The sequence below is a fragment of the Mustela putorius genome, unplaced genomic scaffold, assembly GCF_011764305.1.
Source record: "Mustela putorius furo isolate JIRA1106 unplaced genomic scaffold, ASM1176430v1.1 tig00003901_pilon_pilon_pilon, whole genome shotgun sequence".
NCBI lineage: Eukaryota > Metazoa > Chordata > Mammalia > Carnivora > Mustelidae > Mustela > Mustela putorius.
Window position 1 is genome coordinate 16,689,473 of NW_025422049.1, and position 144,179 is coordinate 16,833,651.

Consider the following 144,179-nt stretch of genomic DNA (forward strand, 5'->3'; position numbering starts at 1 on the left):
TTTTTGACTCACTGTGCTCCCCTTAACTGGCAGCCTTACTCCGAATCCAAATCTAATGGGCAGCTCCTTTTCTATCTTTAGATTACTTGACTTCTCAGGGGAGTGTGAGATGGGATAAACATTTTTCATCCCCCAAGCTTCAGCTCCCTTGGATTGTAAGATACCACCCTGTCTCTTGGATTTTGCTGATTCCCCGGACTTGCCATTTAAGTTTTCATTATGACCTCTTTCCTCTCTGCCTGACCTTTAAGTGACATGAATTCTCGGGGGAGGGGGGGAATCCTGTTCTTTACCTCACAACTCTCTTTTGTCAATCTCCTACATATCTTTAATTATTCTCTATCAATGGATTACACTCATATTTCTCTCTCTAGCTCAGCTTTCTATGATCAGATCCAGTGTGTCAAACTGTGTTGAGTATTGCCACTTGTATGTTTTACAGGCTTTATGAGTTCGCCGTGTCTCATAGAATGCATTATATTTTCACCACCTTCCTCCAGGGTTCCCTATCTCAGAGACTTGTATCATTTTCCAACCAGTTGCCTAGGTCTGAAAAGCTCAGAATCATCCGGGGGTCCTTTTTCTCCCTACCTTCTCCATCCCGTCAGTCACCAAGCTGATGTCAGTTCTACTTTCTTAATCTCCTTGATATTTTCTAATCTTGGTGGAATTCCTCTCCATTCTTCTACATCTTCATGACCCCTCTCTTTGTCTGTCATCATTTCCAATATGGAATTAATACAACAGCTTTGAACCTGGAAGTCCCCAGTCTTAACCCCTTTCCAGCCTGTTCATCACACTGCTATTTGAACAATCTTCTAAAAATGGAAATCTGATTATGCCATTTCTCTGCCTAAAATTACTGTCTACAGGATTAAATCTAAAAACCTGTGAAAGGCTTGGGGACCTGGCCCTTGCCTTAGCTGCCATTATAGATATGAACAAAAACAAATGTCTTGGAATGTTAGATTCTGAGTATCTAACATATCCTCTTCTTTAAAAACAATTTTTAGGGGTGCCTGGTCTGGGTGGCTCAGTTGGTTGCGTCTGACTTTGGCTCAAGTCATGATCTCAGGGTCCTGGGATCGAGCCCTGAGACCAGCTCCCTGCTCACTGGGGTCTCTGCTTGTCCTTCTCCCTCTGCCCTTGCCCCCCCTCATGTCCTCTCTGTTTCTCTCTCAAACAAATAAATAGAATCTTTTAAAAAAATAAAAAACTTTTCTTAAAAAAACCTTTGTGTCTTACTATATGCTGTTCCTTCTGCCTGGAAGGTGCTTAGTACCATCACCCTCATAACCCCATTAACCTGGCTAGCTTTTCTTTCAGCACTCAAGTTGGAGAGACTGTCTCTTCTCTCTCCTCACCTCCCCCTGAAATCAGAGTTTGGGTGATCCTCTCTAGTCTCCTCTGCTGATCTACATAAAATCATACTATTTTTAAAATTCTGCATTGCCATTATGGGTTTATATCTGTGTCTTTCTCCAAGAGGCATTAGGGTGGAGATAAATGAGCACATTTTAAACTATAGAAGTGATAATGATAATATCACTAATATAAAGGTAACAACATGTGCTTGCTGTATGTTTATCCAAATAATCCTTACAACGTTGTGAAGTCGGTAGCTGTTGCCAACGTTGAACAGGACTCGGTAACAGATTGAATGTGGGGGCCGAGATGAAGGAAGAGCATCAGCTGACTAGCAGGTTTCTGCCTGGAGCAAGGGGCCAAACCGTGGGTGGAGGTGCCATCTATTGAGACAATGAGTACAACAATGCAGGAAGGAGAGGCGTTTTTGGTCAGGGTGGTTTGGGAACTGCCATTCCTTTGCCATTCTTTTACAATCAGTCTTTCCAGAAGCTTCAGGAATAAGGCAAGTAATGAATTTCTCCCTCCTATTGACAAACATTTGGAAACACAATGGTCGGTCTCAGGAAAGCAGACTAACCTTCAGACATTTCCTCACTAGCTTGCTGGAAGCAGGAGGACTATATTTTGAGGACCATGGCCCTCTTCTCACCTTATGCTCTCGTGTGCGGCTCCCATAAGACAGCGAAAACACCATGGCCTTGTAGCCTTCAAGCTCCTATGGTGCTCGTGCCTCCTGGCCCTCACGTGCATCTCACAGTGGGTGTGGGCGCCCCTTTAAAAGATAGGGGTAGTGGGCCCTTGGACTTGCGACCCGTTGTTCTCAAAGGCTCTGCCTGAGGTTGCTGCTGGCTTAGTCATTGAGTGCATCAACAGGGACTCATCGTTTGACGCGGGTTGCTCTTTTGAATATGTGATTCTCAATGAAGACGGCCAGACCGCCAGGGCCCTTTGCAGTTTCATTGTTTACCACCAGATGGCCTCGGGATTTATTGGCCCTGTCAACCCCGGCAACTGCGAGGCCGCCTCGCTCCTGGGAAACAGTTGGAACAAAGGGCTTTTCTCTTGGGCTTGTGTGAATTACGAATTAGACAATAAAATCAGCCACCCGACCTTTTCTCGGACACTCCCTTCTCCGGTCCGGGTGTGGTAACTGTCATGAGGTACTTCTAGTGGGCTCACTCCGGAGTCATCTCCTAGATGAAGACATTTGGGCGCACACCGCCAATCGAGTACCATGCGCTCTGCAGAGCCGTGGCCTACCGGTAGGGGTCGTCCTGAGCTCAGGACAAGACAGCCACAGCATTCGGACAGCGCTCCTGCGGATTCGTCAGGCGGACAGAATTCTCAGTGAGTGCTTTCTCCCCGTTGAGGTTTAAAACGTGGCTTCCGGGGCGGGGGTGGTGGCGGCGGAGAATAGGACAATTTCCAAAAGGTCTCTCACCCTCGCACCCTGGGAGAGCACATCAGGCATCCGCCCTCTTGCACTCACACTCAGGCTCCAAGACTGTTCGGCTTCAAGGGAGCCTGTTTGGTGAAAGGTACAAAGAACTCAGTGGTTATAAATGCCATTGGGTCCCAGTGCCTACTCTCAGCATCAAGAGCAACGGGAGCCACACACCTTCCACACCTGTAGGACCCCAGTAGTTTGAGATCAGCCAAAAGGGGTGCTTTTGTGGCTGTGTTTTGGCCCATTCTTGCCACCTGCTTCATCACCTTTCACTTGGAACCTGTCTTCTCTGTACTCCACAATATACACTTCCTTTCTGTCCTCTGCACTCACCTCCCTTGCCCCCCTGAAACAGGGCTTATCTTTTTTTTTTTTAAATTTATTTATTTGACAGACAGAGATCACAAGTAGGCAGAGAGGCAGGCAGAGAGAGAGGAGGAAGCAGACTCCCCGTTGAGCAGAGAGCAGAAGCGGGGCTTGATCCCAGGACGCTGGGATCATGACCTGAGCCGAAGGCAGAGGCTCTAATCCACTGAGCCACCCAGGCGCCCCAGGGCTTATCTTTTTATGTGCCATTCCCAGGGACCTAGCTGATAAATAAAAGTATATTAAAATGAGGAGTCAGCCCAGATTTTAACCTTTCCCCTTCCAAGAGAAGGTCGATGTTGAAGGCGATTCTTGCAGAGACCATGGACAAAACCTGAAGCAAAGGGAAGACCCCAGCAAAGCTACTGTCACCAGACCTAGCTGAGGTGGTTTGGGGGAAGAAGAGCCCTTCCTGGTCCTCTGGAATCCAGTGTCTCTTACTTACTTTTATTGCAGGCCCTTGTGGCACTTGCTTTCCATATTTTCTATTCCAGTTTTTTAAGAACTAGATGTTTTTTCTGGAAAATGTCAGTGATTTGTGGGAACACGGCTCATTTCGTTATTGCAGGCCACTCAACTGCTTGAGAACGAATGGAGGGCTCAGAAACTACTTGTCAAATTGATGACTGCTAGGATTAGTCCTGGTCCCAGTCATTTCCTTAAGATAACATTGGGTTTGTTAGAGAATGGTCGGGGTTAGCCTGGCCGATAAACAGAAGTCCATTATAAGTTTCAAGTGTCACCGGTATTTGACCTTCATTATGATCATTATGGGAAGATGAGGGCAAGAAGTTTTAGTTCCTGGAAATACAGTTGTCTGCTTCCAGCTCCAGTCTACAAGATCCTATAATGTTAAGCAATCAGTGTGGCTTTGATTACTTCATAATAGAGATTGATACTTTCAAAGCAGAGCACAGAATTATTTTGAAAGATATAAAACCATTTCCAGGGAGAAGTCATGCCAGAAATAGGCTCACAGATTAAGTATAACTTTAGAATATGTTACAAATCTTCATGAAGTCCAGTGTCTCCTGCAAGCTTACATTCCATGAGAGTTTCTCATCCCACCCATTCTAAATAGTATACTCTTTGAAATGACAGTTTGGCCTCTACCATGAAATGTTAAATAAATCCAGGCCCTGAAACTCTTTGGGCTGAGAGAAGTTAGGATTGAGTGCCCACCACCCACACGTCCTTTGAGGCAGAGAGATAGCAAATGTACATATTATGGCCCTACTCTTTGAGATTCATTCCTGTAGGTCGATGGTTCTCACTCTGCACACTAGAATTCCCTGGACATCTTTTCTAAACAATTGGTGCCAGAACGCTACATCCAGGGGTTTTGGTGATCTGCAATGAGGCCCTAGCAGAGGTTATTTTCAGTATCCTCCCAGGTGCATGTAAAATGTAGCTAGGGTTAAGAATCACTGCTTTTGGGGCACCTGGGTGGCTCAGTCGGTTAGGGTGTTTCCCTCGGTTTCGGTCATAATCTCAGGGTCCAGGGATCAGTAAAGATGATAATAACAATAATAATGGCTGTGGGCTCTTTGGAGGGGAAACAGCAGGGGGGTTACTAGATGCCGCCTTTAGAGACAGTGAATGCAACCATAATACCACTTTGTATGCGAACAGCTCTCTACAGTTTACAAGGTATTTGCATATACTTAATCTCATTTAATCCTCAGGATTACCCAGAAGATAGGTATTTCCTTTAAAGTTTTACAACATCTGTGAGTCTCACATCACAAGTAGGTAGGTATAGGTCTTATTCACAACAAGCAATGTGGTGAATGAAATCCCAGAGAAGGGGGGATTCGGCCTCTCCCAGATGCTCAGCTCATTTCCTTGAAGCTTCAGAAGCAATTACCAATAATCTTTGTTTCTGACCAAGTCAGATGGGGAAGATAGGAATCGAAGACAAAGGGCCACAATTTACAGTCAGGGCTGCTGTGCCTATTTATGGGAGGTTGTGTCCTGCACCAGGGGATCTAGCTGAGTGGGCCAGAGGGCTGAAATCCAGTTCATTCTCTACTTAAACCATGAGCCCTGGTAGAAGTTTTGATCCCATGGCATAAAAGAATATCCATTCACCAGGGAGAACACCTGTTGGATTGCAATTACCCAGAAGAGGTTTTTTTTGTTGTTGTTGTTCTGTTTTATTTTGTTGCCATTTCTCATAAAGGCTAGCAGGAGGCCCCACTGAAAAGCTCTTTGGAGAACTTTTCAAACCCTCCTCTCCTCATCTTTTTCCTATCAATGCTTGGCTGATTGTGAAATCCTTTCCATTTGGACTAACCAGGTTGTTGAACCATTGGGGATGCCTTTAAATTCTTTCAAATTGGGACTTCTTCATTACAATAGGATATTTAGAAAATAGGACACAGAATGGTCTTCTCTTGTTTGTACAAAATTGAAAACCTTATTACTATGTTATTGCCAGCTAACCTTTTCCCATCTATTGAAGATTACTGTACATTAAAAAAGAAAAAAACCCAAAGAAATAATAGCAACTTTGGTAATAGCTGATATTATCCGAGGGTTTATTGTGTGCTAGTTATTTCATTTTGCAAGGGTTTTTTTTTAAAGATTTTATTTACTTATTTGACAAACAGAGATCACAAGTAGGCAGAGAGGCAGGCAGAGAGAGAGGAGGAAGCAGGCTCCCCGCCGAGCAGAGAGCCCTATGTGGGTCTTGATCCCAGGACCCTGAGATCATGACCTGAACTAAAGGCAGAGGCTTTAACCCACTGAGCCACCCAGGAGCCCCTTGCAAGGGTTTTGTACAGACCATCTCATTCAGTTCTTGCAACATCCCTAACTAATAAGGTTAATTATTATTTAACACACTTTATGGATAAGATTTCAGAGGCCAAAAGAGGTTAAATAACTTGCCAATGTCACACAGCTTGTGAATGGGAAAGCCAGGCTATGTACTCAGGTTGCCCTAAAACAGCACCTCTCAAACCTTGGTGTTTACCAGGATCCCCTGGAGGGCTTTTTAAAACACAGATTTCGGGGTTCCCTCTCCAGAGTTTCTGGTTCAGGAAGAGAAAGAAAGGCTGGGGAAGGGCCCCAGAATTTGCATTTTTAACCAGTTCATAGTGGTGCCCGTGCTGCTGGTCCAGGGATCACTCTTGGAGAACAACTGGTCTGATGAAAGACTTACACTCTACTGCCTCCTGTATACCTGAGGTATGTCCCCAAAGCATACTCACTTGAGACCATGTGTGCCACGTAGGTTGTATAATTCAGTTCTTCCATTATTCTTTCTTTTTTTTTTAAAAGATTTTATTTATTTGACAGAGAGAGATCACAAGTAGACAGAGAGGCAGGCAGAGAGAGGGAAGCAGGCTCCCTGCTGAGCAGAGAGCCCGATGCAGGACTCGATCCCAGGACCCTGAGATCATGACCTGAGCCGAAAGCAGCGGCTTAACCCACTGAGCCACCCAGGTGGCTTTCTTAATTGTTGGGCCCACTGATGAAATTCTTTTAAGTGCCTCAAGGTAGCCAGTGTTGGCCTTATTTTCCTATAGTCATAACAACAGTGATATTGATAATACCGTGGTTAAGAGCCTTCGTGTTGATAGGGCATTTTGTATAGGATTTGGTAGGGATAAGCCTACGTAAAGGTAAATGGTGAAAGACAACCAGCTGTCTTGAATGGGTCTGATATCAGCAATGATAAAATTATTGGAGACCCAGCACACAAGGAAGTTTCTGTAGAAGTACCCAGTATCTAAGCTTTCAACATTTAAGAGGCCATACCTAGATAGCAGTTTTTAAAAAGTTGAAGAAAACATATGTTGCAAGGTGTGAAGAAATATTAAAAACTTATCTCAAGCTGGGCCGCGATGTGAAAGCAATGAATGCACTTGGAATACCAGTTATATTGGGTATAAGAAAACAGGACCTGGTGTAGGTGGAATGGCCCTTAAATGTAATGTGTGTCTGACATCATGCTGAGCTACTTGTATGGGTTCAACATGGGTGGCAGGTAAGTAAGTGGTGGTCTCTGGACTTAAAGGCAAAAATGTGTGTGTCCAGGGGGTGGGGGGGAGGTGTCCTTAGCTGATAGAAACAGTCATACATTGCCCAGTGCCCTGTTCTTAAATTGTGCTCTGAAGGCTGCCTGCACCCAATCACAGTGGGGGGTGGATCTGGGAAGCAGGCTGATTCCAGAGCCTCCCACCTTCTTATGCATCCATTTTATAGACTGCATGGAAGAAAGCTGACAGGAAGACGGTCCGGGTGTACTTGTTTCACAGTGTGGTCAGATGGTTGAACCCTGGGGGAATGTGAGACTTGGGATAAATCACAGAGCATGCCCCCCTTCCTCTGGCTTGTGTACTCATCCCAACATTTGTTAAAACGAAATAGATTAAAATATATAGTGACACACACACACACACACACACACCAGTGATAGGGGATGTTGCAGAACGGTTAAAGTGAAGATAAAGAACACTAGAATGCGGGGTGAGGGGTGCTTTCTGGGCTTGGGAGCAATACTGTGGGCTCACTGTATGAATACAACTTGTAAGGACTAAGAACTTAAGTGTGAGACTGGGCCCATTTTCCTCCACTAAGGACTCTATAGCCAGTAATCTGTAAAAAATAAAAAAGTGAACTTTGCCTTCTGAGAAACACAGTTCCTCCATCTGAAGGAACTATCAGACAGAATATTTTAATAGAAGATAAAAAGTCGGAGTAGAGTGACTTAGTAATGAACTTTTCCTGGAGTTTCATGATGTTTCTTGCTGCTAGTGTTGAGGGTAAAAGAGAAGGTCCTGGAGAGCCTGCCCTAGTAGGTACCACAGTATGAAGACATAGTTGCTGATGTTTTGAGTGGGGCTCAGGAAGCACAGAGAAAGTGCTAGTATCATATCATGATGAGCTGGGATCTCAGCAAGATGTATCTCCGGATCCTTGTTTTGGCTATAGAGTGGCTGACTGTTAACAAGCAGGATGGAAACTTACAAATTAGTATTATTCAGTGATCATCCGTTGACCCAGGCCTTGTCAAGGATTTAAGGTTTCTGTCCACTAATCCTTGCCTGACGACAGCTTACAGGTAAAATCCCATTTTAATGAATGTAATTTTGAGATAATAATGCTATTTAGTAAAACCATCATGTAGAACAGACGCACCCACAAATCCCTGTTCACAAAGCACTCAATCTATTAAATTAAGATGCTGTTGTTTTAATTCAGTATTTATGCTTTCTATTTCAGTCATGTTCAATGGCAAGATCTTGCCATGTAAAAAATGGAGGAGACTGACATCATACCCTCTCCAAGGCTTTGTTTTCTCATTTGTAAAATAATGAGGGGAATGAAAGGAACTAGTAGGTCTCAAAGAGTCTTTCCAGTTATAAGAATTCTGACTCTTTGTCTAAGATATCCTTAGTGTGGGCCCATGAAAGAAAAATTACAAGGAGAGATTAAGGTCGAGAGTAAGGTATTGAGCATATTTAATGACACTAAGCATCAAGGACAAGTATGGTAGAATTTACCTGCCAGGTAAATATCACTTCAACTTGTTCCTCCATGCTAACAATCCAGATATGCCCATGCCTTACATCTCAAGGAACCCACAAAAGATACCCAAGTGTACAACCTCTGATTTTTCAGGCATTCGTTTAAACAGTGTTCATTGGGTGCATAAGGTGTACCAGGATACAGAGATAAATAAGACACAGTCCTTGACCAGTCATTGGGTACATGCTGATGTTGAGAAAGGGGTACAATGTGATAACGATTGTTGAATAGCCGGCTCGTCAAGGGGGAAGATTGCCCTGACTTATAATGTTTGCCGATCTTCATAGAGTGATTTCCATAATCACTACCACCATGCCCAATTTCGAGCTACCAGTCTGACACTGACTGGTGCACAGAATCCCTGAAAATTTAACCACAGGCTCTTCTAAACTAGTACCAGCCAGATCCAACACACTTCTGAGGGGACGTGACCTTGTGAGAGGTGGCTCTCTCTGAGAGGTATTAGCTATCATCTCCTGACACAGCCCCACCCCCAGCAGCTAGGAGAATGAGTGTGTCAGTTGTGAAGGGTGCAGTTGGGTGGTACGCCACGGCACCCACTACATAGAGTGTATGTTAAAGTATTTGCTGTATTTCAACCAACACAATTCCATTTAACGTTCTATCTAGTGAAGTAATTTTAATATTCCTTGAAATATAGTAAATAAAATTTTATCTCTGTTGGGTAATCTCGGTCAAATCACCTAATCTCTGTTTTTGTTGAAGAAAGATGCCAATACTGACTTGCTTGCTAAGGATCCTGGTGGACAAACTGGCCAACTACCTGAAACAGCTGACTTAACTCATTTCCCTCCCTCAGTGGACCTGTTACTGGACTAGTTGGACCAAATGATTCATGTTTAGTGGTGCAACCAAATTTGATTCTAGTTTTTCCTTCTAAATCCAGCTTTTGCCTCGTCAAACCCCTCTGGCACTCCATTTTCCCATTATGCAATGTGTAATTATGAACAAAGGAGTTTGAACTCCTTGAGTGGCTCATGAATTAGCTCCAAAGATATCCCAGAGTATTTGAAGGAAGATTTAAGGATCAGAATACACATAGAACCTTTTAGGACAATCATATTGAAGGAACTAATGGCCATTTGAAAACTGAAAGTTACACTGTGTGTGTGTGTGTGTGTGTGTGTGTGTATGATTTAAATCATCATCATAACTTGCTAGTTATACCTTAAAAAACTGAAATTATCAGCTCTAGGTCAAAGGGGAAAGTTTCTGGGGGCTATTTAATGAGTGTAAAAAAGTTTTTGGAAATAGAGGAAGAAATATGTAAATGCCAAAGACCAGTCATTGAACACAGTTAAGCGTACTCATTTCCTGAGATTAAAGGTTCCGTGAAAGCACGTATAATTAATATTTACCAATATCAATAGGTCCTTTGCCTTTCTTCCAGGAGCTAGAATACTTGCCAGTCATTATCTAATTAAACTAGTCAATGTACCTGTGAAATGCTTTGGAATCTGCATTTTAAAGATGTGGGCACTGAAGCACAAGTGGGCTTAAACTAAACTCATTTAGCATACCAAGGGCGAAATTGGATAGAAGACTTTCAGTCTCATGATCTTGCTGCCATTCTTCAACCGTGGCCTCCTCTAATCCACTCTATTCTAGCATAGCCTTGCCAAACAACATAGTTTTCGTAAGTCTAGGAGGAATTAGAGAGCAAAGTAATTCCAATTACAGGGAAGTTAGATTTTTAAAAGTTGAACATATCACTGATAATATTATTAGCATTTAGAGGTGAGTGTGAGCTAGTGCCATTCATTGTCTATAATGGCCATGGTAAGGGTGGGAACAGTTGTGCAAAATCTACTGGAATGTATGTTTGCAGGAGCAGGGCCATAAATATCAGTGGTGTTTCTGAGAATATCCCCCATCCTCACCCTTTAGCCTTCTTATTCTTAGGTACTATTTTTTTAGTGTTATGCACTTAGCCCATTATAAGAATTGCTCCTTCAATCAACACTACCACCCTATGAAGTACATATTTATGATCTCCATTTTATAAGTGAGGCAGAGAGAGGTAAGCTAAGGGTATACAGCTAACAATGACTAGTGATGTTAAGATATAAACCTGAATCTTCCAATCCCAAAACCTCTTCATTATGCAACCTCCCATTAGCTAAATTTATTCTTATTCCTGTCTAGTATTGGCTCTGTAGGCTGTAGTCATATCTGCGTCATCCCTTTGCCGAATCCAGGGTCCTGAGCACACCTCAGCCTTAGCTCAGTGCTTCAACATCTTGATCATCTCAGAGGCGTCAGATAAAAATCATTTACCAGTTGGTTATAACACATCTATTTATTTTTCCCGATCTGTGGTTTTTGGAATTCTATTTTACTAACATATTACTGCCATAACCCTCCTGCTTTATTGGTTTCAGTAATCATCATGTATGTGCATTCGGCCTTGATTGGGGGAGAGACTCAGATGCATCTCTTGGAATGGGCTCATGATGTGAAAATGACTGATGGAAACTACGTCTTTGTTCCCTATGATGCTCTGCTCTACAGTTTACTTTATAAGCATACCCCCTACCAGGTCCTGAGGAAAAACCCGAAACTCCGGGAAGCCTACGATGCTGTGTTGACCATTACAGTGGAGTCCCAAGAAAAAACCTTCTATCAAGCCTATACTGAAGCAGCAGCTATACATGAAATTCCTGAGAAGTTGGTCAGATCAGGTAAGTGCAGATTTACAAGTTATCATAAGTGGAGACCCTCAAACAACAAGAAGGTCAATATTGTTCCTGTGAAAAGCCTCTATTGCATAGCCAACCCAATCAAGAAGAGGCAACCACGCACAAATTAAAAACACCTTTTGTTTGAAGGAAACATTTGTAAAACAAAGACACATTGTTGAAGCTTTTTTTTTTAAATTATCAAGCTGCCCATAATGACAGCATGCAGCTCTGAAGAATAAGTAAAATAAATTTTAAAAATTTAGGAAGAGGGAAACAAAGATTTTATAATAGACTAGTGCTATTCAAGGGAGCTAGAGAATTCTTATGTCTGACCCAAGTTCAGCTGGTTTGAATAGTTCTAAATCTATTCAAAATCACAGAGAGCTGGTGTATAAGACCATATTAATTTTATTATTGATAAAACTGGTATTAGAGAATATGGCTTCTGTTTGTAAGCATTTGAGCTTCCCAGTACTGAATCTGAGGATTACCCAGACTTCCCTACCTAGTCAACAACATTGCAGGACCACCATATTCCAGCACCACAATGGCGTGCCTTTTGTAAAATGTACAGCCTGGAGGAGCATAGTGGAGTGTGTGCATCCTATAGGTAGGTGGCTCCCAAGAGAAAGAAGTTAGGAGGGACTGGGCTGTATATCCTTAGTTCTCCTTCCAAATTAACCAGTTAGGTTAAAACACTCCTCTTTTGTGGGAGGGAATGAGTAAGGAGGTGAGGAGAGGTCAGATGTTTTTTGCTAGTAGGGTTATTTCTGTATGAAAGGAATAGTTTGGAATGGGGAAGCATTCCTCCCTTCTAATATGTAAGATGTGATATTTACATGTGTATAAATGAATATATGTATAAACACATTTCAGATTCAAATCATAGACACTAAAGGGCCTGAGGAAGGTAAAGGAGTAGGGAGGGGAACAAAGCAGAGAAAGGAATGGAGAGCAAAGACAAAAACAAAGAGGAAACATCCAAAAAAGACAGGGAATATGGGAAGAAGGTGGGAAGGCCAAAGATACCAGTTAGATGAAAAAAAGAAAGAGGTGGTTTTTGTAGGTTGGAGGCTACATGTAGAAGGCAGTCACTTTGAGAAGTATTTAGAATAACACATGAGTAGAATGAAAAGTTCTAACATTTGCTAGCATAGTGTATCAGTTATAATGCTTCTGGCTGTAAGTAACAGACTGTTCAACACAAAATGGCCCTGGTGATTTTTCTTTTCAAAATCTGAAGGTATGGGGAGCTCAAGGGTCCGTTATTCATCAGCCCAACGATGTTATCAATGAACCATGCTTGACTCATCTTTCCATTTTACAAGCCATAGCATGCTATCTTGCCATCGTTATTTGGTTGGTCTTATGGTCCCATGATGGCTGCCACAGTTCCAGACATTACATATTATAGGTGGAACTGCCTCCAGATAAAAATGGGCAATGAACTTTTCTTGTGTCTTTTTTTAAGAGTGAGGAAATTTTTCCCAGAAGCTCCTCAGGCAGACTTTTCTCCACAATTTCTTGATCACATTCATGTCTCATATACATACCAAAATCAATCATTTAGGAAGAGGAACAAAACTATCATGGTTAACCCTATGGCTGCTGGAAAAATGTGAACAGATTTGAGATTCTGTTAGCAGGGAAGAAGGCTGTCAGGGAGGCAGCTGATTGTGTCTAACACTCGCATTCTCAATGATATTCTTTTTTATATCCACCATTTATTTCTTTATCCCGTGGACTGCTTCTGCCTCTGAACAAATAATTCAGATAAAACTTAGGTTTAGTTTAAGCATTGATAACAAAGATTTTGCTGATTCTTGTTCTAATAAAAAAAAGGTGACCAGCAGAAATATTAACTGGGCAGATTTTGAACTTTATTGCTACTGAGATGTTTATAATAAATCTTTCTTTTAGGAGACACACAGATGTTTAAAAACAAGTGGTCAGTTTGGTCATGAGTTGCAAGAATCCTTCAGATTCCTAAGAATGGTTGCTCAAACCAGTTGTTTGGTGTTATTTACAGGCAAGCAAAGAGATGGTGAATTTTTGTATTTTTTAGCCAATGATATGATACCACACCGATACAGACTAAGTCTTTTTACTTTAACCATGAAACGAGGGAAGGAGAAAGGTGTGTGTGTGTGTGTGTGTATTGTACATGCATATATATGAACAGATATTTTATATAAAAAATTCAGACCTACTACTTGTAATATTTGATCCAAATATTACACCTTATTACACCACAATACCTTGTGGAAAACATAAGGTAATTAAGGCAAGAAAAGAAAAGACACCACTATCTTCGTTGTTAGGCAGCATGTACCCTGCTTTAGACAAGAAAATAGAGAGGGTTAAGGCAAAGGATCTAGATCTTATAAAACAGTTTGTTTGGATGCATTTCCTCCCCCTCTTTGCAGATTCCTAGGGTATACCCTCCTAACCAAAGACTAAGAGAAGGATGAGACAGCTATCTTTGGATTTTTGCTAAACAAAACCTTCTTTTGCCTAAATCATTTTGCTAAATATTTGAAGGCAGCTGGCATAGGAGAAAGAGCATATGATAAAGAGTTAAACACACTTGGGTTTAAGTACCAGGGTTCCACTCTTACTAGCTATGTGTCCTTGGGCAAATTACTTCCACTTTTTTGAGTCTCAGTGTTCTCATCTGTAAAATGGGTTAGTGATCTGCATCTTCTAGGATTATTGCAAAGATTAAACAAAGTCACATGTGTAAGGTAACTAGCAGAATGTCTGGCTCACAGTTTCCTTCCTTTCTACTTTTTCTTCCGTGGGGCCAGAACGGCCTTATACTTACCATCTAAGTTTGAATCTGATTTCAGCTCCCTACTCTTGAAGTTTTCTTATTTCTAGCAGAAAATTGCTCATTAGTTTTAGCTTTCAAAAATTATTTTGCTTTCAGAATTCCAAATGATATTTTCTTAGATCAAAAGATGTAGTGCATTGTTTGTTTGTCCCTGGACTCCTGCTGTTTTTGCCCTGTTAAGTCAACAGATCAATAATTATTTGCTAAGCACCTGCCATGCGCCATGCATTGTGTGGAACACCAGATAGAACAGTTAACAAGACAAGATTTTTGTCAGTGGTGTGTTGGAACTTTTTTTCAAAAGCTGATGGTGTGCACTTTTTCCCAATTCTGTGTCCAATGGCATAATGTTGTTAGCTAGAAACCAGTCATCGGGAGTATTTATACCACAGAAATTGGTAAATGATACAAGTAAGAGCTATTTTCCTCCTTATAGAGTCAAAGGTTTTCTAGCACATCTCTTTAAAAAAAAAAAGATTTTATTTATCTATTTGACAGAGATCACAAGTAGGCAAAGAGGTAGGCAGAGAGAGAGGAAGGGAAGCAGGCTCCCCGTTGAGCAGAGAGCCCAAAGTGGGGCTCGATCCCAGGACCCTGGGATCATGACCTGGGCTGAAGGCAGAGGCTTTAACCCACTGAGCCACCCAGGTGCCCCATCCTATCACATCTCTTGTTCCTGATCTTTTGGGGTATAAATTCCTGTGAGAGGGACAGTAAGTGAATGAACAAACATATGAAAAACATGGCCATATTTCTTTCTTGCCCAATAACTTCTAGTGGAGTTAAAATTTCCTAGAGGGGCTATATTGCTCAGAGCAGCATTTGCAATCTCTTTTAATTTATGCTGTTCTTTAAAAAGTAAAACTGAAGACTGTCAAAGTGATATGCACACATAGTTTTAATGGTTAAGAAATGCTAAAAAGTTTGTGTCAACTACGAAGCAGTTCCTAGGCCTCCCTCCCACCTTTCATGGGAAGCAACCACTTTCTTGTCTCTTTTGCTTTTTATTCTGGTATTTACTTCTGGGTTTGTAAATACCATACCACCACTGGTCTCTCTCTCTCGGTTATCTCTTGATTAATCAATTTATCATTTATTTATTTATTTATTATTGAGAGAGAGAGAGAAGGAGAGGGGGAGGAGGGGTAGAGGGAGAAGGAGAGACTTTGTGTATTTTTAAAGATTATTTGAGAGTGAAAGAAAGAGAGAGCAAGAGTCTGGGGGGAGGGGCAGAAGGAGAGAGAATCTTTAACCCACTGAGCCACCCAGGCGCCCCAAGGAGAGAGAATCTTAAGCAGACTGTGCTGAGCACCAAGCCTGATGCAGGGCTTAATCTCATGTGTCTGAGTTCTGGGCCTGAGCTGAAACCAGGAGTTGGTTGCTTAACAAGCTGTGCCACCCAGACGCCCCATGGAGAAAGAGAATCTTAAGCAGACTCCACTCCCAGCGTGGAGCCGGACACAGGGCTCCATCTCACAACTGTGAGATTATTCATGCATGACCTGAGCTAAATTCAAGAGTTGGATGCTTAAGGGACTGAGCCACGCTGGCACTCCTTGATTAATCAATTTTAGACATTATTTGTTGACTTTCTATTACAGTTGAGGATTTTTAGCTCTTATATACTTCCTTATGTTCCTTCAAACCTTCAATATACGTATGCCACAATTTTTAGTTAAATTCATATTTGGTATTTTTTGTATTATACCTATCTAAATATCATTGATTGCTGATCCATATGGTATATTACGGTAACAGTTCATTCTGTGTGTAACTTTTGATGTTTACTGGGGTTAACAATTGTCTAATTTTTAAATTTGTTTACATTAACTTGAATTTTGAAGTCTTTCCACACTGTCTGATAAAGCTGTGGAATTTTCACAGAACAATTTTATACATGGCAAAAATCCCTTATCAGTTTCATTTGTTTTTCCTGAAGCTCTCTGTCCTCCTGTTCCAATCTAAACTTATTGCTCTCTAAAGCTTCTGCACAACTGTTATACTAAGATCTCCTTTTTCACTACCCTGGAAGGTCCTTTTCTCTTTTTTTTCTGTGCTGAATCCACTCTTGCATGAATCTTGTGGCTCCCATTATTTCCCCCCAGTTTACTCTTGTTTTGGTGGAGCACACTCTCTAGTGAGAAAGCTATAGGGATGGTAAATTTTCGAAATTTTGCATATCTGAAAGTCATTCTTCTATCTTCACTATTGGTTGATAGTTTGAGTATAAAAATCTAGGTTAAAAAATCATTTTCCCTAAGGCACCTGGCTGGCTGTTGGAAGAGCATGTGACTTGATCACGGGCTTTTAAGTTTGAGCCCCACGTTGGGTGTAGAGATTACTTAAAATCAACCATCAAATAAAATCATTTTCCTTTAGCACTCTGAAGACAGGGCACACTGTCTTATTTCCATTATTGGCATTGACAATTCCAATGCCATTGTTATTCCTGAGTCTTTAATGCAACCTCTTTTCATTCCTCCCCATCTCTTCCAGAGGCTTTTAAGATTGTCTTTATTCCTGATGTTAGGAAATTTCATGATGATGTCTGGGTCCTTGACATACATTATGCAGTATATATTGTGGGGTCTTTCAATCTCATTCTACCTGGGAAATGTTTGTATATTATTTATTTGATAATTTCTTCGACAACATTGTCTTTGTTCTCTCTGAAAATACTATTAGTTGTTTATAAGATTGGGTTGATTTTTAAATTGTCTAATTGTTTCTCTTGTATCTTCCATATTTTTGTTATAAATTACTCTTCCTAAAAGAGCCTCTCAATTTTGCATCTTCTTTTACTGATTTTTAATTTTTTTCCCTATAATATTGTTAATTTCCAAGAGTTGGTTCTTGCTGTTTGATTATTCTATTTTGATAGCATCCTGATTTTGTTTTGTAAATATGGTATTTTATCTTATTTCTTAGAAAATATTCATTGTACTTTGAAATTCTTTTCTGCTGCCTGTGTTTTTCTCCATTTCTAATTTTTAATGCTTCTTTGTTTTGGTCTTTCTATTTCATTTTGGAAGTTTCCTTAATTCTTAATTTCCTTAATTCTCTGGTGATCCTGAATGAAAAGAATGAAGCTCTAAGAGACAGATTTGAAGGTGCATGTACATCGTGTGTTTGTTAATCAGTGGAGAAATTGGCTAGCCAGCTGAATTTTTTGTCAGTACCTGTAGATCTTGCCTCTTGGGCTACACTCCCTTCAGGGAAGAATACTCCCATCTTCTTGGGAGTCATAATCCTGGTTGTCACTATTCTAGGAGTCATGGAGGGGGGAGACTGGGACTCTCATTGTTAAGTATAAACACTTCAACTTCATCACTCTTTTTTGTGGCTTGCCTAACTTTTACCTTCCTTTGGATTATGTGTCCCAGCTCTAGAGCTGTTCTGAATCAGTTTAACCTGTTTCCAGCAGGGTTTGGCTTTCCTTAATAAAGGTGGGGATGGCAGATGTCTAATCACTCCTTACAAGGACATTCAAAGGGCTGTCCTTCCTTTAAAGTCCTGCCTCACTCCAACTTCTACAGTACTTGGTGCCTCTAATTCCTACGCCTTTGTAGGATTCTCAGGGGGGGAAATCTGCTAGTTGCTTACCAACAATCCCCCTTGGGGGAATGGTGTGGAAGGTTGGTGTTTCTGTTCCTTGTCCTCCTTGTTTGAGAGCGATATTTGAGAGGAAGAGGAGACTGAGGAAAAAAAACTCAACCTCACTATCTTCAATCAGGAAGTCATGAAGGAAAAAAAGAAGTTACAAAAAAGTTATTGGTGGATCTGGCAGTTACTTGATTTAGCAAATATTTATTTAGCTCAGATATAACATGGTTAAGAGCATGGGCTTTGAAGGCAGAGTGCTGTACATTTACTTAAGCTCTCTGTATCTTCTTTTCATTATATTAAGTTGGGAGTAATAATAGTGCCTCCCTCATATAGTTGTTGTGAGAATTAAATGAGTTAATACACATAAAGAGCTTGCCTGGCACCTAATAGCTCCTTAATAAATGTTTATTATTAGTGGTATTAGTGTTGTTCTTTTTATTATTATTATGGGCTCAGCACTTTGCAAGTGATACCATGGAGAACAAAATAGAAATAAGTTCTTTTCCTCAATGAAGGGGAATGGTTTTACCATTTTAGGGTGCTAAGAACACTGGGTCTAAAATTGGGACTTTTAGGGGCACCAAGGTGGCTCAGCTAGTAGGGTATGCAATTCTTGATCTCATGGTTGTGAGTTTGGGCCTCATATTGGGTGTAGAGATTACTTACAAATAAGGAAAATCTTAAGATAGAATAAAATAAAATTGGGATTTTTACCTATTGGTCACAAATTCAAGACTGGGATAAGGTCCTTGACCACTATTTTTCCAGGATGGTATTATTAGAGTTCTGTGTTCCTCTTCTGAAGTACAAATAATAGCAGCTCTCATGTATTCAGTGCTTACTCTGTGCCTCGTAATTAACATGAATGTTCTCATCAGATCTGTAGATCAAGCCTACAAATTAGGTATTATTATCTCTACTTCATGGATGATGAAACTGAGGCTCAAGGTAACTTTTCCAAGGTTATACAGCTGCTGGCAAGTGGCAGAGCAGGGATTCCAATACTGATCTGCTAACAGAACCATTTAACTACATAATAAATTACACTATATCTCATGTCCAATGCTTTATTCAATGTAATATTGCTAAGCGACTAACACTTTGATTTGAATGGGTTTTTCAGATTGTTTTCCTCTATCCTAGGAAGTACTAGGACTTTATGAGGACCCATGAAAAGAGAACAGTAAATCAGGGGTGCCTGGGTGGCTCAGTCGGTTGGGAGTTTGCCTTTAGCTCAGGCCGTGATCTCCCGGTCCTAGGATCTACCTCCCTGCTCAGCAGGGAGTCTGCTCCTCCCTTTCCCTCTGCCTCTCTCCCCAACTCATGCTTACTCTCTTTTTCTCTGTCTCAAATAAGTAAATAAAATCTTTTTAAAAAGAGAGAGAGAGAACAATGAATCAAAATGGAGGGATTGGGGGGTAGGAAGCCAGTGACAAACTTCCTAATTTAGTCTCAGGATGATTGGGCAAGGATTATCACTTTGTACCTTTAAAATTTGACTTCTGAAGTAAGGTTTTCATGCCTATATCCTTTACTTTTGCTGTATTCCTAATGCTTGTTTTCAGGAAAATGCTACTGGCTACAAATGCATATTGCTAGAACACACATTTGGGATAATTTTTCCAAATGTGGCCTTATTTGCCTAAGCAAAGGAAATCCTCTGGATTTCTCAGCAAACCCAGGGGCCCCTGAAGCTCCTGGAACCCACTGGTTTCTATTAGCTTAAATATATGTGCCTGTCAGGGGACGTGGTTAGGGCTGAAGCATTCCAGGATGGGGCGCACCAGACACTTGTCAGGAAAGGTTGCCTGCTGCTTACAGTGGCTACACTTTGTACATCATTCTATAAAAACAATAAGGGAATCATTCTATAAAAATAAAGGTATTATATTCCTGAGTATCATATAAAATAGATTGGGTTATTAGCCATCTTTTGGCTAAGATCAAGGGTTGAGATCATGCATTGTTGGAGGTACCACCTTGAATAAGAGGAATTTGATTACCATCTGGTTTCTCACATGCCTGGATTTTTGTTCAAAAGTGGTGTTGCCATTTTGTCCTTCAAATGATGCTTTCTGACACAGGTGTGTTTCAATGTATGTTTCTAAGGACAAAATGCTTTGGAAGCCAGTTTTGGGTCTTGTGAGCACAGTAAGTCGGGACTGATGATGGTCAGCTTAACAACAGCATGAACCATTAAATTGAACAAATTTGAAAATCACTGCTCCTGACCCAGACCTTGTTTTCTTGGATACCAAACTCCAAGAAGCCTAGGGTAGAAGTAGCTAAATTTGCTGAATAACAAACAATCAATTCTCAATCATTTATTCATAATTCATTCAGTCAGGTTCAGGTCCATGCAGCAGGCAAAACTAATAGATTGAGTCATGAGTGTGATGTCAACAAGGTCATCCGCCTGACAGAAACTCCTGCCAATGCTATCGTGCTTCTTTGGAGTTGTGGTCAGAAGCAGGGACAGAGGGTGTGGAGACGGCCTTTTTTCCCTCACCCCATCTTCTATCTCTTCTTTCATTATTTGCAGCAGCCGCAGCTGGAGACCTTTTGTGACCAATGTTCACAGAGTGTGCCTTTGACTTACAGGAAGGGACAATTTCTACTACTGAAGGGTACCAAAGGGCACAGTGGGTGAAACAGCACCACAAACCAGCTGGGACACAAATTCAGGCCCTCACGGTGAGAGTGGGCCCTGTGACAGTTCTTTTGCAACGGAACGCTATGAATTGCTACAGCTATGCCCTTTCCTTTAGCTTCAGGTCCCTCTATTTTCGTGGCTCTGTGTGTATATGTGTGTGCATTTATGCACATGCACATGTGTAAGGTGTGTGTGTGTGTGTGTGTGTGCGCGTGCACACATATGCGCACACACGTACGTGGGCAGGTGTGCTATGTGGTGGAGGCTAGAGAATCCTGAAAAATAGGCTTCAGGTTTCAGTCGTCTTGGAGAGTTGCTGTCAGTCAGCTCTAGCAGGGGTCACTCCAAGAACACAGAAGGCAGCATAGGCTGACTAGCTGAAAATCCTGTGAGATGGGTCAACTCAAAGGTGAGGGTGTTGTTTTTTAATAGTTTCAATCTTTGCTTTTGGCTGTAGGTAGATACAGTCTCTTTCCCAAAAGGCTCCGTGCCTTTCAAAACAGAATACTAGCATTTTCTCTGCTTTCAGGGGCTTGCTGCCCTGTGGTTTTTTTTTTTTTCTTACACTCATTTGTTTTACTAGTATTGATTTTATACTCCACCTTCCAGCCTTAACTTATTGTCATAACCTACCAAAGCCCCAGAAAACAGTCAGGCTCTCGCAAAATTCCCGAGGACCATTAAATGGAGCATCTGAGAAAGTCAAAAGGGAAAGTTAGTGAAAATGCTTTTAGGGACCTCAGTGTGTGTTAGGTGACTAATTGTGGATGCACCTGGCACCTGTTCGCCATGCCTCCTTCTATAGTGTGTGTTAAGGCGAATCAGTGGAAAGACATCCCTAGACAAACACTCAGGGAACTGAAATGTTGATTTCTGCCCTGCTCTTAGTTAGCTCTGTTATCTGGGGCAAGGTTTTTCACCTGAACCATTGGAAGAATGGAGCTGCTCTTAACAAAAATGGAGAAGATCATTATAGATGAAGCAGGAAGATTTGAGGTGAAAATCAGGAACTTGATTTTGGGTACATTGAAAACTAGTGTCCATGTAAAGATATCAGAGTAGGTGGTTGACTTATGAGTCTGGAATTTAGCAGTCTGGGCTGGAAGTATAAATCTGAGATTTATAGCATAAATGTGGTATTTAAAGCCATGAGACCAGGGGAGATCCCCAATGGAGTGAGTGTTGCTAGGAAAGAGGACCAAGGACTGAGCTGTTTAACGTTCTCATGTTAAAAGATCAGAGAGATAAAGGGAAAAATAATATATACAGTCCAAATGGAAATGTCTGCAAGCTAAATTTGGTCCTTGTGCTAGACTAAGTGTTGGGAAATTTCATATGAGTTTGCACCTAAAAAAGACTTCAGGTAATGCCTATTTCAAGCAAAAATGCTAAACTAAGAATAGATAACCTGTGTTCTAGTCCTGATTTTGTGCCCCAGTCAGTGACCTTGACAGATCATTGAACTACTCTGAGCCTCCCTTTCCTGTCTAAAGAGATAGAGAACTAGACCCAATGATCTCCAACTGTAGACATTTGTGGTTCTAGACATTTTAGAGAGGAAGAAATTGAAGCCCAGGGAGAGGGTATAAATGATTTGCCGAACATTCTGGTATTAGGAAGAGACCACAGGCCACTGTGACTTCTTCTTCTGTATTGTTTTAACCCACGTATGTGTATTAGAATGCCTGGGACACTTTAGGAATACTGATTACTAGATCCCAAACCTAAAGCATCTCATTTTGTTTGTCTGCATTGGGTTTGGCATTGGTATTTTTGATACTCCTTGGGTAATTGACAACACACTGCTCTGTCAACAGGGCATGGCATTGTCCTGCTAGCTGCTACTATAATTCTCTGCATCTTGACTTGTCTTTCTAACATGAAAATGATCCATTCAATTTTAAACCCTCTTATTCAGATGAAGGAGGAAGATAGCTTTCTAGTCCTGGTGAAACCAAAGTAGCAAGTATCAGCTTTCTCTGAAGCTCGGTAAAATGGCATGACCATCGCTTTCTTGAACTCCATTCTAGAGGTGAAATGTTATGGAAAACCATGAAGCCATGGCCTGTGGAGGGGGTGGGCAGGGATTGAGGGAGGGATCGTTCTCTCTTCCTCCCTACCTTTTTGGAATAGATACAAGTTTGTTCCCAAATCAAATTTACTAGGTCACTAAGCAGTGTGTCAGGGATAGTACACCAAATGCTATTGCTTTTACTTTAAATGTATGGCAGGCAGAGTCACGCTATCCATTGTAGAAGCCTTACTGCTTTACGGTGGCTTCTCAACAAAGCTTTGCCTCTTTGGACACCAGCAGGATATAGGGTTTGTTGATTAAAACCCACATCCTCCATGCATTACCACACTTGGCACTGTCTTTAGGGGACTGTATGTGTATGTTTATGTATGTATCATACCGATGCACATTTACATGTATATGTGTGTGGTTGTGTGTTTCAAACTGCATTCTAGTATTCACTTTCTTCAGGGAGCGCATGTTTAGGAGAAGAGCCATTTTGGACTAAGACAGGACACAGACATGGACTGTGGAAACACATTATTTACAGCCTTAACACACTCACCTTCCATTCTAGTAGTGCCAGCAAAATGATTTTATCATGCATAATGCACTGGTAATTAACCTGGTAAATCTCCTTTGTGTGCCTCTTGTCTATTCCATACTTGTTTTTTTAGTGCCCTTTATAACTCTAAATCACTTTCTTAGCTTAGGAGCATAAAAATATATTGTGTATGACTGGTTTGCTCATAAAATTGTCATATTTGATATATTTAAAGATGTGAAGGCCTGGGGGAGAAAAACAAAAATTCAGGGGAGATACCAAGCAAGTCCTCAGAAACAATTGTTTTTTTCCTCTGGGTCTTCATAGCTCTCCTCCACTCAGACGTGCAGCCCATAATAATGAACACAGGCTTGGAATGCACTCTGAGATTGCTCTAGGGCGACCAGGGCTCAAGATAATTGTAATTTTTAAAAATATATTTCACCATTGTTTGAAACCATCTATAATTCAATTTACTTTATCACACAAGCCATGAATAATGCCAGCCTGGTTCAGCATTCCAGAAACATGCAGTTCTATGGATTCAGCCAGTTGATAAGGACAGATTCAAATGGAAATGGAATTGCAGCATATGTAATCCTGGACACCGACTGGAAAGAATGGGAACTCTATAGTACTTACACTGTGGAAATGGAAATGGAGCTGCTGCGGTTTGGAGGGACTCCCCCCCCCCCCGGCCATTTGCTTCCCTGGTGGAAGGCCCCCTCAAGCAGATGCACAATGCTGGTTTGCAGAAGGGAAGATATGTCGAGGTAAGGAATAGAAAAATCACTGGTAGTCAGTTTGGCTCAGCGTGGGTTACAAGGGAACCTATTTAAGGGAAGGTGTATTTTAACACTGGAACACTCAAAGAATCAGTCATTGGCATTCCGTGGAGATAAACATCTTGGCATTCCAGGTAGTTATTCTAAAATAATGAAGATGAGAGCTATTTTACAGCCTTGGAAAATCATCTACAATTTAAAAGCCACCCCGACTCATTTTCATAATGATCCCACTTCCAGAGAGGTTACTCTAAGAAGAGGAAGTTGTGAATCTTTTCCTCAGTCTATTGTTGACAATGACCTGTGATCATTTTCCCTGCTAGAAAGATCACCCCTTCTTCCCTTGATGTATACAAAACCTGTCAGTCAGTTTGCATCAGGATATCATTTCTATACCCTATCTTCTCTGAACTCCCACTGAACTAAAAGACTGTACCTCACAGCTTAGCACAAAATTGCTTTTCAATTGTTTCTCAACAATTGTCTCTCCCCCTCCCAAACATACCGCTCCTTGAGGGCAGGTACCATAGCTAATAATTCTTATGTGCACCTCCCGCCAACCAACACAGTTGGTGTCCAATAAATACTTGCAGTTAGATTGACTGATGGAACTCCTCTAGCTTGAGGAAGAGTGGAAATTCCATCAAATCTCTAAGAGCCAGAGGGGAACTTTGGAAGGATCCATATTATTCCTGTGTGAGTGTACACCACACCCTTCTAAAACCAAATGCATCTCTTTGAAATGGACTTCAGTTTCTTGTTTGCTTGAGCGTGACATACCCTACTACCCTGATGTTAGTGTCATCATATATTTCCTTCTGAAATCTTAGTAATCCATCCAAATGTTTAGGTTTCCTAGAGGGTAATTTACATCTCAGCAAAACCCTAATTATCAAAACCAGACTCACACTTGAAGGACAAGTGCTATGTTTTTCATCTATAATGCACAAGGTCTATGGACTCTAGTGAATTCAAAATGTCTTTTTTATTTTATGAAGGTGACATAATACCCATCATAGGTGAGATAACCTATTAATTCTCAAAAATTCTATTGCGATCCACCTTAAATTAAGGTACTCAAAATTTTCCATTCATGGACTTTTTCCTCCAAAGCAACACCCGGGTCACCCTTAATTCATGTGATTTGTTATTGTCAGAGTGGTGAGTGATTTTATTTCAGAACAGTGAAATTGCTTTCTGTGTCCATAAAGTCAACAAGACATAGTGTGCTGTAGAAAAATGGAATTAAGTTAGGTAGATGTGGCTTGATTTTAGACTCACCAGAAAGCACAAGGTGCTGCTTCATGGTGCCCTTTATTTACAGCTTCTCTCTGGTAATGCCATTCTTCCTCTTGCTCTCTATAGGCATTGACCATGTCTTTGTGTGATGGTCTGACTTGCTTTGCTTATAGCCCTGCTATTAATGGATTTGCTTACTCTACATGGTACATTTTTTTTTATATAAACATAAAAGGCCATAATAGCCTTGTTAGTATTTATTTCCAGGAAGTCATGTTTCAGTACGATTTTTTCATTACATGACCCACTGATTTTCTGTTTTCCATAGCGGTTTACTGTCCCTAATGGCCCCATTTTGAGTGAAGTGTTTTCATGATGCCAGGAATAACTTCCTCAGCTGTGTTGTCGGTGCTGTTGCCTGTGAGTAAATATGGCTTGCCCCATTATTGTGAAATAAGAGAACTAGTACTTTAGGGTCTGTGTACTCCCTGTCTGTGCTCCCTTTTCCACTGGCAGTCTCCACTACCCACCTCTTTCCTCAAACAGTATGGCTAGTACAAAATAAAATTGGGATATTTTAACCAGTTCCAAGAATTAGTCAGACTTTGGCAAGAATCCAGCAGTTGGGAATATGGTCCTAGTTCCCAGGATTGTAGTGAGGATTATTAAATAAACTGAAGTATGGAAAACACCTAGAATAATACCTGACTCAGAGGAGGCACTCTGAGTGGTAAAGTCCTACGTCCTGCCCAAACACATGGGATTCTTCCACTGATTGCTGGAGCCCAGAACCCTCACTTTGACACTCATACCTTTTGCCATGTGTATTATACTCCAGATTCACACTGTCCTTCTTCCTTGGACAAAAGCTATCCTAGCTAATCATCAACGTCATCATTATCAACATGTCTTTGTCTTTCTCCCTCAGATCCCATAAAAAGTGACCAACTACTCTGATGAATGAATTCAGGATCGGGGCATAAATGGCATGGCTGAAGATGACTTAATAGGATGCTCCTTTTTCATAATCTTGGCATTTTTAAAATTTATTTTTTATTTATTTTCAGCATAATAGTATTCATTATTTTTGTACCACACCCAGTGCTCCATGCAATCCGTGCCCTCTATAATACCCACCACCTGGTACCCCGACCTCCCACCTCCTGCCCCTTCAAAACCCTCAGATTGGTTTTCAGAGTCCATAGTCTCTCATGGTTCACCTCCTCTTCCAATTTCCCCCAACTCCCTTCTCCTCTCTATCTCCCCATGTCCTCCATGCTATTTGTTATGCTCCACAAATAAGTGAAACCATATGATAATTGACTCTCTCTGCTTGACTTCTTTCACTCAGCATAATCTCTTCCAGTCCTGTCCATGTTGCTACAAAAGTTGGGTATTCGTCCTTTCTGATGGAGGCATAATACTCCATAGTGTATATGAACCACATCTTCCTTATCCATTCGTCTGTTGAAGGGCATCTTGGTTCTTTCCACAGTTTGGCGACCGTGGCCATTGCTGCTATAAACTTTGGGGTACAGATGGCCCTTCTTTTCACGACATCTGTATCTTTGGGGTAAATACCCAGTAGTAAAATCGCATAGGGAATTTTTCATAGGGAATTTCATAGGGAAGTTCTATTTTTAATTTCTTGAGGAATCTCCACACTGTTCTCCAAAGAGGCTGCACCAACTTGCATTCCCACCAACAGTGGAAGAGGGTTCCCCTTTCTCCACATCCCCTCCAACACCTGTTGTTTCCTGTCTTGCTAATTTTGGCCATTCTAACTGGTGTAAGGTGATATCTCAATGTGGTTTTAATTTGAATCTCCCTGATGGCTAGTGATGATGAACATTTTTTCATGTGTTGGATAGCCATTTGTATGTCTTCATTGGAGAAGTGTCTGTTCATATCTTCTGCCCATTTTTTGATATGATTGTCTGTTTTGTGTGTGTTGAGTTTGAGGAGTTCTTTAGAGATCCTGGATATCAACCTTTTGTCTGTACTGTCATTTGCAAATATCTTCTCCCATTCCGTGAGTTGCCTCTTTGTTTTCTTGACTGTTTCCTTTGCTGTGCAGAAGCTTTTGATTTTGATGAAGTCCCAAATGTTCATTTTCGCTTTTGTTTCCTTTGCCTTTGGAGATATATCTTGAAAGAAGTTGCTGTGGCTGATATTGAAGAGATTACTGCCTATGTTCTCCTCTAGGATTCTGATGGATTCCTGTCTCACATTGAGGTCTTTTATCCATTTTGAGTTTATCTTTGTGTATGGTGTAAGAGAATGGTCCAGTTTCATTCTTCTACATATAGCTGCCCAGTTTTCCCAGCACGATTTATTGAAGAGACTGTCTTTTTTCCACTGGATATTTTTTCCTGTTTTGTCGAAGATTATTTGACCATAGAGTTGAGGGTCTATATCTGGGCTCTCTACTCTGTTACACTGGTCTATGTGTCTGTTTTTATGCCAGTACCATGCTGTCTTGGTGATCACAGCTTTGTAGTAAAGCTTGAAATCAGGTAACATGATGCCCCCCGTTTTATTTTTGTTCTTCAACATTTCATTAGCGATTCCGGGTCTCTTCTGATTCCATACAAATTTTTGGATTATTTGCTCCAGCTCTTTGAAAAATACCGGTGGAATTTTGATCGGAATGGCATTAAAAGTATAGATTGCTCTAGGCAGTATAGACATTTTAACAATGTTTATTCTTCCGATCCAAGAGCATGGAATGGTTTATTGGTTTATTATTATTATTTTATTATTATTATTTTATGGTTTATTCCCAGGTATCTTATGGTTCTTGGTACTATAGTAAATGGAATCGATTCTCTAATTTCCCTTTCTGTATTTTCATTGTTAGTGTATAAGAAAGCCACTGATTTCTATACATTGACTTTGTATCCTGCCACGTTGCTGAATTGTTGTATGAGTTCTAGTAGTTTGGGGGTGGAGTCTTTTGGGTTTTCCATATAAAGAATCATGTCATCTGCAAAGGGAGAGAGTTTGACTTCTTCATTACCAATTTGGATACCTTTTATTTCTCTTTGTTGTCTGATTGCTGTTGCTAGGACTTCTAATACTATGTTGAACAAGAGTGGTGAGAGTGGGCATCCTTGTCGTGTTCCTGATCTCAATGGGAAGGACGCAAGCTTTTTCCCATTGAGGATGATATTTGCTGTGGGTCTTTCATAGATAGATTTGATGAAGTTCAGGAATGTTCCGTCTATCCCTATACTTTGAAGTGTTTTAATCAGGAACGGATGCTGGATTTTGTCAAATGCTTTTTCTGCATAAATTGAGAGAACCATGTGGTTCTTCTCTCTTCTCTTATTAATTTGTTCCATCACATCGATTGATTTGCGAATGTTGAACCATCCTTGTAGCCCTGGGGTGAATCCCACCTGGTCATGGTGGATAATCTTTTTAATGTGCTGTTGGATCCTGTTTGCTAGGATCTTGTTGAGAGTCTTAGCATCCATATTCATCAGTGATATTGGTCTGAAATTCTCCTTTTTGGTAGGGTCTTTGCCTGGTTTGGGGATCAGGGTAATGCTGGCTTCATAGAAAGAGTTTGGAAGTTTTCCTTCTGCTTCAATTTTTTGAAACAGCTTCAGGAGAATAGGTGTTATTTCTTCTTTGAAAGTTTGGTAGAATTCCCCAGGGAATCCATCAGGCCCTTGTTTTTTGGGAGGTTTTTGATCACTGCTTCAATCTCTATTCAGGTTGTCAGTTTTTTCCTGGTTCAATTTTGGGAGTTTATAGTTTTCCAGGAATGCATCCATTTCATCTAGGTTGCTTAGCTTACTGGAATAGGACTGTTGATAATAACTTCTGATGATTGTTTCTACTTCCTTGGTGTTCGTTGTCATCTCTCTTTTCATTCATAATTTTATGAATTTGAACTTTCTCTCTTTTCTTTTGGATTAGTGTGGCCAATGGTTTATCAATCTTACTGATTCTTTCAAAAAACCAGCTTCTAGTTTCATTTATACATTCTACTGTATCTCTGGTTTCTACCTCATTGATCTCAGCTATAATCTTGATGATTTCCCTTCTTACGTGTGGAGTTGGTTTGATTTGTTGTTGATTCTCCAGTTCTTTAAGGTGTAGAGACAGCTGCTGTGTTCTGGATTTTTCAATTTTTTTGAGGGATGCTTGGATGGCTATGTATTTCCCCCTTAGGACCAACTTTGCTGTATCCCATAGGTTTTGGATCGAAGTGTCTTTATTCTCATTGGTTTCCATGAATTGTTTCAGTTCTTCTTTGATCTCCTGGTTGATCCAAGCATTCTTAAGCAAGGTGGTCTTTAGCTTCCAGGTGTTTGAGTTCCTTCTGAACTTTTCCTTGTGATTGAGCTCCAGTTTCAAAGCATTATGATCTGAGAATGTGCAAGGAATAATCTCAGCTTTTTGGTATTGGTTGAGTCCTGATTTGTGACCCAGTATGTGGTCTATTCTGGAGAAGGTTCCATGTGCACTTGAGAGGAATGAGTATTCTGTTGTTTTAGGGTGGAGTGTTCTGTATATATCTATGAGGTCCATCTGGTCCAATGTGTCATTCAGTGCTCTTGTTTCTTTATTGACTTTCTGCTTCGATGATCTGCCTATTTCTGAGAGAGGCGTGTTAAGATCTCCAATGATTAGTGTTTTCATATCAATATGACTCTTCATCTTGATTAACAGCTTTCTTATGTAATTGGCTGCTACCGTATTGGGGGCATAGATATTTAAAATTGTTAGATCATCTTGGTGGATAGTCCCTTTAGGAATGATGTAATGTCCTTCTGTATCTCTGACTACAGTATTTAGTTTAAAATCTAATTTGTCTGACATGAGAATCACTACCCCAGCCTTCTTTTGAGGGCCATTGGCATGAAAGATGCTTCTCCATCCCTTCACTTTCAGTCTGGGTGTATCTTTAGGTTCAAAATGGATCTCTTGTAGACAACATATGGATGGGTCATGTCGTTTTATCCAGTCTGCAACCCTGTGCCATTTTATTGGCGCATTTAGGCCATTCACATTGAGGGTGATTATTGGTAGATACGTTTTTATTGACATCATGTTACCTTTGAAGTCTTTCTTTCTGTAGATTGTCTCTATATTTCTGTTCAATGCTATTCTTGGGCTTTTTCCTCTTTTATAGGACCCCCCCCCCTTAATATTTCCTGCAGTATCGGCTTGGTGGTTGCATAGTCTTTTAAGCCTTGCCGGTCTTGGAAACTCTTTATCTCTCCATCCATTTTGAATGTCAGTCTTGCTGGATAAAGTATTCTTGGCTGCATGTTCTTCTCATTCAGTGCCCTGAGTATATCTTCCCAGCCCTTTCTGGCTTGCCAGGTCTCTGTGGACAGGTCTGATGTTATTCTGATGGGCTTTCCTCTGTACATAAGGATCTTCTTTGTCCTAGCTGCTTTCAAGAGGTTCTGCCTACAATTATAATTCTTCATTCTTACTATTAGGTGTATCGAGGACTTTCGAGAATCTGTAATCTTGGGGGGGAAACCTTTTGGCCTCTAGTCATGAACGCTGGTTCCATTCACGAGATTTGGAAAATTTTCATGAAGAACTTGTTCCACTATATCTTCTACACTTCTTTCTTTCTCCTCCCCTTCAGGGATTCCAGTAATTCTGACGTTGGAACATTTCATGGCATCATTTATTTCCCTGATTCTGTTTTTGTGGCTTCTAAGCTGTTTGTTCCAGGCTTCTTCCTGATCCTTTCTCTCTATCTGTTTGTCCTCCAGATTGCTAATTCTATCTTCTGTCTCAGTTACTCTAGCTTTGAGAGAATTTAGATTAGATTGGAACTCATTGAGAGCATTGTGAAGTTCATCCCTCGTAGCTTTCAGCTCTTCCCTAATATTGAAAACATGATCTCTGGTCGTTTTCAGTTCGGCCCTAATCAATTCCGTTTGGTCCCCCATGGCTTTCTCCAACCTAGCTATTGCTTGGATAATTGTTAGCCTGAATTCTCTTTCTGACATATTGTCTATGTGGATAGCCGTTAGCTCTGTTGCAGAAGGCCCATCCTCTGTATTTTTCTTCTGTTGGGCATTCCTCCCCCTAGTCATTTTGGTGAGCGATGGCTGAACGCGTGTAGCTGGGTGTATCGACTGTGGTGCAGTCAAAATGCACCCTGGAATGCTTCTCAGCAATCAGGGTTCCCCACCCAAATGATAGGAAAAAGAAAAGGAAATGAAAAAAAGAGAGAGAGAGAGACAGGAATGAAAGCTGTAACAAAAGAGAAGGTTCAGCCCAAATGGGCCCCAAGTTAAGATTTATGAAGTAGACAAACAAAAAGACTGATAAAGTATATGACAAGAGAAAAAAATATATATATTTGCAAATATATATATGCAAATAAAGGAAGAACCTTGTCCAAAAGAACCCCGAGTGTAAGATTTATATACAATCAGGACAAACACAAAAACACAGAAATACCAGTGGAAGAAAAAGATGGGAGAGTGGTTGTAAATTCTCAGTGTGGGTGAGGAAGGTTGTTTTGATTCTTCCTGGCTGTATCTTGATATTTTTGTTAAAGGACTCAACTTTCCTAAGATAAAGGGGGATTAGGAATTGGTTTACCTATAGGGGTGGCATTGATTGGGGAAAGGGAATTACCTTGAAGTAATCTATATGAATCTATATGAATATTATATCAATCTATATGAATATTAGAAAATAAAAATTTAAAAAAGGAATAAACTAGACTAAACTAAAAATTAAAAAAAGAAATTAAAAAAAATAGAAATGCAAAAGGAAAACACAGGTGTATGTATCAAAAAGTTCAGGTTAGAAGGTTATTATGGAATTTGATGTACTGGACATCTCACTGTGACGGTAAATAGGTTAAAAAATTATCTATATAATAATAAAAAATTATCTATATAAAAAATGACCCAGAATAGTGGGAACGAATTAATAATAAAAATTGTCCTATGAAGTAGTGGTGGTTGTTCTCTTGTTGTCTTTTTTTTTTTTTCCTTTCCTGGTTGGTTTTCTGGGGGAGGGGCCTGCCACGTGGTTTTCAGTCAATGATGTTCTCTGAGTTAAGTCCTCCCGCCCCCCTCAAGGGGGTGGGCTCTGAGGAAACTGGTTTTTTCAGGCTTTTGTTCTCTTGAGGTTTTTATGTTTATTCACTTTTGTTTTTCTCTCTCACCTTGACCGCTTCTGATGGTTTTTGTAGGTTTAGAGGAAAGCAAACTGCACCCTGACCTCCCTCTCAGAGAGAAGCCTCAGTCTGGCTGCAGAGCCCAATAAATCCCCCCTTGGCGGCTGGCATTGCAGGTTCCCAGTCGCGGTCCCTGGGGACTCAGGATTTTTTGCTTGTACCCAAAACCACGGCAGCGGCGGCTGTCTGGGCAGCTCCAGACCGCCAGAGAAGTTCCAAGCAGCGATCACACACTGAGATTTTCCCGCTGGCCCGGGCTGGGGGTGCCTGGTCTTTCTGGGTCCGAGAGCACCGGGCTGGCGCTTGTGTGCACCTCTCTCAGGGCACGACTCGGATTCTGATGGCACAGCAGGGCACTCGCGTGGGGACTGCAAAAAGGCTGTGCTTCTGTTGGCTGGCGAGGCTCCCAGCCCCTCACGGGAGCCAGGCGCCATGCACTCTCAGGCCCGCTGGTGGTTCAGGGACCGAGACCTGGTTTCTCCGCCGCACTCTCTCTGGCTCTGCGCCAGGGGTGGCTGTCCTGGGTCTGGGGACTTAAGCCCTGACCCTAACACCCCGATTTAGGCAATTTCCCCCCGATGATCCTTTGCTCTTTTTTGAGTGCTTTCTACCAGACTCCCAAGTTAATGCTGGTCCCCAGGTGCAGGGCACTCTCGTATTGGGATATTACTTTCCAAGGGGTCGCCTCTGGTGGCTCCTCCTCCTTTTGTTTATCTTCCGATATCAGTCCGACATTCCCACTCCGCTTTACCTGCCCATTGGTGTCTTCTGCCCCTATAGAGATCCAGACGTGTATAATTTTCATCTCAGACTGATTTCATGGGTGATCGGAGTTCTTTGGAAGGTAATCAGCTCACTTTAGGGTACAAGTTGAAAGGGCGCCTCCTCCTACTTCCCTGCCATCTTGTCTCCCCCCCTAATCTTGGCATTTTAACAGTTGAGCTCTCCCCAAATTAAGATGATTTGAGGAAAGTAAAAAATGAAATCAACCATGACCCTCCCACTTCACACTTTCCATTCTGCTAACCACACCTTTGTTATCTTTTTGTAAGAGTGGTCCTCACAACAATATGACATGAACTTGGTGGTAATGGAGTGGAGCTCCTTTGGCAAGTTCTGAAAAAAATGTCCAGAGTGTACTAAACAGCTGTGTAAATTTGGACAAGGCACTATACCTCTCTCAGTCCGAATTTTCTCATTTGTAAAATGAAGGGATTGGATTAAGTGAACTTGAAGAGCCCTTCCAGTTCTGATGTTATAATGAGTCTGTGAAATCCTAGCTCGAAACTCTAACAGGTGTTACTCTTGGCGTTTAGTATGTTGGCATCACAGCAAAAAACAAACAAACAAACAAACAAACAAACAAAAACCCCCAAAACCATTCTTATTCAATTTCCTTATATTAGAAACTTGATAAAGCCATACAGAGTGGTGGGTATCTTATGAATTGTTAAAGCACACTTGACAAAAATATTATATCAAAGGTGGTTCTTTTTAATTTCTGCGGCTGTGACATACTCCGGCTCAGAACAGAAATTTAATGTATTGAGTTTAGTTGCTGCCTAAGACCAGAGTATTGAGTTAACATCATTAGATGCTTAGGGAAAATAAATGTCATCTAATCAGAAATCTCCCCTCTCTAGGGAGATTTGAAGAGTAGTGGGCTCTGGCTACATAATGCCAAAACATCCCATGGCAAGATTGAAAATGGAGTCACTAAGCTGCTTAGGTTACTTGTCAACCTCCCAAAAATTAAAATGGCTGGCCAATGACTGGCCTCACTGGTCTTTCCCATGGAAAGGACTGGTTCTTTCAGCTTAGAGTGAGCTCAATCTGCAATTCTTGTGAAGGAAAGGGGGGAAAGTCTATAAAATCACAAGGGGGGATGTTTGGAGTTTGTGGGCTGAAGGGCCAAGAAGGCTGGAGAGGGACATGATTGGAGATGGACATGATTGGAGAGGAATATGAGTTTGAGACAATTGGTACTTGAAGTGGTCACTGAAAACTCAGAGATGGGAGAGAGGCACATCATTTCCCAGAGTCACTTGGTCCTTGGTACTTCAGCTAACAGAGCACAAAAGATGCCCTCTCTTTGCTGCCTGCCTCCTTCTCTCGGCCCACCACGGCTACATGACTTTCTGATGAGTGTCTGATGAGTTTCTGTAATAGATGGTGATTATTTGCAGGAGAGTGACTCTCTGTTCCTTCCTTTTCTCTGTGTTTTGATTGTTTAAGATTTTTTTTCCAGAAAGAAAGACGTGCAAAGAACCCAACCACCCCAAAACAAAGGATTCTTTGAACTCCTCCTTTCTACCGACTCTGAACCAGATTGCCTCGCCTTTCTATAAAGCTCTTCAGTGCTTTGTAAAACTAATGATGATAATGATAATAATTAGCTCTAATACTTTCATGGTGCTTCATGCTTTTTGAAGCACTTTCACATATATTATCTCATTTGATTTTCAAAACTACTCTATAAGCGGGTAACACACAAACTATTATCTGGCTAGACAGATGAGGACACGGAGCATGAAGAGGTTAAATTATTTACCCAAGATCATCTGGCTAATTAATGACAGAATCTGCACTGCACCCCAGGTCTCTGGATTAGGAGTCCAGTTGTCTTTCTACTAGAGTGTGTAGCATGGTTATTTTCACAGGTGTGCCTGCTTTAAGACATCACCACACATATGAAACAGATAAGTTAGGGGGTGAAGATTTACTTCGCCAAAAGATTCATGTGCTTTACCCAAGAATTCATTATAGGGTGCTTTTAATTTTCACCACAGGGCAGCAGCTCCCACAGTGATAAAGGACATACTTGTGGGCAGACAATTAGAAACACATTAATTGTTTGTTTACAAACCAGTGGACTCACTGAGACTAACAGACAGTGTTACTGGTGCTTAAAGCTACAGTGACATCGCAGACTTGCTTACAGTAACTTGACAAAGCATTTTGATTCAGTGGTTGTTTTCCACACTCTGGCACAGGCTCTAATACATTCCATAGGGTGGCCATTAAGGGGTTGTGGAAAAAGCGAAGCCAAACTGTAGCTGTCAGCACCCTCAAGACAAAACAGAACAAAACAACCACACAGACTAAGTCCAAGGTATCCTTCAGGTCCTTAAGTTGCCTGGTCGACTCAACTGAGATGACCTACCTGGCAGTGTGGGTAGACATCAAACACTTCTATGTGTCTAGTAATTGATTTATAGGAAATAATTACATTTGCTGCAAATTAATGGGCATGTTTGAAGAGAATCAGGTTTAAATTGTGTGTGTGTAATGCACAGACAAGAGACCAATTCAGTAAAAGAAAAAAAAAAAAACCTAGTCAGCCCACTTGTTTGGAATCATGTAGACAAAGCAACCAACTGATTGAATTTTTCCACTTTTCAACCTGTTGCTTTGGCAACGCATAGATGCTACTTCACAAGACAAGTGATCTTTGGACAGAAATCTGGGCCCGCAGCCAGGGACCAAGGATTGGAGTGCCAGCTCTGCCTCAGGCTAGGGAATTGCACAATTTGCTTAATTTTTTTTTGTTTCCTGAATGTGTTTTTGTGCCTATAAAATAGAGATGAATGCTTCTTGGCCTGGGTATTATTAGAATATGTACTGTGGCATAGGAGAAAGGGTTGTGAGTTCTTTATGAGTATTGCAAGGTGTTGTTTTGAATGTGCTCTTGATGTGGGATCACCATTTTTTGGGGGGGGTCACCATTTTATTAGTCTGACTTACTGTCTCCATGCAGCAGCCTCATCCTTCCCTTTTGGTGTCTCTTCAATAGTATCTTCATTTTTCTCTTTTGGTCTTTGTAATTCTGTGAGTGGTGAGAATCAGGGCTGCTGTTTCTCTTTGCTGTGGGTATGAGGGTAAAGATTTATGTGTGGTTAGTCTCCCCATTATCTTGTATATTTTAAAACTTCCATCACAGGGCAAATTTATCCTGGGTTCACAAAATGCCCAGCTCCCTGTGACCCTCTGATTTTACACTTGTTTCAGGTGTCATATAAATAAAATCCAGTTGATTAAAGGACCCAATAGAATTCTACTGACTTTGAAGGATGTGACGTTTATCAATCCCCACTTTGGCAGTAAGGTAAGGAGCAACCCCCTCCCTTGCTGTTCAATATGGTACTCACAAGCCACTGGTGACTACAGAGCACTTAACATGGGCCAAGTCTGGGGGCACCTGGATGGCTCAGTCGTTTAAGGGTCTGTCTCTTGATGTCGCCTCAGGTGATGATCTCAGGGTGGTGAGGCTGAGCCCCGTTTCGGGCACTGCACTCTGTGTGGAATCTGCCTGAGGTTCTCTCTCTCCCCCAACTCATGCTCTCTCAGTCTCTCTCAATATCTCACTCACATCAATCAGTCGATCTTTAAAAAAAAGCACATGGTGAGTCTAAATTGAGACGTGCTCTAAACGTAAAATATACCCTGGATTTAGAAGATTTAGTGCAAAAACATGTAAAATATCTAATTAAATTAAAAAGATTAATTACATGTCAAAATGATGATACTTTGGATGTTGTGGGTTAAATAAAGAATATCTTCTGCTAGATCAGCTCTCACTTCTGCCCTTAGAGATTCTATTTTGCCACTAATGGTCTTCTCCAACGTAGACATTGCCTGGATAATTTTTACCCTGAATTCCCTTTCCAACATACTGTTTATGTCCATATCTAATAGTTCTGTGGCAGAGGGCACAGTCCCTGAATTTTCCTCTGTTGGGTGTTCCTCCTCCTAGTCATTTTGGTGAGAAGCGGTTGAGGGGATGTAGAGCTGAGTATATCAACCATGATCCAGGCAAGGTACACCTCTCCATGAATGATCTCCTGCCCCAGTAGAGATCTAGAAGTGTATAATCTTACATCTCAGGCTGATTTCATGGGTGTTCAGAGTATTCTGGTAGATATTTAGCTCAATTCAGGGGACCAGTCGAAACAGGGTCTCCTTCTTCTCTGCAATCTTGCTCCTCCCCTCTGAAAAAAACATATTAAGATTATTCTTACCTGCTTCTTATGTTTTTTTTTTAACATGACTATTAGAAAGATTAAAAATACATATGTGACTCAGGTTACAGTTCTAGTGGAAGGTGCTGTCTTAGAACAGTTTTGTGAAGGCCACGCAGTGCACTTTGAGCAACAATGTAGCTCTGACTTCATATAGCCCTTCTTCAGTATATCTGAACTCCATGTTTGAGTGCTTATTCCTCAAGGGCAGAGATCCATTTTCTTTTAATGTTAGCCCATAGCTCCCAACCTTGTGCTGATAGTGTAATAGGTGCTTGCAAAAGTTTGGTGAATGAATCAATGAGTGAAAATCAGTTGAATGTCCCTGGGGGGTGGCGCGCAGTTCTGTTCTGATGGTTATTGTGTAACAACTGGTGCTCTTCACTGAATGCCTGTTCTGACCCTGGACTAGGCTTTGTGAGAGATGCCTTCAAGGAAATTATAGTTAAGTCAGAGATGCAAACTATACCACACAAGGGATCTGATAGCTGCCATATTGCACAAAAGACACTAGAAATATGGTGAACGTCAGAGGAGATGTATCAGTGGAAGAGGGGTATTTTTTTAAGAGACTCAGCACTAAAGCTGGGTCTTAAACAAGGACAGATAGGATTTGTCTAGGTCACAGGTCACAAACTGGTAACCACTTTTGTTTGACCCTTATAGTTATAAAAAATAGTGGCCAGAACTTTGAAATTGGGAGATTGCACATAAAGACCTGGATTTCTGGGTATTTTAATTTTCTTATTTTTTTAAATGATTTTAAAAATTTATTTGACAGAGAGAGAGAGAGTACAAGCAGGGAGAGTAGCAGGCAGAGGGAGAAGCAGAGCCAAAGGCAGATGCTTAACTGACTGAGCCACCCACACTCCCCTCTGGGTGTTTTATAAAGGCTGGAAGATCTGTCAGCCTTGGGTATTTTCATGGCAATTGTTCAGGACTCAGTAGTAGTTACCCTTTTCGGAAGAAACATGCTCTCTGCATTTTGACCCACTTGCCATCACTCTCTACTATCTTACATTCGGTCTATGTGACCAATTTGTATTTTCCTTCCTGACCCCAGGAGGCAGAGAAAACAGCATAAACAAAATCTTGGAAAAAAAGAAAGCATGAGGGGGCGCCTGGGTGGCTCAGTGGTTAAGCCGCTGCCTTCGGCTCAGGTCATGATCTCAGGGTCCTGGGATCGAGTCCCGCATTGGGCTCTCTGCTCAGCAGGGAGCCTGCTTCCTCCTCTCTCTCTCTGCCTGCCTCTCTGCCTACTTGTGATTTCTCTCTGTCAAATAAATAAATAAAATCTTAAAAAAAAAAAAAGAAAGCATGAGGAAGAGTTTTGTCAACTGTAGTAGTAACGGGAGAGGTTGTCTCTTTGTGCCTAGTGTATGTGGCCAAAATGAAGACATTTGCTTGTCCAAATTCTAGTATAGTGGTAGCAGGATATAAGGAGAGAATGCAAAGCACATCCTATTTGTCCCCATGTGACATTTACTTTTACTAAACCAGTATACCAGGTCTGAGAATTCAGGATCTCTGTGACCAAACTGATCATTTGTGTAAACGTGGCCGAGAAAGGTATACTTGAACTAGTTGGTTGGGTGATGATGGGATTACATGGCAATACTCTGTGCAGTTGGAATCAGATGAAATGTTCAGCTGTTTAGCTTAATTCTCAGTTACAACCCTAACTCTGATTTGTTTTAGTCATCTATTTTTTTTTTTTTGTAAGGTTGATATCATGTTCCTGGAAATGTACTGCTAAATGCCAAAATTATCATTGTGGCTGAAAGGTACATTCCACCCTCATTCCATAAAGATGTACTGATGTTAGTCTCTATTTTTGAAGCCATTAGAGGACCCTGGAACTCACTCAGGGTGATAGAATTTGTCTGGATTTGTCATACCTCATATGCCTCCTATGAAATTTCTGATCTTCATCAGAAGAGGCAGATACTGGAGTGCAAGCTCTGAAAGATAACCTGATACTGAGAAAACAAGTAGTTACTTCTATGACAAGATATTATCCAGAAATGGGTAATCTGTAGTAAAAGCAGGTGATTAGAAGTCATCGTTCTAAATGTAGCAATCTTTACTAAAGTGGTCAAGAGCAATACACCTGTTTTTAAAAATCCCACTTCTGGGATGGTTTCAGTTCATGCCCATTGCCTCGAAGTTTTGGCTCTCAAGTGTCAAAGCAACAAACACAGATCGATTTCGGGCTGAATTAACTCTCTCTTTGCAGAGGCCTTGCAATAGTCCAGTGAAGTGTGGAAAAGCTCCCTCTACCCTTCTCTCTTTCCTACCGAGACACAAAACATGTTTGGGTTTTGTACAGCGTTGCAAGAAATCACCAAAGATAACAGGATAGGGCTACTTTCAGATGAACAAAGTACCCAAGTTTTTAAAATCTTGCTCACGATGACAGATCCTTTCGTTCACTTGTGCATACATTTTGGTGTAGTGAGAGAGGAAAAAACCACAACCAATAATCACTTTTCACTGCATAAGTGAGAAAAATGAAGAGCAACAGGGACTGATAGCCTTATAGGGAATGTTTATTTTATTTTTTTACTATTTTGGCCCTGGTGGAAAAGGATGGCATTATTCTAAACATAGTTCTTGAACTCCAGATCCTTTTTGGCATTTGGCTTGTATCAGTTTCTGATAGGAAAAGGTAGGGGAAGTGTACATTTTCCCAAATCGCTGTGTGGTCACAAACTTGCAGCTGGCTGTGTCTAATCAGTCAAGAAGCCAAGCCAAGAATTCCATCCAAATGGAATGTATGAAAGTATAAACTCTTGGTGAATATAAAATTAATCCAGTCTAGAAAAATTGGCAGGTCAATAGAAGTCAGGTCAGGAAAGGAAGTTTTTAGAAGAAAGTAAAGCTGAAGCCCAAATGTATGTGGATTTTGGCAGATTCTCTTGCTCTCTCCTGTGCCCCTTCATGCAGAGGTCTATGTCTCAATATACAGATCTAAGTGCTCCTGCTGAGATATGAAAATAAGGAATGAAAGAGAAGTAGATTCCTCCCTGGCCTCGCTCTGTTGAGGAGAGTTCAGGTTGATGCAAGGGTTATGTGAAGAGTCAAGTTTTACATCTTGTCTGAATTGCGAGCTGTTGGGATCTCAACACATTAGGAGCTGGGTATAGTTTACTAGTGCCTTGGAACTTCGTGATAGTCTTGTCTTGATAGAATGAACTTAACTCAGGGCTAAATCGACTAGTTATCTTTAGTTTATCAAAGACCATTAAGAGCAGAGTATGTGAAAGTACTTAAGATTTATTTTTATTCGCAAGCAAGAGTGAAACAGAGTGTGGTGCATTCGAAAAAACACAAGACTGAGAATGGTAACTTCCATGTTCCTCTTCCAGTGCCGATAGCCCTCACTAGGTCTATATTTCCTTGTTGTAAAATGAGGGTGTTAGAGTTGAAGGGTGTGGGGGCTAGTCTACACAATAATAGCTCTGAATCACTGTAATTTCAAGAAAGGCACATTTGGAGACCTGGAGAAGAATATGAGGAACACGTTGATTTATGATTTTTTTCATATGAAATAAGTCTGCTGGTTTAGTTGAAGATAAAGCTGGTCGATTTTAAAGGTTACTACAGATTACAGATAACTCTTCCTCTTGTCATTCAATGGTGCACTTCCTGGTCCTCTTTTACCAGACTTATGTGTACAAGTTAACAAATCAAGGAATAAGGAACTTGGTCTGTTTAAGCATCAGACTCATAAATCATGGGCAGACGATCTACTCACTCTCTACTGTCTTATTGCTTTCTGGGATACCTTCTGCCATTAATCTTGCCTGCACAAGGAAGGCTGCCATTCAAGATGGCATAACAAAATGAGCCAGGCGTGAGAGCCAGAAGAGTGGGATTATGTGCTAGTTCTGCTATTGATTTTTTCCAAAATGATAGATGCTTGTGTTCTTATTTTTGTCTATTGAGTGAGGATCCCAGATTAAATTATGACTGGTGTTCTTCTCTGCCCCCCCCCCCCAATTTCTGATTCCTTTTTAAAACATTCTTTAATTTATTCATTTGAGAGAGAAAGAGAGTCTGTGAGAGAGGGAGAAGTGTGGTGCAGAAGGAGAGGGAGAAGCAGACCCCCACTTTTTCCCATGACCTTGGAGTCATGACCTGAGCCAAAGGGAGATGCTTCACTGACTGAGCCACCCAAGCATCCCCCAAATCAGAGATCAAATCCTTTCTAGGAGATGGAGGTACCTACGAACATTTACCTTTCTTTCATGGTATACAGAGGTGAAGCATGATAACAAACCTAGCCTTAAAAAAGTTGTGCTGGGGGATGGGCAAATTAACCTCATGTTTACAAAGTTCAACTCATATAGTTACTATCTGAGGGAAAAAAAAGAAAAAAGAAAGCCAGATGAGCACAGTATCTATACCACAGTTCATTGCTTTGTCCTAAATCATGGGAGTTTTTTTTTTTTTAATTAATTTTTTTTAGTTTTTTATAAACATATATTTTTATCCCCAGGGGTACAGGTCTGTGAATTGCCAGGTTTACACACTTCACAGCACTCACCAAAGCACATACCCTCCCCAATGTCCATAACCCCACCCCCCTTCTCCCAACCCCCCTTTCCCCAGCAACCCTCAGTTTGTTTTGTGAGATTAAGAGTCACTTATGGTTTGTCTTCCTCCCAATCCCATCTTGTTTCATTGATTCTTCTCGTACCCACTTAAGCCCCCATGTTGCATCACCACTTCCTCATATCAGGGAGATCATATGATAGTTGTCTTTCTCTGCTTGACTTATTTCACTAAGCATGATACGCTCTAGTCCCATCCATGTTGTCGCAAATGGCAAGATTTCATTTCTTTTGATGGCTGCATAGTATTCCATTGTGTATATATACCACATCTTCTTGATCCATTCATCTGTTGATGGACATCTAGGTTCTTTCCATAGTTTGGCTATTGTGGACATTGCTGCTATAAACATTCGGGTGCACGTGCCCCTTCGGATCACTACGTTTGTATCTTTAGGGTAAATACCCAGTAGTGCAATTGCTGGGTCATAGGGCAGTTCTATTTTCAACATTTTGAGGAACCTCCATGCTGTTTTCCAGAGTGGCTGCACCAGCTTGCATTCCCACCAACAGTGTAGGAGGGTTCCCCTTTCTCCGCATCCTCGCCAGCATCTGTCATTTCCTGACTTGTTGATTTTAGCCATTCTGACTGGTGTGAGGTGATATCTCATTGTGGATTTGATTTGTATTTCCCTGATGCCGAGTGATATGGAGCACTTTTTCATGTGTCTCTTGGCCATCTGGATGTCTTCTTTGCAGAAATGTCTGTTCATGTCCTCTGCCCATTTCTTGATTGGATTATTTGTTCTTTGGGTGTTGAGTTTGCTAAGTTCTTTATAGATTTTGGACACTAGTCCTTTATCTGATATGTTGTTTGCAAATATCTTCTCCCATTCTGTCAGTTGTCTTTTGATTTTGTTAACTGTTTCCTTTGCAGTGCAAAAGCTTTTGATCTTGATGAAATCCCAATAGTTCATTTTTGCCCTTGCTTCCCTTGCCTTTGGCGATGTTCCTAGGAAGATGTTGCTGCGGCTGAGGTCGAAGAGGTTGCTGCCTGTTTTCTCCTCAAGGATTTTGATGGATTCCTTTCGCACATTGAGGTCCTTCATCCATTTTGAGTCTATTTTTGTGTGTGGTGTAAGGAAATGGTCCAATTTCATTTTTCTGCATGTGGCTGCCCAATTGTCCCAACACCATTTATTGAAGAGGCTGTCTTTTTTCCATTGGACATTCTTTCCTGCTTTGTCGAAGATTAGTTGACCATAGAGTTGAGCGTCTATTTCTGGGCTCTCTATTCTGTTCCATTGATCTATGTGTCTGTTTTTGTGCCAGTACCATACTGTCTTGATGATGACAGCTTTGTAATAGAGCTTGAAGTCCAGAATTGTGATGCCACCAACTTTGGCTTTCTTTTTCAATATCCCTTTGGCTATTCGAGGTCTTTTCTGGTTCCATATAAATTTTAGAATTATTTGTTCCATTTCTTTGAAAACGATGGATGGTACTTTGATAGGAATTGCATTAAATGTGTAGATTGCTTTAGGTAGCATAGACATTTTCACAATATTTATTCTTTCATCCAGGAGCATGGAACATTTTTCCATTTCTTTGTGTCTTCCTCAATTTCTTTCATGAGTACTTTATAGTTTTCTGAGTATAGATTCTTAGCCTCTTTGGTTAGGTTTATTCCTAGGTATCTTATGGTTTGGGGTGCAATTGTAAATGGGATTGACTCCTTAATTTCTCTTTCTTCTGTCTTGTTGTTGGTGTAGAGAAATGCAACTGATTTCTGTGCATTGATTTTATATCCTGACACTTTATTGAATTCCTGTACAAGTTCTAGCAGTTTTGGAGTGGAGTCTTTTGGGTTTTCCACATATAGTATCATATCATCTGCGAAGAGTGATAATTTGACTTCTTCTTTGCCGATTTGGATGTCTTTAATTTCCTTTTGTTGTCTGATTGCTGAGGCCAGGACTTCTAGTACTATGTTGAAAAGCAGTGATGATAATGGACATCCCTGCCGTGTTCCTGACCTTAGCGGAAAAGCTTTCAGTGTTTCTCCATTGAGAATGATATTTGCGGTGGGTTTTTCATAGATGGCTTTGATGATATTGAGGTATGTGCCCTCTATCCCTACACTTTGAAGAGTTTTGATCAGGAAGGGATGCTGTACTTTGTCAAATGCTTTTTCAGCATCTATTGAGAGTATCATATGGTTCTTGTTCTTTCTTTTATTGATGTGTTGTATCACATTGACTGTAAATCATGGGAGTTTTATTTATAACCTTGTTTTCCTAATCCTTTCACAGAGAAGAAGTTTTACCAGTGTAAGCTTCCAGATCACCTCAGAAGTCCAAAGTGGAAGGTTTCCAAGGTTCCCCTTTTCCTCAGGGAGTCTAACTCCAGCTACCTATGAAAACTCCAACATATCCATTTATGAGGTAGGCTATCCAACAGCTATCTTATCTGCTGCCTTCTTGGTTTTTAAAATGAGACAGCGATTTAGGACTTAGTCTTTGGGTAAAAATATTGAGGCTTTTGGAAAATCTTTCCAGTTTTTTGTTCGCTATCCACTCAGGGACTTGTTTCGCTAATCTTTTGAACAATGATTTTCCTCAGCAACTGGTCTACTTATTTATGATTTCATTAATCTTTCAAATCCATCTATTTATTGTGCATGTGAAAAAATAGTCAGGGGGTGCTTGGGTGGCTCAGTCAGTTAAGCATCTGCCTTTGGCTTGGGTCGTGATCCCAGGATCCTGGGATAGAACCCCATATCAGGCTCCCTGCTCAGTGGGGAGCCTGCTTCTTCCTCTCCAGCTCCCCCTTGCTTGTGTTACCTCTCTCACTATCTCTCTCTGTCATAAATAATTAAAAAAAAATTAAAATCCTAAAAAAAAGTCGGGAGATCCATGCAGTTTATCATGTCATTTATTCTAGAAATAGAGTATAATAATAAAAGAAATGACTTCCTGACTTCCTGAGACACCTGTTTGTGATGGAATGTCTAGAAATATGTTTGTGTAAAGTTTTGGGCAAACCCTTCTCTTCAAATTCTAGTTGTTCTTCCTATACCTGTTATCCTCTGATATTACTGAAATCTTTTAAAAATTATTTCTTTTTTTTCCTCAGCCTGTGCTCTCTATTGGAGTAACAGGTGACCTGCTGTGTAAAATGGAAATTTTTTTTAAATTTCACTTAAGTTTCTGTCTTTCAAGTTTAAGAGGCCGCTCCTGGCCCCTTGTTCTTAGATACTGGAATTTGGCAACCAGAACAAATCTTGCAACAGCTGGAGAGATGAACTGTTTCTTCTCAGCAGGAAAGAGTTAAGCAGGGGGTAAGAGGGAAACTAGTCCCTCCTAAGTGATGTCTTCCCAGTGTGCTTTCCTTGTTTTGTTTGAAGATACTCCCAAAAGCAGCAAACACTTTCATCTTCAATAGTAACTACAAAGAAAGTCCAAAACTGGACAAAATGAGTTTTTTGACTGTCGAACGTATTGAATGTTCCGAGTGAGTGTTTTCCTCCATTGGCCAAATAATTGCCAGATGCTTAAAACGCCAAGATTGGTATGATATATATTTGCTCAGTGTACCTGAGGGCTCTGACTTAAATTTGTAGCAGGAAACCTCCGGATCTTGCCTTGAAGCTCATTGACTCAAAGAGGAGATTTGCTTCAAGTGTAAACTTGCGGTTTTGGGGAATTGACAGCTCTACTCTCTCAAAGACCAAAACCAAGATAATCACATAACTTTTAAATGTCAAATGCAGTGGACTGATGGCTTTATGAGTATAAGGACACTGCTAAGATTCTGAAATAAATTTCAGTAATCTAGGGTGGTCTCTTGGGTTTTTATCTGTAAAATGAGGGGTTGAACCAAATTTTTAATCATGGATACTCGTTGGAATCTCCATGGAAACCTGAAAAACATATCTGTGCATAGCTTCTGCCACTAGTAACTATGATTGGTTGGTATGGGGTGGGCTCAGGCATTGGAATTTTTTTCAAGATTCCCTATGTGTGTAGCCAGGGCTGGGGATAGATGGATTAAGAGATCTTGAAGGCTTCTTCTGGCTCAGATATGCTATATGACTCTCTGACGCTATGGAAGAATTTATGTATCGAGGTGTGGTATGTTTTGTTTGGTGGAGACAGAAGGTTATAGTGTAGAATTGAGAAAGGGAAAAAATAAACATCTGTACATAACTGGCCTATAAGAATCTGTCAGATATTTCCACCTCTTGGAAGGAGGCAGAGAGTTGAATTAGTTCCCATAATGACTATGGTTCAGTCAGAGCATGAGGATTTCTCAACAGTGGAGGCCAAAGGGAGCCTTTATCTGCACAAAAGAAGGGTGTTAGTGAGAATAATACCACACTATGAAGTCGAGATTGGGCTGATGGCAGGGTGTGAAGGAAGACCACAGAAGAGGAAAACTGCCTGGCTAGGGCTGAAGAGAACTGTAGGAAGAAGTGTAAGTTAATTGAATCAACAGATCAAACAAAGAGGTTCAATTTGCTTTCTGAAACTGTCCTCTGTTGGGAATGTTTTAAAGAAGATCCGTTATCTTGATTCTGTGTGAAATAAATCAGTTTTTCATAAGAATTGTCACTGGAAGATCTGCAAGTTCCAGCCAATGGGCCTGGAGGAGCAGATGACTAATAGCAAAGGACAGGCTTCCCCAAAGGACAGGAACTTCTATCAGTGATTCCCACTTTGATTGCACACAGAGATGCGTCCCTACCTTAGCAACCGCACCAGAAAATCCACCCTTCTTTCATAGATCCTCTTTGAGAGAGGATAGGAAAGCCAGGTGAGCAGACCGCTGGGAAGAGAAAACTCCCCAGATATGGTGGGAACATAGCACTGTCTGCTCTGATAGCCACAGTCTAGGGGAGAGGGTGAGGTTGGCATGAATGCAACCCTGATAGGCTCAGCAAGAACCCACTGAACTTACCCTCCCTCTTATTAATCTCTGACTCCTTCTGCCTCTCAAACTCTCTCTATGTTTCCTTCTTTGTCTCCTTTCTCTCACCCCTTTCCCTGAACAGCCTCCCCATCATCTTCCTTTCCCAGAGCCTTTTTTCTTCTATTTTCTCACCTTCTTCTATATCTCCTAGAGCTCTGTCTCCATGCACCCCCAACATCTCCTTTCCACCAACCACTTCTCTCATCACAGAATTGTCTAGCTCTGTCCATTAGAAAACTGGGCCTCAGACCTACTAAGTGGTTGCTCTGAGGCCACTCCTGAATTTGAGGCACAGCCAGATCCAGGACCTAGTTCTCTTGACTCTTAGTTAATGCTCCATGGCCTTAGTGCAAAACTGATGGACTTTAAATTACTTCTAAAAACTTTAGTGGCTAGAGTTGGATGTTTCTTCCTCTTAATTAAAAACTGAATGATGAATGAAGTATTTTATCATTCTCTCTCTTAAAAGAAAAAACAAAACAAATAATGCATGTGTGGTGAAGATAAAACCTGCCTGTTTCCTTCCTTTTCCTCATTATTCATGAAGTAGAACACACACAGACTCAGTAAAAATCTGCTTATAAAGTTTGTGGGAACTATTTCAATCTTGAAATAAATACACACAAATCTCCAAACCAAAGAAAGCCATGAGAGAAAAGAGCAATAAAGTAGAAAGTGGAAAGGGGAAGAGACCTTGGTTCTGTTACTACCTAGCCTTCTGACGTTGGGCAAGTCACTTCATCTCTTTAGACTTCACTTTCTTTACCAAAATACGAAGGGATTAGAACAGGGATACCCAAGACCCTTTCCAGCTCTCAAATTTGATGATCTGGCTGGGGGGAGAAAAAGGCTTGGCTTAATGATCTCTAAAAGGTAATAAGCCAGAGAGAGGCTATCCCCTCTCTATAATAAAGCTGACTCCAGGAAGACAGTATCAGGTACTGGTCAGAGGCAGAGTTAGGGTTGCAAGTCCTGATGTCAGGTTGTGCACTGCACAAGGGCACCCGTATTTAAGAGGGTACTATTCACATTACAGACATGTACTAACTTAGAGGGGTGCAGGGTTGGGCAGAGAGGTTCTGAACTCCAGCCTAGCTCAGAAACAGGGCAGTGGGGTTTAGTTCTCATAGCTACATTTATATGTGTACATTCCACTATGCACATACATAGCCACTGGTAAAATAAAACATATGTGCACCTGATTATATGCTACCTTGACTATTTTCCAGGAGTTTTTTGAGGTTACTCCTTTCTTCTGCCTAATAATCTTGGAGGTCCAATTTCAGCTTCTCTCCTCCACTTCTACAGCCTGACTCCAAACCTGACAAAGAGGCTCCACCTGGCAGGCAGGGGTTGGTGGTATGCAGACCAGCCATGCTGCCAGTGGAATGTGTTCCGTGGTATCTGGAGGATGTAAGAGTAAATGAAGGCATGGCACATGCATGTATGTTTTCAACCAGGGCTGCCGCCCAACATCGCCCAACTGCCACCAGCTGTAAAATTATATTCTCACATGTTGATTTGTTTATTCATTGTTCCTTGTGGGAAAACACCCTTTCTAATTAGCACAAAGGTGCCTTAACAGCTAGTAGTGACCAGGGGCCATGGAAAATGGTTGCAAAGGTGCTGGAAAGGCTTTATTGCCCTCCACTATATCCCGCATGTTGCTGGTTTTGTGAATTCCCAGTTAGAATTTTTGTCTTTCGGCTGAAACCTTGGCTTTGAGACCTGTAGAGGGCAAAGTCCCCTGAAGGCTAAGCCTTTGAGCTCGAGCTCTGACCTGGCCCTCCTGACTCCTATGATTAAGGAAGTTAAATGTGGGCTGGAGCCTGAGACTCAGCTTTTCTAACCAGTTCCCAGGTGACCGTGATGCAGCTGGCCTGGGACCAGGCTCAGAGAATTTCCCAGCAAGAGACCAGGAAGGCTGCCTTTCATGCTTGGCCATTTTGCTGCAGGCAGGTGCGGATCCTGGACTAACCTTGCTGGACTCTGTGGGCACTGAGCCTGGCTGGCACAGTTCTGTTCAGCTGCCAAAGACCTCCAAGAGCCATTCCCTAGTTAAAGGGTTTCAAGCTCCTCAGCTCGAAGATGCCCTCTAACCCAGAGTGTGGGCGTGGAACTCAGATGCCCGCAGCTCCCATTATTAGCCTTTGCCTCTGGCAGGTCTCCAGATGCAGTGCCACAGCTGGATATATTCCTTAATAAGAGAATGCTTACACTCTATTCCTGGAATTTGACTGCACAGAGCTCTCTGTTTTATTATCTCTCCTTGCCGACAATTTGATGCAGCCTGAAATGGAATCTCCAGGCTCTTGGTAATAGATGTGAAAGCACTTTGAAGGGTAAAGAGCGCTGTGCAAATGCAAGGCATTATTATTATTATCAGGGAGAAAAGGAATCTGTATTTGTATTGCTTTTCTAAAAAAAATTTGGGTTGGACAGAAACGAAATAGGGCTTGATGACTGATTAGTCCTTGAGGCTATGAACAGAGAAGAAAATTATCAATCAGGTGATGTTAAAGTAAAGACAATAAAATAATTGTTTTTGACTTGACAGCAGCCTTAGAAATAGCGGCTTTGTACTTAAAAAGTCAGAAGTAGACTTCTGAAAGGGTCTAGCTTACTCATATTACTAAAGTAGTACATTTGTGCATCCAAATAAGAAATGTTTAATCTACACTAAAACCAACTGGTTTATGATTGAAGCACAAGAGGCCCCCAAAATGGCCTGTCCCACAGGAGAGAAATGGAGCAAGGTAAATGCAGAAAAATGTTTGCTGCATTACATCTCCCACCATGGATGCCTGAAGGCAGTAAGAATTGCAACCACCAACCATCATCATTAATTGTGGCGAACCCAGTACTACACCACTTAGGTATGAATAAGTGAAATGACCTAGCACTTTCTACAGTTAGTGAAAGGAGTCATTGCAGAGAGTGATAACTTTCCTTTTCTGAAGTCTGCCTACCTGCTGTGGTTTGCCTGTCTTGAGTTAACTGGAATTTTTACCTTTCATTTCTCTGCATGACCTCCTTTGTAAAGATTTGATTTATCTATCATCTATCTATCTATCAACTATCTATTTACTAGAACAGAGAGAGAGAGTGATTGTGGGGGAGGGCCAGAGGGAGACTCAAGCAGACTCCCCGAGGAGCATGGAGTCTGACGCTGGGCTCATCACCCTGAGTTCATAACCTGAGGCGAAATTAGGAGTCTGATGTTCAGCCAACTGAGCCACCCTGCTGTCCCTGAGTGACCTCATTTTTAGCTCAGACACAGTGTGTCCATGTGGTGGAGTGTGATGGAGGAAGAACAAAGCCTGTTTGAGTTGATGGTCTGATTATAAGCCCTTCATATGGAAGGGACATTGCTCTAGAGCTGTTGGCAACTAAGTCTCATCACTCTTCTCTGCCTTTTCTTTCTAGGGTGATTGGGTGTGGCTGAAAAAGTTCCCCTTTGGAGGTTTTGGAGACCTTAAGTCCATCAAATCCAGTGCAAGTGATATGTTTGAAATGGTATGAGAAATCCTTGTTTATGTACATTCCCACTAAAACCAATCCTTTTTCCGAAGTAACTAACACCAGCTGTTAGGAAGACCCTTAACAAGTAAGTGTGGGGAACACTGCGACTGTCTTGATATGACCATGTGATGCTATGGCAGAAGTATAGACTCTGAAGTCAAAGAGACATGAAGGACTCCCTTCCTAGCTCTACTTACTTAAGAGCTATTTTAACTTAGGCAAGTCACCTAAACCCCTGAGTCTTACTTTCCTTATTTGTAAAGGAAGTATATTAATGTCTACTTCCAGGTTTGGCATGAGGATTACAAGAGATAATACATGTATAGCATCTTGCGCATTTCCTGACATACAACTTCTTTGTAAAATGGTTGCTATTATGATTATTATTAAGTACATATCCCATAGTCATTCAGAATCTCCAGTTGCCAGGCCTAGAAAAGTTATCTTGTAATTATGACTTGCATAAGAAAAGTGGTGATTTCCCAAGTCCCACCGATTTTGTTTAAAGAGTCCTTGGGTGGTTTGTTTAAGGGAGGATTCCACCCAAACTGTTTAAAATCTTGGCTCCTTCTTGAGCTTTGAGTCTATAAAAAGATTCACAGAGACTGTCTCTGGTTCCTTCAGACTCAGAAGAGTGGGAGTTTTAGAAAGTGATAATGGATTTCTTCACATCTATGAAGCAGGCAAGTTCAAATCAATCCAACAGGTATGAATCAGACACCTGCTACATCCCAAGCACTGTACAAGTGAGAAAACAAAGGAGAGGAGGAAATGGGAGATATGTGGCTTACCATGGACAGGGTGTATTCCAGGGATCAGATGAGATGCTGTGATTTGATATTTCTCTTAGGTATGGTTTTGATGCTTGGCGCTGACACTAAAACAATGAGAGATGAAATCAGAAGGGCGATCAACGTCAGAGCTAGAATGGGCAATCCCACACTGGTTTGATGATCCAGGATGCTAAACAGAGAGCTAACTTCAAAGTTGGGTGCCCAACAGGGTCCAACTTAGGGGAAATAAGATAGGTATTGACCCAAGATAGAATGTGTCCATGACTTTTGGGTAATTTTTGATTTTGATATGTTCTCAAACTTATAGAAGTGCTGCAAGAATAATTCAAGGAATTCCTGTATACCCTACCCAGATTAAGCAATTGTTCACATTTTGCCCACTTTTCATTCTCTGTAAGCTTATGTATATTATTTTTTCTGGACCATTTCAAAGTAAGGTATAGACATCCATCAGTGTGTATTTCCTTTAAAAGGCATTCTTGTGTGTAACTATCAAAATTGGAAAATTGAACACTAATATAATAATATATAACTATTGTCCATATTTTAATTTTATCAATGGTCAAAATAAATGATAGCTAATTTTCCCCAGGCCAGTTTCCAATCCAGGATCATGTATTATAGTTAATTGTCTCCTTAGTGCCTTTCATTTGGAACAGTTTCTCTGCCTTTCTTTGTTTTTTCTTCACCTGGATATTTTTGGAAGAATTAAGATCAGTGATTTGGTAGATAGTCTCTCAATTTGGGTTTATCCCATGTTCCTCGTGGTTAGATTTAGTTTATGTATCTTCAACCAAAATACTACAAAAGTGATGTTATGCTTTTCAGTACTTTTTATCAGGAAGCATACAATAACAATTGTCACATTGTGATGTTAATTTTGATTACTTGGTTTAGGTGGTTTCAAAATCTACTAAATCTCTCCAGTATGGTTACTGTCTTTTCCCCATTGTAATTAGCACATAATCTAGAAACTGATACTTTAAACTTGTGTAAATATCTTGTTTTTCATCAAACATTTGCTCACTAGTTTTAGGACCCATTGATTTTCTTTCTCTCTTTTTTAAACATTTTAAAAATTTTAATTCAATTAAGTAACACATAATGTCTTATATTGGTTTGAGAGGTACCCATTGATTTTCTAACTCCAGTATTCTTTCTGTGTTTATCAGTTGGTGTTGTTAGAAAGAGCCTTACCTTTTATACTATTTATTTATTTATATCAATGTGCATGTACCGATTTAAATTTTATTCAAATCTATCTATCATCTATCTAAAACCATGAATTTACAGTAATGCTTCTAATTATAACTGAATCCCACAGTTAATTTTGTCCTTTCCCCTTTCCATACTGTGACTCCATTTTTAAATAGTGAGAAAACTGGCTCTCATTATTGTCATAACATCTTTTTACATGTCCCCTTACTGACTCATGTGGCCATGTCAGGTGCAGATAGCAACTGAGCTCTAGGGACAAGGCCAGAGTTTTCCAGAATTTATCATGTGAAAGGCCCCAATTCCTTTCTAGTACTTTTATAAAGCAGGAGATAGAACTCACTGGGCCATCACTGTGTGTCCAACACTGCCAATTTATGTGCCTTCATGATGTTAATATGTTGAGACTGGATACTAGGAGCCAGACTGGAAAGCAGATCTTGGTGAGCCAGCTATAGAAAGGAGCCCTGCACAGTGAGATGGATGTTGTTGAAAGGCAAACATTTGGAGTCAGAAGGCCAAAGGACTGATAACTTTCAACATCCCTTTAGGGCCTTAATTTCTGCAAAATTGTATGTAGGAAAATCAGGCTGTATCTCCCAGGCTCGTGCTCTTCACCACCGTCTGCAACTGTCTGGCATATTTCCTGTGCCACCTAATACCTCGGTTACTTTGTTTTTTGCCATGTAATCTCTAGTCATTTTTTTTTCCATTCCACTTTGGCCACCCACTGCTGTTATTATACCCTGGGCTCTGTCATCATCTCTAATTGCTACTGAAAATGCTTTGCCTCCAAAATCATAGATTCAGACATCATACTCTGACTGTAACCTCCTTTTGTTTCATATGTGCCTGTATTTTACATCAGGCCTTCCTGCCTACTGACCTCTGCTTTCTTCCAACCCACAAACTCTTCTTTTGTCTTCTTTTGTGTTAATTTTAGATTTCATAAGCCATCATTTGAACACGTTCTTATTTCTCACTTTCTGGTCAAACATATCTGCAAAATTCAGATCTTGGACAATCTTAACTCTTGACTTTCACTGTGCCTGCACTCGAATAGCTAAATATTGTGGCAGAAAGTCATGCAATAAGGTATATTGTTTTCACTATAAATTCATGTTTTTCTTCTTAAAATGTTCTTTACCACTGTCTTTTAAGTCCATTATACTTTGTTAGTTTGCTTTCTACAATTCATACTTCAGAGATTTTTCCATGCTCCTTCAACCTCCAATGTTCTTTTCCTTTATTTTAACTATTACCATCCTGCTCCAAACCACCATCAACTTCCACTAGAGCTAATGCAATTATCTTTTTTTTTTTTTTTTAAATAAAGATGAGTAATTTTCTAAAAATCCATTTTAAGCTCACAACAAAATTGAATGGGAAGTACAGAGTTCCCATATGCCCACTGCCCAAACTACACACATGGCCTCCCCCACTATTAACATCCTGAACCAGAGTGGTACATTCATCATAACTGATGGACACCTTGATACATCATTATCACCCGAAGTCCATAGTTTACATTAGGGCTCATTCTTGGTGTTGTATTTTCTGTGGGCTTTGACAAATGTATAATGACATGTATCATTATACATTTACATAATAGTAACATGCAGAATAGTTTTAATGCCCTAAAAATCCTCTGTGCTCCACTTATTCATACCTCCCTCTCCCTAATCCCTGGCAACCACTGGTAATTGTCTTTTAACTACTCTCTCCACATCTACTTTTATCACTATCAAATCTTTTCTCCATTTTGCAAAGTGGTCTTTTCAAAATAGAATCTGATCTTGTCAGTTTTCTATTTCAATCTCTTTAAATAGATGCCTATTACTCTTTTCTTTGTATGATGATTTCAAATTACAGGTTCAATTTCTGGAAGAGATAGTGGGCTATTCAAACCTTTTATTTCCTTTTGTACCACTTCTGGTAAAGTTATGGCTTAAAAGAAAATTGTCCATTTCATATATGCTGTGAAACTGACTGGCACAAAGATGTACCTAATATGCTCATGCAATCTTCTAAGTAGCCTTGGGATCTATTGTGATGCCCCTTTTCATTCTTGATATTGATAATTTGTGTTTTCTCCCTCTTGATCAGTTTTTCTAGAGGACTATTGATTTTTAAAATCTTTCCTAAAGATCAATTTTTGGCTTTGCTGATTTTTCTCTAGTGTATGTGTACTTTCTATTTCATTGCTATTTCCTTCATTCTACTTTCTGTGGTTTTTTAAAAGATTTTTTTATTTATTCATTTGAGAGAGACAGAGAGCAAGCAAATCATGAGCAGGTGGGAGGGGCAGAAGGAGAGGGGGAGGCAGATTACGACTGAGCAGGGTGCCTCACATATGGGGCTCCATCCCAGGACCCCAGGATCATGATCTGAGCTGAAGGCAGACACTTAACTTACTGAGCCACCCAGGCACCCCTACTTTCTATGTATTTAATTTGTTGCTCTTTCTAATTCCTAAAACTGGAAACCTTTCTTATGTTTTAATATAGTCACTTAAAGATAGAAAATTCCTTCTAAATACTACTTCAGCTATATCCTGGAAATATTTCTTTTCTTTTTAAAACCTTTTTTTATGGAAAATAGCAAACATATATGAAAGAAGCAGAATAATATAACCAAACTCCATATGCCCATCATCCAGCTTAAAAAATTACCAACATTCTACCATTATTATTTCATCTCTAACTTGGTTATTATTGCTATTGTTCTTATTTTGCATTTTGAAGTACTATTATATACATCGAAATGCCTATATTATAGATCTATGATTTTGATAAAAGGATATGCCCACATGGTCTAGATGGTTATCATGATATGGAATAGGGATCAGCAAACTATGACCCATACGCCAAATCTGTCCATGGCCTGTTTTTTTTTTTTTAAGATTTATTTATTTATTTGACAGACAGAGATCACAAGTAGGCAGAGAGGCAGGCAGAGAGAGAGGGGGAAGCAGACTCCCCACTGAGCAGAGAGCCCGATGTGAGCCTCCATCCCAGGAGCCCGGGATCATGACCTGAGCAAAGGCAGAAGCCCAACCCACTGAGCCACCCAGGTGCCCCTGGCCTGTTTTTCACAGCCTGGGAGCTAAAATTGTTTTTTTCATTTTTAAATGACTGTAAAAAAGGGGGGGGTGGGGAGAATAAAGCTTATGCAACAGAAATAGTATATGATCTCCAAAAAATAAAATATTTATTATATGTACCTTTATAGAAAAAGAATGCTGATCCCTATTATGAAACATTTCTTTCTCTCCAGAAAGTTCCTTTCTGTTCATCAGTAAATTTGTGTCCCTCCCCCCTCACAAAGAGGGAACCACTGTTCCAGGGTTTTTCCTAATATACATTAATTTTGCTTCTTCTATAACCTCATAGAAGTGGTATCATACAGCATCCCAAATGATATTAATCCATGTTATTGTGTGTGTATAAATAGCTTGTTCTTTTCATTGATGAGTAATATTCAATTGTATGAATACAGCAGAATTTAATTATGTATTTTCCTGTTGACAGGCATTTGGGCTGATTCCAATTTTATCTATTGTGAATAAAGCTGCTAAGAATATGCTTTTTACATGTCTCTCTTTCTTTTAACAGGTCTTTTTATGGACACATATTTTAATTTCTCTTGGTTAAACACACAGGAGTGGAATTTCCATGTTAAAGTTAGTGTACATTTAGGTTTATAGGATGCTATCAAACCTTTTCCCATTTTAATTTCCTGCATGCAACTTATGAGAGTTTCCTTTGCTCTACATCATCAGCAATATTTGATACTCTCAGTATTTATAGTTTTAGCCATTCTAGTGGGTTTATACGGATATCTCACTGGTTTTTTTTTTGTTTGTTTGTTTTAAAGATTTTATTTATTTATTTATTTGACAGAGAGAGAGAGATCACAAGTAGGCAGAGAGGCAGGCAGAGAGAGAAGGAAGCGGGCTCCCTGCTGAACAGAGAGCCTGACGCGGGACTCGATCCCAGGACCCTGAGATCATGACCTGAGCCGAAGGCAGCGGCTTAACCCACTGAGCCACCCAGGCGCCCCTCACTGGTTTTTAAAGAAAAAATTTTTTATTAAGTAATCTCTTTGCTCAAGATGGGGCTTGAACTCATGACCCTAAGATCAAGAGTTGCATGCTTTACCAACTCAGCCAGCCAGATAGCCCTCATTGGTTTTTAAAAATTTTTCTTTTTCTTTTGTTAATTTTTAAATTTTTTTATTTTTAGAGAGGGAGAGAGAGCGCGCACCAGCAGGAGTAGGGGTAGAGGGGCAGAGGAAGAGGGAGAGAGAGAATCCCAACAGGGCCACATGCTCAGTGCAGAGCCCAACACAGGGCTAGATCTCTGGTCCCTGAGATCATGACCTGAGCCGAAATCAAGACTTGGACGCTTACTTAACCAACTGAGCCACCCAGGCACCCCTTACATTTTTATTTTTAATTGTGATAAAAACCTAACAAAATTTACCATTTCTAAGTATACAATTCAGTAGTGCTAAGTATATTTACATTGTTTTGCAAAAAATTGTCACAACTCTTTAGTATTGCAAAATTGAAATTCTGTATCCATTAAACAACTCCTCTTACCCACTCCACTCTAACTCCTTGTAACTGCCATCTGTTTTCTGGTTCTGTGAATTTGACTGCTTAGGCTGTCTCATATGAGTAGAATCATACAACCTTTATCTTTTTTTGTGACTGGCTTATTTCACATAGATATCATTGTGTTTTTAAAATAGATTTTTTATTCAGGTTTAATTAGATGTTCTATTTAATGAATTTTGACAATTGCATGCATCTCTGTAGCCACTCCCCAAAACAAATACAGAATGTGTCCATCATCCTAGAAATTTCCATTATCCTTCTCTGTCAAAGCCCGTAGTCCAGAGGCAACTACTGTGCTGATTTCTATCACCGTAAATTAGTATTTTTTTTCTGTTCTTAGATTTCATATAAATAAAATAATGCAATATGTACTCCTATGTGCCCGACTTTCCTCTCTCAGCATAGTACTTTTTAAGATTAATTCATGTTTTTGAATGTAACAGTAGTTCATTTTTAAAAATAGCTGAGTAGTAGTTCATTTTATAAATATATCAAAGTTTATCATTCTCCTGCTGATGAACATTTGGCAAGTTTCTAATGTTCTGGTGTAATGAATAAGGCACCTATAATCTTTTTAACTGTGAAAAACCACAAAATTAGCATTTTAACATTTTTTTTAAAACAAAGAATTGACTTTAATTTCAGGAGTAGAATTTAGTGATTCATCACTTACATGCAACACTCAGTGCTCATCCCAAATGCCCCCCTTAACTCTTTTTAAATATACAGTTCAGTCCTGTTAAGTATAATCACATTGTTGTAAGCAGACCTCCAGAACTTTTTTTTTATCTTGGAAATCTGAAACTCTGTGTCCATTAAGCAACAACTCTCTTTTTCCCCTCCCAATTTCTGCTAACATCATTCTACTTTCTGTTTCTATGAATGTGACTACTCTAGACACCGTATATAACTGGAATCATACAGCATTGGTGTTTTTGTGACTGGCTTATTTCATGTAACATAATGTCTTCAAGGTTCATCTTTGTGGTAATGTGTCACTGGATTTCCCACCTTCTTAGGGCTGATTAATATTCTGTTGTATGCTATTCACTCATTCTTGATTTGATTGCTTCTCCTTCTTGGCTATTGTGAATAGTGCTCCTATGAATATGAGTTTGCAAATATCTCTCTGAGACTCTGTTTTCAATTCACCAGGTATATACCCAGAAGTGGGATTACTATATCATATGGTAGCTCCTTTTTTAATTTTTTGAGGAATCTTCACACAATTTTCAACAGTGGTTGTATCATTTAATTACAATCTTATCAACAGTACACAGGCTTTTAATTTCTTCATATCTTTGCTAGCACTTATTATTTTCAGGTTCTTTTTAAAATTATTGATAGTTGCCACCCTAGTGGGTGTGGCATGATGTTTCACTCTGGTTTTGATTTGCATTTCTCTGATAATTAGAGATGTTGAGTATCTTTTAATAGGCAACTATACATTTTTTACGTATTCTTGTGAACATATATGTTCATTTCTCTTGGGTAAATATTCAAAGAGCGGACTAACTGAAAGGTGACTGGCTGGCTTAGTTGGTAGAGCATGCAACTCTTGATTTCAGGATTGTGAGCTGAAACCCCACATTGGGTGTAGAGTTCAGTTAAGAAAATAAAATCTTAAAAAAAAAGGATAGACTAAGTGAGTCATAGAGCAGATGCAAGTGTAACTTTATATTAAACATCTAACCAGCTCTTCTAATTGGTTATAACATTTTACGAAATATATGGATGTTCCATTTGTTCTAATTTCTCAGCAACATATATCTTTTTGATATTTGCCTTTGAGGTGTGTATAAAATGGTATTTTATTGTGGTTTTAATTAACATTTTCTTGATGGCTAAAGTTGTTGAGCACCTTTTCATATGTCCATAATTTATCTGTGTATCTTCTTTTGTGAATTGTCTATTCAAATTTTTGCCATTTAATAAAAAATTGTGGAGTTTTTTTGTCTTTTAATTTTTGAATTGTAGACATTCTTCATGTATCCTGGATATAAACCTTTGGTCAGATCCATGTTTTATAATATTTTTCCTCAGTCAGTGGCTTATTTTCTTAGTGGTATCTCTTGATTATTTTATTTTATTTTAATTATCCTTGCTTATTCCAAGATTCTAGATTTAGGATGATGACTCATCTTGAATTAGTATTTGTGTATGGACTGAGAGAGTGATCAAGGTTCATTGTTTTTCCATAGAGATATCCAGTGCTCCTACAGTAACTACTTAAAAAAAGTTCTCCTTTTTCCATTGAGTTAGCTTTTCAATTTGGTAAGAATTCACTGACTATATGTGTGTAGGTATATTTTTTTGACTCTTCTCAGTTTCACTAACTCATTAATGTACTGTACTGCTGATATCACACTGCTTAATTATCATAGCTCTAGCGTAAATCTTAAAGTCAAGTGGTGTAAACACATCTAATTTGTTCTTTTTCAAGATTGTTTTGGATAAAAACATTCATTTTAAATTTCAGTAAGTTCTAGAATCAGCTTTTTTTACTTAAGCAAGGCTTTGGGAACTTTTGATACAAATTGTATGAATTTATAAACCAACTTAGTGACAATGGACATCTTAACAATATTGAATCTTCCAGTCCATTAATGTGGTATAGATCTTCATTTATTTAAGTTTTCTTAAATTTTTCTCATCAATGTTGTGATGCTCCCACACTATATTGAGTAGCTGGTGAAGAAAGACATCCTTGCCTTGCTCTTGGCTCAATATGATTTGAAATGAAAATGATTTAATGATTTACTAAAATCATTAAATGATTTAATGTTTTACTATTGAGTTTGATGTTACCTGAAGGGTTTTTCATACATGTCCTTATTTATGATTTTCTGTGAAAAAATTTTAAATCATGAGACTATTAATTTTATCCCCAATCTTTTTTCTCTGTGTTGTTCAGCTTAGTGTATTTTTTATTGCTCTTTCCTCAAGTTCATTGATTTTTCTGTCATTTCCTAAGCCAACCTAGTGAATTTTATATTTTCTAGCTATAGAATTTCAATTTGATTCATATTTATAGCTTCTGTTTCTTTGCTGATATTTCCTATCTGTATATTCATTTTGTATACATTCTTTTACATCTTCAAATATATTTGGAATTTCCTTTAAAGTTCTTTTCTGTTGGTTACAGCATCTATATCATCTCAAGGTTGATTTCTACAGACTGCTTTTATTTTTTTGAGTATAGGTCACATTTCCCTGTTTCTTTGCATATCTAAGGCTTTTTGGTTAAAAATCGCTGAATGTTATGAATGATGTATTTTAGAAATTCTGGATTCCATTAGATTGCTCTGAAGAATGATTTTTGTTTGTTTGTTTTTGCAGGCAGTTATCTTGGCTAGACTCAACTTTTAACTTCTCCCATGTGGTATATAGTAACTAAAATCTCTGGTCCATGCTTTCAGGTTTAGTTGTTGCCTTTCCATGAGGTTCCTGGGATCTTCCCCATGCATGCAAAGATTAACATTCAGCCAAGCATTTGGGCAGATTTTTTTTTAATTTTTTATTTTTTATAAACATATATTTTTATCCCCAGGGGTACAGGTCTGTGAATCACCAGGTTTACACACTTCACAGCACTCACCAAAGCACATACACTCCCCAATGTCCATAATCCCACCCCCTTCTCCCAAACCCCCTCCCCCCAGCAACCCTCAGTTTGTTTTGTGAGATTAAGAGTCACTTATGGTTTGTCTCCCTCCCAATCCCATCTTGTTTCATTTATTCTTCTCCTACCCACTTAAGCCCCCATGTTGCATCACCACTTCCTCATATCAGGGAGATCATATGATAGTACGAGGGGAGAATTCGAGAGATAAGTGACACCATAAGACGAAACAACATTAGAATAATTGGGATTCCAGAAGAAGAAGAAAGAGAGAGGGGAGCAGAAGGTATACTGGAGAGAATTATTGGGGAGAATTTCCCCAATATGGGCAGATTTTTTAAAAAAATTATTTTAAGTATAGTTGACCTACAATATTATATTAATTTCAGGTGTACAACCTAGGAATTCACAATTACATATTTTATGAGATGCTCACCATGATAAATGTAGGTTTGAGCAAATTTTATATGTATATTTTGGGATTGAACTTGCTCTATAGCTTATTACTTTCCAGGAATTCTTCCCTAACTTTCCAACTATTATTTTGGTTTCAGCCTTTGCCTTCTGACATCTCAAACCTGCCAGGATGCACTTTCTGCCTTCAAGTCATGGGCAGTTTCGGGAATACAGTTTCATAAAAAACAACAACAACCCCCCCAAACACAAATTTTACCCATTTTAGTGTGTTTTCAGGTTTACCTTTATCTCCATTTGTGGGTTTGGTCACTCTCCACTGCCTTCATGGTTCAAAAAATATTGGCCTATATTTTATGGAGGTTTTGGTCTTTGGATTATTTAAAAGCATATTCCATTGTCTTCTGTCTCCTTTGTTTCTGCCTCTTCAAACACCTAGTAATTTTTTTAAAAATATATGGTAGACAATTCATATAAAGACACTATAGAGACTCCAGGCATTATGTTCTACCAATGAGGGTTTTCTCTTTTCATCTGTTAGGTGGGTAAGGTAAAGAAGTAAACACATTCATCTAATCAGAAACTGAGCTGAACTGAAGCTATGTTGTAGTTTTAATTAGACTCAGTGCACCTCTAGTTTTGTTATGTTTCCCAAGCATATCCCTCTGAAAGCCTGCAAGGTTCTGTATTCTCCACTTTTAAAGATTGGTATGTCCAGACTCTGCTTCAGAGCCTTTGATCCTTATTCTTTGGCCTCTACCCTTACTCCATGATGCTTCCAAATTTGGCAAATATTTTGAGGAAAAGTCCAGCCATGTGTTTGCGGCAGGCTTTATTCTTGTAAGACTTTGTGTTCTGAATATTGGGAGACCAAAGGAGATTTCAGCTCACTTTATAGAAGCTTCTTAGTCTTCCTTAGTTTCCAAATTCAGACTCTATACTGGGCTGGGGGATCCAGCTCACATTTAGGTCTCCTGAAGTTTATTAATTGTCATGCCAGTACTCCACAATTGCTAAAATTGTGCTGATTTTCTCTTTTTCCCAGCAAAGCTCTTCTGCTAGGCCAAACTTGATCTTCAGCTTGTGCCAAGGATTAGCAAATGTCCTAAGGGAAGAAAATGGCTGGCAATAATCTGCTTATCTCAGAAGGCCTCCTGCCCCTCTTAATTTCAGGGTTTTTGTTGTTGTTGTTGTTTGTTTGTTTTTGTTTTTTTTTTGTTTTTGCTTATACATATCCTTGTTGTCTTTTAAAATATATTTTTGCAATTTATCTGGGTTTTTAATATTGTGGTATCAGGAATGGTAGTCTGCCATGACTTACTATATCCTCCATAGTATAAAATTGCCTCTAATTGCCATTAATATCAAGAAAAAGCTGCTTAAAATGGTCTATTAGAGCCTTTATGGTCTGGCTCTGCCCTGCCTCTTCAGCCTTACCTCATACCACAATATTTCCCTTACCCTCTCTGCATCAGAAGTACTGGATTTTTTTTTCTGTCTTTGGACTGTGATATACTCCCAGCACAGAGCCTTTCCACATGCTCTTCCAGTCTCTGGAATACTTTTCTCTCCCTTCTTTGCCTTATCTTTTAACTCCCTTATCTTTTAACTCCCAGCTCAATTCTCACTTCACAGAAACCTTCCTCAACTTTTCTGATTGGTCAAAGCCCCAATTATACATACTTACATTATGTGCCTCTCCTTTACAGGGCTTGTCAGAGTTTCAAGTTTACATTTCTTTTTTTTTTTTTTAAGATTTTATTTATTTGACACACACACAGAGAGAGAGCGAGCACAAACAGGGGGAGCAGCAGGTAGAGGGAGAGGAGAAGCAGGTTCTCCACAGAGCAAAGAGCCTGATATGGGACTGAATTTCAGGACCCTGGGATCATGACCTGAGCCAAAGGCAGATGCTTAAACTGCTGAGCCACCAAGGCACCCCACAGGTTTACATTTCTTCATGTAATTATTTAAATTAAGAAATTAAGGACCATATACTATTTTGTTCACCATTTGTCTTGCCAACCCTTACCTCAGGACCTAACATATAGTAAGATATTCAATACATGTTTGTTAAATTAATGAAGTATTACTGGCAGGAAACATAACATCAGAAATCTTCCACTAGTACCTGGTTAATATGCTCTATATGACTATTGACCTCTGGGTGGTAAAGAGTGAATAGATTGCTGGGTGTGGTGCATAAACAGTGAGTTTTGGAACACTGAAAAAAAATTAAATTTTAAAAAAGAGTGAATAGATTGATACAAGGGTAGGAGGTCTTGAACAATAGCTCTCTACAACAAAACAAAACAAAATGAAATAGAAGAAAAGACATAGCAGTCAGTTAGTCCATGGAGGTAGAAAATCTTATTGCCAAAAATAGGTAGCAATGGCTGATATAGCAATGGCAGGTACTGGTATGGAGAATTAAATTTTGATAAGGGTCCATACCTGCCACTAGGATGGTACTGCAGCTGCAGTGCAAATAGGAATTATTCTGATGTTACAATGTCCCAGAAACATTGTCAAGCAGTTGAAGACCTCTTTAAGATCACTTAAGCTAATGCATGATTCAGGAGCATGTTCTTCTGGTGATTGTATGCTTAAAGGTTTCATGTCAGAAATAGTACTAACAAACATCTTGGGAGACAGGACAATTTAACTCTTGAACAATTGATGACTATTTTATTGAAGGGGTGAAGTACATGCCTACCCAGTAAATGTTCAGATGACTGTCTTACTAAAAAGGGTATATTCCAAACATTCTCTGCTTCCTGGCATTGTCCAAAATATCAGTAGCACATGACTGAATGTAGGTATCTACCTGGTATGGGGTCTTCTCTATTGATTGTAGCTGAGGACATATGACTCTAAAGATCTAGGGAAAACCTGGGCCTGAACGTTTTACATGCTAGGGCCACTAGTGTAAAGCTAGATTCTGTAATAAATATTTATGTCTCAAATATTTAATGTTTCAAACACAGCAGAAGTTTAATTTTCATCCAAATAACAGTACAAGGTAGGTGTTCTTTGTTAGCAGGTGACTTCTTTCCAATATAGGGATTCAGGGACCCAGGATATAACCATTTTATGGCTCTACCCTCTCCTAGGACCCTGTCATCATCTGCATTCCTCTAATCAAGTGAAAAATAACACGGAAGGCATATATTTACTTCTTAAAAGCCTTAACCTAGAAAGAACATGTATTACTTCCTCTTACATTTCACTGCTTAAAAGTCAGTCCTATAGTTATACTTAGGTTGAAGGGAAGCTGTAAAATGTGGACTAGTTGTTTTCCCAATAAGAAGGGAAATAGATTTGTGTTGAGCAGTTAACAGACATAACTTTGTATTCTGTCTTCCAAAAGAAGTTAAGATCCCAATAGTTTTTGGTGCTTGTTTCCTAAGAGATGGCACAATAAAACCTTCATAGTAAGTGCCCACTTTGTTATGTGTGGGCTGAATTTACATGTCCTCCTTAACTGGTTTAAGCTGCAGTGGACTAAGTGACTTGTAATGGGTGTCAGGCTTTTATGCTTAAAGGGCAGCTTTAACGGTCAATAGCTGCCATTCACACCAGGGATAATTTAAACCTCAGCTTGGATCCCCCTGTTGGAGAAGTAAGTTCATATTCTAAGCCAGTGTACTCCATCTCAGTTAATGCTCTCTTATGCTCTCAATGCTCAGAATAGAATAATATGTGATTTAACCCTTTCCCTTATTTCCCACATGAAAAAAAATATATATATAAAATTTGTGTATATATATATATGTCAGTGTAAACATATTTATAGGTTAAGTTTCTATAATAATTTATTACTGGTCAAATTCATCAGACACTCTTCTCTTTTCATCCTTATCTTACTTCTCTGGTATTTATAACATTTTCAGTGATTACTGTCCTAAAAGTTCATATTCAAAGGGGGAGTGATAGAAAAATAAGCTGACAGCTGTAATTTTGTACTACATTTCATTTTGTTTACCTCTGTATCTCTAGCATGCAGTCCAGTTCCGTGGACATTGTGGGTACATACTAAATGCTTCTTGTGTTAGTGAAAAAATTAATGATGCAAGGGAAAATGGAGTCAAAACTGTAGATGTTTCTTCTGAAACAAATTTTGAAGATTTTGGCCTGATGTTTATGTAAGCTATTTAGTTTAATAGATAAATATTCACAAATAGACAATCTATTCTACCTTTCATTGTATTAAACTTCTTTAGTTCTCTTGGCTCACCGAGCTGCATTTCAGAGGCCCCAAAGAATCAGGATTAAGGTCACAACCTTAGCATTCACTTAATATGCCAACAGAGATCTCTCTCTAAAATCTCCCCTTTTGACCATTGCATTAATTTTCTATTACTGCCTATGATACTGTGATTTATAGTAATATATATATTAAATAGAGTCCATGGAGGTAGAAAATCTTATTGCCAAAAATAGGTAGCAATGGCTGATATAGCAATGATATAGTAATATATATATTACTATAAATCACATACTGATGAAAAATATATATATTCTTCATCAGTATTTATAGCACAGAGCTCCTAAAACCCTTGGAATTTCCTAAGTGGGGAGAGTGGTTAAACTGTCTTTTGTTATGTTAATGAGACTTGGACCACACCTAAGGATGGGAGCTAGTTAGTTGCCTGAAAACCCACCTCGTGATTAGAAGGTTTGGTGCTTTCAGTCCCACACCCCTGACTACTGGGGAGGGGAGAGGGACTGAAGGTTGACTCTGAGGATGACCAATGATTTAATCAATCACCTCTATGTAATGAGGCCTTCATAAAAACTTCAAAGGAGAGAGTTTGGAGAGCTTCTAGGTTGGTGAACATGTAGAGATTTGGGGAGAGTGGCACACGTTTAGAGAGGTCATGGAAGCTCCACACCTTTCCCCCGTATCTTGTCCTACGCATCTCTTCCATCTAACTATTCCTTAATTATATCCTTTTATAATAAACTGGTAATCTATAAGTTAATGTTTCTATGAATTTTGTGAGCCACTTTAGCAAATTAATCAAACCCAAGGTGAGGGTCATTAGAACCTTCAGTCTATAGCTGGTTTGTAAAAGCCCAGGGCACTTGGACTTCTGACTTGTGTCTGAAGTGTGTATGGGGGAGCAGTCTTGTAGGACTGAACCCTTAACCTATGGAATCTGATGCTGTCTCCAGGTAGATAGTGTTAGAATTGAGTTGAATTATAGGACATGCAGCTGGTGTAGAAGAATTGCTTGTTTGTGTGGGGAACCCTTTCCCCCAACAGACACAGTAGAATTGGTGAGTAGAACTTTTATCACCATACCAAAATAGCACAAACATAGGCTTAACACAACACCCATTTATTATCTCACTGTTCTGCAGATCAGAAGTCTAAGTGGGATCAGCTGGGTGTTCCACTTAGTGTCATATAAGGATAAAGTCACTCTGGGCTCTTATTTGGAGTCTCTGGGGGGGAAGTCACTTCTAGGGTCAGTCAGGCTATCAGCAGAATTTAGTTTTGTAGAGCCGTAGGACTGAAGACCTCATTTTCTTGCTGGCTTCTAGCCTCCTTCCTCCAGCTTCAAAGTCAACAATGGAGTGTTGAGTCCTTAAACTTTGAATCTCTCTGACTTCTTCTCCTCCCTCCTCTTCTGATTTGAAAAGCTCATATAATCAGATTAAGCCTATCTGATTTATCTCCCTTTTGCCATAAAACATAATAATCACAGGACTAACATTAGAGATTGGAGATCATGGGGACCGAAATTCCGCTTTTCACAGTAAGCAGTCATAGGAAGGATGAAGAGAAGGGTATGTGCCCTAAACTTTGGTTCCCAATTGTGACAGGACAGTTGTGACTTTCCTCTCTCCCTCTGTTTCTAGATGAAGGACCTGCATCATGAAAATATTAACCCTTTATTGGGCTTCTCCTATGATTCAGGGATATTTGCCATTGTGACAGAATTCTGTTCCAGAAGGAACCTAGAAGACATATTGACAAATTAGGATGTGAAACTTGACTGGATATTTAAATCATCACTTCTGCTAGATCTTTTCAAGGTTAATAAAAAGACTGAGGAGGGGCGCCTGGGTGGCTCAGTGGGTTAAAGCCTCTGCCTTCGGCTCGGGTCGTGATCCCAGGGTCCTGGGATTGAGCCCCGCATCGGGCTCTCTGCTCAGCGGGAAGCCTGCTTCCTCCTCTCTCTCTGCCTGCCTCTACCTACTTGTGATTGATCTCTCTCTCTCTCTCTCTCTCTCTGTCAAATAAATAAATAAAATCTTTTAAAAAAAAAAAAGAAAAGAAAAGACTGAGGAAATCTTGGATTTTTCCTATAGATTAGAATTTAAAAGTTTTGGGGTATTTGATTTTCCTTGGATCATTGTGATGATTTCATTCTTCCAAGTTCTTTCCTAGGGTCTGCCCCCTAGCCCTTCTCATAGTCCCTTTGTCCATATCTGTTATAAGGTACTGATAGAGAAGGGACTTACTTGCCCCACTCCTTTCTCCCACTTTGAGGGCCAGATTTGTCCTTACTTTCTGTTGCCATTGAGCACTCTTCCCCTTAAGCAACCTTTCCTTCCATTCCATTTCTCTGCTTTCTAGATGTGGAAAAGTATTAATTCCCAGATCTTTTGATGCTGCTTAGCCTCATCTTCTGGTTTTCACCTTCTAAAAGGTGGTTCAGTCTAGAATTAAGCGATAGGTCTTTGCACACCATAGGTATAACTATGGAACTCAGCATGACCAGAAAGCCAGAAGACCATAGGCTCTATCAGGAAGAACTTCCATTCTCTGAGGCAAGGACTACTGAGAGTCAAAGGGGCTCATGGATGGGTCTATGGATAGGCTTTGGTGGAGTCCATGAACTCCTGGGAATAATATGCAAATTGTGTCCATGTGCATCTTTATGAGTTGAAATGGTTAATCAATGACTTGCTGAGCTTCTTGCATATTGACCACAGTCTTAACCTTTATTCTATGGCCTAACCCTTTTCAAGGTAGCTTTATAGACATTATCTCATTCCAATTCTCCATAAAATAAGTACGATTAGCCTCCTTTTACAGAGGCTCAGAGAAGCTAAATGAGGTACATTTTGTTTTTAGTGTCTGCCATACATAGTAAGTGCTCAATAAATATTTATTAGCCAAATATTAAGTGGCAGAGCTGTTAATAGAATCCAAATCTCCTGATTTCAATTCTAGTACTCTTTCCACTCATCCTATCAACAAGGTCCCATGACTTAAGGGAGAAGGCTCTAAATGACAGTTCTCTCAGGACCATGATGAATGAAACCCAAGCATTAGACAACCCCCAGGGGAAACCTCACCCTCTGCAGATTAGGCTTGGGAGTACTGGCAACTTCAGACTTTCTGAGGGCACAAGATGTAAAACATACAAATACAAAGGGGTGTCAGGCCACAAAATAGAGCCAGATACTTAAAAGGGCTCAGCATAAACAGTTCTGAGATGATTGCACTAGAACATGAATTGTATTTATATGTGAATGAGTAAACCCATCAGAAAAGAGTCCCTGTAGATCACATTTGAATGTCATATAAAGCAAGCTGCAGAGATCAGCAGTATCCAGCTTTCCTCCTTTCAATTACCTATTTTTAATTACAGAAGTATTAAATTAAATTTAAAAATCAAATAATATTAATATATACAGGAAAAATATTAGTATTTACTCAACCCCCTTTCACATCCTCCCCCACAGTTAACCATTGCTGACAATTTGGTGATTAACCTAGCAATTCATTTCATGTATATTTGCATACATTATAGATTTTGTTTTTTAAAATACATACTGTTACGTAGTTTTGCACCTTTTCATTTTTCACTTACTTTATGGCTTAGACATGACTCCCTGTTAGTACATACAGATCTATTTTATTATTTTTAACTGCTGCAGAATATTGCATAGTTCATATGCAATACAATTTGGACAGTCCCTTCTTGACAGATATTTATTGTATTTTAATTATATAATATTGTAAAGCACAGTTGCCTTGAGCATTCTTGTGTATGTCTCCTTGTGCAGATGTACAAGCATTTCTTTAGAGAAGAAGCACAATCCTTAGGTCACAGGGTATGAATGCTTTCAATTTTGTTATCTACTGCCAAACTACCCACCAAAAAGAATGTATCAATTTCCATTTCTTTCAACAGTGAATGAAAGTTGAACTAGATCTTTTGGGGAGAAAATCAGAATCTTCCAGTTTTTGGAAATTACATATGTATGGATCCATCCTATGTTTAAAATGTTAATAAATCTCCCAATAGCATACCATTCTCTAGACATACAAGATATGATTCTTCATCAAAAGCATAAAATCTTAGAGCTGGAAGGGGCCCAGAAATATTTCTTTTTCTCACAGTTTTGCTTTACCTGCATATAAGAAAAAAAGGGGTTGAATTCTGGCCCATAATAGCTCATGCCATTAACAAGCTCAGAAATTGGCCTTAAAAGCACGAAATAGTTAAAGAAGTTACTAAATAAATCCTGTTTGTATCTGAAGGGCATGCAGTACTTACACCACGGAGAGTGCTCATGGGAGGTTGAAATCTCGGAACTGTGTGGTAGATGGGTGTTTTGTACTACAAGTGACAGATTATGGCTTTAATGACATCTTGGAAACTCTAAGTCTCCCAAGAGGAACCTTCTGCGGAAGGTAAGCAATGTATTATTATACTCTTCTGATGCACTCAAGGTAACTCCAAAATTCAAATGAGAGTATGCACTGAATTAAAGCCTCAGGCTGATTCAACTCCCCACTTTTGTTGAAAATTCAGCCTCATTTCCAAGCCAAAAGAGTTGAATGAAGTCTGCAGGCAGTAATCTCAGCACAGCCTAGCCTTTAGAACAAAGCCAGTGCAATAATGTTGAGTTCCCGCTGTGGCAGGATTAGGTTGTATTGTTTGGAGACCCCAGGAGTCTCTGGAGGAACTTGCTGAGCGATAGGCACACAGTAGGTGCTCAATAAATACCTGTCAGATTAAATGGAAGGTAATTTGGTAGCTGGACCCCCACAAAGCACATTCTGGAATGGGATGTCACTAGAGCCTACCCTTACTGTCTCTGTCAAAGAGAAAGAAGTGAGGAGGAGGGGGCTCCCAGCAAGTAAATACTCTATGGGTTGTGTGGGATGGCTTCAGACAGAACTGTGGCCTTCTACTTAGATAAGTAGGCATGCCCATAATGCGCATTTGGTGTTTTCTGTCTTATATTTAGCGCCCTAGTGGCTGCACCAAACAGTGCCTGTAGAGGTCATAACAGATCAAAGAAGTGGGAGAAATCTGCGATGAGGAATTGGAAATGGGTGAGTGAGAAATAGGAAGGAATGAGCTGACGGAAGAGAGCAAGTAAGAAAGAGAAAGAGTGAGGAGAGAGAATGAGTAGAATTAAATACATAGAGGAAGTTTGGGCATTAAAAATTTTAACTAGCATTGCAAAGGTGAAGAAGAGAGAGGGACATAAAAACAGAGAAACCGGCAAAAAAAAAAAAAAAACAAAAACAAAAAAAAAACAGAGGGACAGATGAAAATTACAACATATATTTTTTAAAAGAATCTTTGGCAGTGTTAGTTTTAAAACTGCTGACGTAAGAGAAACAAACACTGAAAAATACAGAGAGAATCTGGGTAGATGCAGACAAGAGAGCTCAGTTTTCAGTGGTGGTATCTTTGTGCTTTATAAAACTTGCAGAATATTGAACGTTAGGGAGGCATCTAGTCCAACTCTTTCATTCTACAGATGAGATAAAATGAGGCTCACAATTTGCCCAAGTCCTACAGCTACTTAGCAGCAGTTCCAGGAATTCGTTTCAGGTCTTTTGAAAACTGGCCCCTACATGCAGCTAAATTACAACTTCTGTGGACCTGTACTTGTTGCCAACTTAGTCTTATGGTTATTGTTTGGCTAATTCCAATTTGAAAGGTTGGAGTAGTTGCCTGGTATTAATGCTAGGATGTCGGGGATAGTAGCTGCAGATTGGCAGGTACTCAGCTTCCTGTCAAGATGAGTCATCTTTAAAAGCTAAAACACAATGTCCATCTTCCTGGAGTTCCACTTAATTCACAAGCTGGCAACTTGCAAACTTAAGAAACTCTGGTCTTAGAATGGGGAAAGGATGGGTGTGTGTGTGTGTGTGTGTGTGTGTGTGTGTGTATACCCTGTCTCTTGCTCTGTCTCTCCTTCTTACTGTGTCATTTCACTCTCCAAATTGCAATGGCAGTCTGGATGCTCAATCCATTCTTCACACACAGCAGCCAGAGTGAATTTTCTCAACTGCAAATCTGATCGTGCTAGAGCTATGCCAAAGTTCACTGAATGGCTTCCCATTGCTCTTAGGATAAAATTCATATTTCCTTACATGGCTTAAGAGCCCTGTGTGGTTTGGGCCTTGTGGACCTTAATCACTCCCCCTCCATCTCTGGGCTCTAGCAGTGCTGAACTCATTCCAGTTGTTTATTTACCCCAGGCTCTCTCTTACTCTCAGACCTTTACACGTGCTTTGCCCATCCCTTGGGACACTCTTCCTTTCCCACTCTGTTATAAACTCCTCTGAGTCTGGCTAGATTCTACTCCTTCTTCAGAGCTAAACTTAAATACCACTGATTCAACAAAAGACTTTCCATGACCCTCTATGCTCAGCAAAGTTTCCCTCTTTATGATCCTTAGGGCTTTAAACTTTGTTGTAATTCCATACTTTGTTGGTATTGCATGTTTAATTAGTTGTCTTCTCTCCCAACTCAACTTATAAGCTCTGCAAAGGCAAGAAACAGGCTTGCCTCCCTCAGTGCCTTTCACCATACCTGGTAGAATAAATATTTGGTGACTCGGCAGATGGATGTACTAAAATGAAATAAGGAAACTTGCTGCTTCCTCCTTAGATGACAGGGCTAACAAAATCTTATAATTGGGGGGCTCTTGCAGATCATCTGACTCAATGTCCATTTTATAGATGGGGAAGCAGAGGTTCTGTAAGGTGAGCCACTTAGTGACCAAGCTAAGATTTTGAACTTTTGTCTCTTGGCTTTGAGTTTTCTGTTCTTTTGCACTTCACCACACTGGCTCTCCACAGTTGATTTTTATCACCACGGCAAGGCTCAGAGTCGGTAGGGGCATCAGTGGATGCAAAACAAGCCAAAGTAATTTTTCTAGTTTCCCTGAGTATTCAAGTCTAATGGTAGGTAGTGGATCTTACTTGAGAGTGGAGATTGGGAAATGAGGGTGGGTCCTAAGTGCATTCATTACTGTCCACTTTCAATTACATAAGTATGGTGCAAATAAAGTCTCATTTTGGCCATTAACAACATACATGTCAGCTCTTTGAAAATACTGTTTGGTAATGATTGTATTTAATCACCCAGCTTTTTACTGGAGAGTTTTGTCCTCTTTTCCCTTTTTATGCTTTTAAATGTGTAAGAGAGAGGATAGCAGAAGAAACAGCTGCATTTTTCTTGCTCTGAGATAACCCTCCTGCCCTCCCCTCCAAAGCATATCAGGAAGGTATTCTGGAAATCCCACAGTCAGAAATGCATTCCTTTGACCAAAGTAACTTTCAGTCTCTTTGGGTCTTCTTTGCAAATATTAAGTCCTACTAGGCAAGAAGGCAAAAAGGCAAAACCACTCTAGTGAGTATATCAGACACCTCCATGGGGTGCAGGAGAGTGGGGGTGGTGGTGGTGTGTGACAAAGACTGGGGATACCTGGAGGACAAAGAGAGAAGATGAGTATAGGATTGGGGGTGAGGCTAGAAATCCCTGTTCTACCATTTTGATCAGGATTGGCTCAACTTTGGAATTTCCAAGGTGAATTTCATTTCCTGGATTTCACTAACACACCAGAATAATCTCTGACCTTTCCAGCCTCCTTCCTGCTTCACAGGAGCTTGTCCCCTGGGCTCCCTTCCCAGTACCTAAGTTAACAAGATGAAAAGTTAGCTAGCACTTTCCTCCCACCACCCTTGCCCTCAGCAGACACTGTTTTCCAGCCTTCCTTTCTGGACTTCAACCCCTTGTTGACTCCAAAGCTTTCCCCTCCAAGGAGCACATTGAGTCCATCCCCAGCCCTGTCACTAACTTCTTCATTATACCCTTCCTGTGTATCTTATTCCCTGCCCTCCTGCTGCCACCCCCACCCCTATTCAGGCCCCTTTCACCTCGCCTCTGGCTCCTACTGTAATGACTTCTGAGCTGGTCTCCCTGACTTCAGCCTCTCGCGTTCAGTCCAGCTTGTGCAGGTTGCCAGATTAATCTTCCTAACACAGCTTTCATCAAATCTCTCTCCAGCTCCTGAACCCCTACTGCCTTTTGTATTCACTCCAAATGCCTTCATTTGGCTCTCAGGGCCTCTCACCTTCTGCCCTCATTCTTCTAGCCACCGTCCCTCCCCCACTTCATCAACCCCATTTCTCATTTCTCATTATTCCTTAACAGAGCCCTTCTCTTCAGCCAAGCTAATCTCCTTACCACCACCCCCATCTGCAATTTGCTCCTTTCTACTTCTTGTTCTTTTGCACGTACTGTTCTTCCTCCCTGCAAAGCCCTTACCCTCTCAGCTCTAGGAAACTGCATCCTTGACTTTTTTTAAAAAGCTCCTTTAAGATCTAACTTTTTCAGGAAACCTTCCTGGATTAATTTGATCAGCTCAGTTTTCTCTCTCTCTCCTTTTTTTTTTTTTTTTTTAGTTTGAGCCTCATGGAATTGTCAATATCAACCATTTTTTACCCACAGAAATGGCAATTTTGTATGATTCCATGTAAAACTTTTGACTACTGCATTTATATTACAAATGTGTTTTATTTATTTATTTATTTAAAAGAAAGAGGGGGAGAGAGAAAGAGACATGAGTGGGGAGAGGGAGAGAATCTCAAGCAGACCCCTTGCAGAGCATAGTGTCTGACAGTGGTAGAGGGTGGGGAGCTCTGTCTCATGACACCGAGATCACAACCTGAGCTGAAACCAAGAATCAGATGCTCAACTGACTGAGCCAACCAGGTGTCCCAGTGTGTATTTCTTTATACATTAACTTAAGTAGGTAGTCCTGCCACATATTGCAGTTAGGGGATCACATGTCTATGCTGCCCATTACTCTGTGAACCGTATAAGGGCAAAGGCAAGGTCTAATTCAACTCTGGCACCATTCCTGCACCTAGCGTAGTACCCAGTATGTACTATACCCTCAATAAATATTTGTAGAACTGACTTGAAGGAATTGTTGCATCTTTTTGCTCTGTGAGGTATAGAGGAGGCCTGGAGATCCTCAAATCCTCTTAGAGAAGACCTGGAGAAAGCAACTTGTGAATCCATAAGCCCCAGCACAATCAAATTACCAGACACATATAGATCTCAACAAATAGCAAATCCATGGCAACCAGAGTGTCTGTGTACTTGCCTTTCCCCGGAAGCCTGCCAATTGCTACTTGCAGGTTCAAGAGAACAAGAAAGCAAGTGCCAGATAGTTTTTCTACTTCAAGCTTCTCTGCCCTGCTCCACACCTCCGCTGTGTCTGCCTGCATGGTTCTGGAGTGGGGAGAGTAGTATCCTTTCTCTGTGCACAATTTCTTAGATTCAGAGATTTGGACCCCGGGGTGGGGTGGACTAGCATGCCACTCAGTCTAATAAAAATATAAAGCAGTCAATGAAATAGCACCATTGGAACCCTTGAGGGCTTTGCAAAGGCTGTCAGTTAATCCTCCCTGCATTCTTAAAACAATGCTTTCATTTCAAAGTTGCTATGGACAGCCCTGAACTGTTGAGAACCCCAAAGGGCAGCATGTTAGGTTCTTTTGCAGGAGATGTCTATAGCTTTGCCATCATCATGCAAGAAGTGCTGGTTCGGAGCACCCCATTCTGCATGATGGATCTGCCTGTCAAAGGTAAGCAGGAGGTGAGAAAAGGCCACCAAGAGCCTGCCATGACCCAGATCATCAGCCGAACCCAGGCTGTTGTAATTTGCCAGAAGAGCGAACACAGTTATGTGTTTGTGCTAACTGCCTGCTAGCCTGCAAATAGCTTGTGAGGAGCAGGTGGGACTAGAGCCAGATTTAGGCATTTGGAAGAAGTTTCCCAACTCAGGAAGCTGGTCCTTTCCAAACTATGATGTAAGCCAAGGACTTACAGGACCTATGTTGGACCCTCCTCTTTTTAAGCAACCTCCTCTCCTTTGAGACAGTCCCTGCCAGGTATTTCAGTACCCCTCATGATGGTCCTGGATGGCATGGTCATTTCATACTTTCCCCGTGACATGCCATAGGCTTTCATCCTCATCTTTCATCAAAATGATTGCCTGTTGGGCACAATCCATGAAGGAGTGGTAAAATCAGTGGGCAAAAGTTTGAGGGGAAACAGGATATTTGCATATTCTGAGAGTATGAACCCACTAGATACTTAGTAGTTACAAGTGGAAAAATAATAAGTTTACTATCAGAGGATGATGATCTTTTTTTTTTTAAAAAAGATTTTATTTATTTATTTGACTGAGCGAGATCACAAGTAGGCAGAGAGGCAGGCAGAGAAAGAGGGGGAAGCAGGCTCCATGCTGAGCAGAGAGCCAAATGCAAGGCTTGATCCCAGGACCCTGGAATCATGACCTGAGCCTAAGGCAGAGGCTTAACCCACTGAGCCACCCAGGTGCCCTCAGAGGAGATGATCTTGCAGATTCCACTTTATCCAAGTGATCAAGGCTCACTAACATCATGTACCCCCTGACATGATGCACTGAAAAGGGCACAATGTCACCTTTGTGGAATTTCCAAAAAAATGCATAACAGTCTACCCAGGAGAAAACATCGGACACACCCCAAATGAGAGACATTCTGCAAAATAATTAGCTAATTCTCATCAAAATGTCAAAGTCATGAAAGGCAGGGACAGAATAAGGATGGGTTGAATCATGGGTTGAAGGAGACAGAGACATGATAATTATGTGCAATATGGGATCCTGAATTGGATTGTGGGACAGAAACAGATACTGGGAATAAAACTGATGAAATTCAAATAAAGACCAGGATAGCAATATAATAGTAATAGTAATAGTAATAGTAATGTACCAATATTAATTTCCTTTGTACTATGGTTATATAAGTTAATAACATTAGAGGTAGCTGAGTGAAGAGTAGGCAATTATTATACCAGTTTTATAACTTTTCTGGAAGTCTAAATTTATTTCAAAATAAAAAAAAATAAAAAATGCAAACAAAACAAAACTAAGAAACCCAAATACTTAGCTATCTTTTGCCTCATTTGCAGTTCCATATCACTCCTCTACTCAACACTTCCTGTCTCAGAGTCCCATACTCAAAACTTCCTGTTTCCCATCACTTGTCAAATGAAGCCCAGATTCCTCACATGACATACAAGGCTCTTTGCAGTCTGGCCTCTAGCCACTTCTCTGAGCTTATCTCCTGTTACTCCCTACACTCCAGCCAAACCACATGACTAAAAGTACCATGGTCTTACCTCTGTGCCTCTACGAGAGCTGTTTAGAGTCCCTGGAATGCCCTTGCCTTCTCCCTACTTTGCCTGATCCAGTTTTTGTCACCTCATCTGGAAAGCCTTCTCTGACCTCTTCAGTGCAGGCCGTGTGCCCCTGTGTGCTGACCTGTGTGGAATGTCCTTGTTTAGCTCCTCCATTGAACTATAAGCTCCTCAAGGGCAGGAATTATACTGGGTCTAAGTGGAGAGATAACCCATTCAACTCTATGGTGCTCTGGTAAAAAGATAAGGACTCCATTTACCAGAGAGTGGATGAGGGCAGTCATACTCCAAGGGATTGGCTTACATGGAATCTATTATACTGCAGTAGGCACTGCAATGGAGAAAACATTACTAGTATAGGCCAACCTGGGCTAAAGGAGCAGAAGTGTGATGTCACAAATTTCTGAGAAGTCAGAGGCAACAACCTCCTCTTCTTTCATGGAGGCAAGGGGATGCCTACTGTATGGTATAAAGCAGCACTGTTGGAGTATTACAGCCAATGTAGGAGTGGGAAGGGCACACTGGTGGGGCAAGCAAGGTTTGGTGCCTGTTGGAGTTGGGGCTTTGGGGAGGGGGTTAGGGATATGAAATGAGCTGAAGTGATAGGGCATAGATTTTTACCTTGTTTGTTATGAGAAGTCATTAAAGGGTTTTAAGCAAGAAAATGACACGGCCAAATTCATGTTTTAAGAATGCTTGCAGAAGGCTAGCCTGGAAGCAGAGAGAACAGTTTGAGGTCCGGTGTGGATTGCTGAGGACACTGAAGGCTAACTATTTTCTCCTACTTCCTGGGAATTTTCTCTCTATTAGTCTGACTGATCTGAACTTCTCAGTCACTAATGGCTTTTGGGTTTGAATAGGGAGTTTTGGAACTCCTGGTTGAAGTCTGAGGTATTTGGAAGTGGGACAATGTAGTAGATTGAGACTGCCTGGAGTCAAATTCAAATTCTGTCACTTGCTAGCCATGTGACTTTCTCTGATCGTCATTTGAACCTTCTGTAAAATAAAAACAAGGGTTCCTACATCATCTGTTTGTAGTGAGAATCTAATGGAAGAATGTGTTCAAAGTCATTAGTCCATAGTCTGATACATAGTACATGTTCCACTGAAAGTGGAGTTCAAGGACAAGCAGTTAGGAGGATCTAGATGAGGTCTTGAACTATTTATTGGAGTTCTTAATCCTCTTTCCTAGGGGCCAGGCAGGACTCACAGCATGGATCTGGGCTGGGTCTGGGCCTTCAGGGAGGGCTAGGTGGGTCTACTGTGGGGACTGGAAAGTTTAGATGATTTGGGGGTGGGTGAAGGGAGCCAGATCATTGGGGGTATAGTGTTAAAATTGACATCAGATAGGTCACATCTAAAACCTAAAACCTAAAATTGACCAATACTTCCTTTGCTCAGAGACAATTTATATTCAAGCCACTTAAGGAGAAAGCAAAGGAGATGGCCTGTGATTTTTTTTTCCTGGCAAACCTCTTTCTTTGCTAAAACTCAATGATCTTTGTCAAATCTTAGCACTCTTTCTATGATTTATAAAGCTTTCTCCTCTTACTTCTGGACAGAAATCATAGACAGAGTTAAGAAGCCTCCTCCTGTGTACAGACCCATGGTTCCTCCTGAGTGTTCCCCTCCAGAATGTCTCCAGCTGATGAAGCAGCGCTGGGCTGAAGCTTCAGAACAGTGACCAACTATTTTTTTTTAAGATTTTTATTTATTTATTTGACAGACAGAGATCACAAGCAGGCAGAGAGGCAGGCAGAGAGAGAGAGAGAGAGAGAGAGAGAGGAGGAAGCAGGCTCCCTGTTGGCAGAGAGCCCGATGCAGGGCTCGATCCCAGGACCCTGAGATCATGACCTGAGCTGAAGGCAGAGGCTTTAACCCACTGAGCCACCCAGGCGCCCCCAGTGACCAACTTTTGATGAAATATTTAATCAGGTAAGGACTCTGTGAATCTCAGCACTGCCCAGAAGGCATCCTAAAGCCAGCCTACCCAAAACGAACTCCTTGAGTTCTCATCATATTGTAAAAGGAAACGCCTGCAAGAGAGAGAGAAAAAAAAAATTCACTCCTCTTGGGGAGGAAGCATTGGGGTGGCTACTTGGAGGCCTTTGATACTGGAGCACCCCTAGCACATCCTCAAAGTGTGCAATGGCTTATTTGAATGTGCTTCTGTATATGAACCTCTATTCTGGACCATTCACAACTTGACCTAACCAACCTTTCAGAAATAGAATTGAACCACTGGGCACTTGCAAGGCAATGGCATTGAGACTGTTAAAAGATGGGTTATCGTATTTGATTTTCCCTTGGCACAAGTCCTTGTAGGGCCATGTTTGCTATGGAGATGCCAGAAAACTCTGTTGAGTATACGACTGAAGTAACACCAGGTAGTTTTGAGGAGCAAGGAAAGACATAGAGTCTTTGAAAGGAGGCTCATGACAGAAAAATGTGCAAATGGGGAGTACAAAAGCAGGAGATTTTTTTAAGTTCCTAGGGAACTACTTGAGGCAATAAATTGCACAAAAAAATGATAAACTTTCTCCTTAAGATACTGAATTTCTAAAGAGTCTGATTCTTTCCCTAGGGTTGGGGATAGAAAGGGGGAAATGAGGAAAGGACAGAGAAAGCTCTGCCAAGGGTACCTAGGGTGCAGTTCTCATATTGGAACATGCCGCTTAGGTCTTTGTTGAAACTACAGGATACTGAAACTGAGGGTACTCTCTGTGAATGCTGTGTCAGCTCTGATGGAGAGGCTTTCAAGCCTGGCTGGAGTACAGCATTGAGATGCTTTCTGAGTGGCAGGTATTTGAGGCGGAAAAAAGAAAGAGGTGGATTGAAAGCCTTAGGGGCCCTGTGTATGAAGTCATCCATGTCCCCAGCTAACAATGTTTCCATTAGGCTGACTGGATCTCTTGAGGACACTCAAACAGGTATTCAATAGTATGGAAAAGGCAAAGGACCATGAAGGTCACATTTCTGAAAACCTACCATGAGGCAAGAGAAAAAGCATTTGTCCTTGTGTTGATGCTAGAGATGTTATTTCAGAAGACAGAAGAGAAGCTGGTGATAGATGGAAGGAGTGTGCATCATATAGCCTTCAAATGGACATTGTGGGGGCTGCCTTCACTGAAATGCTTTGGTGGAAGTTTGGATTGTCTGAAAGACCAGGATAGCCTGCCAACTCCCTGCAGCTAATAAAACTTAAATGGGCTGAGAAGGAGAAGGAGGTTCCCAGAGTCAGGCAATAGGGGAGCCTTAAACATCTGAGCAGACTACTGAGATTACCTGCAGGACCTTGGTAGACCTGTAGATGTGGATCAGGCTCAGAAGGAAACTCCTGGTATCAGCCTTGGGGGATTGAGTGCTAAGGGGACCATGTGTGGCCCAACTGCATAAGAAGGTTCATTGGGACAGGTTTCTGGATGTCTGCTCAGCAAAACTACCACCAGTCTTTTTATTGTTGTAAACACAGCCTTGTGCGTGCTGAACACATCAGCAAGGAGGGGTTACCCCCTCGTGATTCCAATGCTATGCCAAGCTCCCTGTTTCTATAGATGGACAGGGCCTCAGGAGGGCACATTAAAAAACTGTGGCATGTAGCCACCACCCTGTGGCATCAGGGCATAGAATGGGCCAAGACCGGCTGAATTTCTACATGACCCTGATGGACATGAAGGGCAAGTGCTAAAGCACATCATTATTCCTGGACCTCCATGGAAAGATGGTAAGAAATAGGGAGTAGATCTTACCATATAGATCTTGGGTCATATTTAAGAGGTCAAGGAACCATCCACTATCCAAAAACTGGTAACACAGTGGCATTAGAAGTCAGGATGACTTAATAGGTTGATTACCCAGAAGGGTAAAACAGTACTCCCTGCCCTCTCTCTCCTCATCCCACTCATAAATGACCTAGGCTCAAGACAAGATCCTATTGCCTTTGAAGTGGCTACTACCATGTGACAGCATCTGAGAGCTGGAGAATCCTTCCCACAACACCTTTGCTCAGACTTCAAAGAGCCAGAAGTGTGGGGGAAGAGCTTCAGGGAAAAAGAACCTTGTGAATTGGACAGGGTAACATTGAGTTTGAGTGGTGACTTTTTCCATTCATACCTCAGTTTACTTCTTGTGCCCTGGCATTTTAGAGGAAGGAGTTTGTGATAAGGGGTCCTACTCCATCATCTCTGAGTTTGGAGAATAAAAATTTCCCTGGGTCCTTTTTCTGTTTTACTTTCAGTTTAAAACTTTGAATAAAGGGAAGAAGACCAATATCATTGACTCCATGCTTCGGATTTTGGAGCAATATTCTAGCAACTTGTAAGATTTGATCCGGGAACAGACTGAAGAGCTGGAAATTGAAAAACAGAAAACGGAAATCTTCTAACACAGATGCTACCACTGTATGTGTGAACACCTGAGGAGTGTGAATCCTTGGAACAGTGTGTTCTATTAGAAATTGAAAGAAAAAATTACCCATAACTAACTGCTCCTTCCCCCTATCCTGAACCCTTTCTACTTCCAGTAGGTTTGAGCCACACCTTGAAATCAAAGATGAATTGGAAACCAAGGGAGTAGAGCACACCTTCCTAATTTCCCACTACCTGTGGAGCATGCTGGTCATTTATGTTTTTGGTGCTTAAGTTTTTCTATGTGTAACTTCATGACTTTGCCTGGAAGCTGACCAATTAAAAAGAATCAGTTCTTTGAGGTCCTAGAGGAGAGTAGCAGAGTTGTTTTTCTAGGTTTTCCTTCCTTGTTCAAAGCCTTACCTTTTGATACTGTTTCCAAAATTTCCAAGACACCTGATCATATTGTAACATGATTGTTTAGGAGATAACTGGGAAAATTGGTCTCATGTAAAAGCCACCACCTGGGATCATCCCCTGAGTGAAGGGATAGCTGAGGAAAAGCTCCACAAGGGGTTCCTTGGTGGCTCAGTGGGTTAAAGCCTCTGCCTTTGGCTCAGGTCATGATCCTGGGGTCCTGGGATTAAGCCCTGGATTGAGCCCTGGATCGGGCTCTGCTCAGCGGGGACCCTGCTTCCCCCCTCTCTCTCTACCTGACTCTCTGCCTACTTGTGATCTCTCTCTCTGTCAAGTAAATAAATAAAATCTTTAAAGAAAAAAAAGAAAAGCTCCACAAAAACACAGACCAAGGCTGTCTGTTTGGTGCTGTGTTCCAGCATCTGGCATAGTACCTGGCACATCATAAGCATTCAACATATATTTATAGACTAAATTAAAGAATTAATGTTTTCACCCAGATGACATCTTCTTCCTACTCATTTACTTGGCAGTGGTTTTTGGAGAAATTGTGTTTTAGCAGATGTTTGTGTGGCATGCCGAGAAGCCTGTGTTCTCTGAGGAATAGCTGTCTCTGCTTTTGATCACTTGCCAAATCCCTCAAAAAGGACTACATGGTTGAACCTGAGGGCTTTGACTTGATCACCTTGTACTTCAGTGACATTGTGGGCTTCGCCACCATCTCAGCCATGAGTGAGCCTATTGAGGTGGTAGATCTTTTAATGACCTGTACACAGTCTTTGATGCTGTCATAGGCAGTCATGATGTCTATAAGGTAAGTTACTGAGCAGAGAAGTATATTCTAGGGAGAAATTTTTATATGAGACTCGCAATCCCAAAATTAAAAGGTGGAATTTTACTGAATGCTGTTATGTAGGAGGTAAAGTTTATTTATGTATTTATGTGTTTATTTATTTATTTTCGTTTCAAATGTAGAATTCAGTGATTCATCAGTTGCATATAATACCCAGTGCTTACCACGTCATGTGCCCTCCTTTATGCCCAACACCCATTTACCCCCTCCCCCCAACCTACCTCCCCTCCAGCAATCCTCAGTTTCTTTCCTATAGTCAAGAGTCACTCACAGTTTGTCTCCAACTCTGATTAAGGATGTAAAATTTAAATAGTATAACACTTCCATTGGTACCATATTAGAAATGAAGGCCAGACAGAATGCATACAATCTCACACTTTATAAAATAACAGTATGAACTGAGCAAGAGATCACCAGGCAGATTTCTCTTGAGCTGTTTTCTAGAACTGAGACTAAGAAGAGGCTGGAGCCAAAAGGGTTATTGTACTTCAGTGGCTAAGTAACCACAGTGTAGGTAGTCTCATGCTAGATATGATACAAGGGCGATAGAAGAAGCATTGGTGCTTTGCCCATAGGTGGTGACAGCTACAGAGTTCATCTTGGTAAAACTCATGTAGATCTAACACATGCTGTTAAAATTTGGTTTGTTCCCCTAAGTACCATTTTTATATAGGAGGGAACTCTGGCATCACATAGGTCAAAGGGATTGCTATAGGGTAACCATGAGCCCATTTAGCTTTGACATTTAGCTATCATACCTGCTATCCAAGGTTGCTGAATATGAGCAGAGAATAGATGACTACATTCACTCCTTTGGTTCCTATGCTTCCCTTCCTTTGATTTTTATATGTTGTCTTATCTCTAGGCAGAAAATGACTAAAAATCTTATAGCTGTGCAAGGCCATTTCCACGTTGCCTGAAACATGGATACTTGTCTTATTGATGGAAAAACATACCCCAGGAATCCCAAACTTTAGACAGCTCCTCTATCCTAGGAACCAAGGTAGAGCTGGGGAATGAGTACCTCTATTCATTGGATCCTTCACAGTAGTCTGAAATGTTCCAACTCTCAAATCACACACAGGGCAGTGTGTTTATCTCAGATTAGACAGGGCCCTTTCAGGTCAGGTAGAGAGCCTCAGGGCTAGGCCAAGCCATCTAAATAGGGCTCAGAAATAGATATCATACCTGTCAATCAGCCGGAGCTGCAAACTTATCAAGAAGCACACATGGAAGCCACAGTGGAGGAAAAATCCATAGAATCAGACTACCTGTCTTAACTTGTTGAACTCAAGCAGCCTGAAGAGGAAAACAAATCACCGAAAGCTAATTCAGTTGAAACTAAAATCAAAGAGGATTCAGCGTGGGCAGTAACACAGCCACTGGTTTAATCAATGCAGCTGATACTCTCAGACAATTGTCTGAAGTCTTAGGGATGAGGCCATAAGATATTTTGGTACTTCATGACTGCAGTAGGGAGTTCGTGGGCTGTTTCCAGGGTAGAGTGGGGCTCTCCAAATCCAAAAATGAGAAATCAATTTTTCAGTCCTGTTTATTAAATGCAACAGGGCAAAGGGAATAAAATTGAACCAGCAGTGAGTCACCAAACCCGTTTGTGTTTTCATTTTCTTTACCTGTAAAATTGGAATCACCTCCCAGCTCTTGATAATCTGAAATGGAAGTGAGAAGGTTACTGCAAAATTACAAAGCTGGTGATTTGTTTTCAGTTTCTGTTCTCCTGCCACCACCCATCTCAACCAACCCCTTTTCTTTACCTCCCCTGCCCTTTCTGTGTCCTCCTGCTGGCTCATGCCCCCCCACAGTCCCCCACAACAGTCTTTCACCAAGGCTAGGCACTGCCCATGCTCCCCACCCTTCTATTTTCCTCACCCATGTGTGTGGGGACTCCTGAGTGACTGACTCATTTCGGGGAAGAGTCAACCACTATTCTTTGATAACGGCCAGCTAGTAAGTGAGTCTCTCCCTCCCATATAACATTTGGAGTGTACCTGTTCCCTTCCTCTATGCAGGCTGGCATACTTATTTGAGGACAGGGATCCCTTTCTCCAATTGTACGCGGAAAGGGAGGCCCTGGATGGAAGCATGGTGAGGTACAAAGTCTCATGTATTCAAAGCATCATTGTTACTGGCTATATAGAAAGTCAAGATGAGAGGCCTATTGCTGATTACTGAACTTTCTCTGGAGCTGAGTCATAGCCACCATCCCATGGCTTGCGTTAAGACATATTAGTTTGATGATGGTAATGATGATTATGATAGCTTACACTTATCCACCAGGCAGGTTTTAAGTGCTTTGGCATATGTTATTTAGTCCTTAGAAAACTCCATAAGGCAGATACTCTTATTATCCCTGTTTTGAAAATAAGGATAATAAAGCACAGAGAAGTTAAGTGACTTGGCAAGGCCACACAGTTTGTAAATGGTACATCTGGGATTCTGACCAAGGCAGTGTGATATCAGAGTTTTGTGGTCATAACTTGCACTTGTGAGTGCAGTTCTCTAGAAGAACATGGATTTTAATTGGATCCAAACTTGTCCTAGCAGAGTCAGACTGGCACATTTCATGGAAGTCCTTCCAGTAGACTTATCTTTTGGATTTACTTGAAAAGCTTCTACTTACTAGTCACCTTAAAGAGTGAGCACACCTCTTTTGGGAAGATGAGGAATACAGATTTGCCTTTCCTTACAGGTGTCCAGCTTAAAGCAGCTGAGGGCGGGTTCTGCTGTCCTTTGACAAGTGGCATAGCAGAGGAGGGGAGAGCTGGTGGAAAAAAGACTCAGTTCTCACACCCAAGGGACTACAAAACTAACTCCATCATATTAACAATGCAAATATCTTCTTCCACCTCCTTCCTTTCCCTTTCTCTATCCTTGTTTTAAGGCTGCTAGCTCATTTACCTGAAATCTTCTGGAGAAATACTTGCTAGAGGAATATTATATGCACCTTCTCCTAGGGTGCTCTTCCATGGGTATCCATGGATATTCCTACAAATCTCCTCTTTTCCTTCCCCCAGGAATTACTTGCGGGCCTGACAGTTCTCTAGGGCCAGCCAAGAAACTGCAAAGTTGCTTATTTCAGAATCTATGGGTGTGGGACCTAGACATCAATTTTTTTTTTGTAAAGCTCCTTAAATGATTCTAATATGCAGCCAGACCTTGAATCTCTGGAAGTCTCTCCATCTTCCTCACTTTACAAGAAATAAGCCTTCTTCATCTCTCTCTCTCTCTCTCTCTCTCTCTGTCTCTCTCACACACACACACATACACACACAATTTGTCTGCTCATTCTATTTCCTCTGATTCCCAAGTATTGACCATTGGAGATGCTTACATGGTGGCCCCAGGCCTCCCAAAGAGGAATGGCAGTCGGCATGCAGCTGAGATTGCAAACGTGTCCCTAGATATCCTGAGCTCTGTGGGGACCTTTAAGATGAGACACATGCCAAAGGTGCCAGTCCGGATTCAAATAGGCCTGCATTCAGGTAACAACAGCCAGCTACAGGAAGAAAAGACATTCCCATGCACCTCAAGAGAAGATTAGAAAAGGTCGGAGAGGGTGTTGCTCCCCTGATTACTGGCAGTTGGATCATCCAGATGTCTAATGGTGCCTAATTTCTTTATGCCTATCCAAGTTTTACTCTCTTCCCAACACCTATACTACCCCATTGGGCAGAAGTCCTTGTTCTAGGTACCAATACCTTTTAATCTACCTTTCTTTTTAGAGCCAACATTTTCTATGTGCTTCAGGTGAAGACTAGAAAAAGGGTAGAGTGCCCCTGATAACTTTATGCCTAAAACTTCCCTCAACTGGCTTTTATGATATGATCCTCACTCTTTGAATGCTTTTTCTCCATTTCATTCGCTGGCTGTCTTGGAATCTCCTGCTCTCTAACTGTAGCTGCTACCTGATTTTTTGTAAAGCTCTGAGTTGTGGTCTAATTGCTCTCCTCACATCTTGATTTTTGTTTCTCAACCCACTCCAACCTGGCTTTCATTATCTACCATTGTCTGATAATCTCTTCTTTCTCTGTCTATCCCTTAAACATTGATGTTTCCCAAGCTTCTGTCTTTCATCCACTTTTTTTCTCCCCTTACATACTTTTCTTTCATTCATATCTATGGTTTAAGTACAACTTGTATGCTGATGACTTCCAGCCCTATTTTTTTTTAAGATTTTATTTATTTATTTGACAGAAACAGTGAAAGAGCATAAGCAGGGGGAGCAGCAGAGGGAGAAGGAGAAGCAAGCTCCCCAATGAGTGGGAAGACTGATGCGGGATTCTATCCCAGGACACTGAGATCAAGACCTGAGCTGAAGGCAGTTGCTTAACCAACTGAGCCACCCAAACTTCTCTCCATCCCCACTTCTGTATATGTCTTCTCCCTTAAGCTTCAGCCTTCTATATCAAACTTGCTGCTGAAATTTCCACCTGAATGTTCTACACGTACCTCAGACTCAATCCCAAAACAGAATTATTTTCTTCCCACATAAGCTTCCTCTTCTTCCTGTGTTTATTCTCTATTTCAGTTGATGGTATAACTATTCACCTTAACTAGGTGAACTAGAAACTAGCTCCAGTTAGTTTTGGGAGTCAACCTCCTTGATTCCTCCCTCACCCTTACACCATTCAACCATTTACCAAGTCTTGAGCATTTTACCTTTTAAATATTTCTTGAATCGGTCTTGTCTATACTTGACTCTCATAACTCAAGTCTAGGCCACCAGCTTCTTTTGCCTGGATCACTGCAATAACATCTCCTTGCTTCCAATCTTGCTTCTTTCTATCCATCCTTTTCATAGTCATCAGCATAATCTGTGTTTACTTGTTTCTCCTTCCATTAGACCAGAAGCTTCTTAAAAAAATTTTTTGGGGAAAGGTGCCTGTGTGGCTCAATTGGTTGAGCATCCAACTCTTGGTTTTGTTTAAGTCATGATCTCAGGGTCTCAGGATAGAGCCCCACATCAGCCCCACATTCTCAACAGAGAATCTACTTGAGATTGTCTCTCCCTCTCCTCCTGCCCCTCCCCCCTTGTTCACTCATGTGTGAGTGCTCGCTGTCTCTAAAATAAATAGATAAAATCTTTTTTAAAAAGTTAAAAAAAATTTCTCTGCTTGACTTATTTCGCTAAGCATGATACAAAACAAACTGAGGGTTGCTGGGGGGAGGGGGGTTGGGAGAAGGGGGGTGGGGTTATGGACATTGGGGAGGGTATGTGCTTTGGTGAGTGCTGTGAAGTGTGTAAACCTGGCGATTCACAGACCTGTACCCCTGGGGATAAAAATATATGTTTATAAGAAATAAAAAATTTAAAAAAATAGTTTAAAAAATTTTAAGTAGACTTCATGTTAAATGTGGGGCTTGAACTCATGACTCTGAGATCAAGAGTCACATGCTTCACCAACTGAGCCAGCCAGGTACCCCTAGACTATAAGTTTCTTGATGGCAGGAACCATATCTTACCCATGTTTACATCCTGAATGCTTATGTTCAGCATTTTTCTTTTAAAGAAAAGACTTCAATCTCTCCTTTGTGCTTCAGTTCCACATCTTCAACCTTCTTCAGCACATCTTTTCTTAGATTATTCACCATTATTTTGAATTCAACATATCTAAAAGTTCAAATCATCTTTTTCCATGAATTATAAGCCCATGCCAATTTCCTCATGGTTGTCAGAGAGCCAATAAGTCTATTGGTTCTCCTTTCATGATGTCTCTGTTTCATCTCCCCTTTCTGCCCACCCACTCCCTATCATCTCCTCCTTCCCAGTGCTCATGACCTTGTGCTTGCATTACAACAACAGTTACCTAACAGGTTTCCCTGATTTTACTTTCTTCCCATTCAATGCATTCTGTACACTGATCTGAGAAGAAAAAAGGAAAAATCATTTTTGTCATGTAATTCCCTGCTCAAAATTATCTAGTGGTTCAAGGTCTTCCATCTGGTACAGCCCAATATCCAATCTTGTCTCCAGTTTTTCCTGAGCCCCTGAATTAGGCAGACTGCTTTCTCTGAGAGCTTCCCAATATTTCATGGTCAATTCAAACCACAAATATTTGATTCTTATCCCTTTTCTCCTACTCAAATCTTACCCACCCATCATGATTCAAATTAAATCCCATCTTCTCCACTGGACCTTTCTTGACTGAACCGGATCCTATTTAGCAGCCCCCCCCCCCTTCATTTATCTTATTTCAACCATACATTGTTTTGGGTTGTTGCTTACTTGCTTCCTGTTTAGTAGTCTTTTCTCTTTAATTAGACTATAAACTCCTATAGAACTGAGATCAAGTATGTTACATTTTTTTTTATTCCCCTTGGTGCCTAGCTCTGTGTCCAATGAATGCTTATGAATGGGAAGAAATGAATCAAAATGAAAAACACAAGTTTTGTAGTTCTTATTTATTTTTATTCTTATAAATTAAAGGAAGAACTTCCTGAAGCAAAAACATTTAATTACTTTCTCTAACTCAGGAAATAGCAAAAAGATAATGCTGAACAATTTCAAATAGAAAGGGAGCAGAGGCCAGAAAAGTAAGGGTGGAGAATTTTTTAAATACTTCTTTTTAAAATTTTTTTAAAGATTTTTAAAAATTTATTTGAGAGACAGAGATCACAAGTAGGCAGAGAGGCAAGCAGAGAGAGGAGGAAGCAGGCATCCTGCTGAGCAGAGAGCCAGATGATGGGCTCAATGCGGGGCTTGATCAGGACTCTGGGATCATGACCTGAGCCGAAGGCAGAGGCTTTAACCCACTGAGCCACACAGGCATCCCAAATTTTTAAAATACTTCTGAATTACGTTTTCATTATGGTTGCTGAAGTTTTTCGCAAGTAATGTTCACTGTCTGAACACCCAACAGTCATAATGAAATGTAAGAACAAAACACATTCTAAGGGCAAATATAATATATTCTTGGGTTATCTATATATGCTGCTTGTCTGTGCCCCTAACACAAATGATTGAAAGCCAATTCTACTTCTTTTCAGATTTTCCAATTGTCTTAGTAATAATTCTCCTGGGAAATAAATAACCCATGAGATCCCTTCTTCTGACCCTAAGACATATAAGAAAGGGTCACTTCTTCTTTATTGTAACAAACGTGCTTGGATCCTGAGTCCCTGCCCAGGCCTTACTGGTTTGGCTTTTATGCTTATTTGTCCCTATTGACAGATATAAGTATCTTGGGTATAACTGTGACTTGGAACAAGAGTGTAAATCAGAAGGGTAGTCATGCCTGCATCATTATCAGCTTGCTTTCTTGTAGGGCAAAGAGTTTATTACTCACTGTAGGGCTTCCTTCAGATTCCCAGAGCTATTTGGTGGCAACTTTGTTCTTTTATGCAGCTACATTCCTTCCCCTTGGAAGTGTTCCTCTGTTACCATTGGACATATACCTGTTGACTGTAATCCCAACTGACTGCTACTTTACAGGGCCAGTTGTTGCTGAAGTGGTGGGGCTCACCATGCCCAGATACTGCCTGTTTGGAGACACTTTGAACACAGCTTCTCGTATGGAATCAACAAGGTTACATGAGTACCTGTGATGGGATGGGATGGTAACCTCCTACTGTTGGAAAAGTGATTATTTTTCTAGAGAGGGAAGGAGAACAAGACACCTACTATTTTAATGTTTTTTAAAGAAATGAAAGATAATTCAAGATTAAGATTTTACACACAAATTTCCTGGTCTCTAATGATAAGCCAGTAGGGGGGGATATTGGATTAAATATGTACCCTTCTTGTTCTAGCTATGAAGCTGTGTAGCTAAGTGACACTGAAACAGTCAATTTGATCAAAACAACTAGAAATGTCCTTTGGGAATAGAAAAAAAAAAATTGGCCAGCATGGTGTGTTCGGGGAAGTCGTGTTGAAAAAAGAAAAAGTATGGGACTGGCATATTTAGTTTTTCAACTAGTTTGTGGAGACACAACCAGAATCAGCTGCTTCCCACCCGACTGCTGTTTACTGCTCTAGTCCTCTTTCTGAACTAGTTAGGATCCTAGGAGTTCTGGTTTTATCAAATAGCCCTCTTGAATTTAGCTGGCAATTATCCTTCAACCTAAGGAGCTTGGAAATCTGAAATAATTAATTCCAATTAGCCTGTATATAAAATCTTTAGTTTTTATCAAAACAAGCATGGTGTCAAAGATACCATTTCTTTTCCCCCTTCTTTGAGAATAAAACTGTACAAATCTTCATGCCATCTGTCTGTTGCTGGCACCTCTTTTTTGGTTATTTACTGCCACTACAAGGCAATGTCAGAAACACAACATGCCTTGCCCTTTATCAGGATTGAGCAAAGCAATTTGTTTATGCTACTATAGGAAAGCATAGAAAACAATAATAGGTTCTATATACAGGTTTCATGGGTTTTATACTTAAAAAACACTTAAGCTCTTAGCAGTCCTGGCTTTAGCAGCTACTAGGCAAGACAAGATCTTCCCAAAACTTCAGTAGTATACTCAGACTAGTCTCTGATGTTATGGTGGCCTATATCACAGTGGGTGGTGCCCTGTCTGACCCCACTCTTCATCACTCATGTGCAAAAACAGGCTTGCACAATGGGTCCAGTCTTAGTCAATCTAACCTGTGCGGCCATGATTAAGGAGGCAGCACGGAACTTAGAAGCTGTTGTCAGAATAAATTTTCTGACATCTGGGAAAGTCTTCGAACTCCATAGACATGGCAGAAGCTATGGAAGTAGTCATCCAGGAACTGCTGCATGTGTATGACTTTGCTCTTGAAATGCAACCCAGGATGAAGTGAAACTGATCATGGAACCACAATGCAGATTTGGCATAGCACTCTGGACTGATGTAAGCTTGTAGAAGATTGAAGTCACATTCTGGTCTGCACCAGGGAAACTCCACTCATTTCACATTGGAAATATAGAGCTGAGAGCAGAAATAGAATTTTCAGTTTTAGGTATCACCTTGTCTAGTGAACAGCTAAGAAGAAGAAAATGGACTGAATCATGCACAGCAGGTGTTTATTAAGTACTGACTATGCAAGGAAGGCATTGTGAGGGATACAAAGAAACAAACGCATGTCATCTCAGCACTAAAGGGGCTGGTTAGTATGCTTTTCTGGAAACTAATGACTGTGACCAAAATAGGGCATTAAGCTCCACACCTGATTGAAGATTTGTAAAGAGATAGTCTCATGTTGGATATGAGACCAGGACATGTCAGAGGTCTACTAAAAATTAATTTCATCAGTATCACCATTATGCCCAGTTGAATTCACTGATTCTGGAAAGGAAGTAACTAGTGACCTAGTGCTGGACTGATTCTTCTTGCAAAACACGTGGATGTTTATTGGAACGAGCTCTCTCTTTTGACCCGTGTATTCCACACGAGTAGGATTATGACTGACGACCAGATGCTAGTGGAGTCATATACATAGGGCTGGCAAAGGGCACCTAGACGAGCATGCGGCTTTTAGGGACCCTTTTTTTTTTTAAGATTTTATTTATTTATTTGACACAGAGAGAGAGATCACAAGTAGGCAGAGAGGCAGGCAGAGAGAGGGAGGGACGCAGGCTCCCCGCTGAGCAGAGAGCTCCACACGGGGCTCAATCCCAGGACCCTGAGATCATGACCTGAGCCGAAGGCAGAGGCTTAACCCTCTGAGTCACCCAGGTGTCCCTAGGGACCCTTTTTGAACAGAGGTTTTGGGTGACCATGACTTAGCAAAGAAGACAAAAACAACAGTACGGGAGCTGGGAAAAATGTTACTAAGTTATTATGTGAAAGTTATTATGAGAACACATAGCAGAAATTTCTTGCAGTTCTTTCTAGCCTTGCCTTCCTACTTTGATTGTTTTCAGCTTCTAAAGAATTATTTTCTCAAGTGTGTGTGGGAATAAGTCTTGGACTCTTATTTAAGACTCAACTTGAACAGGTCTTACTTTATAAGATAATAGTTTTCGAGAAAGTCAAGGATTCTATCTGAGTTAATAATAAGTGACAGCTCTTCACTGAAGAGTTACACTTAGTTGCTACATAAAATTTTTAGTCATAGTTTTCCATGTAACACTCTTATCCCGGGTTGGGCTCATTAGTTGGAAAATAATACATTCGTGTGTATATACATATAGATGCATCTACCCACAGGAAATCTATAAATGTACAATTGTCACAGAATGTTGACCAAGGTCTTGGGACATTATTTTTAATTGATGTTCTATTTTAAGTGCAGCGATACTGTAACATGGTTGTATGGATGCATATGTAAAAAGATACCCTGCTGTCTCTTAAGTAGGGTATGTAGACCTTGGAAGCTCTGCTTTAGCAGAGAAGCCACTGACACCTAACTTGCCTCTGAGGAGGTCACATTTCAGCTGAGAGCACAGTAGTGGTAGCTGGTTTCTCAATCACAACCTTAGAGTTAAATTAACACCTTTCTGTTGCATGGCCTTTCATCTGGGATAGGGTCTAGGAGGCTGATAAGTGCTCTAGCTAACACCTTATTTGGGCCTGGTGAGGAAGGCCACTCCCCGTTCCTCCCCCTTTTGAAATCCTAACTGAAGTTCTCTCTCAGGGACTTTTCTTAGGGTCTTGTTCATTTAGGAGTGGGGCCATCTATTACATTAATATTTTCTCATTGATTTTACCTGGAAGAATACAGTCACATCTGTCTTTCTTTTACAGCTTACTGCATTCATGTCAGTCACACAATTCTTCAAGCTCTGAGTGAGGGCTATGAAGTAGAGCTTCGAGGAAGGTCAGCGCTCAGGGTATAATATCCGTTTTTTTTTTTTTTTTTGGTTTGTTTGTTTAAATCAAACCACTTGAACACACCTGCTTCTAGAGAGGTCATGGTCTGCTGAAAGAGTTTACCTGGGTTTCTGAGACTTAGAGCTATAATTTGGGCAGAATTTCCAGCCATATTTGCGGTTCCCAAGAGAGTGTTCCCTTTTGCTTCAGTTTTCTTCTCTTTAAAATATGGCCACAGTGAGGAGGAGTGTTACAACTCCTGGGTTTTTCAGACTATGAGCTGCATCTTTCTCTCTTAAAGGATTACTCAGAGTTTGGGTTTTCAGTGAACTGCACTATTATTTATATCTTCTAACTTCCATTTTGTTTACTCTTTGGCTGAAATTCAGACATGATTCAATAAACTAAAGTATTAGTGAGTTTGGGTTTTCTATTTGCCTGCTCAGTGGCCACCTTTCTAATTTTTCATGCACACCATTGACCCCCTCCCATTTACAGAGGGGCTTTATGTCTTCCCTGAAGGACCAGGAGGAGTGAAGTCAGTTCCCGTGAAAGACAAACATTTTGAAGCACCTTTTCTCTCTGTTAGGACGATCCATTGATCTGGGATTCAGGATTAGAGTAATTTTACCTTTTCTTTCTTTCTTTTTTGCCATCTCCACTGGATTCTTTTTATCTTCCTCTAGGTAGTCCCAGAGCCCCTGGCTTCCCCATTTGTAAGAGGCTCTAGAAAGTCGATCATCTAACTTTTTCATTTTTAGACAAAGAACCAAAACCCAGAGAGGTGAAGTAATTTGATCAGGGTCACACAGTCAACTGATGACAGAATAAACCAAAACCCAGGGAAGTCTGACTTCCCACTGAGTATTGTTTCAATGGTACCATTGTGCATGAAAATTATTTTCGCAGTGATTATACTTCTGCAAAGCAAAACCCAGAATGATGCACAATTTGTTTCTGTCATTGGCAAGCCTTCCTGAGATGGTGGCAATTTACACGTAAAAGGATTTCAGAAGTTAAAGTTTGGAAGGCTTGATTCTGATTGATCAGTTCCTTTTCTGTCTAGTTCTGGTTTGTCTCTTCCAATAGATCTGAGTATCTTCTAGAAGATGGGATGGGTCATTTATGAGGGGGTAGAGGTTCTTTTCTCACCTCTGCAGAGAACTCAGTGAGATGATAGAAGTGGCAACATTACTTGAACAGCGAATCACATTATTCAAGGCTTTTGTGATTCCTCTATATATTGACATTTCTTATCAGAGGACGACAAAGGTGGCTTTATTTCCCAAGGCACTTTCCTCTCTGGATTGCTGGGCACAGATTCTGTCATTTAAAAGCTGAAGAGGTGACACTTTTGAAACTGAAAAGGAAAAATATGCCCCCACCCCCCATGGCTTTTATTGCCCCCAAATTCTAGTTAGGAAGAATCATATCTTTGGGTGTTTTGAGTATAAAAGCAGGACTACTTCAGAAGGGCCCTTTGAAACTTCACAGTTTCCCTTACCCCAGGGAATTTGGGAACCTGCTACAGCAAGATGGAGGAAAAGGCAGGGAAAGTCTTTCCCTGAGGCCATGTCAGTCCAGGTGTTAGAGGCTTCCTGATAAAAGGGCAATACTGAGAGAGAAGAGAGGGGGCCTCAGGGGAGAATGTGAAGGACATTACGTAGTAGGGACTGGGGGATACGAGATTCTTTGTCACGTGGGGCATGCAATATATCCCCAATATGACCATATTACCAGCACACTTCAGAAATTCTGATCCAACAGTTCCATTCCTCATTCACTCTGTGCTGCTGGAAAGCAAGAATAGCTTTAGTACATGGGTCAGGAGGGCCGCATTTTGATAGCCTGCCAGATGTGATAGCAAAGAGGATGGTTGAAAACACCCTCTCCTTCCAGCTGGCTGGTATTTGAAATTCCTACATCAGAACCTCTTCTCTTGGGTTCAAGGATTGGATCCAGTAACAACACTCTTTTCCCACTCCATCTCCTTCACGGGAATGATGACACTTTAAGTTGTTTCCCCTAGTGGATTCAAAAGTGTGGATTGGGTTGGGTGAGAGAAGAGAACATAGTGCAGTTGAATAATTAGGTGGGTTAACCCCACTGAGGAAGCTGAGGTAGATTGGAGGAGGACTCATTTAGAAGAAACAAGCTCAGCCTCTATGGGGAGTTGGCCTAAGGCCCACTCCAACCCCCTCTTGTATTGTACTGGCAACAAATCATCAGTGCTTAACTGGCCAAGTCAGCTTTTTTCAATATTTCTCTCTAATGGCCTGGTGAGAAGTCCTCTTATTACCTCTTCTCTTACATGAGTCCTATTTCAGTCACTGTTTTTTTGACAAGTTTGAAGCTTCTTGCTGAGACTTTATATATATCTAGGCTTATCAGTTATATTTACCAGGACCTCTTTAGGTAAATTTACATTCTGAGAAGACTTTCCCAAATGGTTGTTCTCAGCTAGTTTATGTCCTTGCAGGGTGGACACTTGTAACATTCTGGGGATAAATAGTATTTGATTCTCAGGCCCTTAAGCAGTAATCCTGTTTTATTTGTGATTTCTCTTTTCCCCCCAACCTCTTCCACCCCATCCTCAACCCCTTGCACTCACATACAGAAGTTTGGACATGTGTAAGTGTGTGCACACACACGTGCCCCCCCCCCACCAGCGTTTGATCTAAGAAGTAATGAGGTTGGGGGCACTTGAGTCGCTCAGTCAGTTAAGTATCTGACTCTTGATTTTGGCTCAGGTCATGATCTCAGGGTTTCAAGATCGAGCCCTATTGGGCTCTGTTCTGGGTGTGGAGCCTGTTTTAAGATTCTCTCTCTCCCTCTCACTCTGCCCCTCCCCACCACCCTCTCTCTCTGAAAAAAAAAAAAAAAAGGAAAAAAGAAAAAAAAAGTAATGAGGTTGTATTGGCATAGTCATGAAGGTCAGAGGTCTGGTCTGTAATTCTTGTCCCATCAGTGACTTAATGTGTAACACTGGACAAGTAACTTTATCCTCTCTGTGCTTCCATTTCTTCACATAGAGTCCTCTTCTGACCCGTGATTATCAGGAAGCTCATTAATCACAAGATTTGAAATTCCCAGCCATTGCTTTTTGGCCTCTAGACCTTCCCTTGACTCCAGTGTGTTGGAGAAGCTATGTGGTATAGAAGGAAGAGCATTTAAAATTTGGAGTCTAAGATGTTTACTAGACTTACTGTGATGAGCATTTTTAATATATATACATATCAAATCATTATACTGTATAGCTGAAACTAGTGTTGTATGTCAGTTATATCTCAGTAAAAAACAGCTAAGTTGTAGTAAAAAGAAAATAAATAAAACCTGGAGTTTAGTAAAATTGGGTTTGGGTTCCAGCTATGCTTGCTTATTGACAAGTCATTTAATTTCCATGAAACTCAGTATCCCTATTTGCAGAATGAGGTTAATAATAAACTCACCTTCCAGAGTTTTTGTGAGAATTAAAAAAGACAGGAGATGCCAAAGTGTCTTAAAAGTGTCAGACCAAAGTAAGATACTATTATTTGTGGGGAGGGGGGTGTCTCTGGGACTGCTCAGGGATTGATACCAAGTCAAAGGGTTTGCTTTAGGTTTTGGTTGTTGCATACTTGTTCTCCCCCACTTTCTCTCTCTTCAGCAGAATTTTGGAAATAGGGTGGATAAACAGAGATCTAGGATTTTAAGAATCCTGGATAGGCTCCCAAATCTCAGAGAACCCCTGGGGCTTCCCTGCATACTGTTTGATTTGGAAGTTTGCCTGAGTCCATAACACTCCCATTCTCTTTTGCAACCATTAGTTTTGGCATCCCAGCGTGTGTCCCAGGACTCATCCAGATATCTGGACAATCCTGGCATCCACAAAGCTCCCTTGGGTATTGGCACACTGTCTCAATAGCCTCTTGATCTCAAGATAAACACCCAAATACGCCTGAGGGTTGAGATCCTCAAGTTTGAGCCTTAAGAGTATGTTTTAACAAAGTGAGGTCCAATGACACCTTGAGTATTCTAATTGCTCAAGGGTTGAGTTTTCTAGTGAATGGAACAGTATATCTACTGAGCAACTATTCTATATGAGACACTGCACTAGGTACTGTGAGGAACAGAGTTTAGGAGGCAGAAAATTTGGGTTTGTATTTAAAGCCCCAAACGTGACCCATCAGTGTTTTTATTTAACTGCACTGTGAGCTCCTGAAGGACAGAGCCATTTCTGTATTTCCACACCTGGTACAGTGAGGGTAGAATAAATGTAAGAATGAGTGATATGAGTATATTTTAAAGTTGTTCACTTCTTCTGAAAACAGAGTGGCTCCAAACAGTCCAATTATTTGAGTTTTAGGGTGAGTTGGTTGTCAGCTAGTGAAGATTGAGTTGTTGCGGTATTCTCTTCGTACTTGCCTATGGTGGGCTTCTTCAGAGCCTTGAACCAAATACCTGCAAAATGCTTTGAGATTCTTCCACTAAATGTGATTATTATTATTATGGTTGTGGTCATTATTGCTAAGGGATGAATGTATGTGATGTAAAATAGAAAACAATGGATTTGATATTTAAAGGGGGGGGGGACCTAATTGGAATTTCTAAGTTAAACAATTTAGAACTGTTCCAAATGAGATCAGCCAAGAGTGAGACCATATTTCAGATTAATGAGTTGGAAACACATCCCATTACTTTTCTCAGTTTTAGTAAACACACTTTTTTCCTTATGGATTGGAGGAAATGAAAGAACAGATGAAAGAAAATTGAAAGTAGAGTGAAACACATTGAGAGGAGGGTTTATTAGAAAAAGGGGAGGGCAAAGCTGAGGCAGAAAACTTGGCTCCTCTGAGGTAGTTCACTTAGGTCCTGGGGTGACTAGCTAGAATTTATACTCCCTTTTTCTTCTCAGACCATGATTCTTGACAACCAAGAAACCAGGCTGTAGATGGAGGCCTCCATGTTGTCTCTCTCTACCTGTGAGAATCCCTTGGCAGGAAGAAAAGAACACTGCAGAAATGCAGACCTCTCTAAGCAGCCAAGATGCCCTGGCCTTTAAAGTTGTGCAGCCTGCTTTCCATTTCTATTCCAATTTTTGGTTTCTGTGAGAGCCTTTGGGTGACAAGTATTGGGGGAGGTAGACTCTGAATATATGTACTCTAGAAAGGAAAGACAATGGGATGCCTACAGTCGAAAGATCAAAGCAAAAATGACAAACAAATTCTTGAATTCAGCATCCAGATGTTTGGTTACTATAAAGCCAAACAACCACACGTACTCAGCAATGGAGCTGTGTGGCAGTGTGTAGACAAAACATCTGGATGGCAGCTTCAAATGGTGTTCACTTTTCTTTCTCTTTCTTTCTTTCTTTTTTTTTTTTTTTAGAGAAGGGGGAGGGGTGGTGTGAGAAGAGTAGAGAGAGACTCTTAAGCAGGCTCCATGTTCAGCATGGAGCCCAAGGCAGGGCTCCATCTCATGACCCTGAGATTATGACCTAATCTGAAATCAAGAGTTGGATGCTTAACTGACTGAGGCACCCAAGTTCCCCCAAATGGTGTTCAGATTTTGTCTGTCTGCTGTGTCAGCTTATGGAGCTTGTCAGGTATATATAGCAAGGAAGATGTGTAGGAAGGAAAACTCCAGGGAGTGGTGACAAAGGGAAAGCAGAGGCAATTTCTGAGCCAAACTGAATGCTTATACACTGTTGATCAGAAGCACCTCTTTGGGAAAACTGGTTATAGCACATTTAAGATTTTCTGTATTTTCTATAATAAGGGCAAAGGCACAGAAGAGACCTTCTGGCTGGTTGGAGAAAAGGCTTTACAAAGCTCCTTCTTGTGCCCTCACCAATGTGCAAAGATGGGTAAGTACACACTTAATTAGAGTCTTCTTATGCCCCACTATGTTCCACTGTCTTCACTATTTTTGTGTCTCTCCTGTCTCACAGGCAAGTGGGCCATGGCTTACAACCAACAGAGATTTCAGCCTTCCAAAGAAGAAAAGCAGAAAGGCAACTGGTGAGAAACAAGCCATAAGGTAATGGCCAGCAGGAAAACAGAACACTAGAGTTTGCCAAATTTTCAGAGCTGGGGCTCCCTTTGGCTTGGGTGCCAGTCTCAGCCTACACTCTGTTGGCAGAGTGTGATGAAGTTGGTGAATTTCCAATCTCCACTGAGTTGAGCAAAAACCCTGTGGGGAGGCCTTTTGCAGACCAAGCTACATTTGAGGGAGGTCAGCTCCCCTGGCCTGAAAGACTGTTGCCTTCTGCACTGATAACACATTTGAATGTTAACAAGGCTGGCCTTGTCATCCAGTTATCAAACAGGTGCACCTTTCTGTTTAATTGTCAAATACCAGGACCACATGATGAACCACCTCACATCTTTGGAGATTCACATCTATCTGAACAATACAGCAATATTGTGATGACCCCCTTTTCCCAGAATCCATTGACAAGACCATCTTGGAGGGGATGTTATGTCATTTCCTCTGGAGGCACTGTTTGATCCCTTCTGAGGTTGGCACTGTCAACCAAAATAAGACTTTTTAATCCTTGACTGCCTGAATTGAATTCAGGACAATTTTCCCCATCGCTTCACTTCCTACTAGAATGATTCTGAAGCAGCACCAACATCCTGATTATCAAGAATTCTCCCCATGTATTTATCTCTGAGGAATCCATTGCTTTCTGGGGCTCCTTTCAGTATCTCGTCTCTATCTTGCTTTCTAATTTTTTCTTTTATGGAGACTTTGACCTTAAGACCCATTGTTCCCTCTACATATCCTCAGACATCACAAGATTATGAAGTAAACATTATGACTTCTCCACACACTCCTGCTCCCTTGTTTTTTTTAGCATGTTTCATAATAATAACAGTTCTAGCGGCAACTATCAAATGCATAAAACACACTTCTTGTTTTCCCATTAGCTTCTGTTGACTTTGTCAGCTCTCTATGACTGTTTTTTTCCCCTAAGGAAACCCAGTGTATCTTCATTTCTGCAGCTCTCACAGGTACACTCTGTAAGTCATAATATTTATGCTTCTGAAAGTCTTCAGTACTGAGCAGTACTCCCCTATAGCTCCCTGTACCAGCCTCTGCCATCCTGCCACCTGGGACTTAGCTCTGTTTCTTCCTATTGGTCAATACAAGCAGATTAAGCAGCTGAGATGTACATTCACCTAATTTCCAGGAATGCTCTTTCCCAGGGGAAGGAAACACACAGACATGCATAGACATACAGACAGTCTCTTTTTTTTATCTTTCTTTCACGACAAGAAAGGTCTTGGAAACTCTTGAAGGGTTTTTTTCCCTTTAGTGGGGTGGCATAGACATTGCAGGCACTGTGCAAGAACCTATCCATTCCTTAGAATGTGTTGGAGCTTGTAGAAGACACTGCAGCTGACTCACCATCACTGACTGTGTGTATTGTAATGTTTTCTCAGCCCTATAGATGGAAGTGGCTTAGGCCATTTATACTCACTCCTCTGCAACCCCTTGACCGAGGGCATGTTTCTGTGGGCTGTGAGTATTTGGGACAGGTTCAAGCCAATTGGCCCCCAAATGGATTTGACCTCTGATCTTGGCCTAGTTAGCACTTATGCTTTAATCAGCATGTTCATTGACCATAGTGGCCTTGGCAGACTGTGCAAATAACAAATATCCTCAAGAAGAGCACCCTTGACAAATATCAGAAGGCTTGACCCAAATCCAAGAGCTCTCAGACATTTCACTTCTTTCATTAAATGTCCTATGTTGATGTCATCTAGTAACACCACCTATTCCACAATGTTTCCCACTCTCTCTGAATTTGCAGGCTGACTGCTAGTGAGATGGACCATTGTACAGAAGACCCACAATACCAATGAATGCCTCTCACCTGTTGTTGTCATCATGGAAGTTGTTAGGGGAAAGTCTGAAACATTCAGAGAGTCCTCTGGGGTTAGACAGGGAGGAAAGAAAGATAATGTGAAAGGGGCACAGTTCTGGTGAACTGGCTGCTGTGGCTGCCTCTCACCTGCTATCTCCCAAGCAGCTTCTTCTTCATGTTCCCAAATACCCACCACTGTCCAAACCTTCCTAAAAGTTACCGCTTCATCTAGTTACTTTCCCTAGAATTTCACCAGCTGGGCTATTTGGGGTTGATGAGTCTTTCAATCATAGATGTAGCTTTTGGAGGGTAAGGGGTGATGAATCCCTTATATCACAGTGAAGGTGAATTGAGCTAGGTGTTCAGGAGCACTTGGAGGTTTCATGTTGGTTGGGACCAGGAGAAATGAGGGAGTTTGGCACTTATGACAGATGGAAGGTCATAGTGGAGGTTTTTGGACAACACAAGAGTAGCGGATCCCTGGGAGATGGGAGAAGGGTGAAAACAAGTATGGGAGTGGAAAAGTCAGTTTAGATTCCCCCACTTTTAAACCTTTGCTCTGGGTTTTCTTTGGACGTAAAGAATGGGAAGAAAGCATGCTTTTCCTTCTGCTCTGAGAACCTAGGACCCCTGCCAGAGCTCTAATATAACTGCTCCATGTGGGTTAAATCAGCCTTTGAGGACTGTCCTAGAAACCTGACCACTACATATATATAAAACACAGTTCCTATGGAACAGAGCATTCCAAGTTCCAAATCATTGACTTATAAATGTTTAGGACACATCTCATTAGTAAGTTGAGGATTACTTATATATTAACATGCCCCCTTTTTTGTTAAATTTGTAAAAAAAAAAACCACCTTATAAATAGCAACATTTAGCTATGAAAACCTGACAAATATAATGTTTATTTGTTCAGTGATCCAGGAAGGTTTAGCAATTTTCAAGCTCTTCGTGTTGAGCAGTGTTGTGTGGCTTGGAATCATTCATACTGAAATCCTGTGAAAGGCTAGAAAGGAGAAGGTATACTTACTGAGTTCTCCATCTCCCACCCACGAGTGAAGGGCTGTGAGATTGGAATCTTTTGGTGAGGCAATGGAAAACCACACTCCAGTTCAACAAATTGTTCTGCCTGGGCAAGAAGTTAGTGAATGACTATACCTCTGAGGATGACCAGTCTACAGGGTTATTCAAGCCTAATTCTTGTGTAAGGGGGCCCCTGGGAAGTAACTTTAGTAAGTTTTGTTCATTACATAGCCATCACCAAAAAGGCCATTTGAATGTAAAATGCAATGGATGTGAATCCTAAGAAAGGGTAGAGAACCACCTCCAAGTTTAGTCATTCCCAAATAGCAGGCCCAACTTGGACTAAGATAAGAAGGTCTCTATTTTCACAGGAAAAAGTAGGAGGCACTTTGTTTTCTTTTTCATTTTGTTTGAATCTCTAGAAAGTATTTAATGAGTATAATTTATAACTCAGATACTATGAGATTAGTGCCAGGAAAAAAAAAAACAAACAAACCTTCCAGCAAACATACATCTGAATCCCAGTCCACTGTGACCTTAGTTAACTGGAATGCATAGGGAATAGGGGGGAGGAGAAGAGTCTGGTTAATTGTTTTGTTTGGATAATTGAAGGCTAAGAAGTTCCTTTGTTTTCTTATTGCTTACTATTCAAATCTTTCCACAACTGTCATGGTCTCTTTTCCTATCTAAGTAAGGAGGATCTAAGCAACATAATTCAATTGTCCTTGCTAGATAGGTGAGTAGCTCACTGGACCTCAGGATTATATTCTGAACTTGACAGAAGAGAGGTAAGAGATATTGTCAGGGTAAAAGATACAGAAGTAGTGGAGTGAATTGAGCAATTCCCTTTAAATTTTGTTCTTTTTCTCCCTTCTCCTGCCCACTCTGCCTTTCAAGTCCCTACCCTGGCCCCTAAAATAGATCCCTTTGAACATTTGTATTTACTTTGTGCTTTTAGTTTTCCAGATTCTACTTTCAAGGGGTTATTGGCAATGGCTTGCCACAGTCACATGGACCAAAACAATAAGACTTAAGTCACAGACATGTTTAAAATAGTTAAGTAAGCTTTTCCTCCCTTTTATTATAAAAATAAATCTCTTTATTAAAAGAGCTGAACCCAAACATATCAGCCAGTAAAGCAGTTAATTCTTTAGAACAAGACTTTTTAAAAAAAACTCCTAGTGAATAATTTGATACCTTTCTCACTCATATTTAATTTCTCCATTATCAACTTACCCTGAATCTAAGCTTAAAGTCAAAAGCTTTTCCTGGCAGTTTCCCTTCCACTTTCAGTCAAAACACCCTAGGACTGTTCACAGAAGCTTAACCTCTCTCAGCCTCAAGTAGTCTATTTACTATGCTAAAGCTGTTCAAAAGCATGCAGAAAAGGTTGAAGTTGCCTTTCAGCTTCCTTGATCAGAGTTTCTAATTCCTTTTTCTAGACACGGCAGAGGAGAAGGAGACATGAAATATTATTGTCCATTTGTGGCTAGGTCTTAGTCAAAAGCTGAGCTTTTAACAATTCTAGAGAGGCCAAAAAAAAAAAAAAAAAAGAATTCTAGAGAGGCAAGGCCTAAGGGAAGTTTCCAAGAAAGATAGCAACTCAAAACAGAGGACTTCACTTATACAGGAGGTGGCACTGCCCTCTAGTATGTACTGCAAGGATCACTGAGGGTAAGGGAGGGGGGTGGGGCTTCAACTATAGGCTCCATGGACTGGGATTCTCCCAAACCTAGTCCAGTCCCTTAATGCAGGAACTATAGCCCCAGGGCTAGGTCTGCAAAAGTATTGAGCAACAAGACCCACTGAGGGTGATACATTAACTCTGTGTCTGATCCTATCCCCTATTCCCTTTTTGGTATTTCTCAAGCCCAGCATGTCAACCAAACTGCCTACTAATCTTGTCTTGTGCATGATCATGTCTGCCTTTGCTTGATGCTATCATGAAGCCCTATCTAAAACCAGCCTATCCTTTCTTGGATTCTTTTTTATTAAGGCCTTCTGCATGGACCAAAACTAAGCTCTCATTAATTTGCCTGAGCATTTTACTTATCTGTGGAGAAGAAAAACACTCTCTATTCCCATGAACCACTTGACTTATATAGTGGTAAAGTCCACTTCTTATATACAATTGATTATTTTTCTCTCCACCTGTTACTAGTGCACAGTGGCTTGAGTTAGTGGCTAAGAGGAACCAAAATGATTTTTTATCACAACTCTTTTCTTGCTTATATTCCTTGTACAAAACATCTTTAGAAAACAATTTGCACAATGTTTTCATAAGATTTGAATTTGTTTAATCACCTCTCTTATATTTGCTTGTTTTCTTGTGATTTGTCTCTTCTAAGAATAGATTATTAGAGAAAGAAAGTTAAGTGTTAATGAATTGCAAGTTAGGTTCTGCTTATTTGAGGTTTTCTTGTACTTTACAATGTAACTTAATAAAATGGTCATCCCATCGGGCATCATTTAAATCCCTTGAGATTTTTTTTCTTACTGATCTCAATGGCAATGCAGGTTCATTATAGCAAATTTAAAAAACACAGAAAGTTTTGTAGGAAATTTAAATTGCTCAGATTTCCCTTATATCCTTTATTCTATTTTATCTTTGTTTGGGCTCACTTCATACATTATTGCATGTTATTATAACACCCACTTAGCCAAATAATACCTTAAGTCAGCTGATTCCAAAATTAGCCTGTTTCACTTTTATTGTATTCCTACCCACGCTACTTATACTTTTGGTTGTAAGAGACTGAACCTGCTTAGAATGTGGGCAGCTTTCAGTGACCCACTTGTTCCTTATTTCTCTTGGCATCATCAGTGAGCTCTAACTTGGTTTACTACATAAAGCTACTCTACCAAAAAGTGTTGTTCCAAGGACTTCCATTCTATTTTGTTTGAGACTTACTATAAACAGCTTTATTACCAAGCTACTCATCTCATCACATTCTTGTCCAATCCAAATGGAATCAACTTGCAAGGAGAAGGAGGTGGCAAACAGCCAAATAGTAATACTTCATGCACTTGGTGATCACATCTATGTGACATCAAACAATTGGATATAACTTAAAAACTTAGTTGAATCAAGTAAGCATTAATTAGATGAAAGTCCACAGTGGATTGACCATTTTATTTTAACCTGTTCTCCAGTTGAAGCTGGTTGACCTAATCAAGCACATTTCCTATTTGGTTGGTTGCTTCTAGCCCAATTAAAATAGTGGTAACTCTGTAATAGAATTCTCTTTACCCCCTTCCTGGTCCATGTCATGCCATTTTTTTAGGTCAAGATAACTGATAGGTAGACCACAGACACAAACACAAGTTACCTTTAAAAAATACATGATATATTTGTTCATGTGTTGCTTGGGTTTCTCTGGAGTGGTTTGTAAAAAACCTGCTATCTCATCCCTTTTCCAGTTTGAATGTGCTACAGGCAAGTGATAGTGGATCTTTTTCAAAGAGACACTGAGAACAGAGGTGACCTTTAATCTATATTCTCACTTTGGCTCACTACAAATTAGAATGGCTCCAGGAGCCATTAAGAATTTTTCAAAGGTGACCTAATTCCAAGTAAATATGCATATAGAATCATAGAGTTAGAAGGGCCTTGGAGATCATGAACCCTATTGAAATATAAGAAAGGATTCTGGGGTCCAGAGAAGAGAAGTCATCTTCTTATGGTTACCATCTAGTTAATAGAAGAGGAACTGCTCTTACCAAAGTCAAAAAGAGATCTCAGTTATCAAGGACAACTCTAGACCTTAGGAACACTTTTTCTAGAGAACCTGGTGTAAGACCTCTAACCATGTATATGGGCGGAAGCTTGGCAGGAATACTTTGGTTTAGAGTGTTTTGAGCTGGGTGACTGTACAGATATAACAGTCCAGAGATAGAGAAGATTTCAGATTCCTAAATCACCTCTACCATGCAGACAGAATCTTATTCATAGCCATAAATATTCCTAAGTTGATTTGGCCCAAGTGTATGGAAAACAAACTTCCAATTTTTCCCAACCCTGTGGATTCATTTGTAGTTTATAGCACATGACCTTAGCCCCATTTACAGAATTAGTTTCAAAAATATCTGATTACAGAGGACATCTTAGGAATATTTTCACTGTGCCCATCATCCAAATAATAACTCCAGTATATAGTAAGGGACGTCAGAGGGGAACTAAGCCCACAGACTTTAAAGCAAGATAAGAACTAATTCAGATTACTCTTGTTGACACCACCTTGATCCTCCAGAACCATGAAATCTGAGTTGTGGGCATTGTTGTGTACCTAGTGAATATAAGCTAGCAAAGAGGGACTTTACTCCTGTGCCCACTGACTTTAGCTGCTTCAAGGGTGATGGGGCCTATCATGTGGAATAGTCCTAGGTGAACCTCTCGTGACCATGCCTTCCTGGAATGAAAGATCAAAGAAAAGGAATGCAATTGCTGGGAGCCCATTAGGGGGCTAGCTGATGGAGCTCGGTTCTTTACAAGTGGCAGTGTGGTTAAGAAGCAAGACATGCTGCTTCTTTTGAGTATTCCTTGGTCCAGGAACAATCTAAAGTTAGAGTAAATTCACTGGGAAGGTTGTGAGTCTGTAGAACCTGCCACATTGGTCAGATTTGGATTGACTTAGTATGGTCCTACAGGACAAACATTAACATCGAATATCCTCATTTATGCCTCTAATTTGAAAATCCAACATTAATTTAATGGTTTATAGTGATAGTATTCCAAAAGAGTGTCATAAAGTGGTTATGTTACTCCAGAAGTAATTTTTTCCCTCTCTGTGTATCTCTGTCTGTATTCAGTATACTTTTCTGGGATTAGAGTTGAGATCTTGTTCCAAAAAATTTTAATGTTTGTACATTTTTATAAATTCCTTAGTGAAGTTCTAACCTAACTTTATCCCTCTTCTTACAGTTTATGCTCTAGCCCAAACCTATTACTTGCTCTTTCCCTAGAACTTTTCTGATTCCATGTCTTTATTCATGCTTTTCTCCCTATCTAAATCTCTCCCCTGCCTTCCACCACCACAGGCCCCAATTCAACCCATCCTTGAAAGTGTAGTCAAATATTACTTCCTCTATAAAGCCTTCCTTGTTCTCTCTAGTGATATGTTCCTATTTCTGAATTTTTATAATAGTTTTATCTAATTTCTTTAATGTTTATATAATACTTATTGTTTTATATAGCTGTATGTTTAGTTATCCCTCTTATGTTTTGATCTAGAGAAAATAATAAATGTTACAGCCTCTTGAGGGCAGGAATCATGTTTGAGTCATCTTTGTACGCTGCACAGTACCTGACACATATAAATGGCACTCAATAAACATTTGTTAAATGAATAAATGAATGTTTCTATGCCTGTGTACTTTTCTCTGTGCATTTTTATCTCTTTTCCCTTTTTACTTTAATGTTTTTCTTCCCATAAAGCTGTCTATCTCTTATCACCCTTTTTGGTCTCTATTTCTAGATATGTAAAATGATATATTTATATAATTTAGCTAACTATTATTTAAAAAGTATATTTTGTATTTGTCACATTTGTTAAATTGAGGCTAAATACATTGCTTCTAATCTGAAAACCAGTAGTGCTTTCATATTTCCCTCATAAAATTCTGAAGAGATAAATCAAGTCACATTTTTATTATACTATTGTTGGTTAGCTATTTTTTCTTGAAGGTTACTAACCTTTGATAGCAAAAATACTCCCCATTCATGCATTGGATTCTATTTTAAAAATTTTTTGAGGAACTTCCATACTATTTCCCACAGTGATTGCATCAATTTGCATCTTCACCAGCAGTGCGTAAGGGTTCCTTTTTCTTCACATATTCACCAACACTTGTTATTTCTTGTGTTCTTGATGATTCATGCATTGAAAAGAATCCAGTTATTATTGTGGCTTTCCCTTGAAGCTTTGAAGAGAACCAGTCTTAAGAAACACACTATTTACCCAAGAGAAGTAGAGACTAAAGTACTAAGAGAAGCCATGATAGCTCTCTTGATATATGAGAAAAGATACCATGGAGAGCAGGGTTTCGCTTTGTATTATGGGTCCTCAAGAGATACAATCTGAATCAAATGATGGAAGCTGGAGGCAAAAGGTCAGTGTAAGGAAGAATTTGAATGGCCATGTTGTGAGGAAGAGTAGATGATATTTCTAGCATTGTGTGGAATATTGGTATAAATGGTTGTTTGATATTTCTTCCCACTTGAGTCTTTGATTCCATGATTTTCTAACATGCCTCCTTAAAATAGACTTAAGCAGTGTTTAAATGTTAAGAACACATGAAAACAGATCAATTCAAATTAAAAGCAGACAAGAAGTAATGAGAAGCAGAATTAGAAGCTTTAGATAGCCTCATGATAAATTACTGCATTTGACCACTAAATTTTACTCTTGAATTTCTTGGCAGTAAGGTAGAAAAAGAAGACGACAAAATTGGGTCACATGGTCCTCTGTCAAGTAAAAAAGTAAAATGACTATGAGTTCATCTGCCTAGATAGATTTTTTTCCCTCCACCACTTAATTCTAGGAGGAATTTATCATGTAATTCATTATATGATAGGTAATATATTATAATGGACAATGCAGTTATACAAAAGATATAGAAACAATCTTCAAATGGAAATGTCTTTGCTTCCCCTTCAAAAAAAGCTGTAAAATGTCATATCTTAAGCCAGTAGGAGTCTTTCTATCTTAGAAAGCTAAGATATTATGGTTAAGGTAAATTGCTTTCTGCTGATCTGGCTTAATATAGAGACATGGCACAGAGTACCTAGAAGAATGTACAGTTAACATGATCCCTATCTGCTCTCAAGTATCTCCTGTATCAAGTTATCCTTTGGATCACAGATAATTTATTGTTGAATAAATTATCAAACATTTAAAAAACATATAAAAAATAGAGATTAGGAGTCTAAGGATTTGTGGTCTCTGCCAGTTATTTGCTGGCAAAGGAGAGTAGAGATATGCATTCTGGTCCTACCTACCTCATAGGGATGCTATGAAGATGGAAGAAGAGAAAATTGATGCCAAAGCAATGGGAAAGTTACAGTTTCTAACCAAATGTCAGGGATGAGGGATAGTGCTATTGCCACTAGACTGCATCTCACCAGGGCCTAAGCCTAAGGGAGGGCTTTCATGGTTAGCTACTGGGAAAAGACAATTTGTCAGATCTACTATGAAGTGTCATTGCATATCTACAGGGGTAGGGCATTCAACCTCAGAGAAAGATGATTTTATGAAATTAATGAAACTTTTTTGGAGTAAGGACCCTTGCTGACCAGTGTCAGAGTAGTGTCTTGGTCAAAGACATAGTCTAGCCACCAACAGAATTTCAAAATAATTCATATCCTTGCACTAATCAAAATCCATGAAGGGAATTCAGAAAAACTCATTGAAATCCCACTTTCTCTCCTGTTTTTTCTTCCATCATATTCCACAGGTCTCTAGTGTCTCTATCTCCAGCTCATCACCCCCTCCCACTTTTCTTGGACCTCCGGGCAGAACAATTCTTTTTTCTCAATATTGCCTTTGTTCCAAGCATTTTATTATGTATATTAACTTAGAATTCAGCTTAAGTCCTTTCCCCTGGCCTCTGATGTATTCCTGTTCTTTCTCTTCTTGATTCTTCATCATAAAAAGCCAAAAATCAATTTGCCAAACACAGAAGAAAGAGGATAGAGTGGTAAATATCTGAGAAAAAAAAAGTCAACCTCTGTTTGAAAGAGGAGAAAGTTAACATATGCACATTAATAATTTTCACACCATGATATGGAAGCTTAGTCAATTCTTCATTATGGACAGATGAATTACCAGAATCACTCAATTTCACTCCCTTTTGTTATTAATCCAATTTCTCTTCTTTTCTACTCCAATTTATAGAATAGGCTTCCCCAGAAGAGTTGGAAACAAAAATATTTGGAAACAGTAGTTAGATATAGCAAAAGCCTGTGGGTGGATATGGTCAGAAAAAGCAGCAAGCCTAGTGGAAGTGCTAAAGAACCTCTTGAACTTGTTCTATGCATCATTATGAAAGATGCCATCTTCAACACACAGAGAGAGCAAAGAGGGGCTAGCTAAACTTCCCAGTGTTTTCTATAGCCCTTTGCAATGCAGCTTCAATATCTGGCTTGTGGTGTGAAGTCCCTAAGCATTACGAATACCTCTTGAAGCAAAAATTCAACACAAAATTCTAAAGCCAAGTGTAAATATTTCAGTAACCAATCATAACATCATTTTCTATTAACAAAAAATTTGGCTAAGAGATAGAAAATTGAATCGAAAGCACTTTAAAGACATGAAGAAAACATTTTTATCCTCTCATTTATGGTCCTAATACTAGCTGTAGGAGTAAAGAAATGCCAGCTTCTATGTATTGTAGAGAAAGGTAAATTCTAAATTTAGTATGCCTAAATTTCTAGATCTCTTCAAGATTACTCCCAGATTAACAAAGTAAACCACTTCAGTATTTATTCTAAACTTACTATCTCATGCTGTAAGTAATTGGATTTTAACACCAGATGGGATTTGCACTCTGATTGTAGATATGGTGAGTTGTAGATGGCATAAACGCAGCAATGAGAATAACTCAATGATTCATAGCAGTGTTGGCATACTGTTTCAAGAACTTAGCAAAGGCTCTTGCACATATTCATAAAAATGCAAGTCAAGCTTATTGGTTGATTACTATGATACACATTCTTTATCATCTACCCAAATATCCTACCTACAGACACCAAATATACAGTTTTTATACCTTCTTATTCCTTTTTCTGTTCCCAATAAATAGATTTATAGAATTTTAAAGGTGGATCGGACCACAAATATCATTTAATTCAACTTTCTTATTTCATGGACAGGGAAACTAATCCCAGAGAAGTTATCCTCTCTAAGTTTCCACAGCTGGTTAGTGGCAGAGCCAGGACTAGAACTTCTTCTCTGTTTGAGGTGAATAGTTACTATTAAATTTAAACATTGGCAATCAGCAGGGTATCTGCTACTGAAAAGTTACCCAATGTCCATAATGACTTTTTTTTTGAATGATTTTATTTATTTATTTGACGAAGAGATCACAAGTAGGCAAAGAGGCAGGCAGAGAGAGAGGAAGGGAGGCAGGCTCCCCACTGAGCAGAGAACCTGATGCAGGGCTGGATCCCAGGACCCTGGGATCGTGACCTGAGCCAAAGGCAGAGGCTATAACCCACTGAGCCACCCAGGCTATAACCCACTGAGCCACCCAGGCTCCCCTCCATAATGACTTTTGTTCTTCAGTTTGATATATTCTGACCCCGTTCCATAAAGAAGCCAAGGAATCATTAATGATTCATTAAGTCTTCATGTGGCAATATAATTTCTAGCCCATTCCATGATCTTGCATTTTCTCCCTTCCTCTTTGGCACTGACTGAAAAAGCTACACAAATTATTTTTTGGACAAGCTCAGTTGGTTAGTTGTATCACATCATAGAAAGGAAAGGCCTCAACTTTTGATTATTTAGTCTACACTCTTAAGAATTTCCTGACTTACACTTTCTAAATGGACTTAGTCTTTAAACTTTACAAGGAAGTAAATCATGCTTATGTGAATAACGTATTTACTCGGCTTTCTTCTCCCCCATGGGAGAAAGATTTGAAGTTACCAATCTATGGATCAATTTAGGATCACATATCAACTGTTTAGTTTCCATAGTTTCCATAATCCTCTGGCCTAAATCTTCTGACTGAAAAGTTAGAACCAGATTGAGAATCTGCGAAGAGCTGCCATATCTTCTAGGTAACAATTTTCAGACTAAGTTCTTAGAATAATGTTTTCATGATATTAAATTAACTGATTTCAAGACTCTATCTTGTACTTACGCCAGTGAGTGCTAATTCACTTATTTATGACACTCACTAGAGTGGTATTCTCTGGTATTTTCTATCTTGGGAAAAAAAGAATTGAATTTATTCAAAGTCACTTATAGGCAGTGATGACATTAAGTTCAGTGGAACTATAATTCTGACCTGTCCTCCCTGTCTCTCTCTCTGGTCAGTGGCATAGAGAAGCTTAGTTTCCAAAGGACACTTGAATATATCAAATGTTAACCAGTGAAACAGACTAATAGCCAGAGGTCTGATAAACCATCCACCTACCTGACTACAATAGAACTATTTGGAATAAGCGGTCTCCTAGAGTCTGTCCAAAGTCTTCCTCATTAAAATAACTCAATGGTTAATCCATATCCTGTGACATCAGCTGGGTATTCATACAGCCTGGCAATCCTGAGCATGTTTGGAAATTTCTCCAGTCATTTTTTATTACAGTGTCAAAGAGGTAGCGCCAGGTGGGTAATAGTTGGAGTTTCTTTTCTGCTTCTCTTCCAATCCATTTCTCAGCCAAGGAATCAAGGTAAGTTTGATAAATACAGCAAAAAAAAAAATTTGGCAAATACCCTTTTAATCAAATCCACAGAAGCAGCCAAACCAGATAAATGGTCTGCAAAGTGGATTTTTTTTTTTTGTGATAGGGGTGTTGAAATTATCTCAACTATCAAATCAAGTTGCTGTAGACTTTTTAAGACTTACTTCCTTTTTAGCTGATCATCCTTGGAGTAAACATCAATTGTGGCTATTAATTCCAAACATTAGTTTTCTGAAGAGCCAGTTAACAACATTTTCAAATCCAGAAATTGCTAATCTATTCCGTTTAGCAGAAAATCTCATTATTGTCATTAGCATTATCACTGTGTACCTACTATGTGCTAGAAACTGTACAAACATGATCTCTTTTGGTACTCATGACAGTCCTGGAAGGCAGGTACTATTATGAACCCCAATTCACAAATGAACAAAATGAGCGTCAGAGGGGTTATGCATATTACCTAAGACTACAAACATAAGTGGCAAGCAGAATCAAAACCAGTTCATCTTGATTCCAAAGCCCATTCACATTCTACTATACTCACATCATGTGAAATTATCCAAGGAGACCAAAATAACATTTTCACTACAGACCTTGCAAGGCATTGGACTATTTGGAATTCTGAATTCTGGGATTTTTTTTTCCCCACTTGAGGGAACAGTTTCCTAGCTTTCAGACACTTGATGGACAAAGCAGATATTGGAATACACAGAAGGGTCGGGGGCAATCATAGTCAGTAACCAGAGTCAGAGTGTGTGCTCCCTGGGTTTTTTCTGGCCAGGTAAGTGGAAATAAGTTTCCTTAAAATGTGAAAGGAAATATAAAAACACAAACCATTAAAATCATAGTGCTGTTAACCCAAGTTCCAGCCTCTTAGAGGTTTTGTTTCAAAACATTTGACATAAGAAAAATCATTTATTGAAACATTTAAAAAAAAAAACTTTCATATAGGGGCTCCTGGCTGGCTCAGTCAGTGAAGCATGTGATTCTTGATCTTGGGGTTGTGAGTTCGAGCCCCATGTTGGGTGTAGCGATTACTTAAAAATAAAATCTTAAAAAACAAAAAAAAAATACTTTCATACCACCAACACCATCAATGCTTCAAGAAGCTCTACCTCTGCTTACAGTAGGGGCCTCTGACGGATATTGAATACTGGAATTTGGATGGAACCAAATAAAAAACCAAATGCTAGGACTAGCCACACATATTTGTTAAGCCACATTTTACAAACTGAAGCCAAATATTCTCACTGAACTGATATCTGAACCAAAGTGTGTTGTTTATGCAAAAGAATGATACTGGGTACTTTCTTACCAAACACAAAAATAAATTCAAAATGGATTAAGGACCTAAATGTGAGACCTGAAACCACAAAGTCCTAGAGGAGAACACAGATAGGAAACTCTTTGACATCAACCATACCAACTTCTTACTAGGTCTGTCTCCTGAGACAAGGGAGACAAAAGCAAAAATAAACTACTGGACTTCATCAAAATACAAAACTTCTGCACAGTAAGGTAAACAATCAACAAAACTAAAAGGCAGCCTATGGAATGGGAGAAGGTATTTACAAATGCCATATCTTTATATGTTAGTATCCAAAACATATAAAGAATTTATACAACTGACCATTCCAAAAATACATAATCCAATAAAAAATGGGCAGAAGACATCAATAGACATTTTTCCAAAGAAGATGTAAAGATAGACAATAGACCCATAAAAAGATGCTCAACATCACTGATTATCAGGGAAATACAAATCAAAACTACAGTGACATATCACCTCACACCTGTCAGATGGCTAAAGTCAACAACACAAAGATCAAACAGGTGTTGTCAAGGATGTGGAGAAAATGGAACCCTTTCGCATTGTTGGTGGGAATGCAAACTGGTACAGCCATTCTGGAAAACAGTATGGAGGTTCCTCAAAAAGTTAAAATTAGAATGACCCTGGGGCACCTTTGTGGCTCAGTCGGTTAATTATCTGCCTTGTGCTCAGGTCATCAAACTGGAGCCCCGGGATCAAGCCCCAGCATGGGCTCCTCGCTCAGCGGGGAGTCTGCTTCTCCCTTTGCCCCTCATCCTATTCGTATTCTTCTTCTCTCTCTTTCACTCTCTATGTCTCCCTCTCTCTCTCAAATAAGTAAATAAAATCTTAAAAAAAAAAAAAAAGAACTACCCTAGCAATTGCATTACTATGTATTTACTGAAAGAATACAAAAACACTAATTTAACGGGGCACATGCATCCCAGTATTTATAACAGCATTATCTACAATAGTCAGACTATGGAAACAACCCAAGTGTCCATGATGAATGGATAAGGAAGAATGTGGAGTAGAGAGATATGTAATGAAGTATTACTCAGCGATCAACAGGAATGAAATCTTGCCATTTGCAACAAAGTGGATGAAACTAGAGAGTATTATGCTAAGTGAAATACGTCAGTCAAAGAAGGACAAATACCATATGATTTTACTCATATGTGGAATTTAAGAAACAAAACAAATGAGCAAAGGGGGAAAAAAAGAGAGAGAGAGAGGCAAACCAAGAAACAGATTCTTAACTATGAAGAATGAACTAATGGTTACCAGAGGGCAGGTAGGTGGAGGGAGCGGGTTAAATAGGTGATGGGGATTAAGGAGCACACTTGAGATGAACATAGGGTGATTAATGAAAGTATAAATTACGTTGTACACCTGAAACTTATATATACTTTGTTAAGTAACTAGAATTTGAATAAACTTTTTAAAAAGCGTGTTGTTGTTTTCTTAACATATAGTGAATTGATTCAAACTGGGACTGATGTTGTGCATTTTCTAAAGTGCAAATTAAAGCCAAAACTAACACAGAAGTTCAAAGTAATCTTAATATTAAATTTGAATTGAATTGATACAGATGTAGCACAGTCACTTTCAGTTTTTGATGGATGATGCCACTGAGCTACCAGAGTTAGAGCCCTATTCTGTTTGGAGAGCCCGGCTCTGCCTTGACTGAGTTGCTCCCTGAGTCATATTATTGATAAACCCACCCAAATTCTGAAAACATGAGTAACAGTCTAGGGTGGGAGAGTGTTGTCTGCTCTCATATACAGTAGGATGTCTGTGGATGTCATCATAAAATATACAATGACCTCCTTACTGTTCCTCAAACACATTATGTATATTCTTACCTTAGTCTTGCTGTGGCACATGCCATTCCCTCTGCCTGGAATACTTTGCTTTCATATAATCTGACTTTTCCCTTTTTTCAGGTGTCTGCTCAAATATCATCTTAATGGAGAATGTTTTCTATAATTATCTTATAAAAAATGGCACCCATCACACTTTTCATCTTCTTTAAAAATTTTTTTATAGCATCCAACACCACTTGATAAATAATAACTTTATGTTTAGTTGTTTAGATATTGTTTCTTCTCACAGGAATGTAAGTTCCATGAAAGCAAGGACTTCTGTTTGTTGCCTTATCCCCAGTTCTTAAAATAGTGCCTTGCATGTGGTAGGTATTCAATAAATATTTGGAAAAAAAAGGAAACTGACATAAGAGAATATAGCACAAAGCATAACTCTGGGAGTTAGAAAACTTCAGAATTAGTCTAAATGCTGTTATTAGCTTGTTGCAGTCTGGGACAAATAATGTCACCTCTGTGGACTTTGGTTTTCTCACTAGTAAAATAGGACTATTTGTTTCTACTTCATCTCATTTATGGAGACATTGCTAAATTCAAAAGAAATAACATATATGGAAGTCCTTGGAAAAATAGAAGTTACTAGATATGTGTATGTTTCTTTCCAGATTATTGAGGTCAGGTGTTCTGCAAGAAACCATTTTCACTGGTTTAGCCTTGTGCAAACGTCATGTTGTCTTCTCATATTCCTAAACTAAGATGTGCCCCTGGGAACAAAAAGCAAGTAAGATACTAGTTAATGGGCCTGGTCAGCCTTAATCCTCAGAAAAGTATGCCCAAAGGCCAAAAGGCCAGTCTAATTTGAAGACAGAATCCAAATTGATTCTCTTTGCCAAAACTCGCACTGGCCCTGGGAATGGGCTGCACATTTGCAAGAGAGAATCAAAGCAATGACCTATTTGGTTCAGCTATGTCAAGAACCAGGCTAGAGGCCCCTTAATCCTTCAGAATTTGGGCAATCATCAGTCTCTTAGATAGCCTAAAATAAGTAAGCTGGAGAAAGTAAGCAGTTCGCCTCTTTCTTGGCATCTTGTTCTGCCCTCCTGTGGCTTGCCATGGGCATACACTGAACAAGTCATCAGAAGTCACTAGGTATCTCAGTGTCCTGGTGGGTGTCAACCCACCCCAAATCCAAATCCAGTACAGATAAACAACAAACTGTTGATGAAGTCCCTGAATCAAATTTATGTGAAAGTGTTGGGTCCATGGTGAAAGGAGCGAGACTGATAAAAAGTGAAGGTCAAGCAAAACTTTATTTAGCACTAAACATCGAGAATCAATTGACCAGCCAGGGTCATCTCTTGCAAAGAGGCGACCTCTCTCTGCCTTACAGAGTAGCTTTTAAGGGCAAAGGCCATGTGGCTGGGCCTGGCCACGCACAGGTGGCCAATGAGATTGTAACACACAGAGAAAACTGCATAGTTATGCTAGGTCACACATAAGTGACCAATTGAATCAATTGAATTACAATTTACACTATAGTAGAGATTTGAACTAGCCTATCACCTTGGTCAGAATTGGCACCCAAAGGGCTGGGCCCATACTCCTTGGTAGCTAGGGAGACAGTATGCGTCCCCACTGATTGGATACCTCCACCTGGTCTGACCCACCCTTGTATTTGGACTTTGTTACCTGGGACGGGTTTCCGGGACTTGTTTTTAATTGGATGGAATCGCTCTGGCTAAATAGGCCCTTACATTTCCCACTTTTCTTTGGAGATTAGTCAAATCTTTGACTTTTCAGCCAGTTCTATGTCCTTTTTTAATGGCTTCCAGACTGTTTTTAATGACTCCAGTGTGATTTACCCAAAAAGAGCATTCCTCTCCTAGGGCTACGCAGAGCCCCCTCTTTTTCTAGAAATAGTGTGTCAAGCCCACCTCTATTTTGCAATTGTCTATATCTCCCACCTATACTTTAACAATAGGAGGAACAATGAACTCAATGAACTCATTGTTTTTTGAGTCTTAGCTTTAGTCCACGATCGGCGGGGTCCACCGGTGGCAGCATCCATCTCTGGGGGGCATCTTCATCCTCAGCTCATTTGACGTGACCTGTGTGAATCCAGGCCCTAATGCCTTCTACTTTTATTGCCATGGGGGTGGTCAGGATGACAGTAAATGGTCCCTTCCAGCGAGGCTCCAAGTTTCCCACTTGGTGGCAATGTTGGTAAGGATGTGGTTCCACCTCAGTCTCTGTCCCAGTGTGGGCAGTTTGGATCCCTATGTGGGTTCTTTTTAAGATAGACTGTAATGCCTGAAGTGACTGGAGTACAGATTGATCAGTCATTTCTGCTAGGACAACTTCTTGTATCCAAGGGCAGAGCGGGGGGGTATCTCCCAAACATGACTTCAAATGGGGTCACCTTGTTTAAGTAGGGTGTACATCGCACCCTGAGGAGGGTGAAAGGAAGGAGATCCACCCATCCACCGCCAGTCTCCAGAATTAACTTTGTCAAGGTCTCTTTAAGAGTCCAGTTCATTCTTTCTACTTGCCCGGAGCTAGGCACAATGTAGTTTCCAATTAGTGCCCATGGCCTTGGCCAATGCCTGTGAGACTGACCTCACAAATGCAGGCTGTTGTCTGACCCAATTGCAAGAGGTAACCCAAACCTCTAGTAACTTGTTGGCTACCACTCATGAGGTCTTATGTTTGGTGGAAAAAGCCTCTACCCAGCCTGAAAAGGTATCCACAAAAACTAACATATACTTGTGTTTATATTTTCCTGGTTTCATCTCTGTAATATCTATTTCCCAATAAATTCCTGGCTCCTTACCTCTTTCTCTTTTCCCTCTTCCTATTCTAGTTCCTCCCACATTGGCCGCCTGACATTGAGCACATCTATCAACCACATTCTGAGCCATATGCCCTGATTTAGAAACCTGGAACTGCTTGCCCATAAGCTCCTTAAGCTTGCGTGTTCCCAGATGAGTGCCCTGATGTATTTGGCTTACTAATTTCTTCCTAGTCTTCGAGGAAGAATTAACTTTCCTGTTCTAGTCTTAGCCCAATCCTCTTTATAGTCTAATTTAGTCCATTTCTGTAAATATACTTGCATCCTTGACCAGGAGGGCCGTAGCAGCAATTATGCGGAGGCAAGGGGGAACCCAGCCACTACTGGATCTAGCTTCTTGCTAAGATAGACTACTGGCCTTTGCCAAGGCCCCAGAGTCTGAGTCAAAACTCCTTTGGCCACCCCTTCCTTTTCATCCACATACAAGTGGAAGGGCTTGATAACATCTGGGATAGCCAATGCTGGGGGAACTCAGTAAGGCTTTTGTAATTCCCAAAATGCTCCTTCTGCTTCAGCTGTCCACTCTATTATAGTGAGTCCTCCCTTAGCCAGTTCATAGAGAGGTAGCACCATCTCTGCGAACTGCAGTGTCCATAGACTGCAGTAGCCCACCATCCCAAGGAACTCCCTCGTGGAGATCAAAGCCTAAATAAGTGGTGTGGCTCGGACAAAGCTGTGCTTTCGTTGCTGACACCTGATACCCTTTTTCCTGCAGAGTTTGTAAGAGAGCTCTTGTCCCCCGCAAGCATGACTCAATCCTCAGTGGCTATTTCCACTATTCCCACTAACTCAGTCAGATTCTTCCCTTCAATCCTTCAATTTTTTGAAGTTTCCTCCTTATATCTGGGGCTGACTGACTGGCAGAAGCAAGATCATCTAAACGAGCTATTGTGCAACTTCTCTGAAGTTTACCTCAAGTTGTCTAGCGTAGGTAAACAAACATTTAAAGACAACCAAATCTAAAATTTAACATCCATAAAGCCATGTTATTAATAACCCTCATTTCCAGACATAGCCAAATCAGGACTAATTTATTTGAAAAACAAGTCCAGTTTTAATAAACTTGGCCTAATTATTTACATAAGCTCAGTAAGAACAGTGAGTGTGATCATATAGCTCTTTTAGAATCTGCTTTGCTGGAACTTCTTATAAGGAATCTCTAGGTTGAACTTTAAGTAGCCTCTCCAGGCCAGAAGCCACGTAGTTGCCATCAGACATGCCTGCAATACCTGTCGGATTTAGGCAAATTCCTCTTCCTGAGGTCCTGCACCTGCCAGGAAGTGACATCCTTTACTCATCTGGTGAGGCTGCTGGGAACTCTGTAAGCAAGTTATCAGGCCAACAGTTCCAAAGGGCTTTACAGCTCCAGGTTTTATAAAGTCAACCTTAGTTCCTTTAAACTGTCTGGTCATATCTGAGTCTTTTTCAAATATGACATTCCAGTCAGAGCCTTGGTAAAATAACCAGTATTTCCAATGGTGTCCTATTACAAGGAGAACAGATTCTTATTGAACGTATGCAAATGACTGATTGCTATGGAAGAAAGAATACTTTCTGAGACCTTTTGATTTCAGAGGGTTCAGATACAGAGAAAAGTTGAATGCCTTGATGTGTTTACAAATGAGTACTTTTACATCTCTGTAAGTTACAGATAACTTAAGAAAAAGTTTCCCTAAAGAAAATGTTACCCTAGTCTGGAAAAGCAAACATTACAGAACCAGTCATGTTTAAAATAAGACAAAACATTAAGAGACACAACATTACAATCTTTCAGTTCATCTAGTCCCATGTTGCTAATTCTTGTTTAGTCCAAATGCAGCCCTTACTTCTATAAATTCTTACCCATTTCAGTTCCAGGATTTTAACATATCAAAGACTTGTGTTTGGCCTGAAAGTCTCCCATATGAATTTCCTTTAAGGAGGAATTTATCTTACAAGAGAATAAAAACAACTACAAATGACAAAAACTCAGAATAGATATGGCTAAATATCAAGTGATGACCCTTATCAAAACATTAAAACGTTAGGAAATGTATAGAACCTCTAGAGTAGTTACAGCATTTACCCAATTGTAACCCAAGGTTTGTCATTAGTTTAGCAATACTCCCTGAGTAACTTAGCATATCAAGGAAAAGCCTTATGAGTCAAAGGGATCTCATTTACAACTCTGGGCAGGCAAAGAGAAAACCATTTACATTTTCTTAGAACCATCTCAATCTCTAGTGAAGACTAAATATTAATCAATTTTGAACTATTACAACAGAATTCTTAGAAGGCAAATTTATGAATCAGTTAAGCACAAAACATGTTTACCAACAGATTTCAAAAGCACAAACCTAGCTCCAGCAACCAACACTCCAGCATTTTATCCCATTTGGTTTAAAGTTTCAGGTTACCAAAGACTTTGATAGCTACTATAACAATTGCCCATTAAAACCCTGAGACAGACAATTAACCCTCAGTTTAGTCATCTCTTTGCTAACAGATTTCACATTCACATGGGCCCACTCCACTTCAGATGCTATGCTTTCCCGCCAGCAAGGGGGAGAGGCTAGGTAGTTTACATGGGGCCAGAGAAGGCAAGGAATTCCCCGAAACAAAGGGAGTTTTGGCAGCTGCTTGGGAGTATTCCTTAAAGTCTCTGTCTCGAGTTAGACTAACCACAGTTGGCTCCAGTTATAGCCATTAAAAGTCAGAGTCCCCTTACTCCCTGCTTGCCCCATTCCTTCAAACAACAAACAACACAACAGACAACAAAAAGACAAGACAAAGATAACCACAGACCCAGTGGCCCTTTCCCAGAGCCTGCCACTGGTGGGGATTTTCTTGGTCCCCTAGAAACACTTGCTGGTGGGGATTTTCTCTGTCCCCAGTGACCGCCTAGGGGGACTCAAACCCCCTGACCGTCTAGGGGGACTCGAACCCCCTGGCGATCTACCAGTGGAGGAAAATAGGCCCTTACAAAAGGTGCTGTAGTCTGTACATAAAAAGATTTTTATTCACCTTCCATCCATCACCTGGGCATGCCTTTAGGGATCACAGGCTGGCATGGTTACTTTGACTGAATAGGAAAACAAATCTGCTTTCTTCCAAAGTTTTAAATAAATTGACTGCACAGCCATTTGCTAATGCTTCAAATGAGACTAACTATTCCATGCTGCCAGAAGGATCCTGAGCTTTTAAAGGTAGAAAAAGGTGGGGTGTCAGAGGGGGTGGATGATGAGTAGAAGCTGAGGCTGTGTGAGTAAAGAAGAGAAAAAAAGGAACATTTAAAGAGTCCTCTGCCTTCTAAGTCCTTTGAGTATAAAATAACTTTAAGGATAGGTTTTGAGCTAGGAGAAAAGGGACAGGAAACAGACTTCTTCATTCTCTCTGCTCCCAATTCACCCCATTACCACTTTGATTTTTTATTTTTGGTGGTAGTGGAAGTACATTGGTGTTGGTGAAACAAGTCCTTCAGTGCTCCCAGGAGTCCTGCAACTCCTAGCCCCAACCCAACCTGGGAGGAGCCTTCATTGCTTTACTTCAGGCTGACAACACCAATCCCTGGCCCAGAAATTTAAGTACTCTTGGCACCTCTTTCTCTCAGGTGTCTTTTGGCCTAAGTCTGCCTTCTTTCTTCAACCAGTTTAAACTGGCACCAAATCTGTATTCACAGATTAAGTTATTTTAAATTACAAAAGACATGCATACTTGTCAAGTTTTCAACAATACAAACATGTATAAACTATAATGGAAAATACCTCTTTTAGTCCCCCAATCTCTACCCCATGAGTTAATGCTGTATGCAGTTTGGTATGCATAGGTCTAGAAAAGTTTCTATGTATTGTAAATTGAGCAACTGAGCCAGAGAAATTAAATTTTGAATTCTGGTAATGCCAGGTGCTACAGACCACAGGACAATTAGGAAAGCTAAAAAACAACAAAACAAAACAAAAGTTGGCTGGAAAGGAAACAGTCAACAAAACCAAAAGACAACTGACAGAATGGAAGAAGATATTTGCAAATGACATATCAGATAAAGGGCTAGTATCCAAAATCTATAAAGAACTTATCAAACCCAACACCCAAAGAACAAATAATCCAATCAAGAAATGGGCAGAAGACATGAACAGACATTTCTGCAAAGAAGGAATCCAAATAATCAACAGACACATGAAAAAGTGCTCAACATCACTCGGCATCAGGGAAATACAAATCAAAATCACAATGAAATATCAACTTACACCAGTCAGAATGGCTAAAATTAACAAGTCAGGAAATGACATGTTTGTGAGGATGTGGAGAAAGGGGAATCCTTCTACACTGTTGGTGGGAATGCAAGTGCAGCCACTCTGGAAAACAGCATGGAGTCTCCCCCTAAAAGTTGAAAAATAGAGCTACCCTACAACCCAGCAATTGCACTACTGGGTATTTACCCTAAAGATATAAGTGTAGTGATCCAAAGGGGCACTCGCACACAAATGCTTTAGCAGCAATGTCCACAATAGCCAAACTATGGAAAGAACCTAGATGTCCATCAACAGATGATAAAGATGTGATATATATATATATATATATATATATATATATATACACACACACACACACACACACACACAAACACACACATACACACAATGGAATACTATGCAACCACCAAAAGAAATGAAATCTTACCATTTGCAATAACATGGTTGGAAATAGAGGGTATTATGCTGAGTGAAATATGTCAATAAGAGACAATTATCATATTATCTCTCTGATATGAGGAATTTGAGAAGCAGGGTGGGAGGTTGTGGGGGATAGGGAAGGAAAAAATGAAACAAGATGGGATCAGAAGGGAGACAAACAGAAACTCTTAATCTCATGAAACAAACTGAAGGTTCCTGGGGGTTGGGCGGGTAGGGATAGGGTGATGGGGTTGTGGACATTGGAGAGGGTATGTCGTATGGTGGGGGCTCTGAAATGTGTAAGCCTGATGATTCACAGACCTGTACCTCTGGGGCAAATAATACATTATATGTTAATAAAAAAATAAACAGATGCATGCAAAACAACAAACAAACAAAGACATTGGCTGGCATGGTTCTTTGAGACCCCTGCTATTTGGTGGCAATGCATGTGATGGATAACTTGCTGGCTGCCCATTAATAAGATACTTGTTGAGACACATATGGGACCCCTTTCCTTAAGTATGTTGTTACTAAAGTAGCCTAGAACACAGGATGAACATTTTTTTAGCTTACATGTGTTGTGGCTGAAGGCAAACATCCATGCCAGCTTGAGAGATAAGATGTCTTGGTGAAGATAAAACCCAGCATTTTTGGTGACATGAATTTTGTAGGCGACTTTTCATGCTCCTGCTTGCTTTGCTCTGGTTCCTCTTCCTGAAACAAAATGCCTTAGTAAAATTAGTTAACTTGGTCAGTTAAAAGTTGTCAGAGAGGACCCAAATAAATAACAATCAGAAAGTAAAGAGAAGAAATAACAACTGACACAATAGAAATACAAAGGATTATGAAAGTAAAATGAAAAATAACATGCCAACAAATTGGACAACCTAGAAGAAATGGATGAATTTCTAGAAACATAGAATCTTCTGAAACACAATCATGAAGAAGTATAAAATCTGAACGAACCAGTTACTAAAAACAAAACTGAATTGGTAATAACTCCCAATAAACAAAAGTCCAGGACCAGAAGGATTTGTGGGTGAATTCTATGAAACATCTAAAGAGGAGTTAATACTTATTCTCCTCAAGCTATTAAAAAAAATAGAAGAGGAAGGAAAACTTCCAATATATTCTATAAAGCCAGCATTAACCTGACATCAAAATCAGACAAAGACACTACAAAAATAGAAGACTACAGGCCAATATCTCCGATGACCATAGATTAAAAAATACTCAACAAAATATTAGCAAATTGCATTGAACAATACATTAAAAGTATCATTCATCACAATGGAATTTACTCTGGTAATATAAGGATGGTTCAATATCCACAAATTAATCACTGTGAAATACCAATTAAACAAAATGAAAAATAAATATCAAATGATCATCTCCATTGGTGCAGAAAAAGCACTGGACAAAATTCAGCATCCATTTATAATAAAAATTCTCAGTAAAGTGGGTTCAGAGGGAACATATCTCAACATAATAAAGGACTTATATGAAAAACCCACAGCTAGCACCATACCCAATGGTGAAAAACAGAGCTTTTCCTCTAAGATTAGGAATAAGACAAGGGTGCCCACTCTCACCATTTTCATCATTCATAATACTGGAAGTCTTAGTTGCAGCAATCAGACAAGGAATAGAAAAAAAGGCACTCAAATTGGTAAGGAAGATGTAAAACTGTTACTATTTGCAGATGACATGATATTATACATAGAAAACCCTAAGAATCCACAAAAAAACTATGGAAGTAATAAATAAATTCAGTAAAGTTGCAGGTTATAAAATTAATGTATAGAAATGTCTTTCATTTCTGTACATGAATAATGAAGTAGCAGAAAGAGAAAAGAAGGAAAAAATTCCATTTATAATCTCACCAAAAAGAATAAAATACCTAAGAATAAACTTACCCAAGAAGGTGAAAGACCTATACTCTGAGACTATGAAACACTGATGAAAGAAATTAAAGATAATAAAAACAAATGAGGGAGCACTTGGGTGGCTCAGTGGGTTAAAGCCTCTGCTTTCAGCTCAGGTCATGATCTTGGGGTCCTGGGATCAAGCCCCACATCGGGCTCTCTGCTCAGCAGGGAGTCTGCTTCCCTTCCTCTCTGCCTACTTGTGACCTCTGTCTGTCAAATAAATAAATAAAATCTTAAAAAATTAAAAATAAATGAGGATATTCCATTCTCATGGGTTGGAAGAATTGATATTGTTAAAATGTCTGTAACTTCCCAAAGCACTCTTCTTTGTCATAGATTAATTGAAGATCTAAGCATGGATTTATTTCCCAGTTCTCTATGCTGTTCCATTAATCTATGTGTCTATTTTTGTGCCTGCTTTGATTATTGTAGCTTTGTGGTATACCTTGAAATCTGGGATTGTGATACCTCCTGCTTTGTTCTTCTGTCACAAGATTGCTTTTGCTATTCAGGATCTTTGGTGGTAACATACAAATTTTAATATTATTTGTTCTAGTTCTGTAAAAAAAATGCTATTGGTATTTGATAAGGATTGTATAATATTAATCTATGCCAAAGAAGGTAGGAATATACAATGGGGAAAAGACAATCCCTTCGATAAATGGTGCTGAGAAAATTGGACAGCTACATGCAAAAGAGTGAAAGTAGGCTAGTTATAGTATACACAAAAATAAACTAAAAATGAATAAAGGACTTAAATATGAGATCTGAAACTGTAAAACTCCTAGAAAAAACATAGGCAGTAATCTCTTTGATATTGACCTTAGCAACATTTTTTTACGTATGTCTCTTCAGGCAAAGGAAACAGAAGCAAAATTGAAGTATTGGGTCTATAGCAAAATATAGTAAGCTTTTGCACAGTGAAGGAAACTATCAACAAAACAAAAAGGAAACCTTCTGAATGGGAGAAGATATTTACAGATGATATATCCAATAAGGGGTTGGTATCCAAAATATATAAAAAGATTATGCAGCTCAACACAAAATAGAGTGAGATCTTGCCATTTGCAATATGGAGGGACCTAGAGGGTATTATGCTAAGTGAAATAAGTCAGACAGAGAAAGACAAATAGCATATGATTTAACTCATATGTGGAACCTAAAACAAACAAACAAACAAATGAACAACCAGAGTCCTATAAAATAAAATAAAATAAAATTAAAATAAAATTAAAATTAAAATTAAGTAAAAAAAAAAAGTACAGAGGAAAACTGATGGTTGTCCGGGATGGTGGGTAAAATGTGTAAAGGGGAGTAGGAGATACAGGCTTCCAATTATGGAATGTATATATCAGGGGGATGAAAGGTACAGCATAGGAAATATAGTCAATAGTGTTGTAAAGGTGTTGTATGGTGACAGATGAAGGCTACATTTGTGATGAGCATAGCATAACATATAGAGCATATAGAGCTGTTGAATCACTATGTTGCACACCTGAAACTAATGTAACATTATGTCTCAGCTATACTTCAATTAAAAATAAAAGCTCTTCTTGGAAGAGTCCCAGATGCAACTGAGAAAAATAACATACATGCGTACATGGTGGGTTCATGGCTAGGGTTCAAGCCAATTTACTTCAGAAGGGATGAAGATCTGGGAGTCAAAATTTTGGAACACAGAACATCTTTACTTTTAGTCCTTCATCCAGAGCACCCTCCAGTCTTACATATTTAAGTACCTTTTCCCGCCACCCACTCACAGATTTTATAAACTGTTTTCCTTCTTGGGTTACCAGTGAAGAAACACTGCAAGGGTGGAGATCAGGTATTTAGCCTGGAGTAAGGATTGTGGAAACCCCAGTAATGGGCGAAAGAACTGAAAAACTAGTGGAAGCCAAGTGTATATTGCACCCTGATGTCTACTTCTCAGATCAGGATCAATAGAGTTAGATTTTTAGCATGCTTGTAAGTATTCACTTAATCACTCCTCACCTCATTTTACTAAGTACTCAAGGAAGTTAAGAATCTCAGTTGTTCTATCCTACTTTAAAAGTGCCACACAATGGGAAATGATACCTCTTTCTCCAAAATAGATAACTACCAAGCAGCAGTAAGGCTGTGTCTAGGATTTGTAGAACTCAGGAGATTATAAAACTCACTGGTTTAATATGTTGCCTTGTAAATATGTTGCCTTGTTCAGGGTTACTAGTCTAATCATGTTTAAAGATCACTGCAGTTAGCCAGCTATAGTGTATAGACCCACAGAATGGCAAGGCTGCAATGGAACAAAAAAAATCATACAATTGATCTCCCTAATTTTATCCTAGCCCTGGGAACACCAAGGTACACCGATGCACATAGTCTCATTGGACCATGGCAATGCCATTCATCCTCTCCTGTGGTTACCACTGGCCTAATAGAGATAAGATAACTTTGGGTTATGAGAGAGGGTCCTTTTGCCTTGCAGGAGTATCTCCACTCCTCTATGGGTTTTGTATTTGTCTTGCTTCCCAGCTCTAATCATGAGAAGGAATTACCTTCATGCAGACTACCCCAACCCTGTGCCATTGTCAAATTTCCTTTTGGGATGTCCCCAATATAACAAATTATTTCTTTTAATCTTGCCAATAGCTAGGAGGATGAGCCTGAGGGGTGTGTGAGGTTCACATCATGGAGCAATTAATTTATTAATAATTCTGTGGCTACCCTCAGTTCCATTAACAAACAGACATGGCATATGTGCCTTTCCCTAGGTGTCTCATTAAACATTTGATAAAGCAGTGGTTAGCATTAGCATCACTAAACCTAATACTGGCTGTGTTCCTTGCATTTGAAGATTTACTTTTCAGAGCAGGAAGCAAAGTTGAGAAAATAAGCAGCAAGCAGAGAAAAGGTCTAAAGAGGGGAGAGATCTGTTGTTGGAAACAGACTGGGTAGCTTATATCAGGGCTTTTCAGAATTTAGAATTTTGTAGAAGAGTACAAATCATTTATTTAGGAATGCGTAGGTTGATTGGCTTTTATTTTGTGGAACAAAAAAACCACTATAAGCAAAAATCTCTTTATTTCATTTAAAAATTAAAAAAAATAAAATTACACTTTAGCTCCAAAAAGGTAGCAAGGACAGAATAAATTAAGAGAAATTTAATTCATAAAAAACTCACTGCATTGTCCTGATTCATAAAATTTCTTTAAAAATAGATTTTATTTATTTATTTGCTGGAGAGAAAGAGAAAGCACAAACAGGGGAGCAGCAGGCAGAAGGAGAAGCAGGCTCCTTGCTGAGCAAAGAGCCCTATGCAGGACTCAATTCCAGGACCCTGGGATCATGACCTGAGCTGAAGGCAGGCAGATGCTTAACCAACTGAGCCACCCAGGTGTCCCCTGATTTATCTAATTTCAACACAGACCAGTGGAGACATGGTCACAGACTGAAACTGGTCCACATACTGGTTTCTAGAAAGCTCTGGTCTATACGAGAATTAACAATCTCAGCTGTTTGGAGGCAACCTTCTGGTTGTTCTGGGGTGATACTGGTTAGTTTTCTAGAAGAGTCAGGTGTGAGGACATAGGATAGGAAAATTCTGGACCAAAAGGGTAGAAAGATGGGGGGATGGTTCTTCCCATTACCCTTCTGAGGCATGAGGGTAAAAGCAGGGTGGTCCTGTGGGTAGAAAAATGGGTTTTCCAGAAACAATCTTGTACCCATCCCTGGGTAAAGCAATGTAGCACAAGTAGTCTTCCCAAAATATAATCTCTTCCCTACATTTCCAAATGTGCACACTGAGGAGGACCCATCTTTTCTAAATACTGTTTGCTTGCATTAAATATTGACAGAATGAAAAGAGTCTTCTAGTTAGAGTTCAAACACCCAAGTTCTAATCTTTGTTCTGACACTAGTTAGCTGTGTGATTTCTGGCAAGTCCTCTGCCCCTTTCCTTTGAGCCATGGTTTCCTTATTGGGATAATGAGGGAGTTAGACTAGACATATCTGCAGGCCCCTGTAATTTTAACAACCTCCCTACACTACTCCATCCTTCATCCAAACTGGCCTCAGTTCATTTCTTGGCCACTGCTTCACTTGGGGCTGAGGGACCCTTCCCTGGTAGCTCAAACCTTGTTTACCAGCATGTTTCCTGTTTGATCGCTGCTGGATTGGTGGCAGAAGCTTCCTCATCCTGTTTTTACTCTTCTGCCCCACTACAAATTCAGCAAGGTCAGCTCAGGACTCCCCTACAGCTGTGTATTATATCACCAAAAGAATGCTTCATGCTGGGGTCTGCTAACTGAGAACTAAAGGTCACTTCACTAATTGCTCATGGCTCTCTAGCTATATGCTATTTTTTAAATAAATTAATTGGTTCATTTATGATAGACAAGATTGCCTTTGGTCCAAAAACCCTTTCTGAGTGGTCTGTCTCTATGGTCTGGAGGCTTCCTCTAAACCAAGTTATTCTCCTACATTACTTATTTCTGGATCTGTGCTATCAAGAGAAGGAAAAGTGGAGAAAGTAGGAGTTCAAATTGGAGTTGGAGCAGAGGAAGAAAAAATGCAGTTGAAGCAGAAGGGCTCACTCTTCCAAATGCTATTTTCCCTTACTGTCTCCCACCAAGGGGCCACTATAGGCCAGAGAGACCTGGATTCATACTCCAGGTTGGTCGCTTATTAGTTGTATGATCCTGGGTCATTTTCTTAATTTCTCTTCAGTTTTCCATATTTGTAAAGTTTGGGGATTTTTATGTAGATTAGATGTCAATATACATATAAAGTCATTGGCATATAGCAAGCATTCAAAAAATGGTAGCTATTGCCATTCCTTAAAATAGCTCTGTGGAACTTTCTATTGCTATATAATGAAATCTTTACTACTCTTCTGGGCAGAGCCAGATAATCTCCCCCACCTAGGCATGCCTATCAGTCTCATCAGAAGGGTGAAATATATATACTCAGGCTGACAGTGATAGCCAGGCAGCCATTGTCAGTCCACTTATCAGGAAATAGCTCACTCTAAGATCCTACAGGTTTCACTGTATCCTGGAAAAGCCAGCCTGAGAGCTTCTGGATTCATCCTAGTGGTCATGAATTTTCATGGGTCAAAGTGAGGATTGTAAAGGTGTCCCTTTTCTACTTGTGTCTCTCTTATGGTATTTCTAATACTGATAGCACTGTAAGATAAATATTACATCCCATTTTCCTACTAGAGAAAGGGGCAGATTAGTTTCACATGTTACTATGGTCGTGGGGGAGCCACGCTGTACTTACTAGGTTAGCTCTGAGATAATGTTCATGCTCACCACATGATGATACCCATCCTTTTGTACAGGGGCCCAGGAAGTAAGGTGCTCCCCTAGAGAACAGACACCAATATGAAAAAGGAGGCACAAAGCCACAGACATAAATTCTGTCAGAGACAATTTTATGTATTCACAAAGTCGTTTTATTTTCCTTTTCTTGGACTCACAGGAAAGTTACATTTCCCATCCTTCCTTGCAGTTGGGTGGGGGCCCATGTGACTGCATCCTTGCCAATGGGATGTGGAAGAAATGATGTATACTTCTCTACAGTCGGGCCTTTAAAATATTTTTAGCCCTCCTTCACGATGCTGCAGAGAACTTGGAACTCATGTTGAAATGGTGCCATCACAGAATGGAAAGAGCTTGGATTTCCAAGTTGTCCAAGTTGGAGGAGAACCCCTGATATCCCTCATCAGATTTTATATGTCACTGAGATATAAGAAGAGCCTATTTGTTATTACTCTATAGTCTATCATATTCTGATTAATGCACATTCCAGTCATATACAGTTAGCAATACGTATATAATCTAAGGAGTAAGTAAAGAAAGAGATGGCAGAAGAGCATGGTTTGGCACGCCAGGGTGAAGGAATAATGAATGAAAAAGTGGATGGGAGTAACATAAGATGGGCAGACAGTGCAGGAGTTTTTGGAGTGAAGATCAAAAAAACCCAAGAAAGCCCAGCCCTCTCTGCTTCCTGTTTCAGATAGGAAGAAAAGTCATCTTTAGCTCTCACTGAAGCTGCTCCCCCAACCAGAATGCTGGAGCAATGCTGGTTGAGAAATTTGCAGCTTTTTAGATCAGACCCATGTATTACAAGCATCTTGGTTGAGCAGATGCTGATTGTCAGCAACCTCTTGAGCTAAAAGCAATTTTACAGATTGCTTAATGTGTTTTCCTTAAATCTTCCTAAACAGAAAGGAATTTTCCTGTTTTCTGTCCTGAGAATAGACCAAAACAAAACAAAAAAAAATCTCTTCTGGTTGGGCACAATAGCCCAACCCATCCAGATTGCCCTTTCAATCAGAACTACCAAATAGTACAATGGAGTAGTCTCAGCACTCCAAGCAATTATGTGCATCTAGTTCCCAAACTGCCAAAGATCCGCTCTGGAATTGCTGTCTATGTCTTCCTTCAATCCTGGTCCATTGCTTGCCAGCAATTCAGACTGTTTCTTGAATTTCCCCTAAAGCCCATATGCTTTAGTTCAAGAGCACTTCCTCTCACGTTGTTGTCAGTAGAGATTGGGAATGCCTATTACCCATTCTGGATAATTGCCTCCATCCAGCTTAGCTTCTTCCCTAGGCTGCTGAGTTAACTGCCTTTCATTAACCTAGGAAAACTTCACTTCTTGGAAAGCCTCTCTTGGTGAGTATTCCGAGCCTGACAGCAGCTGTATTCCTTCCAGTGTCTAAGGAAGTCTTTGAGCATTTTACAACTTCTTGATGAAGTCTTAAGAGGAAGTGAATTCTCAGCTAGGCTGGTCCTTCCACAGTCTCCCAGGGGACTGTACAGTGGCTTGAGGAAAACCTCATCTTGGCCTATTACAACAGTGCTGTCTTGCCAAAGTACACAAGGCTAGCCACTGCACTCTGCTGTGAGCTGAGCCAAAGCAATGGAGGGCAGAGTGCATGAACAGCAGGGCTTCCCTGACCTGACAAGTCAGGTGGCCAAGCCTCAGGCCAGTCAGTTCTGTGCCATGCAGGAGTCGTTGCAGTCAAGTTAGCATACTTGTTTCCACCCAGCCATGCTGAATGCAGCACGGATTTCCAAGAAATGCCTTTTTAGTTTTTGCTCTTAAAAGAGGTGTTGGAAAGAACTAGAGAGAAAGAAAGGGTGAAAAAATGAAAGAGAGGACAAGAGAGAGAGAAAGAGAGACACTGGTAGAGAGGGGAGAGGGGAGGGAACGAGAAGGGAGGGAAAATGAAATTAAATAAAATAGAGCAAACCTTCCCTCCGTGTGTCCCTGAGTCATGACAGTGAGCTGTGTTGAGATTGTATTTGCACATAGCTGGATAGCCAGAATGTGTATATCTGGCAAATTCACAACATTGGAATCATGGCAGGAACTTTAGAAGCAGGAGGTCCTCCCTGCCCTTGTATGCCTTATCCTACTATCTAAATACACCCACATGGACTTTAGGACAATTCCAAGAAAGTATAGCAGATGTAAAGTAAGATAGTCTAAGTGGATTTATAGAAGTATTTAGTTAATTTCCCTCATGCAGCTTAGCACCTCAACCTGGGGATGGACAACTAGATTTCTTTCTTTCTTTCTTTCTTTCTTTCATTCTTTCTTTCTTTTTTTAAAGTTTTCTTACTTATTTAAATAATCTCTACACCCAATGTGAGGCTCCAACTCACAGCCCTGAGGTCAAGTGTCTCACACTCTTCCAACTGAGCCAGGTGTCCTTGGACAACTGGATTTCTTAAGTCCTACTATCTTACCTATTGGCCCAAATTGCTATGTTTTCACCTTCAAGTCAGTCATAGTCTCTCCCTCTGGTGGCAGCTTTTGTGGAGTTCTGATAAAAGTTTCAGTTGAAACACCAGACAACAGCAACCCAGTATCTCCATTATACTCCATTACCCCTTTAAGCAGGGGAGACTTAAAGGCCAACATTATGAGGAACTGTGAACTGTGCTGGTTCTGGTGACATTGAAGGGAAGTGGCAGGTACATCTTCAATGGACAGAGAGGAAATAAACACATTCTCTAAAGAACTAAGGGCAGGAGTTCTGGAACAGATTTGGATTTTTTCTAGATCCCTTTCACCTCCAAAATTCTGTCATTAGTACTGCTATTTAAAAAACTGTTTTATATAGAAAACTTTAAACTAGTCTTCCTTGACCCCTTGCCCTTCATTATAATGTTGTAGTTCTATTATTCAGCTTCCTTATAGTAGTTAAGCCTGTTTGGGAAGGCTGTGTGTGTTTGTGCATATGCCTGTGTAACTCTGTGTCTATTTCCTCCCAAAGAAAAAAGATAACTGAAGAGATATACAGATACACCTAAAGGTGCCCCCCAACCCACCTCAACTCATCCACCAAGATAGGTTCAAATTTTAAGAATTCCTAAAACTAGGGTACCCACACTTGAAATTGCTCCCAGTGTTGCCTTCCACCTTCAACAAACACAAAGCCATCAGGGTTAAAAGGTAAACAAGCAGGGGAGTGGCAGAGAAGAGGGCAATGATCCTCTGGATCTCTAAGGAGGAGGACACTTACATGACAAGATCCAAGGGCAAGAAGAAACAATCACATTTAAGCCACTTCAGGCAGATGCCACAACACACTGATTTTATTTATATATTTATATATTTATTTGAATTTATTTTTTATTTATTTTCAGCATAACAGTATTCATTATTTTTTCACCACACCCAGTGCTCCATGCAATCCGTGCCCTCTCTAATACCCACCACCTGGTACCCCGACCTCCCACGCCCCCGCCCCTTCAAAACCCTCAGATTGTTTTTCAGAGTCCATAGTCTCCCGTGGTTCACCTCCCCTTCCAATTTCCCCCCAAAAACTTATTTTAAATAATTTTTTAGAAATTCCCTTAATTAATGTTTGCAAATGTTCCCTTTTGTCTAACTTCTATTCCTTGTGCTGCCACAAACTCATTACTTCTGGGTTTGCTGGTGGTGATGCAAGTAATGGTGAGTGGGCCATCTCATGTGAGGCATTAGGGGTGTACAAGGGAGGTAAGCCTTCAAGATCAGGTCACCCTCTCTGTTTGATAGAGAATCTGGTTGCAGTTTGGACAGCTCAGAGCCCCAGCCTGAGGGAATGGGATAGGTTGCTGGCCTCAACAGGCCAGGATAATAAGAGCCAGCAAAGAAATCTCACTGAAGTATGTGACACTTGCCTAGAAAACATTCAGAACCATTTTTGCTGTTATGATTTCTGGGAAGTCCTGCAGGAATCCTCGAGTCAGAGCACTTCTTAATTTTCTGGGTATTTTAGAAATTCCTGGCACAACAAAGAAAAACCAAACCAGAAACCAACTTATTTTTCCAGCTTGTCTGTGAAGGTGTTATTTTCAGTTCTCTGCATCTAGCTTGGGGCTCCCTTTCTATTAGGGCTTTGCATCCTAGAGGAAAAACTGATTCTTGTTTGATTGATAGGTCATGTGTTTCCACTTAGCATGTAGCAGTCAACATATTATTTTCATGCCATCTTATTGGTGCCAGGAGCTGTGTGGATTGGGACCTGTTAGTGACATTTCAGAGAAGATGTGACAAAGGCATTAATTTGTTGAGTAGCATCCAAGCTGGGACACAGTGTGAAAAACAAAAGAAAGTGAAAATAGGTAGACACACCCACACCCACACAACACACACACACATTCATGAGGTTCTTGGCTTTTCTAACCTCCTCTCCCTAGCACACGCCTTCACACACACATAAAAAGCTACAGCAGCAAAGCTTTGCTTCCCATAGGTACCCAGGCAAGGTAATCTCTAGACAAAAATGGGGAGGGGAGTTTTGTTCTTCCTCTTAATGTCCTTCTCCCTGACCTGTGCCCAACTTGCCTGCCCTCACTGCCACATCCCTCTAAAGCATTCACCTATTCACCTATCCTCAACTTCTTCTTTCCAGTGACCTCTTCAGGGCCTGACCTTTCCTCGTGTTCTTCCTTCCTAGAATACTGCACATCAGAGTGGCAACCTGGGTGGAAAAGACTGGCAAAAGCCGAAGGGACTGTTTGCACTTCTGTGCCCTTTCCAGACTCCTCTGTGGTCAATCACCTATGAGGCCTTAACGGAAGGAGTCATTATGGATTATGCAAAGGAGGAGAAAGCAGGTTCTGATCTCAAGAACCACACATTATAGCTAGGATGAAAAGGTTAACATACCCACTGGATACTGAAAAACTGGACATAATGGTGGAGAGATGTATTCACTTGTGAGAAACTGCATTCTTACTGTAAGTTCTGAGAGGCCAGGGAGGCTTCCTGGTGAGATATAATAGTCTGGGAAGATTTTGTATAAGAGATAGGAATTGACCTAGTATCCAATGAGTCTCACCATGCAGCCCCATACTGTGATGGGTTGGCAATCTGCTCTGCCTGGGTGTGTTGGGATTTGGAGTTGGAACAGAGGGGCTGAGCAAAGCCATAACATAACACTTCTAAGTCCTTCTGTGGTTCTTTTCCTCCCTAGCTTGGCCTTCTATATCTCTACCTTCCCCACCAGGTATCATCTCCTTGAGCTTGGAAATTTTATCAAGCAGCAGCTGGAAGCCAGGCATTGGCTGCTAGAACAATATTGGCTGGATTTCAAGTTGTTTTCAGACCTTCACAGGGGGAAATCTGCTTTGCTATTGCTCATTCTAATCAAGACCATGTGCTCTGGGCCCCATGGAAACATAATTGGTAGAATACTTTCTCCAATAGTTCATCCTGGGGATTCAACAGCAAATACAAACTTGAGTTGCTGTGGAAGGGATGCTGGCTGCCTGGGATCAAAAGCAATGTTCCTGAGTTCCCAGTGGAATTGTTTGTCCTCAAAAGAGAAGATATTAAGTCTCTGGAAAGGGTGTAGGACTTTGATATTTCTCTCACTCCCTTTTTTCGTTGGGAAACACAAGAGTATCTTCTATTAATAGCCAGAGGTAACTAGCATGAGAATAGTGGCCCACTTCAAAAAGTCTTGGGTTTACACTGAACGAGGAGCTGGGTTTTCTGCAATCAAACGCTGGCCAGAAGATGCCTGAGAAAGGTCAGGTGTTCACTGCAGTGTGCTTTGGTGTAGTGGGAAGCCAGGGACCTGAGCTCTAGCCCCACATGGGGCCGTGCGATTCCTTGTGGGATCTGGGAGAAGGCCACTCCTCACCCTGCTCCTTCCTAGGTCCCAATTTTCAAAATGAGGGAACTGTCTCCTCTCTAGGGGTTTTGGCAGCTCCAAAATTCTATAATTCAAAGTCCAGCTCTTTAAATAGTGCCCAGCACTTGAGGGAAAGCAGCCCACAATAGAGCTCACTCCAGGCACAAGTTCATGCACAAGAGTGGCAGATATTGTCTCTATGGGGTGATTTGTCATACCTTTTCTTTGCCTAAAAGTATTCCCTTGTTGATATATCAGAAATTTCTGCTGGTTTGATCTCTTTCCCTTTGGGAAAATCACAGCCCTGATGCTCTCTTCTAAAAATGCAGATGACCTGTATAACTCTTTAGCAGGAATGCAAAAATCAGTCACACTTCTCCCTCACTGGAGAACAGGGAAATAGGGAGAAGGTGGTGATGGGGGAGAGGTACAGATTTGGGAAAAGTGGTTGCCAAGGATGCATATTTTTCTGCCTTCACAATGTTTCTCAGGGACAGCTCTGGCTTTCTTACAGTCTTGCTGTTGTTGTTTTGTTTCCAGAGTGGATAAGAAGTAGGGAGTTCTTACCTCCTTCCACTTATACCCTATTTGGAAAGTCAGTTTTCAGAGATGTTGGCAGATCCCCAGTTGGACTTGTCCGGAGAGAAGTACCAAAGCACAGGGAATTCTTATTGCCATCAAGCAGCACTATATTTATGTCATCTGTGAAGGATTTGGAAAGACCTTTAGGGATGAAGAACCAACCCATGCTCCTTTGTGTATCCATTTCCATTAATTAAGCCCCTTTGTCATCAAGTTTCTCTGTTAGTTGGCTTCTCGTGCTGCGATTTGCAGGAGACACAGGGTCTAATGCTAGCTTGCTTCTTACCTAATCTTATAATCTTGGCAGTAGTCATTTAACCTCTGTTTACACTAGGCTATGAGCCATGTAAGAAAAGTGGTCTTAATGGATCACAGTCACACTTTGAATGGAGGGCAGGGCTGGAGAGATGGAGAGAGGGGCAGGTAGAGTGAAGGTGGACAGGGAAAGAAATGGAGAAGAGAGGGAGTGGTTGTTTGTAATTAAAAACTCTATTACTGAGCTTGATCACCCACCTTATTCTCTAGACTTGGCTCTGAGTGACTTTTTCTGCTTGTTAAAATCAAATCCACCCTCAAAGGACAAAGATTTATCACCACTGAGGATATTCAAACAAATGTGCTGCAGGTTCTGAACTCAGTTGCTAAAGAGGAGTGCCAAAAAACATTTTGAGCAATGGCAACATCATTGCAATAAATGTACAGGGATTTAGCCTCCCAAAGTGTTAGTCTGAAGGGGACACTACTCCTTTGGATATGCTTGTATATCCAACTGATAACTGATAAGCTTGTAAAAAAGCAGCAGTCGCATTACATTATGGTCACATTTCAAATTATTGCCTGTTTCCTCTCCTTTCCTTCTCAATGGGATTGGTAACAGCTGGTTGCCAAGTTTTGTAGGGAGCAGCTGAAAGCCATGTGGGATTTTTACCCTAGCTTATGCTGTACCTATGGCTATTAGCTTTCCTTAACTGTATACATATACATATGGTATATATATGTATACATATATATATATTAGTGTGTGTATGTATGTATATATACACATATATACATATACATATGGTATATATATGTATACATACACATACACACACAGATATATATATATATATATATATATGATTTTTTAAAGTAACTAGATAAAAGTCAAAAAGGCAGAGCGGCCATTGATTACAGAATGAAATCTGAGGCGGCATCTCCTTGCATTCCAACTTCCAATCCCATGGAACGGAGCTAAACAGAGGCCCATGTTGGCCTGTTTCCTGATTTCAGAAACATAAATCCAATCAACTGAAATGCCTCCTGTTTGTACTGGCTACCCAAGGCCCCTCAAGATTTTACACAGGAAGTCATTAAAATTCCTTATATTCTCTCTAGGCAAAGGCATACCCAGTCAAGCGTCTTCCTTCTATTTTCTATCCAGAGGAGATCTAGGTATATAGCAGTCTTCTATCCAGGGAAGACACTTTCTCTCTTTTGGAGACTTGCATATTGTCCTATCTGGGAGTCCCGAGTGGCAATTTCAGTGAAATACCCAATGATTCTTGGCAGGTTCAGGAATGGCCTTTTATCTCTGCCATTGTACCTGAGAAAGCCCACATTCTTGCCTCACAAGGCCTACCCAACCTGATTTCTCTTTTTTTTCTCCTATAGTCACACCTGAAAAAACAGGACCTCTATGCAGGCTGAGAAATACAGCCCCAGAGAGCCACAAACCCTTCAATCTTCAGTGTTTAGAAGACCAAAGGACCAAATCTCCACTTCTGTTTGACCCTTTGAAACTCAAAGCCTGAAACATCCTGTTCTTTTGCCACATCTGCTTCTTTACCATATAGCTGGAGCTGCTCCAGCGGCACAGAAGGATGAGTATGAAAATGCTCATCTTAAACTTTACCTGTGGGTTGTCATCAACCTACAAGGAAAACTTAAGCTAAAGCGCGGCATTCTTCTCATTCCTTCTTTTCTAATTAACAACATATGATCTCCACTCCCTTCCCTTACTCTTCTTTCAGGAGCTTTCCCACTTTCACAGTGCTAAAAGCACAGAAATACTTGAAGTTCAGGCCAGCATCAGCCCCTGTCTTACTCGGGTCTTGTCTTCTTCCCTAAAAGAGTCCCAAATTACTTCTTTCTATGTAGTAAGCTGCTACCTGCTGAACAAATACCCAGTTTCATCCTGAATGACAAGGATAAGAACACTTGTGGTTCTAAGCTTTCTTGGGTTTGGCAGATGCTTCCTTGCCTAAGCTCTCACACTGAGTACAGAGACCAAGTAAGCAAGCAAATTCTGAACCAGACCTTCCCAGAGTTGGTAGTTTTGACCTCAGCAGCCCAAGTTTACATTTTTTGGCTCTCTTTAAAACTTTCAGCACTCCCACTTACTCCCTTCTTATTCTAACTGTATGTTTTTAGAGTAGCTTCCCAAATGGGAGAAAGAGAGATGGGGAGGGGTATAAGAAATTCAGACAGATACATGCTTAACCCAAAGGAATAGTGCCTGGTGGCATAATTCAATGGGGAATTATTTGAGGACTTAAGGATCTTTTTCATGACTGCAGAAAAAATAACAAGAATAACTAACTCCAAAACCTTTATATGGGACACACGTTTCTTCATGCTTCCATTTCTAAGCATGGGGTCGTCCCTAAACTTCATCTTGGGGAAGAATTTCTGTGCATAGCTACAGACCTCCCATAGAGCCTGTGACTCATGAGAGGCTGAGGAACAACTATTCTTAGGTCATTCTAAGATCTGTTCTTTATGGGTGCACGAAGAAAAACGTGGACAGAAATACGGCCTGAGGGTTCCCAGACCTCAAGACCACCCTTAGAGCCCACAGAAAATCTCCTGCCTCTATACACATATTCACAAAGAGCCTCCCCTATCACACAGAGACCCACACGGGAAATACCTTCCTCCTGCCTGAATGGGGCAATTGCCTCTATTAAGTAGGTTAAAGTAACTAGGTTTTGTACTTTGTGACATATTTCATGGTTTCCTGGATTAAAAGACAGCACTTATGATGGTGTCACAGCTACAGGGGTGTTAGTGGCTAAAGAGAAATTGTACAGCCCGCTTTAACCCTTATGAGTAGGTTAGTAGAGGGAAAAAAATACATCATAGGATGACACAGAAAAGGAAAGGGGAAAGTGTCTCAGTATATTTTACAGGGCCTAAACAACCATGCTAGAGACCACGAACTAAGGCCCATTTCTATTCCATGTCCAAATAATGTCTATACTAATGCAATTATTTGTAATGCCTCATACGCTTTGGCTGGCAGCCAAAACTTCAAAGTTTAGTTCTTAACAAACCACCATATTTTTTTCCCCCACTGGGTATAGGGTACTGTGTAAATTGGTATCTTTTTTCTAGGGGACATGGGATGGGAATCATGTTGTGGATGAAAATTCTTAATGTCCTGAGGGTAGATTGGACACAGGACTCCCCAAAAGTGGAGACCTCTCCCTTTTGTGTTGTTATTGGGAGTACTGGCTAAGGGCTGTCCAGATATCATACTACGCATTTTATTATCTCACTGTAGTGGGAACTTTCAACCCATTACAACCTGTTGCAATCTGTCTGAAACTACTATAATAATCTCTCTCAACAGTCAAATTCAATTTATATATATCATCACTACCTGACTCTACCTTCTGTTGATACTTGATACTTGATACTGTTGGTCACTCCCTTCTACCTAAAACTTCCCTTCCTTTCCTTTCTTGACTTTCGTGGCAACATTCATTCCTGATTTTCTTCCCCTACCTCTCAGTCTCCTTTGCAGGCTCCTCTTCCTCAACCAAACCTTTGAAAATAGTTCCCTCCACAACCCCAGGGTTCTGTTCTCAGAACTCTTCTTATCACTCCACTCACTTTCCTTGGGTTTGTTTGTTTGTTTTTTACTTTCCTTGGGTTAACTCATTCATGCCATGGCTTTAAGAACACCAATATTATTACAATTTCAAAAGCTAGCTTACCAGTCTAGATTTCCTCCATGAGTTGGAAATACATGTTTACTATTATTTACTCAATATATCCATTGGAAATCTACAGCCAACTCAAAATCAGTATGTTAAAAAATTTGAATTAACTTTTGTCTTTTCTTCCCCAATTCTGCTAATCTTTTAACTTCTCTATCTTATTACTAACCAGCTGCCCAAGGCAGATTCATGGTCAGCACTATCAATAGTTTACTTTCTTTCGTTTTGAATACCCACTCATTCATTAAGTCATGTGAAGTATGCTTTCTAAATATCTTTCATCTCCATCCTTCTTCTCCGAGATAACTTATTATTACTCCCAACTAGTCTGGGTTCATGTCTCATCTTCTTCCAATTGGAGAATACTCTCCAACTGCCGAGAAATGGATCTTTCTAAAATGAAAATCTGATCATACTATCCTGGTTTCCGACACTCATTGACTCATAATTTCCATTGCTTCTCTAACTTTCCACCTGAAATAGCCTCAGAAGTTTGAATATAGTTAGAATCAGCTCAGTGCAAGCAGAAACTTTTCCTTCTTTTATTGTAATAATTCATAATAATCTAGGATTCTATTCCTTATTATATGTGTTTAATACAAAATTGTATATTACCATATTACCTTTAACTTAAAAAAGTATTTAGATAAAATTGATACTTCAAGAAGATTAACCATGTTTATTTCAGAAATTCAACTATGTGCAAGAAATTGCACACCATCTCCTACTATAGTTTGAGAAGCTCAGATCCTACAGGAGCAAGTCCAAACTCATTAGCAGACCATAAAAAGTCTTCCTTAAATTTTTAAAAAGGTTTATTTATTTGAGTGAGGAGGGGAAAGGGAGAGGGAGAATCTCCAGAAGACTGCCTGCTGAGCAAGGAGCCAAAGCAGGGCTCCATCTCAGGATCCTGAGATCATGACCTGTGCTGAAATCAAGAGTCCAGTGCTTAATTGACTAAGACAAGGTGCTTCTTATTTTTTTTTTTATTTGAGTATAGTTGACATCCAATATTATATTAGTTTCAGGTGTAAAAGATAGTGATTCATCTTCTCTATACAATATGCTATGCTTACCGCAATTGTAGCTACCATCTGCCACTATACAATGCTATTACAATATCATTGACTATATTCCCTATGCCATATCTTTTATGCCCGTGGCTCATTCATTCTGTAACTGCAAGTCTGTATCTCCCACTCCTTTTCACTCATTTTGCCTATCTCCCCACCTCCCTTCTCTCTGGCATCCCTTAGTTTGTTCTCTGAATTAATGGGTCTGATTCTGCTTTTTGCTTGTTTGTTTATTCATTTGTGTGTGTGTGTTTTTTAAAAAGAGATCACATACAAGTAAAATCATATGGTATTTGTCTTTCTCAGTCTGACCGAGTTTACTTAGCATAATGTCCTCTAGGTTAATCCATGTTGTTGCAAATGGCAAGATTTCATCCTTTTTATGAATTCACAGTATTCCACATCTTTATCCATCATCTATCATTGGACACTTAGGTTACTCCCATATTTTGGTTATTGTAAATAATGCTGCAATAAACATAGAGGTGTATATATCTTTTCAAATTAATGTTTTAGCTTTCTTTGTGTAAATATCCAGTAGTGAAGTTATAGGATCATATGGTATTTTTATTTTTAATTTTCTGAGGAAACTCCATACTGTTTTCCACACTGGCTGTACCAATTTTTGTTCTCACCAACAGTGCACAAGCATTCCTTTTTCTCCACATCCTTACCAATACTTGTTACTTCTTGTCTAAATGGTCATCCTTGATCAAGCCCCAGTGGTTCTCAACCAAGGAAGAGGAGTATTCCTTTAGGAGTGTTTAGAAAGGTTTATGTATGGTAGAATGTTTTAATTATCATAATAACTGGGGGGTTATTTCTTGCATTTAATGGGGGGTGGGAAGACATCTATACCAAACATGCTGCAGAGAGACAAGCTCACATAATAAATAAGCTCATATAATAAAGCTCATATAATAAATAATCACCCTGCTGATACCTCCCTTCTATCTCTTTGCCTCATTTCTCACTGTTTTCTCTCTTCATATTCCACAATGAATATAGTTGTGTATATACATTTGTCAAATTGTAAGAGTATTTCTTTAATCTAAGTGTCAGAAAAGGAGTTGCGGAATCAAATAGTACATGCATTTACAATTTTTATTCATATTTCCAAATTACTCTCCAGAAGGTAATACATACTTTTATCAGTGGAGTATGAGACTACCCATTACTCTACACATTTTCCACCACTGGTTTTTATCAAACCTCAAAAATTTTGTCAATACCCTAGATGGAAAATACCATATTGTTGATATTTTACTCTCTGTAAAAGCTGTACTAATTTGTTTATACTCTCCCCAAATGATTCATATATCTATAATCACGTCAGAAATCTCTTGGGAAAATTCTAATTTGAATCTACTCAGGATGAAGATTATACCTGCTGTCAGGCACCACAAACCTGTGGTATTCTTCTGGTTTACCACTTGAGCTCCAGCGACCCTTCATCAACTTGTTTGTCAAGATACCCTTCAAGAAACTACTTCCTACCCAGAAGAAAAACATCAAAGCTCTTAAGGAACAAAATGTCAGCATAGTTACAAAAAGCAAAAATCAGAAAAGGAAATCACATTACTAAATTAGATTGCACATTCAAATAGCAGTTGCCTTTGAGAACAAAGCAGATCAGCCTGAAAGATTAAATCTCCTTGCAAATATCACCTTGCCAAATGTTCCAATACTCACACTCATTTAATTCATTGTAGTCCTATTGGAGAAATGTGGTTAAAGATACTCTGAGTAACTAAAAAGCTCAAATTAACTTTCAAGGCTAAGTGATAATATCTACCTAATATGTTATCAGGTTTTAATAAAAAAAATTAAACAGAAAAAGCTCAACACCCCATACATTTAGTAAGTTGTAAAAGAGCATGACTATGTCAACTAAATCATTTCTCTGATACTGCGAAAATGACATGGCTGCAATAACAGCTGCATTTTAAGGGTCACTATGAACAACTACTGATAAATCACCCCTGACAGCCCCACAACAAATCAATGTTAACTAAACAAGCTTAGGTTTCAAACAAATAAACAGAAGGAAGGAAGAGGAGTCATTAAATGCAGCCCTCCTGGAGGTCAACACTGGAGGCAATGGTAGTAACTTGAGAAGACATACAAGTTCTACTGGCCCTTTTGCTTTAGGGTTGACCACCTAATGTAATGCTTGAGGTAAAGAAAGAAGTCATTATTCTTCTAGGCCCCATATTAGAAATGTTAACACTGTCTTAGCTCCATAGCATATAATTTACCAAATCTGTTCTTTCAAAACATCTGCATCTGTGCCTTCCACTCTAGAACATCTTGATCAGCCTAATCTAAGTGAAAGTTTTTCTCTATTCATGATTAATAATTTATTTGAAATTCTCAAGTCATCCTAGACACTACTTCAATAAACCAGGTATACCCTGAATCCTGTGTTTATTATAAAATATTGGAATGACCATATTTTCCAGACAAGTGACTGCATTTCTCAGAAAGAAAGTTAAGTGTCTCTTCAGTGACCTGTGTATGTAAGAAATAACTTGCTTTTCTGGGCAGATTACCATAAAATGACTCAGCGACTTATCAGGAAGCCACACTTGTTGACGAGGTCAGTCATTCCCCTTGTCCATAGGATTCCAGTTATCAGAAAGCACATGAATAACTCAATCTGTCAACAAAAAACTTGGAAAGACAATTTCTATAGCACTGTGACTTCTCTCCAGACTTACTTCAGTAAGTGCCTACATT

General features: G+C 40.2%; 1 protein-coding gene across 1 annotated transcript; it reads left to right on the forward strand.

The window, feature by feature from the left end:
• Nucleotides 1–2,020: 2,020 nt before the first annotated feature.
• Nucleotides 2,021–98,845, forward strand: GUCY2F (guanylate cyclase 2F, retinal). The gene is given in 28 exon segments (XM_045068288.1): nucleotides 2,021–2,510; nucleotides 2,513–2,560; nucleotides 2,563–2,715; nucleotides 11,122–11,411; nucleotides 19,852–19,860; nucleotides 23,507–23,758; nucleotides 23,760–23,844; nucleotides 25,014–25,017; nucleotides 36,278–36,374; nucleotides 44,156–44,287; nucleotides 50,241–50,330; nucleotides 66,871–67,047; nucleotides 69,509–69,528; nucleotides 69,530–69,631; nucleotides 69,633–69,661; nucleotides 74,726–74,872; nucleotides 78,035–78,152; nucleotides 78,368–78,407; nucleotides 80,710–80,845; nucleotides 80,848–80,872; nucleotides 81,843–81,991; nucleotides 81,994–82,053; nucleotides 85,418–85,591; nucleotides 89,542–89,640; nucleotides 92,763–92,848; nucleotides 98,586–98,619; nucleotides 98,622–98,673; nucleotides 98,758–98,845. Coding segments are annotated over 28 exon segments (3,186 nt in total).
• Nucleotides 98,846–144,179: the final 45,334 nt, after the last annotated feature.